This window comes from Notolepis coatsorum (genome assembly GCF_963971535.1).
Source record: "Notolepis coatsorum genome assembly, chromosome: 15".
In the NCBI taxonomy this organism is placed as follows: Eukaryota; Metazoa; Chordata; class Actinopteri; order Aulopiformes; family Paralepididae; genus Notolepis; species Notolepis coatsorum.
The window spans coordinates 26,082,985-26,227,163 of NC_140179.1; the positions used below are offsets into that span (position 1 = coordinate 26,082,985).

Below are 144,179 nucleotides of genomic sequence, written 5' to 3' on the forward strand. Positions count from 1 at the left end.
TAGCAGTATGCCGTAACTGAAACATACACTACAGCAAAATGCTGGCAAAACTGAACCATTACTTCAGTCATACAACGTGGCCATCTTGTGGCCTAATGATGTAACTGCGTAGTTCAATTATGGGAGAATAGAGAAGAAATGTATGTCAATATTGCACCATATCCACCGGCATTACACCAAAACAATGTGGTGGCCGAATTACTCCCTTGTGTATTACAAGCATTATCTCTATTACTCAATCTCTAGTACAGAATAATGGTGTCTAAGGCTTTTTAACACATTTTCTGCCACCACTTTGATCATCCTAAACCATCCTCTGCCAGCGCTATTTGTCTATGGAGATGTTCACCTTCTTTGCAGGGCTATAACTTTTTAAATTGTATTGCTAAATTGACATTACTATGGCCCATTCAACATCAATTATCTATCGTTCAGGATGTAGGAACGTTTTACTTTTTCATTCACACATTCATACTAAAATACCGTCTAGAGTATAAATATGTTTTTATCTTTTTATGCAGTATTTCATAGAACGTGAGATATAGGCATAAATGCATATATTAGATTATCAAATGCAGTTTGATACCGATCCATGCTATATTAAAAATGTCAACTGTACATGGTCCTAAACGTCATGACTGATCATCTACGGATGAACGGAGGGGGGGGGGGGGGGGGGGTCGTTTACAATTCAATGGCCGACGTTAAATGATTTATGTAGTATGGGTGATATATTGATCAGAGCAGTTTGTATCGAAAATGATAAAGAAAAACGCTGAAACTCACCCCAGTCTCCTCGTAGCGTTGGGCGATGAGAGTGGAGCAAACAGATCCCAATTATGGGATGTTGATCGATGCGATCCATTTCCGGTTTGTATATTACTAATACACGTCCAAATCATGTTGATTATTGAGTTATGGCAAAGATCCATATCGACAGTGTCTGTATTGAGCCCCGGGACGATAAACGAGTGGCCGGACGAAAATAGGGGACGGACCGAGCTCCAATGGGCACTTCCGGTTTGGCAACTCGCCGATCGGCCACCAGGTGGCGGTATTGAAGCGTTGCAGAGTTGTGATGGCTCAGACAGCATCAGCCAAGACTCCGTGGGTGAAATATGAATACCATGACGAAAATATGAAATATTGATCTCAAACACGCCTTACGGCGTGATTGGCAGACAACGCATGGCGGAGAAACCCGCCTTAACACGTGATTGGCGGAGAATGGGTTAAGCTGCCTGCACGTGATCTGAAACCGGTTTGCTCTGCACAATGCAGGGCATCTCGTCGTTACTCAGGTCGTTACTCAGGGCATCTCGTCGTTGAACATTGTTGCTCAGCTGATAGAGTTGTGCCCTTCCTGACGGCTTGTCGTACAGAACTTGTAAGTCGCTTTGAATAAAAGCGTCAGCTAAATGACTAAATGTAAATGTAAATGTTACGCCATGGTGGAGGTGTGCCAGCTAGCAGGGAGAGGCTACCATGTGCCACAATGACCTCTGACCTCCTCTCACCACCCAGCACAATACCTGTTTGACCTGCTGCCCTCTGCCAGGCGCTTACAGGTCCATCACAGCTCAACTACTATGTCTGCTGTTGACAGAGTCACCTGTGGAGCGACAATAACTTGGCCATGACGACAAGGTTCCTCTCTTTAGCCTTTGGCATGGTTTATTATTCACACATCATTATGCACATGAGACCTTCTCTCATGAGAAGCGACGGAGGAAGAGACAGAGGGGGAGTTAACATCTCCTTTTATACCTCTTACCTGGCGCCAGCATTAATAGCTCCGCCTATTCAAGTCAAGTCAAGAGTTTTATTTGTCACGGCATACGAGTATACAATGAAATGCGGGTGGTCTTGCCCGCAACGATGTGCATAATACAATAGTAATATATAATAGAATCCAATAGAACGACATTGTGCAATAAAACAAGTAAACAGAGTAGGGCATATCGGTATATGTACATGAGTTATTTACAGAGCATGAGGACATGCTAGGTCCTGTGGTAGTGCAATACACTGATAGCTACGAATGAGGCACTGGGTCTTTATGTACATGCTATATTATACAATCTCAAGTTATACTATACTATTCTTAAAGTGACCTTTCCTTTGTAAAGTGGCCATAATGTATAGATGTAGCAGTACTGTCTATCTGTATGTCATATGATTAATTGAAAATGGGGGACCCTGATGTAAACAAGACGAAAGTCTTTCTCTGGTCTGCATCCCCTTAACAATTGTATGTATTGAGCTGTACTGTACTGTACCCATTCTGCAATCTGTTAATAAAGTTTTTGTGACGTACCTGGGTACGTGGGTTGGTCATTACCATTATTACTGTATTTATGACACCTTCTGAACATCAGGTTAGTATATTTAATGTGTTGTGTTTTGTATGTGATGTGTGTGTGTGAACATGAGAGCTAATGCTGTCTCTTTTCTCTCCCTGTCAGGTGCTGCCCGTCCCTACACTGAAGAGTGCTGATTGCCTAATGAATGACAGCTGATGGCAATCACCTCGAGAGGGATGGGTAGCCAAGTACCTGACAGCACACACACGTCTGGGCGCCTCATTCTGTCAATTGCCAGTGACCAGAGTAGAGTGAGGTTGCCATTGTTTGCCACTGTGGTGGAATTGATACTGTGCTTATCTACTGCTTCGGGTGGACTAAAGTACTGGTATATGTATATAGATATTGTTGGCCTCTGCGCCACTCCTCCATTGGAGTAAGTATTCTCTTGTTGGCTTTAGGCCTAATCCCACTGAGTGTGGAATTGTACCTTTGGTACCTTTGCTGGGGTTTTTCCCAGTACCAACCTCTGGCTGGTTGGTGAGTGTCTGTGGGCGCTTATCTAGTTTACTTTGTATTATACTTACCTTGTGTGTTCTCCCTTTATCCCTCTCCCTGTTTGTTAATTGTTTGTGGGTTGTTTTTTCCCTTTGTTGCCTATTTAAATATCAGTGGAGGTTTAAATCCCTACCCGGCATAATAAATATAATTTACTATTTTTGGAACAACGTCTTGTGTTTATTATTACCTACCTGCCCGGGACTGTTTTGAAAGCATTTACTGAGAGAGGCTGCTTTTGCTCATGGTAGCCAGCTCCAGTTATTATTCTGTGTGGTCCTTAGACCTTTGTACATGACAGTTTTCAATCAATCAATCAATCAATCAATCAATCAATCAATCCCGCACAGTGCAATACTCCAATTCAGCCATTGGCAATTCAGCCATTGGGTGGGTGGCGCTGCTGAGCGGGCCTGTGACGGCCTGACAGCGTGGGGACAGAGAGAGCTGGGCTGTTGTTCTGCAGATGGATGCTTCTCACACAGACCGCAAATAAACGAACGCTTATAAAATTATTTAATAGGCTAAACTTAGTTTAAAATTCTTTATTTTACACTTGTTTATTCTATTTGAATTTTGTCGACATAATGCTACGTGGCCCGACTAGATCCATGACTCCGTTGCAATACAAATTAATTATCTATAAAAGTGGCTATCTTTGAAATCCACTGCTGTGGCGAGCCTGGGGTGAGCCTTTATCGCTACCGGGGAAACATAGGGGGAACATAGGACCCGGGGAACTTAGAACCCTTTTGGAACATGGGAAACATAGGGGGAACATAGGACCCGGGGCATGGCGCAATGCAGTCTGTCGATCCAGTCCCACGAACGGCAACTCCATTCAGTCCCTAAGGCGGCTGCCTCGCCTATATCGCCGCCCCTGTCTATACCACAAAAGTATGTAATCAAGATCAGGTGTAATTAAAAGTACAGCAACATGGTGTTGGGGAAATTTGTTCTCTGCATTTCTCCCATCCTAACTGCTTTAAAGAGCATTGAATAGCCATAATGCAATGTAGATGGACCAGCTGCAGTTATGATGCCAGTACCTCGGTCAAGGGAAATGGCAGGATTACGTATAGCATGCATGTATTTTTGACATCAGTAAGAGATGAGATGGCTGTGTAAATGTCTGGGGAAAAAAACATTTCTTTCCCTCTTCTGACTATTGGAAATATGTGGGTAATGCTTGACATAATAATTGTCTAATCTGTTTTGTACAATTTATTACAGAGACATGCTCTTCCTCTGCTGGATGAGATGTTCCTGTACCTAATGTACATGGCCTTGGGATCCACAGAAGTTGACCTGGCAGATCGCTTTGGGATCCATCCATCGACGGCTAGCCGGATCATCACGACATGGACCCATTACCTGTACTTTCTACTTGGCTCACTGACCATCTGGATGTCTCAGGAGCAAGTTAAGGCTGCGTTGCCGAGGGAGTTCAGGCAGAGCCAATACGCAGACACACAGGTAAACATAATCACTCATATACTACTGTATTCGTTGTTACATAAACTGACTTGCTACACACAAGCACTAGACCAAAATAATTATCTTTTGCCAACTGTGGCCTCTTCTTTGCTTGGTCACTACATAAAAGAGTCTATTGATAGCAAGGACCTTTATAATGGAGGTGCTATAATGGAGGTGGTGTGCCGCCTATTGTTCAAACATAAATACAACCTCTAGTCTAAACAATATAAATTCTAATTTAAACAATACAAATTTGATGGCTGATATCACATACATTACATTAATTTGATGTTACTTGATTTGGTAGGTAGTTGTTGACTGCACAGAGCTGAGATGCCAACAGCCAGAAAGCCTGCCTCTGCAAAGTGAACTGTACTCCAACTACAAGTCTCATACGACCCTGAAGGGCCTGCTTGGGATGGTACCTCATGGAGCAGTCACCTTCATCTCCGAACTGTATTCTGGCTCCATCAGTGACAAAGAGCTGTTTAAGCAGTCAGGCCTCCAACGCCTGCTGACAGAGGATATGGCTGTGATGGCAGACAAGGGATTTCTGATACAGGACTGTATCCCGGGTAAACTATATCGCCCACCCTTCCTCTCAAAGCAGAGCCAGATGCCAGCAGAGCAGGTTAAGAAAACCCAGGAGATTGCGCACCTTCGAGTCCATGTTGAAAGACTAATTGAAAGAATTAAGCTGAATAAACTCTTCCACTCCGATATCCCAGTGGCCTCGATGGGAAGCATAAACTCTATGTGGACCGTAGCCTGCTTACTGAGCAACTACCAATATGGACCTCTTGTTAAGGCCTGGGCAATTCAGCCTTCTGTGGAGTAAATGTATAATGTATAAATGTTAAATTTGCACCATCTAACCCTAACCCCCATTGTAAATCAGGCTTGACCTATGCCCTTCCTAAAAAGCTCTGCATATACACATAGTAATAGTACCAGTCACCCTTCTGTCTGATGTTCGCCAACACACCTGGATCTCTGTATATCCTTTGCACAAACAAGTCATCATGTGCACACACAACAATGTCACACCACTCCAAGCCTGAAGTAAGAAGCTGCCCTTGAACCTGCCAGTAGTATGAATGCTGTTTCAATACATGTTTGCCATCTGCCATGCTCATGTATTTGCAGTCCACAAAACTTGGAACATTGGGGCACTTGAACTCCACCAGTCCAAAAGGTGGGTGCTCAAGGGGATCAAAAACGTTGCCGTCAGGGGAGGATGCAAGCCAGGGAACATCAGGGTGTATCACCAGGCCACAGGGATAATAATTGACGTTCTTCAACTTGGCATAGTCTATTGCGGCCTCGATCTCCATGTCCAGTCCCCTCTTCATGTCAGCCGTTTGCACAGTACCTTTAATGATTCTCTGAGCCAAATTTGTTGCTGAAGTCAGCCCCCGAACATGGCACGCCTCTCGGAACCTGGAGGTAGTGGTGCAACAGTCAATTGAACTAAGCAATTATAATCGATTTGATTCAAAATAACCAATGTAGCTCATTGGTTCACCTTTTTCACTGATTATACTGTATATACACAAACAAATCAAATTATATTAGAATGTGCTTCTTGAATATGCTATTGAAAAGGTCATCAGTATAGTAATTGCTAAGAAATTATCAATAGTTGCAGCCATACCTGGATGAGGTCAGTCTTTGTTTGCGAAGCAGTTTCCACTCAGAACTCCCACTCTGCTCTGTCGTTGCTGCTTCGATTCTCTGTGCAGTATTATATGTGACCTGAAGAGACTTGATGTGAAGCTCATCATGCTCACTGAGGACAAACTGGCAGCCTTGCAGGGTCTGGTCAAGTCTGTAATCATCCAGGGGGAGTCGGGGGAATGGAGGAGCATCTTCATGATGCTCTATGTGGCGTGCTTTCACTGGGGGCTGTTGGTTGGACAGGACACTTCCAGCCTGGACATAGGGGTGTGAGATATGGACAAATATAATATCACCATATTTATCAAGCTGTATCACGATCCACAATATTATCACGATAATTTTTCATGTTGGTTTTTATGGTTAAGTTACTTAACAATACAACAACCTACAAGGTAACAAAAACTAAAAGAAAAAGGAGTAAGAGACCATTTAGACCAAAATACCATTTCAAGCAGGTTTGAATGAATTCTGCAATGAATCTCTTAACAATTCAACAGGAATTTTGATATGGCTCCCTCAGTGTATCACGATATATATGATATCTCTGAAAAGGCATATCGTGGAGATATTGTATCGTCTCAATGATATTTATCACCATATTGCCCACCCCTACCTGGACAGGTCCAAAGCGAGAGTCAACCAAGGGTTGATCTGCAGACATCCCCATGGTACAGACTAATGGCCTGGACAGGGGGGCAACGTTTTTATAAGCCTCTTCCACCTTGAGCACAGAGAGGTCAGGGAGAGGTCCAGCAAGTGCCTTGTAGAGTGTGCTTCTGTAACACAGATGAGTGATGCTAGTTGGTTTACACATTTTCTCTTGAATATAATTTAGTTTTAATCTATATTATTGTGAATAACTGGTGTGTATTGTTCAATATTAAAAATCTTTTCAGTGTTTATCCTTGAAAGACTTGTAAAACAGTAGTCCATATTTACACTTAAACAACCAATGGTAAACACCATGCTGAAAAGCATGTGCATATCGGTGTGTGGAGTGAAGTTGTGGAATAATTTACCCGAATACATCAAACTGAGTAAACATGTGGCACAATTTAAAAAGCAGCTAAAAAAATACACATTGGAAAAATACAGAAATTAGTATTGAGGATAAACAAAGGTATGTTATATTGTGTTGTACTATATTCACTGCTGTCAAGTGAATCAAGTATTTTTTCTTGTAATCTTTTAATAAGTAAAAGTATATTCTATATTGTAATACACTAAATTATGTTATATCTAGTAAAATTAATGGAAGAACAAATATAAATGTAAGGGGGTAGGGATCAATAAGCTTAGCTTCCCTCTACTCCTTTTTTGGACATGTCTGCTAACCAAACACATTGCTCTTGACCTTTTGTTTATAATTCCTTCTTTTTTTCTTTTTTTAATGTTTTTCTTTTAATGTTTTTTTAATTTGTTGTTATGATTGTTTGGTTCGACGGAACAAGATATCGTGAGTTGTTTGGAGAATAACATGTCCAAAAATAAACTTTTTCATTCATTCATTCATATATACCTAATTCCTCCTTCTGTTCCTGTCGCCCTGGACTTCGTCGGCTTGGAGATGGTCATTTGGCCTACTGGACCAGGTTTCAGCCCCTATGATAATTCAGCAGTGCTTACGTCTATGCAAAATGATGACATGATAAACAAACAAAGATGTACCATTTGGAACTGACCATGGTTCTTGGTTTATGCCACTGTTGCTCCGTTTCAGTGCAGCTGTGTACAGGGGGGACAACTTTGGTACCCGTCTCAGAATACTGAGCTGACAGCAGGAGTAGTGCAACAATGTGGTTGCAAAGTGCTGTGCCAGCGACACATGAACAACGATGCGCAGTCATTATGACTGGCTTTGAATGTTTCAGGACAACCTAAAAAGAAAAGAAAACAGGGAAAATGTTATTAGAAAGAATAGATTGAATTTGATTGTTTCAGAAATATTCTATGCAACATGAGACAAACCTATGCAGGGGTTGACACTAAGGTCTCAGAGGCACTTGCCAATCGGGCAAGTACAGGTCATGTTCTACTTGCCCAAAAGGCATGCCCACTTGCCCAAAGGTCATGCCCACTTGCCCAAAAAGTAAATTGTCCATTATAAAATGATACTGTACGTAAAATGAAAATTACCATAAATTGAATTACCATTCAATTTAACACTTATTGTTTTACTTTAAACAATGTGAAAATAGCACATTATAGGTCAACAGTGCTCTTATTTTACATTCCACAGACCAGAAGACCTGCCCACGTTCAGGTGTTTAGACAGATATCTCGTGTTGTGTTTATAGACGGTTGTGTTCCCTCTCAAACAAGCACTTGCCCGGTCGGGCAACCGGAAAGCAAACTCTACCTGCAAGGGGCAGGTGGGCAGCCCTTAGTGTCAATGCCTGCCATATGCTAATGATAACACTGCTGTGATACTTACCAGCAAGCAGGTAGACCATGAACAGAGAACACAGCCATGAACAGGCTTTGAACAGAGAACAACATGAACATGCAATCAACAGGACTGGAACGGGCCATAAACAGAAACCTAGGCCATGAACAACCCATACGAGTCAAGTCAATAACGTGACTGACGAGAGCACCCACAGGCACAGGGCTCCAGAGGGCACCCATTTGGGAATCAGATGCACCCCAAAAAATATATGTTAATGCATCTAAAAATTATAATTGGTCGCACCAGTGCACCTTACATTTAGCAGGTCTGTCTATGTGTGTGTATGTATAGCTGCACCTGAATTATGCATTACATGAAAAAGTTAGGCGCACAGTGCAACCAACTAAAACGTTTAGTACTCTGGAGCCCTGAACAAACACAGCCCTTCCACCATTTCACCACTCTTAAACTGTGGGGCTTTTCATTCTTCTTCAGTGACCTGTAGCAACAGGCTCTGATGCTGACTTCACCTGTCAGCTTGTCTTTATTTGAAACTGTCAGGCATAAAACATGACATGATGAATAACAAGATAGTTTGACTTTTGATTGATTTAATACTTTATTAGCAGTTTGTATACAAAAAGCACATGATAGTAAAGTTCAATACAGGGTCTGCTAAGAGGATTTAAACCCAAGAAAGCAATATGGCTTGTTTACATTGGGGTCCTTTGTCAACACAAATTGTAAAGGAAAAATTTACAACACCTTCATAATCGAAGATATAGCTGGACACATATAGTTTAAAACCCTTGTCCAGCAAAGAGTTCGATGCTTTACTGCTCGCTTTTACAATTCTGTGGACATCCGTCACTTTCATCCTCGGTAGCTCTTCTAAGCATCTGGTGTAAAAAAGAGCCATGCTGCTGCCTGCTGGTCAGGGATTGATTGATTGATTGAAAACTTTATTAACAGATTGCAGAATGGGTACAATACAGTACAGCTCAATACACACAATTGTTAAGGGGATGCAGACCAGAGAAAGACTTTCGTCTTGTTTACATCAGGGTCCCCCATTTTCAATTCATCAGGACATATATGACATACATGACATACAGATAGTCAGTACTGCTACATCTATACATTTATGACATACCAGATTTGCAAATACAGTACTGTTTGTGATACAGAAGGAGTCAGGAAAAGGGAGTATATACATTTGACGTAGAAACTGTACATTGGAGGAGGTTGGGTGGGGGGGGTTGGGTACACTGGGATATTGACAACCATACTGGGTAATCTACATTGGAGGTGGTTGGGGGGGGGGGGGCACACTGTATAAACAAGCAAAACTGTACATTGAGGGGGGGGGGGGGGGGGGGGGGGGACACTGTACAAACAAACAAAATTGTACATTGGACTATTGACAAAACCATACTAGGTAAATGACTGTACATTGGCAAAACTGTACATTGAGGGGGGGGGGAGACACTGTACAAACAAACAAAATTGTACATTGGACTATTGACAAAACCATACTAGGTAAATGACTGTACATTGGAGGGGGTTGGGTTAGGATATTTACAGGGGCCAGTGTTGAATTGCAGTCTCCCGTAGGTGTCCCTTGAGAGAGGTTTTGAAAGTGGGTAGTGATCCACATTCCTTTACAGCTTTGGGTAGGGCGTTCCACATTGATGTGGCATAATTGCGAAACGTGTTTAGTCCCTTATTTGAGCCGAATCTGGGTTTAACATGATTTGTGGAGCTCCCTCTGGTGTTGTGATCGTGGTATTCACTGACCTTTGGGAAGTATTTTGACATGTACATGGGTACCTTGGTCGTGTAGTGTATCTTGTAGACCAGGCCCATTGCAAGTTGCTGTACTCTGTCGTCTACTCTAAGCCATCCTAGGTTGTCAAAGTGGGCAGGGGTGAGGTGGGTTCTAGGAGTAAGGTCAAGCAGTAGTCTGACCAGTTTGTTTTGAGATGTTTGTAATTTAGTTTTTAGCGCCTTTGAGGTGCTTTGGTACCATGAGGTGCAAGCATAGTCGTAGTACCCCTGAATGAGTGCTCCTGCCAGAGTCTTCAGGGTATTCTTGTTTACCAACAGTCATCTCCCGCCTCGACTACTGCAATGCACTGCTCGCTGGCCTCCCGGCCACTGCCACTAAGCCTCTTCAACTCATTCAGAACGCAGCGGCCCGCCTGATCTCAAACCTACCGAAGTCGGCCCATGTCACCCCACTTCTTAGGGACCTGCACTGGCTCCCCATTGCTGCACGAATCCGCTTCAAGGCCCTCGACCTAGCATACCGTGCGGCAAAGGGAACCGCTCCCGCCTACCTCCGGTCAATGGTCTCTAACTACACACCCTCAAGACCCCTACGCTCTGCATCTTCTGGCCGCCTCAGACCTACTCCTATCCAAGCTCCGGGAGGGTCATCAAAGAGAAGTCGCCTATTCTCAGTCCTTGCCCCACAATGGTGGAATGAACTACCCACCCCAGTTAGGACAGCCGAATCACGTCCAATCTTTCGCCGTCGACTAAAGACGCACTTCTTCAACCATTATCTGAATTAAAAAAAAAAAAAAAAAAAAAAAAAAATCTAACCCTAACTAACCGTACTGTCATGCACTTGTCCTAATAAACTAACCTACACTGTAGCACTCAACACTTTGATGAACATTGTTGCTCAGCTGATAGAGTTGTGCCCTTCCTGATGGCTTGTCGTACAGAACTTGTAAGTCGCTTTGGATAAAAGCGTCAGCTAAATGACTAAATGTAAATGTAAATGTACCAGAGAGGAGATCCGGTACAAGAATCGAGTTCGTTGGTTGACTTTTTTTATTACATTGGATGCCATTTTGTCACAGGAGAGATTAGCCTCTAGGATGGAACCCAGGTAGGTAATTTCATCTTTCCTTGTGACAATATTGTCACCCACTGTAACTGAGAAGCCGTCGGTCTTGCTGAGTTTGTTATTTGAACCGAAGAGAATGGACTCTGTTTTGCCCATGTGTAATGATAGTTTGTTATCAGCGAGCCATATGCAGATTCTGCCTAGTTCCGAGCTGAGGGTTTTTTCAACCTGTAACTTGTTCTTGTCAGAGACCAGCAGGGCTGAGTCGTCCGCAAACAGGAACAAGTTGCAGTCACAAGCTGACGACATGTCATTTGCATAAATTAGGAACAGTAGCGGTCCTAGTATGCTTCCTTGTGGAACACCACAGCTCACTGTGAGGGGGGGGGATAGGGTACCGTTTACCTCCACCATCTGTTCCCTCCCCTCAAGGTAGGATTGCATCCAGCTCACTGATAGACTATCAAAACCAATTGCTTTTAGCTTGTCAATCAGAATGGAGTGATTGATTGGATTGGATGTTGAACGAATGCACAGCAGGTCCCTGTATGCAAAAACGAGATGTGAAAGGATTAGATTTTCATAAAGAATCAGTCTATTTTGAGAATCACACATAAATAATGCTGCATTCTTTCAGGTACAATGTGGTGCACATAGAAGTACATTTGACTTGGTGAGCTTGGTGTATCCTGCAGATAGCATTACAGATAGCATTACATGCAGGTAAACAGGAGAAAATACATGCATGCAGCATAATAAGCTTCCCAGATCGGCATAACATGATAAAATGTCTTCTGATTATCAAACAAGTCCATTTGACACTAGTAGACTGGTAGTAGTCATACTGGCCAGCAGCGTAACTAGTAAGAGTAGGTAAGGGATATGTACAGATACAGATATAGTATTATTATGTACAGTGATACAGGTATAAAGACACTATGGTAGTAGTCATACTGGCCAGCAGCGTAACTAGTAAGAGTAGGTAAGGGATATGTACAGATATAGTATCTACAGATATGTAAGATAGTGATGTGACGTTTGAAGCGAGGCTCCGGAGCTTGTGTCGAGCAATCCAGCTTTTTTTAAGTGGAGCCTGTATCGATTAAAGCGCGTATCAGGTGACGTACTGATGACGGCAGAGAAAGTTGCGCGTCACGTGCCTGTCGGGGCCAATCAGGCCTACCCCGGAAGTCACTTACTGTTGCGGATAAGCTATAAGCGTACAGGCCGGACGCTTATAGCTTATCCGCAACAGTAAGTGACTTCCGGGGTAGGCCTGATTGGCCCCGACAGGCACGTGACGCGCAACTTTCTCTGCCGCGCGGCACGCTCCGCGGAGCGGAGCGGCAGAGCTTGCGGTATGATGTAACCGTCCAAATCCGCTATGACTTTCATTCGGCGCTTCAGCTCACCTGGCAGAGCAGTGGTCCTGCGATCCTGCGGTCCGTTGTTGACGAGTTCGAATCCCATCAAAAAAAAAATTTTTAACGTGATTTTTTTTTAACATGTATTCTTTCGCCGGTTAAGGTTAGGCATGGTTAAGGTTAAGGTTAAGGTTAGGCATTGTTTCGGAGTTGGTTAAGGTTAGAACGGTTAAGTTTAGGCGCTGTTAAGGAGCTGGTTAAGGTTAGAGTTTGTGTTAGAGAATGGCAATATTCTTTCTATGGTTAAGGTTAGGCATGGTTAAGGTTAAGGTTAAGGTTAGGCATTGTTTCGGAGTTGGTTAAGGTTAGAACGGTTAAGTTTAGGGGCTGTTAAGGAGCTGGTTAAGGTTAGAGTTTGTGTTAGAGAATGGCAATAGACAGCCTATTTCCGCGCGACAGCTCTCAGCAGCCTCGTTGCGCGTCCTGAGTTTGCCGCGTCACGTGCCTGTCGGGGCCAATCAGGCCTACCCCGGAAGTCACTTACTGTTGCGGAACAGTTACAGGCGGCCGGTACCGCCCCCGAAGCCCCACTCCGGGGGGTACCGCCCCCGAAGCCCCACTCCGCGTCACTGATTCAGGAAATGGCTTCGGGGTTGGTGCGCAACGCGTCTCCAAGAGGGTAATGACAGAGAGAAGAGCGGTTTTCCGGAGGAAGGAGGCAGGCCATGCTGCGTGTTCATGGGGGGCGGCTGTTGTTTGGGGAGGAAGGCAGAAGTGTGGATTGTTCATGTGGGAGGGTAGATGTTGAGAGGTGCGCCGAGTGGCGGCGTATGCGTCCGTCGGAACAGTGCAACGAAGACATGTGTGGGAGTAGTAGTCGGTGGTGGAGGGCGGAAGATGTAGCTATGAAAGAGCAGGGACAGCGGAAAACTCGCGATTGGTGGCCTCGGCCTGTGAGCGGCTATCCAGGGTATTGGGAGGATCGTGATGGAAGTAAATGGTGTGAGAAGGGTGAGGAAGATTGCGATAGGGATGGGAATGGACTTGACGACGGGAAGGGGACGGGTGGGGCCAGTATGGAGTGTAGTGGGGGAGAGAGTGGGGGAGAAGAGTGGAAAGAGGTGGGGAAGAAGAGTAGGGAAAGTGAGGGGAAGGGGAGTAAGAGGAAGAAAGAGAGGGGAGATAACTTGAGTGGGTCAGAGGATGAGGGTAGGGGAAAGGGTTTTGGAGGGTTGAATGTAGTGGTGCGTTTTGAGGGAGGAAAGGGAGTTGGGGATATAGAGCCGGATCGGTTGTCGAAGCTCATTAAAGCGCAGTTAGGTGAGGTAAGGTACGGGAAGGTGTTGGGGGATGGGAACTTGTTTATAGCGTGTGTAAGTGTAGTGCAGGTAGAGAGGGCAAGGGAAATGAAGAGCATTGGAAAAGTGGAGGTCAGTGAAGTAGGGATAGTAGGGGAGAAAAGGGATAGTGGGTGCAAGGGGGTGATTGGGGGAATTACAATTAAGGTTAGTATGGATCAGCTGTTAGGGGATTTGAGGAGTGACGAACGCAATGGGAAAGTTAAGAGTGTAGAGAGGATGAAGAGAGGGGCAGAGAAGGAGGAGACAGGGACCATAGTTATTCAGTTTGAGGGTGAGGTTAGTCCGAGAGTGGTATTTTTAGGGTATTTGGCATATAGGGTTAGGGAGTTTGTGCCAAATCCGTTGAGGTGTTATAGGTGCCAGGAGTTTGGTCATGTAGCTAAGTGGTGTAGGAAGGGACAGAGATGTGGTAGATGTAGTGGGGAGCATAAGTATGGGGAGTGTGAACAGGGAGTGGAGCCGAGGTGTTGTAGTTGTGGTGGGAAGCATAGTGTAGCGTATTGGGGTTGTGAGGCGATGAAGCGAGAGGTAGTGGTCCAGCAGGTGCGAAGGGAAGGTAGAATTTCATATGCGGAGGCAGCTAGGAAGGTAGGACAGGGACAGCAAGACAAGGGACAGGGGTTTAGGGAAGGGCAGTTGGCAGTAAGGATAGTGCAGGAGGATCAGGGAAGGCAAGATAGGGGGCAGGGTTTTAGGATAGGGCATCGGGTGGTAGAGGAAGTTCAGGCAAAGAAAGAGAGGGTGTTTAGGGAGAAGTTAGGTATGGTGGCCTTTGTGGCAGGAGTAGTGAACACGACAGCGACGATTAGCAGTAGGACAGAGAGGACTAGGTTGATAGTTTTAGCAGCAGTGGGACACTTGGGTATGGAGGGGTTGACAGTGGAGGATGTTTTGACGGAGTTAAACAGGGTGGCTGATCAAGTAGCGTTAGAAAAGGGGGGTGTTAGTGAGCGAGTAGGTCAGAGTCAGCCCACAGGAGGCAAGGGGGGACTCATAGATTAGGGTTGGTTAGGGTGGTGATGTTAGGGATGGGTTTGTTGTTTTGTGTGTTATGGGGTTGAATGGAGTGTACAGTAGGTGGCGGTATGCAGCTTTTGTGGTCGCAATCTGCCACTATACCCAGTGAAGAAGAAGGTTATTGTGGAATGGGGTGTGCAGTAGCATAGATATATATCTATGTGCAGTAGGTGGCGGTGTGCGGCTTTTGTAGTCACGACCCGCCATAATTTTGTTTTACAGTGGTTTTACTGTCATGTGGAGGGCGGCAATACGCCTAGATGCGTAGTCCGCCGGAAACTTAAACGAAGAAGAAGAAGAAGAACGCGTCTCCAACACGGGATCATCCCTATGTTCCCCGGAACATCCCCGCAACACAAGTGTCGACAGAGGAATTCATTACGAGTTTCTTTGCGTTGGAGAATCCCGTGGAGTACTGGGAAAGACAAATAAATGTGTATCCTAATAATCCCAACATATATATATATAACAGATGGTAGCGCGAGGCACTGTCAGTCACGATGGACTTCAAGCGTTGTGAAGTGACTGGCGAGTAGCGGTACTGCGAGTTAAACTCACTCCACTTAAAAAGACACACTTTACACGTCATGAAGAGTGAATTCACCTTGGTGTAGCGGTCTGTGCTGTCACCTGTCGCCCGTGTCACGGCAGACCCGGGTTCTAAACTCCCTCAGGGCATCGAAGAAAGTTAAACACAACGCAAAAAAGGTGACCATATGATATCATCTCCGTTACATATAAACTTGCTGTAATGTCTAAATTGCTGTGCCTAATCTGATCACATCTGTATGATCCAAATGCAGGATGGCATGTCGATTTTGAGTTGCTTTTTCTGAATAAAAATTAATGAAGCAAGCACTTGTCCCTGCCATCATTCTGTTAGAAAAACACACTATATTAAATTATAGAATGTTGTAGTAACACAAGCACTTTCTCCTCTGTCCCTGCCATCATTCTGTTAGATAAACAGACACATTATTATTTGTTTATTGGCATCATCATCACTCTGCCTGTTCTACATTTATTGTCCACTTGATGGCACAGTAGAGCAAATGCACCATGAAGCTTCGACACGTGTGGTACAATTGGATGGAAAGCCTCAATGCTTCATGAAGCTTCATCTCGCCATCACTAAGTAAGAGGATTATATGCAGGTATGTGAGTGATTAATTAGAGAATGAATACATCAAGGCAAAGCCTGTTAGCTCAAAGCTAATCCAGCCCGTTTTAACAACTAGCTTCTGTTAGCCAGCATTAGCCTTCAGTAGCTGAGCTAAGTAAACTAACAGTAACGTTTTTACATGAAATACAGCCCAAAAACCCTGCTGACAAACGTTTGCTTATTAAATACATTCTATACTATAATATTACAAACGTTTCATTACCTCTCTGTGACGACAAAGTTGTTTAAATAACAGGAGAAAAGTAGCTGGAAACAATGTAATTCGATGGGACAGGAAGTACCATTCGCAACCCGGAAGTCAGCCGGAAGTGCCTACTTCAGGTTGTGCAAGTGGAGAATTGGACCTTATCATCAGGCCTGTAGTCCTAGGTCTTCTGGATATTATTAATGCTACTGTGTTTTCTCTGTTCATGTTGTGTGGTGCGTTTTAGCTTGTGTTTTTAATAGGTTTATATTTTCATATGTTTCCTTTAAAGGTTCATCTCTTTTGCATATGTTTTTATAAGTGTTAATACTTTACTTGTGTTTCCTCTAAGGCTCATTCCCTTTACACATGTTTTTAAGTGTTTAACATCTTTACATATGTATGTTCCTTTAAGGGTGGTTTGTTTACATATGTTTCCTTTTAGATATTCCTGTACACATGCTTTTAACAATGTTGTGAGTTTTCTTTTACTAATTCTGTGTTCACCTGCTTGGCCTTACACCAGCTGGCACTTGTTAGTAATCACAGGGCAGTGTATATAGAGCTGCCCGTTTCTCACATTCCTTGTCGCACCATTGCCTTGTTTCAGTGTATTGTTTCACATAGTTGGTTCGGTCACGTACTCACCTCTTGTCACTTATATTCCCTGTGAGTCTGTTCCTCTCTAAGTCCACCTTTTTTGCCAGCTTTGCTGTGTATAGTTTGTTTCCGGGTTTTGCAGTTCGCTTTTGTTTTTGCTACCGTTTGTAACGTGTATCCTTGTCGAATCTGCTCAGTAAAAGCCCGTCACTTCAGTACGTCGTCTCAGCTTCTTCTCTCTCTGCTCGTGTTACCTGCAAGTGGGGTCTCCTCTCCTAACCCACACGAAACCATCACAGATATGTGCGTAACCCGTGCGTACAATCATTTCTAAGCAAAGTGTGGGACTTATCAATTTGAACGTGTGCTTGACTTTGTGCGTATATATACGCACAGCTCCGACCGTGCGTACCTGGCGCCCAGCGGTAGAATATGGAGACTGCAGACGCGGAAATAAGCTTTTGTGCATTACTTCCAACACTGGCGCATGTTCTGTATGAACCGTAATTCATTATAGTTAATTGTAAAATAGCGACAGTAGTGTAATTATAACAGGCTCACGCTCGAACAAGAGGTTGGCCTGCTTGTTTGGCACGGGGGGCAGACGCAGAACACCCACCTCCAAACGCGATTAAATATTGTTTAAAATAAAAAGCGAAATACTATTATTTTCATGTCATGTTTCCAAATAAGATTGGTCACAACGAAATGCTTTCTACTTCAATTTGTTGGTTAGAATAGATGACCTCCATTGAAACTTCACTGAGACTAAAAGACTATTTGTGAGATCCCGCACAGACGTGATAATAATAATAATAATAATAATAATAATAATAATAATAATAATAATAATAATAATAGCTTCATTTTATATAGCGCCTTTCAAGAGACCCAATGTCGCTTTACATAGGGGAAAAAATAACAAAGTAACAAACATAGTGGACAGACACAACATATAAATATGATGATGGGATTCAAGTTCGCGTTTTTATTGATCACATATAGGCACGCTATACATAGGCTACATGGCACGGTCCATCGAGCAATAGACTGTTACTGTCTGTACCACCCATGTAGCTGTCAAAGCTCCATCACATATGCAGTTATGTGAATAGTATTATTGTTTATAGGCTACCTAATACCGACATCAAAATAGATTGTATGCCTCTACAAATCATATGCAGGTAGAACATTTACGGAAAATCCGTCGCGATTTGGAATGAAATTGACGGAGAACTTTAATCCCTGTCATATTCCAGCATGGTTATTAATGACACCAATGGCAAACAGTGGTTAACGGTCTTTATTAGTGTTTGCGCTGCCCTGAGGCAGCAATGATCTTTAGGAAGTTAATAGATGTCTGTCAGCCTGTCGCGTATTTCTCCCAGGCGTTCGCTCGGCTTAGTCCACTTTTCCACATTTCATGGGGGTGTTTCATGACCATATATGGTTAATTACGGGCGGTGCTATGCAAATACGTAAAACCGTGCACGAGCGCGGAGCGTAGAACAAGTGGCATTTTGTAAGGGTTCCCCCAGTCCTGCGGGACCGGACGGCAACCCTTCTCCCGGTTCGACTGGTCCAGGTGTCGGACCGTCTCAACTCCCCTTCCATACACCCCTTCATAATACAACATTGCCAACCGGTGGGCTGATCCAGATGTGGCAGATCTGGTATCAGCTCACTCACTTGATTAACATTATTTACTGCCATTTATGTTTGTTATGTTCATTGTTCATTGTCGTTGTTATTTCCATTTTGTTAGACTTGTGTTCCCCTGTCTGTGTTTTGTTAATATGTTTTTAGTCTTGTTGGTCTCAGTTTGTTCAATTGTTATTGTGTTCCCCAGTGTGCTCTGTGTTCTGTTAGTTCTGTCTACCACACCTGTGTCCTGTTTGTAATTACCCTCTGTCTCTAATTAGTGTGTGTATATTAGGTGTTGTGGGCCAGCAGACACTTGCTGGTTCATTGTTTAAATGTTACCGTTGTTGTCAGTCATGTTACTTGTTTTCTGTTTTAAGTAAAAGCTTTAATATCATCACTACGCCGTCTCCTGTATCCTGTTAACACTATAGGGACCAGCCACGAGTTAACTCGTGTTTCGGTGCCATGCGTTGTGGACCAGAGCCACGAGTTAACTCGTGGCAAGTTGTTATTGTTTTATTCCATATTAATAACGCTATTAACGTCCCTGATCGACTTGCAGGACCTACCCGCATATTTGATTTTCGAAACATGCAATACCGGCCAGATCCGCTTAGGGGCGCCATTGCTCCACTGCAGTATCATTGAGGGCGATTGAAAAAAAGATTTTACTGTCTGTGGGCGTTTCATATGAGCCTCGATCCCATCCGAACATACTCCATCTTTGATCCCGTTACCGAACGCAGATTTCAGCCTGGAATAATGGGATTTATGATCAACCAATGGACATATCGATCTACCAGATACTAATGACGAAATGCTGCCGGCGATCACATGGGCTGACGGTAGGATACTATTCCCCCAAATTACAGCTGGATTGGACATTGTTTTAAAACGCAACGTGATCGATCAGTGAAAATGGCTACTTGAACGCACACTGTATTGCTAATCAATAATAGTAATCGGTGTCCCCCGCCGCCCCCATTTCATCCATAGATGCTCTGTAATAGTCCGAATGCTACGCAGTTTGTTTTATTTCATTCGTATATATAAAGCAGAAATGGCGTTTGATATAACGTGACTAGCCTTTAGCCTATTATCTAGCTCCCCAGAAAAAAGACTAGGCGAAAACTGCGATAAACCTTATATTCACGGCGCTATAAAATGACAACCAACCGATGGATTTTTATTTTCTTTAAGCCATTATGAAGGCACGGTTTATGCACTCAAGTGACAATGAGAATGGACAGATAGCAATACTATAAAGTATATATATAGCTGTTAGAAAGTACATTGGTTTGTTGACAAAGCGTTGTCCTCCAGCCATATATTACACTGCAAGCCGTGGTCGTCAATGTGTTAAGTGTCTCACCGTTCTTTGCTGCAAACTGGGTTCCACCACATCATGCCATCAAAGCGGCACCACCGTAACAGCATTTATCAACACAGAGTGTGTGTAGAACCTGTGTACGCATGTGTGATAAATCCAGATTTTTCTGTACGTACACACATTCTAAATTCTGTGCTTAAGAACGAAAATAGAACACTTTCTAAGAATTGTTGATAAATGAGGGCCCAGGGGGTGGTGTCTTGCTTCGCCTATTGAACTGCTCTGTGCGTCTAGTATGGGTGGGGATGTGTCTCAATTCAGTTGGCTGCATCCAGCCAACCAGTCAACCAGGGAGCAAGATGGACCTGGTGTTCCTACAGTACCGACAGTAGCTCAGGAGGTACAGAGCAGTCGTCTGGTAATCAGAAGGTTGTCCTTGAGCGAGACACTTAACCCATAACTGCTCCCGATGAGCAGGTTGGCTGGCACCTTCTTACATGGTCGCCTCCCCTGTCGGTGTGTGGATGTGTGAGTAGGGTGACCAGATGCAAAAAGTCCAAAAGTGGGACAACAGTAAGATTTTGGTGGGACAAAGTGGGACAACAGTACGATTTTGGTGGGACAAAGTGGGACAAAGTGGGACAGATAGATAATGTAAATTTTTGTATTAGAATAACTGCCATGGTCTTCACTGAATAGATTTAAATCAAAGGTTAAAGGTTAAATCAAAATAAATACAAATGAAATACCACCTAACATCTGTTTTAAATATTCAAACGTCATCACTTGACAGGAATGTCTTGTGTTTGATATTCCCTGTTAACACAGAACTAGGGAAAACAGTGTAGTATAATACAAAAATAATAATACAAATAAATTGTGTTTCTATATTAGAATAACTGCCATGGTCTTCACCGAATAGATTTAAATCAAAGGTTAAAGGTTACCACAGTCGGCTGACCTGTATGAATGGGAGTGTTGTACTGTGTGATAGACACTTGTTATCTCAGCTGCAGTGACCTTGTCCGTCTGGCTATCATTGTTTGGTTTAAAAAGAAACGTATCCATAGATCTGGATGTTTCTTTTTGGTGAGCCACTTTCAAGTGAGACTCACGTCCACTGTGGCGCTTCAAGTTGTATTCTCCTCCATGCGCAATTGAAAACGAACTATGACACAAAACACAGAAAGCCTGCTGCGGATTGCCTGCCATCTGCCTCACCCAGTCATGTGTCGTTTGCCAGTCTTGGTTGTAACTGCAGGTCCGTTTCTTTTTACTGCTTTCCATCTTGAACTAGTTCGCTTGTAATGTTGTTGTCTTTTTTTTGACCAATCAGATTTGCGATATGAGGTAGCGTCACGACTCAGTCTCAGTCACATCACAAGCAGGCAAGCAGCACGCTAAAGTACTATAACCAATCAGAGCAATGTGTGTGGACAAGAGGCGGGTTGCTACGTTTACTGTCTGTAGGGAGGGGCTTTTAGACGCATGTTTTTTTTGGCTTCGAAAAGAGGGACATCCTCTCAATATGAGGGACGCGGGACATTTGGTCAAATGGTGGGACAGTACAACCAAAAGGGGGACACCTGGTCACCCTATGTGTGAGTGAATGGGTGAATGTTGAAAAGTGCTGTATAAATGCAGTCCATTTACCCTAAACTCATTAAAGGAACACACCAACATTATGGGAAATGCACTTACCGTCTTCTCCAGAGTCAGACGAGGAGATAGATACCAATCTCCTTTCTGTGTGTTCAGTAAAAAGCTATCCGGCTGAAAGCTAGTCTAGCATAAAACTGGAGAGGTGTTTTTGGCCCACAGCTAGGCTAGTGGTCCATATCCACTTCCGTTAATTTGTGCTATGCTATAGGCTAGCTTTCAGCCGGATACTTTCTACTGAACACACAGAGAGGAAATTGGTGTCTTATCTTCTTGTCTGACTCATTTCCCATAATGTTGGCGTGTTCCTTTAAGGCTGCACTTCTGTGGGCCAAAGGGATCCCACTGCCCAGCCCCCGCCTGGTCAAGACTCTGGTCTCCCTCCTCTGTCCCGATTTCATCTGGCTGGCACCCATATCTTAAAAAAAAAAAAAAAAAAGTTATATGGATGCAGCGCCTGAATTGAGACACGTCCCCGGCCATACTAGGCGCACAGAGCAGTCCAATTGGCAAAGCAAGACACTATACCCAGTTCATATAACCGTGTTATAATTTACAAGCTTGAGATTCTCCCTCTGTTGCAGAGTTTAAAACCTTGATCTCCCAACCTTTGTCAAACAAGTTGTACATGTTTTTAATTGATTGTTATCCTTACTTTGGTATGATTGTATGCTGTGTGATTTTATATGCTTTTTTCTTTTGCTTAACTCTGTATGTTTTGCTTAACTCTGCATGTACAGGTACACTGGGGGCTGATCTCGGACAACGACGAGAAGGCCTACCGGGAGGAGGTTGAGGTACTGGAGCGCTGGTGCCAGGACAACAGCCTGCTCCTGAACATTGGTAAAACCAAGGAGCTGATCGTGGATTATAGGAGAGGACAGCAGGAGACGCACACACCACTGATGATTAACGGGGCTACCGTGGACAGGGTGAGCAGCTTTAAGTACCTGGGGGTCCACATCTCAGAGGACCTGACATGGTCAACACACATAGACACAGTAGTAAAGAAGGCGAAACAGCGCCTCTACCACCTGAGACAGTTAAGGAAGTTCAGAGTATCGGGAAAGATACTCCAGTCCTTCTACTCAGGAGCTGTAGAGAGCATCCTGACCGGAAACATCACTGCCTGGTATGGAAACAGCACGGCACAGGACAAGAAGGCCCTACAGAGAGTGGTGCGCTCAGCCGAGCGTACCACGGGTATTGCACTACCCCCCCTGCAGGTTCTATACAACAAGAGGTGCAAATCCAGAGCCTGCAGGATAATGAAAGACCCTCACCACCCCAATAACAGCCTGTTACAGCTGCTGAGGTCAGGCAGACGCCTGCGAACCCCAGCTACTAGGACAGAGCGGCTTAGGCTCAGCTTCTTCCCCCAGGCCATCAGAGCCATGAACAATGAACATTGAGTGCTCAGAACATTGAACTGTCCACACACAAGCACACATGAACACACACACGACACGCACACTGTGCACGCTCACACACGAGCAGCCACTTAACACTTTAACATGAGCGGGCACACACTCATGTCGCACACACACACACTTATGGCCAAAGGAAAGGACACTTTAAATTAGAATAACAGGAACAGTGTATTGCACTACCAAAGCTAACTAGCATGTCCCATATGCTCTGTAAATAACTATGTACAGATACCGAGATGTCACTCCATGTTACCTGTTACCTGTTACTGCACAATGTTGTTTTCTTCTTTTGATTCTATTATATGTACCACTGTATTGCACATCGTTGCGGGCAAGACCACCCGCATTTCATTGTATACCTGTATGCCGTGACAATTAAAACTCTTGACTTGACTTGACTTGACTTGACTACACTCAACGTGAATGTAAATGAGGGAAACCTCAGTTGTCTTTCGAGTTTAAATAAAGGTTTGAAATTAAATAACCTTCGTTAGTATCATACAGTACTTATCCCACTGCAAACTTACCCCCCCCCCCACCCCCTCCTAATAGACAGTCTCCTCCCCACCATATATGTATATATTTTCTCCCACCCCACCCCCTCCTAATGTACAGTCTCCTCCCCATCATATGTATATATTTTCTGTTAGGATCTCTGGGTAACAGTACTGTATATTTGCATATTGTATATGTCACAAATGTAACAGTACACTATATACCTGTATGTCATGTATGTCCCTATGTCATAAATGTCATGATGTCATGTATGTTGTGTATGTGGGGGAGTCGGGGACCCTGATGTAAACAAGACAAACGTCTTTCTCTGGTCTGCATCCCCTTAACAATTGTGTGTATTGAGCCGTACTGTATTGTACCCATTCTACAATCTGTTAAATAAAAATGTCATTCATTCATTCATTCATTCATTCATTCATTCATTCATTCATTCATTCATTCATTCATTCATTCATTCATTCATTCATCATTAATTCGTTAATTCATTCATTCATTCATGCATGTCATAAATGTCACTATGAATTGAAAATGGGGGACCCTGATGTAAACAAGACAAACTTCTTTCTCTGGTCTGCATCCCCTTAACAATTCGGTGTATTGAGCCGTACTGTATTGTACCCATTCTGCAATCTGTTAAATAAAGTTTTCATTCATTCATTCATTCATTCATTCATTCATTCATTCATTCATTCATTCATTCATTCATTCAGTCTTGTGACCTCACATAACCACGTCAGACTGTCCAGACTGCCTGCTGCCAGTTGCCACGAGACAATGCATAATATAACATGTCATGTGTCTTTCATCTGAACGAATGACGGGAAGAATTTATTATATTTAATAGCAAGCATTGTAGACGGTGCAATAATGAATGCAGTAATCCACTATTGTCGATGTAAAAAAAAAAATAATAATTTAAAAAAAAAACTTGAAAGGCAGAGCCTGCGCATGTGCCCAGCCAGTGAGTAACCCCGCCTTGCGCGCATCCACACTACATTTTTCCACTCTGGGAAAAAACTGTTGAGGGCGCGTCGTGGGTTTGCTTTGAGCGCCAGGAGAAAAGTGTATTTTATTATTTAGAGGGACATAGGATTATTAAGAAAATGGGGGAAATAAGACTACCACGACACGTGTTTTTGTGGAGTATGGCAATCATTTACACGTTTGCTTTTGCATCCCTCTACGTGCAGATTCCCGGTAAGACTATTATAGTAGACTACTAATTGATTTCATAATCTGTCATCTAACCAATTATTTAGCACGATGACGATTGCTGACTGGTCGCTTGTCACGCTGTTGGTTTGTTTCCATGCTGCTTGCTCGCTTCCTTTATCCAGTCCTATGTGAGGTGTGCAGAATAAACGTAGCCTTTTCCTCTATAGAAGCTGGTTTATTTTTGATAGAAATCTACCCCCATACTGGTCCGCGTTCAAACGATGCATTTGTCATGTTCATAATAACATGACATTATAACAGATGTGTCGAGGAGACCAGAATAAAGAGATCATTGTCGCACCTTAATAAACATCGCTGAAAGTTAACCGATACGATATGTCATTGAAAGAGATGTCACTGGCGGCGGAATGCACCCTGAATCAACTCGTTTTAATTTCATTTCAAACTCTAAAGGCAACTGTGGTTTCCCCCTTTTTACGTCGAGTGAACGTAGAGTTAAGCAAAACATAGAGTTAAACAAAATGCATAAATAAAATCACACGGCATATTCATATACAAGCATAACAATTGTTTACATCATGTCCCGCTGTGGTGTAAAATGCACGCGCTTTTATTTAGGTTGATCAAAAGAGTCTAAACGCTCTCTGTCACGTCGCTTGAAGCTGGTCCCATGTGTTATAGTAGCCCGTCATCCGCTTCTCAGACTCTGACTGAAGGAGCAGAAACTCTGAACTTGAAGGCACCACTCTTTCAGCATTTCAGTTCCTTTAGTCACCGACCGTGTTGTCTGTCAAAATAGAAAATTCCCACAGACTCGATGACATGCATTCATCTTTTAACCCATTTTACTCTTAACACCTTGAGTACATAATCCCATGTTAGGTTCAGACAAAAAAAAAAAAAAAAATGAATAGAATTTAGCTTGGATGACTCATCACTGCTTAGTCAGAGCACACAAAGCGGTGCTTGTGCCTTTTTAGCCTTGGCTTTACTGCCTTGACTTGTGTGCCAACTCTGGACACTCTTGTTCCACGTATGCGCGTCAGCAATGTTGAGCAGTGACTTGTCTTTTCCCCAATTTCACCTGCTCATGTCTCCACAACAGCAGGCAGCGTGAAATGGTCCATCTTGAAAGGGCATTCCTGTGCCTCTGGGTGTGTGTTAGCTAGCCCACTGTATAATGTTCCCAAATTTTTTTTTCACATTCTCTGCGACCATCCTTAGAATATATAATTGTAGCTTTTGCTGTGTGCACAGCGTGAAGGTTTATATCCCATGTTTCCAACCCGATAATCACAGTCCCCCGCCCGAGTCCCCGCCGCAAGATTAGTGAGAGATCAGAAATGAATAGCTTGGTTTCTCCCTTTGCTTGACTCTTGACTTATTTATCATAACACGCCGTGAGCACACTGATGGAACGGTGGATTTGTGTGTTACTACAACTTCCATTCAGAGTCGGCAACATGGCACATACCACAAAGCCCCCCCCGCCGCCGCTGCTGCCGCCGCCACACACACACACACACAGACCACCACCCGTCACTCACGTTATCTGTTATCATCCCCTCCTGCTCTTTGTCCACACGCTCAGGTCTCTATGGGAACCAGGGGGTCCTGCCCGTGCGCCTGGTGGAGCCCGGGGGATCCAGGGAGCAGCTCCAGGCCTCCCCCTCCCTGCTGTGGCTGGGCCTGGGGCCTGAGCTGGGGCTGGGGCTGAACGCCCATCAGGTGATGGAGCTGCTCTGCCTGCTGGGGCTCCTGCTGGCCCTGGGGGCCGCCCTCCTGGAGCCCCTCCGAGACAGCCTCGTCTTTCTGGCCCTCTGGGCCCTCTACTTGTCCCTCTGCCAGGTAACGTGTGTGGTGGGGGGGGGAGGCTCTAGCCCCTTTCCTGACTGTGATGCACGCCAAGTTTTGGCTGTGATAACAGTCACTTGCTCGTCAATAGGAACGCAAGCAATATTCACCATGATGGACTGGTTTTGGACGAACGGTTCATTATACAAGTATCGCAGAGAAATTTCAAAGGTACTCACAGTTGCACGAGGGTTTCACACAAAAATACGGGATGGTTTGAAAGCTTGGCGTTGCTAATAAACATTTTTTTTTATAAATGTGTAAAAATCACCAAGGTAGCGTTGCATCAAAATGGCTTACTCTTTTTCTTCCGCATTGTGACATGCCGGATCGCTGTGATTTCTGGGCGCACCAGGCATGTGACAAAGCAGAAGAAGAGGAGAAGCCAATCACAGCGCTCCGGCATGTCACAATGCGGAAGAAAAAGAGTAAGCCATTTTGATGCAACACTGATCTCTGTGATGTTTACACATTTATAAAAATTCCATCATGGTGAATATTGCTTGCATTCCTATTGACGAGCAAGTGACTGTGTTATCACGGCCAAAACTTGTCGTGCATCACAGTCACGAAAGGGGCTAGGGAGGCTCTGGAGCCTAGGCTGTGGGGTTTGGCAAATATAGTTGCGATATTGCCGTTGTCTTTCAACAGGATCATATTGTGACAAAGTTATTGTATCATAACTTGACGCACAATTCGGTATAAAATAACGATAATGAGCACAAATCAACTAAAATGTCTTAAAGAGATCTGATATTTATGGACTATTATGAAAGTGTTTTCTTGATGATTGATTAATAATGATTAAAGGAATATTTAACATGTGTATAATATGAGCAGATATGGTGATAGATATTTTTATCAGGAAAGAAAAGTCTTGTTAGTGTCTCTTTCTTCCATATCTCCTAGCCCTACTAGGCAGTATTATCCTTTCATGCTGACATATTTATGCTAACTGGCTGTATTCCGTTGACAGGTGGGCCAAGACTTCCTCCGCTTCCCATGGTAAGCTGTTATCTCTCCCTCATTTACTGTTTTGCCTTTCTGTGTTGACTAAGTGCTGTTAGCATCCAGTAACCACTGAAGTGTCGTCAGCACTGAGTGTTGTGAGTCACTCATCATCACATTAGTGCCACGTTTTATTGCGGGCTGATCAGCTGGTGACTGCAGTTTAAGCCTAGCTGAAAGGTGATTTCAATTTGATAGTCAAAGGCGGCTATCGCTGCTCTAGTGGCTCTGACCTCATCTGCTGTAACACGGAACACCTGCTGTCTGTTGCCTTTGGTGCAAACGGAGACCATTCAAAGGGAGGATAACCAAGTCCTTCTCACTTCTTGTATTGCGTCAAATGATCTACAGAAGGCGCAGCATTGGTGGGGTTACTGCCCCTCCCCCCACACACACACGTGACGCACGCACGCACACCTCAGGACGAGAGCTGACAGAATAGAGGATTTTGCCAAATGTAATTTTTTTTCTCTTTACCATAGAAATCGAGATACATATTGGTATTGTATCTTACAAGTTGATCTGAACATTTTGACACAAACCCGTTTCTTTTACCTGTAGATCCAGCGAAAAACGCTTTTGTTTGAGACTAGTGCAAGTGATCTGTGTTAACGATGGCACCTGTGTAAAAGTCCTGCCCACTTACAGTAGGAGACAGGAATTCTTCCATTTTCATCCCATTGCCGCAGCTTTTAATGTGTTATCTTCCTGTCATTAGAGTATCTTTGGTGCAAAGTATCAATCATACCCAACATGAATTTGGTTAATATATATATATATTAGTGCTGTCAATAGATTAAATCTTTTTTTACTAATTAATCTCTCAATTTCCTGTAATTAATCTAGATTAAAAATAGCTTTCTACTTAAGACCGAAGCTTGTAACAGATATTTACTTGAGTAAAATCATGGAATTCTCTTGACGTACTTCCGTATTCATCATTTATCATCTCGGGAGCTCGGTTGGAGCGTTCCATTATCGATCGTGATTAACTACATTACAAACATAGACCAAATCGAAGACTGGCCAAGGACGTCTGAAAATATAGCCATTTGTACAACACAACGTGGCGCATCCACCTGGTGGTGTACTACAACTGCAGTGTTTCCCCTGAATAAATATTCAGCAGCGGTGCTGTGCCTCTAGGGGGGTCCGGGGGCATGTTTTTTTTTTACATTTTAAAGTTAAATGCATCAATCTGGTGCACTTTGAGAGCAAAATAAAGAGGCTAGATCTATGATGAACTTTGTGCTCAAAACACAAAATTGACTAGACTGCAGTGCTTTCTCCCTGCAGCCTTTTCCTCAGGTCAGTCTTTTATATTAAGCACCCCCCACAGCCCAAATGAAATGATAAAAAAAATATATATATTTTTTATAGTCTAGTTCATAGTGGTCCCTTAGGTGGTCCTAATTCAGCAGTGGCGCAGCGCTGCATATAGGGGAAACACTGAACTGTAACCCCACGCATTGAACTGACGTGCAATAGCTGTGAATCTACGATGCAGCTCAATAATATATTATATCCTCAATTTTATAATCTATATTACTGCACATGGCTACTTTTTCATCAATTAATACATGCAGTCAGATAAATTAACTTTAATTTAGAAAGTTCTAAAGCAAATAAATGTGTGTTGCATGATACACGGATACTAGAAAGGTATCTCGATATCCAGCTGTTAAAAACGTTTCAGTACACATTTTATTAGCATTAATACTTTTAGAATAGCCTGATGCTGTATTTTCTATGAGTTGAGTGGATGCATGACCGGAGCACTAGCTTTGCGTAGTGGGCGTGTCAACAGTGTCAGCTGAACGGACCAAGGCATAGGAATATTCACAGATATTGCAGACTGTCTTATTTCATAATGCAAAGTTTCTGAATGGACGTTTGGATTAAACAAAGTTGTATGTAGTGATGAACAGTCTTTCCCAGTGGAACACAAAATTAATTGACGTTACACAGGTCGCGCTATGCATGCTTAGCTTGCTATGGTTAAGATAGCCGGAGCCGTCTGCCAACAAAGATGTTGTTTCAACAAATTGATTCACAAAATGGATTAGCATCCAAACGTTATTGAAGACTCCTGTGACCAGTAAGTAGGTACTACGTACGTCTAACTTTTACTAAAAAAATTTTGACCGCAACAATTTAGCGCAAATTGTTCTACGTTATGTGCGCTATGTGCCTAAAGTCACACATCAGCGTTAGTAGGCTATAATAATCGATTATGTTCTGTCACTGCAGTGCAGATGCATCGCGATGCATCTTAGAATCGAGAAATGTCCACACCTCTACATGCAAGTATGTCTGTCTAGCTCCCACTCACAAAATATCTGTGACAGCTGAACCATATCTCTGCCTTTTTAATCAACCTTCTTGGTAAATAAGGGTAAAAAAAAATTGTATAATTTTTTTATTATTACTCTGACACAGTTTCACACATTCACACCAGGGAGCTGCATAGTACCACCACAGTCTCCACAGGAGAAGTTTGGTAGTGCCTTGCTCAAGGGCATGTTAACAGTAGTTGATGAAGGAGGAGACAACTCATTCACTTCCCCCTGCCCACATCTTCTTGTCAGTCCAGGGATCAAACCAGTTGTTCCTCCGGTCATAAACCGACTAAACTTTTAAGCCACTGCTTTGCCATATGATGGAGGTATATAATTCATATAAAGTATAGTAACATCATGTAATGTAATGTAAATATGAAATTAACTCAGACTTTCAATAGACCTTTAAATTAGATCCAATTGTAGCTGGACTTAAAGGAACACAACATTATGGGAAATGTGCTTAAATGTGAGTCAGACAAGTAAGATATGTCAATTTCCTCTCTGTGTGTTCAGTAGAAAAGATATCCGGCTGCATGCTAGCCTAGCTTAGCACACATTAATGGAAGCGTATAGCCTAGCCTAGCTGTTGGGCAAAAACACCTCTCCCAGAGATTTAAGCTACAGTAGGCTAATGTGGTCCATGTTGTCCTCTTCCATTAATTCTCATTGGTGATAGGTTTGGTGTCTCTGTGGTTGACGTGTGCGCGTGTCCCCTCTCTTCCCCTCTCAGGGACAGCCTGCTGCTGGAGGCTGGCTTTCTGACCGTCCTCATCGCTCCTCTCAACCTCTTCCGCGGGCGTGCCTCCTTCCGCCACCACGACGCCGTCACCTTCTGGTTGGCCCGCTGGCTCCTCTTTCGCCTCACCTTCGGCTCCGGAGTGGCCAAGCTGGCCAGCCACAGCCCTTCCTGGTGGGGTCTCAGTGGTGAGGGAAACTCTTGTTTTGGTCCAAATTTAACTCTACGCTTGATACTATATGTACGCAACTTTTAGTACAGGGTGTCTGTGGGGTATTAAAAAGTATAAAATTCTCGGGCGGCCGTGTAGCGCAGCGGAATAAGCGCCTGTCTACCACCGCAGAGACAGTGGGATCGAATCCAGCTGTGGTACCTCCGGCTTGGTCGGCCGTCCATACTGACACAATTGGCAGTGTCAGCGGGTGGGAAAGCCGGTGGGGTGGGTCCTGGTCGTTGTAAACAGCGACTCCTACAGTTCGGTCGGGGCGCCTCCACAGCGAGGGAAGGATCTGGGGGAGGTAGTGTGACCCTTCCACACGTTACACTCCCCCAGTGAGAGTCCGCGCTGCCAGGTGAAAAGAAGCGGTGGGCTGGGTACAGTGTCGGAGGAAGCATGTGATCGTCTCCGCCCTCCCAGACCGACGGTAGGGGGTAGAGTGCGCAACGACCAGGAAGGGGATTGGGAATTGGCATAACGACTAACATTGGGATGGGAGAAAAATGGAAAAAGGAGGGGGGAAAAGATAATAATAAAAAGAAAAAGTATAAAATTCTCAATTTTAAAAGGTTATTAAAAAATCGTACATTTCATTTGCACAGGTATTACATTTTTGGGGGCAGCCCGACTGCCCGGGAGATTAAACAATGTTAAATATATGAAATGTTTTTGTAAAAGTAGTTGTTTTTTGCGGGGCTACCGGGAACTTATGGAATGTGGAAGAATTTAAATTGGCACTCGAGTGCCACAAGTCAGTGTCACTGTTTTTATTGCTAGTATGGTCGTGAAATTAAGAATAATTAAAGAATAGAATATTGTGCGCTTTATCTTTGTTGGAGGATTGTGTTGTCTGGATTAATCACATGATGATTGTATGGTGGGGATTATGTACAGCATGCCATGTGATGGGTATCAACTTCACTCAACCCTGCACAAAGGAGAACAGCACTACATTTCAGAACTCGGCATGTGTAGGACACGTACTGTCTGAATATACCTGCATGTAATCCTTTTTACATACCTGTATATACTATAATCTACTGTACATATCTCTTACCTACTTTTACTAGTTCTACCGCTGTCCAGTACGACTTACTACTAGTGCTGTCGCGATTAAAAAAATATTATCTAATTAATTACAGGATTTGTAATTAATTAATCGCATTTTAATCGCATAACCATTTTATGGCTTATAATATAGAAATATAATCATATTTCAAATTGCATGTGTCCGGATGGCAGAATTCAGTACTGTACCTACAAAACCTTCTGTTTAATCATCTTCCATCTATTTAATTTGCTTAGATTTTTCAGGTCTGGTCAATTTGAGCATAGAGTTATTCACAGTCAAAGATAAAAAAAACTTTTATTGATATTCTCATTTGGTTCATTACAATTTACTCAAGCCTACAGTAGTAACAGACACAGTATTTCTGACACTGGGAATACATTCCCTGAGATCCATAGATGTCCCAAGAATCAGATACCAAGAACATGCAAATGGACCATATAAAAAAAGTCTGTAAATGTGTATTCTACGTTCTTATGGAATTAATGAGATACAAAAAAATAATAATTAAAGAAATTTAATTAATTTTGAGTTAATTTTCATAACGCGATCATTTGCTGTGTAATTAATTAATCGAATTAACGCGATAAATTGACAGCCCTACTTACTACTACCGTAGTGTTTTTATACCTGTATCATTATCAGCCAGTAGTACACATTTATATACTCCAGTTTAATCACTTGTACATTGTATATTGCACTTTACAGTTACATTTGCTGTCTGGTTAGATGCCAAATTATTTTCATTGTACTGTACTTATGCTGTATAATTACTATACATTTGAATCTAATCTAGGACATTTCAATTAATCCTACTAAACAGACACTACATTTCTCTTTTTGGAGAGGGAGGGAGAGGGGGAGGACATTCATGAATTGATGTCAGTAACGGTGTAATTAGAAGTGGATGAAGGCTAATTCCCACCTTCTCTCCCTCCCGTAGCCGTGAGCCACAGGTTGGTGTCTCAGGGCAGCCCCTCCCCCCTGGCCTGGTTCGCTCGCCAGCAGCCTGATTGGCTGCTGAGGTTGTCCACCGTGGGGGTCCTCGTCTCCGAGACCGCCGTACCCATGCTCTTCTTTGCCCCCATCCGCTGCCTCCGACTGGGGGCTTTCTGCGTACAGGTGAACGAGCACCATAGGGATTTTTGGAAGAGTGTGTTTGTTCTTTTTGAAAACCGTGGAAGGTCTGCACAAATTAGAGCTGTCACCGAAGCCTGTTTTTTAGGATTCGAAGTTCGGCAGGGTTTTTCGAACGGACCTTCGAACCATCGTTTTTAATCATATGAATACATTTTCCGGCTCAGTACATTTATGCATATAGCGTAGCGTACTGTATATTACATTTACGCATATAACGTAGCATACATATGCACATATTGCTGCGGTCATGGCCGCCTAGTTATAGTTGAAAGTGGGGGTGCAAGATTTTTTTACATTTTATGAACACCTGTATGTGCAATTTCCTGCAATATAGAGCCTTCAATCTTGACAAATAAAGCTGCTCTTTTCACTATAAAACTCAGTTTATATTGCAGTATGATAGCTATAATAATAATAACTTCACTGCGAGGGCTCTTTTAGCTAACGCTAGCTAGGCACGTATGATAGCCAATTACTATTATAATAATAATAATAACTTTCCCATCCTCCCAAAGCCCCTCCGGCCCCGTTCTCATCCGCAGCGGCAGTACCAACAACAACAACAACTAATTGACGCTATCAATAGCCCCAGTGAGCGCGCCGGCTGAATGAATGAATGAATGAAAACTTTATTTAACAGATTGCAGAATGGGTACAATACAGTACGGCTCAATACACACAATTGTTAAGGGGATGCAGACCAGAGAAAGACGTTTGTCTTGTTTACATCAGGGTCCATACTAGCCCCTTTCGTGACTGTGCTCAGCACCGAGTGAATCCACAGTCACTTGCTCCTCAATGGGAAACCAACCTAGATTTACCATGAAGGACTGGTTCTGGCCGAACCGTTCGTTATACAAGTATCACAGAGACATTACAAAGGTGCTCACAGTTGCACGAGGTGTTCGCACAGAGATACGGGATGGTTTGAAAGCTCGGCGTTGCTAATAAATATTTTTTATATTTTTTTATAAACTGCTCAAAGCGGCATTATTTCCGCCGTTGGGTGATCACAGCGCCTGCGCAGTGCGCACCATCCCGTATCTCTGGATTCACTCGGTGCAGCGCCGAGGCTCACCATACGAGAAATATTCAGTTTCAATCTGTTTGCGCATTTAGTATACAGTCACAGTGTTCGACTTACGTGATGATTTGCTCCATTTTGATGTAAACGCCGAAGAATAATCCTCACAATGTTATCCAATATCCAGCCTGAATTTTTCAAGGGCTTTCGAAAAAGCCGCCTCCCCCAACATGTCGTATACGTCATGCCGACGAACCGTGGCCCGTGGGCACTGGATCAAACCATTAAAGTGGGGGGTCACACAATCTTTGGAAACTTAAAAACTTGCTATTAAGTGTCATTGCGTATTATTAATTTGATTGAAATTACGTAGTTATGGTTAGATAATATTTATATATTGGGGGGGGATATATCATATGATCAAAAAGTGAGTGAGCAAAGAGACAAGTTTGCTCCCCCAAGTTCAATAGTCCTGGAGCACGTGCATCGTCTGCTCCATTACGTAGGCGTCACAAATGGTTAGTAAAAGTAGTAGTAAAATCAAATCTACTTACTGGTCACAGCCAGGAGGCTTCAAAAATGTTTGGATGGTATTTCATTTTATGAATGCATTTGTTGAAATAGCATCTTTGTTGGCAGACGGCTCCTGCTATCTTAACGTTAGCAAGCTAAACCTGCATAGCGTGACTAACGTGCATAGCATTTTGATTAATTCCCTGATGTATGACGGTGACCCCTCTCACCTCGTTGACCGTGTTGTGTCTGTGTGTTCGTGCGTGTCTTTCGAATTATTGTAAACTAGGGCTGTTCCCGACTAAGGATTTGGAGTCTACTATGATTGGCCAAAATTTGCCCTTAGTCGACTATTAGAAGAAGAAAAAAGAAAAAAGTATAATATATATATATATATATATATATATATATTTTTTTTTTGTATCATTCCATTTGGGCTGTGGGGGGTGCTTAATGTCTGAAGGAGTCGACTGAAGGCTTCTTGTCCTCTGCAAAAGCATGCAATTGGTCCACTGATGGATACATCTTGATATTTGTCTAGTCTAGTGTGTTCATTAGATGGGTGAAATCCTCTTTCAGTGCCTCTGTGCCTGTTTTCGTAGGCAGTTAGCCTCTGGTATGCGTGCCATTAGCGTTAGCCACGCTTCTAGGCCTCTTTTCTTTTGGAAAGAATTATACAAAAAATTGAAAGAGGTTGGCAGTCGACTATGGCTCCTTTCGACCGATTAATCGACTAATAGGGGTCAGCACTATTGTAAACACAACATAGTACTGTGATATTCTGATATCACGTTCTGATATATATTTTTTGTGTAAAATAAATAAGCGGAGGTTTGAACCCATTAATTAAGATTCGAGTGCCAACGTAAAGAACGACGGTCCGAACGTTTGGGCTCGGCCCTAGCACAAATCATGAGGTTATGTCACGATTTTGTGGAAGCAACCAACCATACTCAATACATCGAGAGTGATGGCAAGCAGGCGTTTCATTTTTATGATGTTTTGAAAACCGAATGGGATTTAATTTGAAAATGTATTTCATTCACACCCAAAGGTCATGTGTCCGGCATGCAGGGATATGCTTAAAACTACGAACCACCCTGAAACTCTAGTGGATTGAGCAATTATTATTAGTGTTTGTGACATCACCCATCTGGTTTTCTCCAGTAATGGCAGAGTAGTCTTTAGACACTGAGCCAATAATTTCCAAGCTGTTGCATAATTCACTAAAATTACAGGAAAGGGAGTTTCGCCTTCCGGTGCACTAATTCCGTACCGCGCCCCCCAGAAGTTTTTGCGCAATAGACAACTTCCAGCGAGAGCTTCTGGGTTCCTCGAATTAAGGGCTGTGCTACTTTTTTCTAAACATACATTTTTATAAAAAATAATAATATTATAGTTTAGATTCATTTATTTTGCATACAAATGTCAGAAACTTTAGGACACATTTGCAGGACACTGCATTTTGGCAACCAAACCAATAGTGTTCATGACATGCATTATTCAGGAAGGTATTTAAGTATCCATATTAAGACACCGTCCATGCATAGTATCAAATACTATAGTGTACTAAACCAATACACACTGTATGAATGTAGCATATTGATTCCAACGCTGCTCTGTCCTTGCCTGCGTTTTCAGCTGGTGTACCAGGGGGCGTTGATGCTGACGGGCAACATGACCCTCCTGAACCTGCTGTCAGTGGCTTTGAGCTTCTCTCTGCTGGACGATGAACTGCTGGTCTCCTGCCTGGGTCACGCCAAGAAGAGGAGAGCCAAGAGTACGACCTCGCTCCTTTTTATTACACAAACCACACTCTCAAATCCCTCCACGTCAGATTAGATGACCGGACAAACCTCATTCATTCCCTTCAGTGGCTGCTAAGCATAGTGCAAATTATAGGATTGGAGGAGGGGGTCATAGTCCCCCTCTGCATGAAGCCTTGAGCCCCAGTGAAGCAAACAATAATCCATAGTCTATAAGACATGAGCCCCTTTTCTAGGGGTGGGACGATACATCGGATATTATCAATAATCAAATAGGATCGATGCAACGTAAAAAGATCATATTGTGATACTTTTATTGTGAAAATCCGGCGAGTCGTATCCGCCTGCGCCCAGTAGTCTGAAACTCTGTGTAGACATTACAGCGCTACGGAGCGTCTATTTTGCGACCCGATATAAGTCTGTGCAGTTTTTTCCCCGCAACGGGTCAAATGCATCTAACATGCATCGTCGCCATTCCTTTATGCCCACGTCGCATGGGCAGATCTAAATTAACATTAAGTTAGCTGCTTAATCTAACTAAGCTAAGCAGCTAACCGTGAGAGAACAGGAGAGAGGAGAGGGGACTGGGGAAGGAGGAGGGGTGGGGGCATTCTACCTTTCTGTGGGGGACTGGGGAGGGGCATTCTGTGTGTGTGCATTTGAAAAGACCAGATGGAGTATTATTATATTGATATTATTTACTGAGGATGGACAGATAATGTTGATATTTAAACATGAATACATAATAAATGTATTCATGATCATCATGCAACATAAAACAATTGTAGGAACAGTTTGGGAGAGGGAGGCGTTTTAGCTTGCGTATTGTGAGTTCCAAAACATTTTACTTAAAGTTTAAAGCTCAATATATAAAAACGTGGCACTTTACAGTGAACAGGAGGTCTATTTGTATTAAAAACAATAAATTGTTTTTCATTTAAATGTCTGGAAGAGCTCAAAAATAAAAACGTCAATTGATATTTCCGTAGCCTTTTTTTAGTTGATCTAAATGTGACTGATTGTGTTAAATGGGCACATACTGTAATATCGTCTCATATTGATCGCAGGCACCTGAATTGAATCGAATCGTATCGTGGCATACTTTGTGATATCTGCAAATATAGTATCGTTGTCCAAAGAATCTATATCGTATCGTGATGAAACTGGTGATTCCCACCCTTTTCAGACATGCACTGGACTCCTGGTCTTAACTGCACATTAATCAGGGGGTGTATGTCCTAACACAAACATGCAAATGATGGAGTTTACCCTCCTGGCTTCCTAGTCTTAAGTCCACACAATTGCAACCCATTTCCATATCCGAACACAAGCAAATCATTGTTCACAGTATTCACACAGTGAACGAGTGGACATATTCATTTATATAGATTAACCAGGCTCCATACACTGTATAGCTGTATTATCAATCTATTGGTGCCCCCAATTATGTTCCTAAAGTGACAGTGTGGAGGTGTGCGCCCCGGAGACTGCAGCAAAGTCATACAATTATATTAAATGTGCTTCTTAGTGTTTTAGCCTGTATCAAAGGATTAAGTGGTCATAATTTGTTAAATAGTTCAGCTTTTACTCAATAATGCTTTGAAATGGGAGTTGGAGGATGATATGCTGGCCTCTTTGCTCCGCCGTCTGACTGAGGATGGATGAGGGATGCGCTGTTTGCTTCTCATGCCCTCGCTCTACCTAGACGCCACCCCTCGCCTAAACCAAGCGCAGTATTTCCATATGTCCGAACGCGTCTGCCCTGGAGAATTGCATGCCGTGTGCTACATGGCCGAAAATGCAAAGCCCACACCTGATTCTCCATGCATTGTCCCGAGTGCATGTCTGACTTGGTATAATTCTTCTCACATTACTGTTTGTCTTTAACAAAAAAGATGACTTGGTATAATTCTCACAGTATTGCTAAGGTACTTAAAGCCCCCATGAAATCAAAATAGATGTTTGTAATTTCCTGGAAAACTAAAAAGAAAATGCTTGTCAAGCACACAGGGGCGTTATACATTTTGTGTCCAATGAAATGCTTTACTAATGTTGCGTAACATTGCTAATTTATGTTTGCGTAACATTTCTACTATTCCCACTCTGTTTGGCAAATGCCTAGCATTGAAGCGTGCCAGCTGGGCACAGGTGCATGCCCTTGATCTGAGTTGGCACGAGTTTCAAGAGAGAGAGAGAGATTGAGTACAAGTACAAGGGGCTAGAGTGCTCTGACCTGCGCTAGCAGCTTATCAGACACAGTCCTGTTTGAACAGAGGGAAACAGAAACCCTGACTGGTTGCCAATACTGGCCTTGAACCTTTTTATAGAGGTGTGATAAGAATCTCAACCATTCTAATGATGATGTAGTAGTAATGGCTGCTGGTCATTGAAACATATAGAGCTCCGTAGTCCCACCCCCAGATCGGTGACATACCCACACAATGGTGGAACGAACCCATCACAGTCAGGACGGTTGAGACGCAGCCAATTTTCCACTGTCTACTAAAAACACACATATTCAAACAATATCTGAAGAAAAAATTATAATAACTCTTACTTACTGTATTTGACTATTTACTACTATATACTACTACCTATCTTGCTATCTATTCTAATGTCTATACTACTATGCACTCAGAGTGTAGCACTCGAGATCGACACTATTTTACACCAGAAATGTACCCCTCCTGCTGACTTGTTGTTCACAATCTAAGTCATTTTGTATAAAAGCGTTTAGCTAAATTACTAAATTGTATCCCTGGTCATATTCAGAAAACAATAAATGGGCAGCTATGGGCTGAAGTACTTTTTTCATTGATCCTGCACTGAATGTTGCTTTACAGTCGTGATCGGAGGATCAAGGAAAGGGGGCAGAGTTTGAGAGAGGTACGCTGTGTTGAGGCGGTCCACATCTTAATGGGTTTCCACTGTCCTGTCTTTGTGTTTCACCAGCGTGGGGACGAACTCTGGTGTCACTGCTGATGAAGCTGGCCATCTACGTCCTGATGATCTACTGCACCGTACTGCTCTTTCGGCTGGAAATCAACTGGGAGGCCAAGACCATATCCTCCAAAATTGGTAGGAAGACGTGGGAGTTGATTTTGAGCAAAACGTTTGAAAAATACAACAATGTGAAAATACAACAATGTGAAATGTCAAGTTTCTTTATTAGTTGTCATACAGAATACAGAATACTTTGCATGAAATGTTTCTTTATATGTTGCTCCTGAGAGTGTGCTAGATAATAACAAGATAGTAGGGGTGTAACGGTACACAGAAGCCACGGTTCGGTACGTACCTCGGTATTGCGGTCACGGTTCGGTACAATTTCGGTACAACGGGAAACAAATATTTATTATAATTATTATTAAATATAATAATATTCTATAGGCTTGCCGTAGTAGTCAGTGATACTGGTGTAATTCTGTGTTCAGGCATCCACCGAGTAAATTGCCTACTGCACCTTTAACAACAACTTAGTTTCAGTTTCACTTATAGAGAGGATTTAACTTCACGTGAAGCAGAGACTGAAGAATACTAGAGATGACATGTTACACAACAATGGCAGAGGATTATCAATATTTTGGATTTAAACACAGTAGCAGGCAGCAGCAACTGGAGAGGAGCTCAGATGATCTGGTGGTATGTTGTGTTTTATTTCAAGTCTAAAGTCGGTGCTACAGTGTGTTTATTTAAGTGAGTGTGCGCTGTGGGTGTGTTGATGGTTTGCTTATTGTTCATTGTTCATTGAGCATCCTGATGGCCTGGGAATAGAAGCTCCTTCTGAGTCTCTCTGTACTGGCCATGAGACCCCGGTATCGCTTGCCTGACCGCAGCAGTTCAAAGAGGCAGTTGTTTGGGTGGCTGGAGTCTTTGATTATTCTCTTAGCCTTGTCCATGCACCGCTCGTTGTAAATGCCTTTGAGAGTGGGAAGCCCCCCTCCAATTGTGCGTTCGGCTGAACGGGCCACTCTCTGTATTGCTGTGCATTCACAGCAATACATGCTCCAGATTAAGGCATATGACTCGAATGGAAACTAAATAACTCAATATCTCGTAGCCACGTAGCGGCGTGTCATCAATATGATTATTGAACGTGCATTATTTTCCATTTTCTTCTTTTCAGAATGACTGTCACACCTATTCACCTGTGATATGATACTGATAATGATGATAGCTAGTAATTAGGGCTGGGTGATATGACCAAAATATCATATTGCAATATTTTCCTTAATCCTGTAATACAATTGTCATCATGGTTCCATTTAATTCAAAATGGTTGATTTTCTTTTACTTTTTAAATACTGCTGCAAGGAATCTTTTTTTGATTCACTTAAAGATAGGCAGTTTGTATATTATATATATTATGTTATATTATTATATACATAATTATTTTTTTACAATGTATCGTGGATGACTGTATGGTAAAAACCCAGACCCATGCATGGATCCATGATGGTATATCTTCATATTCTGTGTACCTCCCAGCCCTAGTGTGAACATATGTCCCCTGGTGTTTTGCAGTGTTTACCCAGCAGCAGTTTGACGAGCTGTTGAAGCTGGTCGTAGTGCCTAGTATCTGGCTAGGAGTGCTCTCTCTCACCTGGGAGCTGGTCGCCGCCATGCTGGGGTGAGTTCCCACACCACTGTGAAGGGGTAATGGTCGCTTGTGTGTTTCAAAACTGAGCAGTGTCTGGAGAAATTCCCCTGATAGACTAGTACTATGGTAAAAGTGAAAGGTAAATTTAAGTTGTGGGGCTAAGTAAAACATAAACGTATTTGATATTGAATATATAAATTTTTTTGTGTCAAAACGGACATACAACACAAATAATAATAACATAAAAATAAGCAACAACATATTTTCCTAAACAGAAAAACAGCTACTCACATTGGACACAATACAATTGCATGCAGACATAGATCATTCAATAAACATACAAACACATGACAATTACATACAAAAATGTAATATATGAATTAACTTGACATAAATATTAAAAGTAAAAGTTCACATTTATATGACGTTTTTGTATTTCAGTCCATGGGTGTGAACATACAGTAACTCGTGCTACCTGCTGCCTGCAGGGCTCAGGTCAATACAGTGGAGTAATTAATTAATAGGATATCTGCTACTCTCACAACTGCCTTGTTTAGTCTGGTTATATCAAACTTTGTTTGGTTAGCTTCAGGAGGTGTGAACTCAAACTAGGGATGTCCGATATTGGCATTACAATGTGATATCGGAAAATATCTGTACCGGTTTTCAAAAAAAGATTTTATTTTTATTTTATTTATTTTTTACATTTCTATAACGTTTATTTACCCAGGTAAGAACAAATTCAGATTTGATTTATTGTCAAAAGTATGCATAATGTTGTTACTTCCACAACAAGATAATGTAATGTTTTCCACAACAAGATAATGTAATGTTAATTACCTGAAATTATTCTGTTTTTGGGGGGGGGGAAACCCTGCATATATCGATATCGGAAATTAAGAGTTGGACTATATCGGTATCGGTAAAAAAGCCAATATCGAGCATCCCTAACTCAAACTAATGGAACTCTGTTCTGTGTCAAACAACCGCACCCTGGTCCACCTGTTTGAGCTGTTTGAGCTGGTTTCTCCTGTTTGAGCTGGTCCACCTGTTTGAGGTGGTTTCACCTGTTTGAGCTGGTCCACCTGTTTGAGCTGGTTCACCTGTTTGAGCTGGTCCACCTGTTTGAGCTGGTCCACCTGTTTGAGCTGGTCCACCCTGTTTGAGCTGGTCCACCTGTTTGAGCTGGTTCACCTGTTTGAGGTGGTTTCACCTGTTTGAGGTGGTTTCACCTGTTTGAGGTGGTTTCACCTGTTTGAGCTGGTCCACCTGTTTGAGGTGGTTTCACCTGTTTGAGCTGGTCCACCTGTTTGAGGTGGTTTCACCTGTTTGAGCTGGTCCACCTGTTTGAGGTGCGAGGCCCTGTGCAAGATTTAAACGCGAGGCCCCCCCCTAAATTTGTGCATACAGTCAATGTATTCTTAAATAATAGCACAGATAACTAGCCCACAGGCCACAGCCAACACTGTACAGTTTCTACGTCAAATGTATATATTCCCTTTTCCTGACTCCTTCTGTATCACAAACAGTACTGTATTTGCAAATCTGGTATGTCATAAATGTATAGATGTAGCAGTACTGACTATCTGTATGTCATGTATGTCATATATGTCCTGATGAATTGAAAATGGGGGACCCTGATGTAAACAAGACGAAAGTCTTTCTCTGGTCTGCATCCCCTTAACAATTGTGTGTATTGAGCTGTACTGTATTGTACCCATTCTGCAATCTGTTAATAAAGTTTTCAATCAATCAATCAAGCTAGCACACAGCCGAGAGAGAGAGAGAGAGAGAGAGAGAGAGAGAGAGAGAGAGAGAGATTTCCAGCTAATTGCTAACAAAGCAGAGGACTCATTCACAAAAGTTTCCAAAACAGGATAAGTAGTCCACTGTTTTTTTTAAAGCAGATTACATACTACAGACCTTTACAACTGGTAGTACAATTCCTTGTCAGACAGGAGAATGAGGTTATAAAAATCCATTAAAATCCAACAAACATTTCAGGAGCTGTCATTTCACACAGATAGCCACGCTAGCTTCCTAGTTCCTCCTCCTCAGCAAGCAGCTAGCAGTGTTAGCACTCAGTTGGCTAGCAGAGCCACTTAGCCAGTTAGCTCAAACTAGCAACATTAGCACCAGTGAAATTCGGCGATTCCACAGAAAAGTCATTCAGTCAACGCAGCGTTTTCACTTTCCTAGCAGCTAGCAGTGTTAGCACTCAGTTGGCTAGCAGAGCCACTTAGCCAGTTAGCTCAAACTAGCAACATTAGCACCAGTGAAATTCGGCCATTCCACAGAAAACAGTCAACACAGCACTTTCCTTTAGTTGACTGCGTCCTCCCTCCGATGTACAGCGTCCGTCTTTACTCTTGGCACTACCTCGACGTTGGTTCGAATGGATATCCCGGCCACGCCGCGGGTACTTTTGTGTCCCTCCCCGACTGAACGTTCTAACATGCAACCTGGCTGTGAGACGGTCCACGTGCCAGCGCTGGCAGCTTTTTATATGCGCAGATAGGTGACGGTGAGTAACGGACACACGCTGCCTGTCGCACTCGCAGCCAGGTTGCAGCAGGCATAGTGAGAGGGCAGGCCAGCCGGTCTAATGTGAAATATATATATATAATGTGATGGATGGATGTAAGTCACATTAGACACCTGTAAGCAAAACTAGATTTTCGGTCTATGATGGAATGTGATAAAGTTAAATAACGTTATATATTTTTTTATTTGTATACAAAAAAAAAATCCTGCAAGGCCCCTAGGGAAGCGCGAGGCCCGTGCAATTGCACTGATTGCACGCCCCTAGCGGCGGCCCTGCCTGTTTGAGGTGGTTTCACCTGTTTGAGCTGGTTTCACCTGTTTGAGCTGGCCTGTTTGAGGTAACCTTGGTCCACTTCCAAGTGAACCCTGGAGCAGTTTGTTTGAGGTCAGAACGCAATCTGACAAAGTAGGAAGTCACCTGAGAAATTCAGTGAAGCTGATTGGTTAGTTATTGCTGATAGTTTTCCATATACTGTATCTCCAAATGTGCATTTTTTCCCATCACCATAAGGTCATTATTTTTGCTGTTCGTACGTTCTAAATAGCTAAATAATGCTGTGTACAAAACGAATTATAATTTTATTACAGACAGCAGGCTGTAATTAATCACTTGTGAATTGGTAAATGTAAAGGATGTATAGATGATATTCAGCCACTAGATGTCACACTAGAGCACCAGTGTCATTATCCAATCGTGTGCATTCCACATGGGGAAATGCGAAGTAGGGAGGGGATACATGCACGCAACATGTAAACAACAAAAAAAGATTTGGGGGAAAAACTATACTTTTATACCACACCTTTCTAAAAGCTCTGGATGTATTATGAAAATTAAATAAAAACATTTTATCTATAGCACTTTGTGTTTTATGGAATTTGCACAGGCTCAAGTGGGAGATTGTTTCTGTTTGCACGTTCGTTAGTCTAACAATATTTAGGATTCAAAATCATGTCTAATAAAAGCCTGACTGCCATTTTTGTTCATTCGTAACGTGAAACATAACATTTCACATCACTAATTTTGGATAATTTCAAACAGACTTAGAAGGAGCACTCTAAAATGTACCAGAGTAAAAGTCTCAAGTTCCCTAAAGAGAAATACTTGGATAAAAGTACAGGTACCTCAAAAGTAGACTTAATCGCAGTACTTAAAAGTAGAGATGTCCGATATTATCGGCTGATATTGGCATTAAAATGTAATATCGGAAATTATCGTAAAAAATATATATATTAAAAAAAATATTATTTAACCTTTTATTTACCCAAGCAAGTAAGAACAAATTCTTATTTTATTTATTGTCAAAAGTATGCATAATGTTGTGTTAATTCCACGACAAGAGATATGTCATGTTAATTACCTGAAATTATTACGTTTTTTTGGGGGGGAAACTCTGCATATATCGGTATCTGTTGATATCGGTATCGGAAATGAAGAGTTGGACTATATCGGATATCGGTAAAGAAGCCAATATCGTACATCCCTACTTAAAAGTACTGATATTAAGCTCCCCTTTTTGTTGATGACTGAATCCTACTACAGCTCAGGCTGTTTGAGTCCCACTTCCATTGAGCCATTGTCCCCCTCCCAGGTCTGTGTATGTGAGGGGCTGCTGGTCGAAGACTTAGATCTGTATGTCCCCCTCCCAGGTGTGTGTATGTGAGGGGCTGCTGGTCGAAGCTCTGGGCTCTCATCCAGTGGGCTCTCATTGGTTCTGCGGCAGTCGCTGTGTTCGCCCTCAGTGTGGTAAGTTCCAAGTTGGTGAATCATCATTTAATATATTTCTCGTACATTACCTACCCCACAAAGCATTTACACGACCATACATGGCATTGGAATGAAATGTATCATGGTGGCCAAAATCAATATTGTTCTCTTGTGAGAAGGACATAAAGCTCAGCCACACTTAAGCATTTCTTTTGCCACTCTTTTCTTTCATTGGAGGGGACGTCTGGACCCTATAGTACACATTCCAGTGACTGTCCCATACTTAGTTTGTTCGGAACTTGGGAAGTCTGCTTTTAGCTTCTGTGCTATTGACACGTGGAACATCATACAACAAACTCTAAAACTCAATACTCTGGTATCCTTTGGTCAGTTTAAATCCTTGATCACCATCATTCCATCATAATCTGCCGTTTTAATTGATTGCACAAACTATTATAATTCTTGCACTTATTGTATATTGTATTGTTTATCGTATATTTATTGTATTTATTATGTTCAAATGCTCAACGTCATTGAAAAAGAGGGCTTGTCCCCATAAATTTTCGAGTTGAAATAAAGGTTGAATTTAATTAGTGTCTGTGGATTCATTGCAGAGATTGTGTTTGACGCTGAACTCTGTTCCATCTCTCCTCAGGTCCCGTACATGGCCATGGAGCGGTCGTCGAGCAGTAAGGTTATGCCGGTGGTGAGGGAAGCCTACGGCCTGGTGGAACGCTACAGGCTGGTCAGCGGCTACGCCCTGGACACCACGGTCAACCGGGAGGATGGGCGGCCTGAGGTCGTCCTCGAGGGTAGCATGGACAACGCCACCTGGACGGTAAGATACCCCAAGGACAACTATGTAGTACCAGTGGTTCTCTAGCTCTATGGAGCTATGTATGTATGTATGTATGTATGTACTATATATACAAAGCTCTATAACGAACCGTTGCAGATTCTGAGGGTTAAGTCAATAACTCATCCTACAGTAGGTGATTATTGCAAGTTTGCATCATGTTCGCAACCTCAGAGTCTCCACAAAGGTGGAAAACCTTTTACTTAACCTTATACTGTTGCTGAAATACAGTATAAAATTACCATTTTCACTCTCCTTTCAAATCTTCCAGCTGAGCTGTTCCGGTAATGGTGCCTTAGTGACTTAATGACTTTCCCAGAAAACACAGAAGAAGGCAACATTACCAGAAATGAACAGCTCAACTGGATATGGTTCGGATTCAACTGTTTGGTACAAGTGTTTTTTTTTTTTGTCTTATTTGCTCCCATCCTCTAATTTAGTCGTTATGCCGATTTCCTTCCTGGTCATTGTACTGCCCTACTGTCTGTGGAGTCGCCAGCTGCTACTTTTCACCTGACAGCGAGGAGTTTCACTGGGAGAGCGTAACGCGCAGAGAGGTTCACACTATCTCCCCCAGATCCCCTCCCTGCTGAACAGCGCCCCAACCAACCAGTATGAGTCTCATGCAATGATCAGGAGTGATACTCTCTGTCTTCCCACCCGCGAACACACTGCCAACTGTGTTCGTAGGGACGACTGACCAAGCCGGAGATACCGCTGCCACGATTTGAACCCTGGGTCTCTGCGGTGGTAGGCGAGTGCTTAGACCTCTACACTGCCAGCCGCCCACATTTCTTTTTTAACTGAGGGTTTCTTCTTATCGCTTACTTTGGCATTCATCTGTAGTTTTTCTGCTAATTATAGAGTAATGTACTCTCTAAATTTACAGGACATTGCACCATAATTGAATGAAGGCTAGCCGTTTATTTTATGGGGACCATATTTTAACTGTAGCTACGTAATGCTTTCCATATTTGAATTGTAACTATAATGCCTTATTTCATGCTCTAATCATGTGCCTTCACCTCACCCCACCACTTTTTCTCCAGGAGATAGAGTTTATGTATAAGCCAGGGAACGTGGGCGCCTCCCCCCCGGTACTAGCCCCCTACCAGGCACGGCTAGACTGGCAGCTGTGGCAAGCTGCTCAGGGTCCGGCCCAGCACAGCCCCTGGTTCACCAGCCTGGTGCAGTGCCTGCTGCAGGGAAGGAGAGACGGTATGTTCAAAGACCAGGATGTTCATTTCTGTCTTGGGGCGAATGTGAAAGGACTTTCCTATTCGGATGCTAATAGAAATCTCTGTGCATTGCGCCGGAAAACCGACGATTTACCGACGCGAGGACAGGAAGCCGCCATGAAATCGTTATAGTCCTAAGAAAGAGGAGACCCAGGGCTTTCGATGAACGTCTAAATTTCATAAGACTACACTACCCAGCTCACACCAGTCGCAGACAAAACGAATATGAAAAAACAAATATTGACATGAAAATCATGATTATATCTCACAGGTCGAACAAACCTCAACGTTATTGCAATAAAATACAACGTATATTGTTTCTTTACCTTTCTGTGAACGTCTAGGAAAAAACATGTCTCAATCCGGTAAAAAATGGCGGAGCTATGGACATTATACAAAAGTAACTGTACTTACAGTAGATTTCATTCAGTCTTTGCTGCCATGTATCGGGTGCCTGGTGGTACTAAATCCAGATTTAACTGTCATTAGAAAGAGGAGACTTGGGCCGATCTATAGATGTATGACTTGGCCATAATAAGGTCATTTATAGGCCTGATATTTCATATTTCAAATTGCATGTGTCCAGATGGCAAAATCTACAAAAATCTGTATACAAAAACTCCTGTAAATCATCTTCCCTTTGTTCATTTGCTTAGATTTTTAGTACACTTGATCTCAAGAAGGTGCTGAATGAGCTCTGTGGCAATTCTTCACTTTTGGTCAATGCTAACATGGTGTTATTCACTGTCAAAGATGGAAAGACATAAAAAAAAATTAAAGTTATTTAATAATAATTTATATTCTCCTTTTGGTTCGTTACAATTTACTCAAGCATACATAGTAACGGACACAATATTTTTGACACTGGGAATTCCCTGTGGTCCATAGATGCCCCTAGATACCATGGACATGCAAATGGACCTTTTAGAAGTGGAGCAATCTTCCATTTACTTGGGTATACATGTACACTACTTTTAGGCAAATTTTCTGAAAATATGGCTAGGGCTTAACTCATTCCGGGCCAACAGCGCCCTCTGCTGATGGCCCTTCTGTGCCAACGCTATATCCAATGGAGAATAAGACTTATTTGCGAGTGCATAAAACATATCAAATATAATAGCAATAGATCTAAATAACACAGTGATCGTCAATGAGTTGCTTCCAGTCAACATGTATGAAAAGGATTGTTTTTTCATCGGTACATTTCCGTTTTATACCGTTTTGAATACGAGTATGGTTTTGGAGATTTCTAGTAATTCCAGAGAAAGGCACGATAATAGCCTAGTGGAATACACAAAACATGTTGTAATTTTTCGGCTGATTTATGAATAGTTTTCAAATAAACGCTAGATTATCGATAGTATTTTGTCCTCATGTACGAAGAGAAGCAGGGTCTGAAAAATCGCTTCTCTGTACTTTGGTCAGCGCGAACCTCACACACGCACGCTCCGATGGCGGTGATGGGAACATCTGATTACCCCAAGATTCGTAACATAAAGGCCTTACTTCACATCTGATGTCATGCAAAAAGATTAATCCAATTCCTGATCGCCATTCCAAATATCGATCGCGTCCATTGATCCAACGTTATAGTCCAAAACACAATGATCCACGATGCTCCCAGTGGGGGGACTCAATGCAATAGTATCCAGCTGCATGCCCGAGAAGTAAAACCTGGTGCACAGTCCCAGCCAATCCAATCCAATGATGTGCAATACCATCCGGGAGACGATAGGCGGCGGTATTTGCCCTTTTGCGAGCTCAGACCCATTCCCAACGATAACATCAGGTTGGATGGATGAAAATCAATGGATATCGCTAATAAAAGAAATAACGATTAAAACCCGACTATACTCGTGATTGGCACGGAAGCGATAGCGAGTTAACCCGACTATACTCGTGGTTGGCCCGGAATGAGTTAAGAGGTTAACCCAAAAACCTGCCTGTCAACACACACGGTTAACCGGAGTAATCCTGTACCGATGGCGGCTTAACCCCGTAGCAACCGACTCACTTCACATTAAAGTTATTTTACTACAAGTACAATTTGTGGCCTATTTATACTTTACTTGAGTATTTTAGGGAACTTTATACTTTTACTCCTACTAGACTATGTATCTGAACCCTGCAGTTACACTTTGAAGAAAAAGGTATTGCATACAAAACACCTTTTTAGAGGTTAATGTATCGACGACTGAATGGTGAATACAGTGGGATACAAGAACGTCATACAGAATGTGTATTCTTACTATTGATACTAATTGATGAAAGTCAACATTAGTTAACTATGTTACCTGGGTATTTCTACACTTAATTCTTGACACCCTATTTCCTACTCTACTCTTTTATGATATCTTTGATAAGAGTCCCGTCTTAAGCTTGGTCTATGCTGTGACTCCCAGCCCTGGTTTGTTTACCAAAAAGCTAACGTGTAGTAATGGGCCTGGTTGTACAAAAGTGCACCCAAAGCACACGGGAGGCTACAAGTCTATTGGAGCTAATTTGCGTGTTTTATATCATAATTTTGAAATCAAACTTATCGCCAAATCCTTCACTTTGTGCTGGGATTGTTTTAAGGGCCAGGAAGAGACTCTCCTGAAGGGACCCTGTTGCAACTCCTCGTCCATATTTTTTTCATTTCAACCTTTATTTAAAATCGTAAGCATCTGAGGTTTCCCTCATTTACAGAAACGACGATTGTACAAAATGTAAACGGTACATAATAAAAACAAGATTCACAGAAATTTAAACACCAGAGTAAAACAATTAAAAAAGTTTCAAAATAATTAAAACGTATCAAAATAATTAAAAAAGATCAACTAAAACAGTTACAGGTAGTCACACAATGGTCTGAAATCATACGTTTAAACATTCCAAGGGAAGGGAGAACCTCCAATTTCAGAGAGTTGAAGGACATTCCATGAGTTAGAGGCATCAAAGGAAAAGGCTGACTTCCCTAGCTCAGAACAAATTTGAGGAACCCTAAGAACCATCCAGTCATTCGATCGAGTTGAATAGGTTCTAATCTAACAGTGAAGAGATATAAACAGGTTGTTTACCAATAAGGGCTTTAAAAATAAATAAATACCAGTGTTTGTTGCGCCTTTCTGCAAGAGAAGGCCAACCCACCCTATCATACAGGACACAATGGTGAGTATCATATCTGTCACCAGTTATAAATCTGATAGCTGAGTGATATGCAGAATCCAGAGGTTTAAGAGTTGGATATATTCTGGTCCATACATGTAAGCATTGCTAGTTGAATGAAATTCTTCCTCCTCTTCAAAGACTGACATGTTGATCCAAATAGTTTACTGGTTTGCTTAGCAACCGGTGGCTCTCTCACTTGTTCTTCCTGGCACAAGGAAAATAGGCTGAGCAGTAAGAGATTCAGCAATAGTTTGATTACATAAAAAATGTATTCTCATCATACAGCACAAGTACAGTTCAACGAAAAGGTGTGACATCCAACCAGAGATTAAACTGGGTATAAACTACTGAGTATAGTGCTAATCAAATGTATGTACAGAGTTGTAGTATTAATATGTACAGGTATACACTATGGTAGTAAGTCATACTGGCCAGCAGTGTAGCTAGTAAGAGTAGGTAAGAGATATGTACAGATATAGATTTTTTTTTTGATCCACTTTTTCTCCCATTTTCTATATTTTTCTCCCATCCCAATTTCGTATCATCCAATTCAACCCTCCCCTGTCACGAACGCTGTTTCTTGCCTCCCACAAGCCGGCTGCAATGTGGACTAAGTCATACATAGCACAAGTCCCCTCCGGTACTTGAGGTAACAGCAGTCGCATCTTTTCACCTGCGCAGCTCGATCTCTCAGTGTCGAGGAGTAACGCGTGGGAGGCTCACGCTGCCCCCGACACTTCCTGATTCTACTGCGCAGGCGCACCAACCGACTTGTAGGAGTCGCTTGTTCACAACGTTCGATCCCCACCCTTCAGTTTTCCCTCCCCGTAATACGGCCAATGTGTATTACTGCGGACGACCAGCTAAACTGAAAACAATGTGGAGAGCTGGATTCGAACACGCGAATCCTAGCGTCTCCACACTGGTGGCGAGTGCCTTGCCCACTACACCACCTAGCCGCCCAGATATGTACAGATATAGATATAGTATCTAACATCCGAGTAGAAAGAAAATTGTAAAAAAAAAAGAAAAATGGGACTGCATTCATATAGCGCTTTTATCCAAAGCGTTTTACAACTTATGCCTCACATTCACTCATACAACGACGACAGAGGTGCCCACCTGCTCATCGGGAGCAGTTGTGTTAAGTGCCTTGCTCAAGGACACTTCCACGCGCTGCCCTGGAGCAGCCGGAATCTAACCAGGAACCTTCCGATTACCAGACGACCAGCTCTACCTCCTGAGGGCTGGATGTGAAACATGCTGAACTTAACCCTTTAAAGATATGTGCACCTCTTCCACCTTCAGTTGTTAAATTGTGACTCATGTGTGTTTGTTCCAGTGATCAGTCTGCTCCAGACAGACCAGGCCCTGTATCCATTCAGTAAAGCCCCCCCGACCTACATCAGGGGCAGTCTCTACAAGTACTGGTTCACCCAGAGAAACAAGGACGGGTCAGTACTACTACCAAGACGGATACCTACACGCATACACAAAACTGGACTTGAAGAAGAAGTCTTTATTTGTAGCACACATTGCTACATTGTCATGCAGCAAACGCATGCATGCGAGATGGGCGACACATATTAGGAACACACGCATGCATTTTTTGGGGGGTCACCAATTCAATTTCCTCTCTGCGCTTGACCCATCCTGTCGTGTTTAACCAGGGTTGTTGGTATGGCTGCTTGATTATGGCAAAAATCATTATCACGATTGTTTTTTTTTTTTTTTTTAAATAACTTTCTTTTTATTGTTTTTCACAATAAGCAAACAATTACAAACAACAAGACATAACAAAAACACAATCCCGGGCTGCATTATTAGTGTCACTTTACAAAAATATTCTTTTCACATGCTGAGTTCTCAATTCTCTTACTTTCCCTATAGGTATGGTGAATATTCTTTACAACTATACATCATCCACTGGTTGTCGTCATTAACATATACAAGTCCCATTTTCCCCAGTACTTCAAACCTTTCTCTTCCTGTAATCTGAGAATAAAAGTAAGTCTTTCCATTGTGTATATTTCGCCTATAATGGCCAACCATTTTTCTTTTGTTGGCGGTTCTTGTTGATACCAGAGACGCGTGATCGCTTTCTTACTTGCTGCTAAAAATATTTTCATCAAATATCTGTCTCCTCCTACCAATTCCTCAGGTAAGTTACCTAGGTACAAATAGGAGAAGGTCTCCGGTATCTTAAAATTCAATATAACCTGCATGGTGGAGTGAACATCTTGCCAATAACGTTGAATACCTGGACAATTCCAAAAGATATGAGAGTGGTTTGCCTCCCTCTGGCCGCACTGTCTCCAACATGGTTGCTCTATGCCTACTTGTCGGGATTTAATTTTGGGAGTTATGAAGAATCTAGTCAAGTTTTTCTTTCCAGCAGAATTCTCCATGTTTTTGAATTAGTCGAGCTACATTGAGTTCTGCACATGTTCTCCCATTCGTCTTTGGTTATTTCAATGTTTGATTCCTTTTCCCAATTTGTCTTAATGTAACTTGTGGAGTCAGTTCTGGCCTGAACAAAGCTATTATATAGTTTTGACACAGTTTTACTCATCTTGTCTCTGTATGCCCGAATTAATATCTGAATAACACCATCTATTGGGGTATTGGGCTCAGACACCTTTACCTCTTTTAGAAAGTACTGGCGTAGTTGTAGGTATCTGAAGAAGTCGTGTTTATCCAAACCGTATGTATCTTTCAAGGTTTGAAAGCTCACAAGTTCTCCATTCTCTACCATTGTGCTGAATGAGGTAATACCTCGGAGAGCCCATTCCTTAAATGTTTGATCATACATTCTTGGTTTAAATCCTAAATCGAAGGCAAACCACCTCAAGATCTTAATCCTTTTTTCTAACTTGAATTGTTTCACAATTTTTAACCATGTCTGTAGGGTGTGTACAATAAATGGGTTTAAGTTTCTATATAGGGTCTTGGCCTGCTGTCTATCACCAATTACTGTCTGGAGTGGTATATCAATTGATTTCACTTCAATGTCCTTCCACTTCGCTTCGTAGTCCCTTTCACACCAACAGACCAAAGGTCTTATTTGCGCTGCATAATAATACTCCTTCAGATTTGGGAGGGACATGCCTCCCTTCTCTTTAGGGAGTTGGAGTGTCCGGAACCTAATTCTCGGTTTTTTCCCGCTCCATATGAATCTAGAAATCATCCTGTCCCACTCGTTAAACTGTTTAGCAGGGATTTCCACCGGCAAGGACTGGAAAAGATATAGTAGTCTAAGGACTACGTTCATTTTTACTGAGTCTATTCTGGAGGTGAAATCCAGGGGGGCTAATGACCATCTTTCTATATCTTTTTTTAATTTGTGTGTTTAGGGGCTGGTAATTTGCTTCATATAATTTTGTTAAGTCCTTAGTCAGCTTACTCCCAGATATTTTATGGACTTCATGTTCCAATTTAAATTGTAATTTTCTTTATTTCTCTTGGAGGGGTATAGTTATATGTAAGTATCTGTGTTTTTCCTATATTTAGTTTGTATCCCGAATGTTGACCATAGGTTTCAATAAGGTCCATTAGTCTAGGGAGGCTCAGACTAGGGTTTTTTAAGTAAATTAAGACATCATCCGCGTATAATGCTATCTTATGCTCTGTTTCTTTTATATTAATACCTGTTATATTGGGGTCTTCCCTAATTGCTTGGGCTAGCGGTTCAATGAAAATCGCGAACAGGGCGGGGCTACATGGACAACCTTGGCGTGTACCGCGTTCTAGGGCGATCGGATTTGTTAATCGACCGTTTACTTTTATTCTCGCTGTGGGTCTTGTATATAGTGTTTTAAAACGCCTAATTGAATCTTCCTTGAATCCTAACCTTTCTAGTACCAAGAATAAATAGTCCCAGCTCACACAATCAAACGCTTTTTCCGCGTCCAGACTTAATAAGGCCGAATAAAGGTTGGTTTGTTTAATCTCTTCATAATATGTAGTGTTTGTCTTAAGTTATCCTGGGTTTGGCGACCAGATATAAATCCAGTTTGGTCCGTGTTTATTAGGTCTGGCAAAAACTGTTCTAATCTTTTCGTGATAATGGAGGCGTACAGTTTATAATCCAAATTAAGGATCGATATTAGTCTAAATGAACTTCATAATTCCTTATCTTTACCCTCCTTGGGAAGTACTGTTATAGTCTCCTCCCTCCAGGAGGGAGGGGGGATTCCCTTTCTAAGAGTGTAGTTAAATGAGGCCACCAGCAATGGCATGATCTCCTGGCGAAATTGTACCATTCTGCTGGAAGGCCGTCACTACCTGGCGATTTGTTAGCTTTAAGATTAGATATTGTCCTGTCTAACTCCTCTATAGTGATTTCTGCAGTTATAATTTTGTTCTGCATTTTGCCAATTGAGGGCAGGTCAAGAGACCTCAGGAATGCAATAGTGGCTTCACTATCTATTTGTGCTGGTTGTGTATATAGGTTTTTGTAGTATGATTCAAAGGCCTTCTCTATATCTTCCAAATTACTGGACACTACTCCAGTTAAGGGATCTTTAATTGTATTTTGTGTCTGTTGCTTTCGCAACCTTCTGGCCAATAATCTAGTAGCCTTTGGGCCTGATTCATAATATGTTTGACGTAAAAATTTAGATTTTTTCTCTGTCATCTTTATAGACGTCGTCAATCAATTTTCTTGTTTCCCTAATTTGCTGTAGCAGCTGACTAGTTGGAGTATTTTTATGCTGTTGCTCTATAGATGCCAATTTTTGGGTTAGATCCTGATATTTGCGCTCTTTCGTCCTCTTCAGTGTTGCTGTGATGGCAATCATTTCCCCCCTTAGCACAGCTTTTGCAGCATCCCAAACAATCACTGGATTAAACTCACCATTATCATTATTCTCTATATATATTTTTATTTCTGTCCTAATACTTTCAACAATTGTTTTGTTGTTCAATATTCCTGTGTTAAGCCTCCATAGTGTGTTCCTTGGCCTACTATCCAAGTGTAAAGTCATATAGACTGCAGAGTGGTCTGATATGTCAGTAGTTCCCAAAGTACAATCCCTTATCTATGTCTATCACCTCTAAACATAAAAAGATAGTCAATTCTTGAATAAACAGAGTGAGGAACAGAATAGTGGGTGTAGTCTCTCTCAGACTGGTGGAGATCTCGCCATACATCAAACATTCCTAAGTCTGTGAGTGAAGCATTAATTATTTTTGTCTGTAGAGTCCTGTTCACCCTATGGCTTGTAGTGTCCAGCTTACGACTAAGAATAGTATTAAAATCTCCCCCACAGATTAGTATCCCCTCAGACTCCGCTGCTATCAGACCAAATATGAATTTATAGAAACCTTTGTTGCTCCCCGGTGGGGCATATACATTCAGCAGCATAACCAAGTTGCCCTCTAATTTGCATTTTATCATGACATGGCGTCCTTCCTTATCATTAGTTTCTTTCATAAGTTCAAAATGTAATGAGTTGGGAATTAGTATAGAAACACCTCGTTTATGACTCGATCTAAACGAGCTATAGAACGTATTCCTATATCCATATTTCTTGAGTTTCTCGTGCTCCATCTGAGAGGAGTTTCTTGTAAAAAGATAATTTGAGCTTTTTCACGTTTCAATTTGGTTATGACTTTGCTCCGTTTAACTGGGTTAACCAGACCATTTACATTTATAGATACCACCTTAAAGTTTCTACTCATCTGTGCTTTAACAACTTAAACCTGACACTGTCAACCCGGAATTCACACATTACTAAACATGAACAGTTAGACATATACACATAGAGAACAGGTGTAACATTAACAAAAACAATAATTGGCTTCCAAAAACAGACGTTCGCTGGCCATCCCATGGCTTAGGTCCCGTTGGGGGTGGGGGGGGATAGACTCCACTCAAGTGCAGGCCCCCGTGGAAAAAAAGGAGCTATAAAATAAAAGAGAAAGTGCCTAGTCTACCTACAGCGTGCCTGAGTGACTCGTCGGTCTTTCAATAATCAAGTGGAGTCTGTTAAACTATAAAAAGGGAGACTAATAGTCATCCAGTCATTTGGGTCAAGGGGCTATTCAGCGTTCACGTGAATAGCTTACAGCTAGTCCGCATTAGATCCAACAAAAACTCGGAACATCTAACGTTAAGCGAGTCAAAACAGCCCATAGTCCTTAGACATATTCGGGCAGTTTACTTGCGTCACGTTGAAATAACTCAACAGTCTTATTATGCTACTGTATGTATTTCTCACCCTGAGATTTATTTGCTGGTGGTACATTGAAAGTCCTGCAGTCTGTTCTTTGCTCGTTGGGCTATTCCTCTTTCCCTCTCGCTCGCGTCTCCCGGGTGTCTCCTTCCTTCCAGCGTGCTGCCACGGTTGTCCTTGCTGTAGTCGCTTGTCCTGGTCTGTTCTAGCAGCGCGGGGGGCTGGTTCCTCCACAGCGACTCCTCTCTTCTTCAGATCCTGTGCGGCTTCCTCGGCGCTGTCATATGTGCGTGTGCCGAGTCCCAGTGGATTCGGATCTTAGCGAGGGGTGTCTGGAACCGAATTCCTTTCACTTTCAGTGCCCTTTTGATGCCGCTATATTCTCTTCTCCTCTGCATCACCGCCGTCGCGTAGTCATGGTCAAACGACAAGCGCTTGCCCTCGATCTCGATCTTCTTCTGCCAGGCTTTAGTGATGACCATCTCTTTGGTAGTGAATTGGAGAAAGTTTATTATAATCGATCTAGGTGGTGCATCGGGTCCTGGCTTTTGAGCTAATGCTCTGTGGGCCCGCTGGATCTGCAGGTCGGTATCTGTCGGTAGTGAGAGCTCAGCTCTTAGCAGTTTATCAATAAACTCCTGGGAGAGGGCAGTCTTTCTCCATTCCCTCCGGTACGTTATAGATGCGCATATTTGTTCTTCTGGACCTCCCTTCCATGTCCGTTAGCGCTTCTTGCATGGCTCTCTGCTGTTCCAAAGACTGAGGAGTGTTTCCTTGACCGTCATATTCCATGTTTCTGTTTCTCCGATGCGTGCCTCTGACTCGTGTATTCTGGTGCTTTGTGCTTTGGCCTGTAGTGCGTTAGCTCTCAGTTCTTGATTAATTTCCTTTTTAAAATCTTTGAGTTCTGTCATCAGTTCTGTCTTTAATTCTTCTTGTGTCGTTTTCAAGTCGTTCTGTCTTAAGGACGCGTATCTCTCTGCTAATGTTGGCAAGTCCCTCTTGAATAGTTTCAGTCGTGTTTTCACCGTCGCCATCTTCACCCATGTTAGTTAAGTCTTACTTCGTCCATCTCGCCGTTTTCGTCGTCGTTCTCCTGTTTTTTACGATTCCTTTGACTCCTTCGATTCATTGTTCATGTCCTCTCACTCATTTCAGAGTATTTCATTCTTGTTTTAGCTTTTCTTTTGAATTTGGAGAGGTTATTTTAATTGACCGTTGGGAGCTATAACTTCAAGCATCCATCCCGTGTGCCTCTCCCTACGGAAGCCATCACGATTGTTTTGATTTGATATTGAAATCACAATTTATTAAAAACTGTTACTCGTTGAAGGAAGGGTGTGCTGCGTTTACAACACGAGACAAAATTAGCAACACAGCATTCGGTTCAATAATAGTTTCATCCCGATTATCTTGTTTTCATGATCGCGGAAAGCCAACATTGCAATTGAAACTGGATTAATGGCCCAGCCCTGGTTGTCTGTTGAGTCACTAGAATGATGGATGTCGTTTGGTTTGTACGTCTCTGGGCAGATCCAGTCCTAAGCGCTGGTGGAGGAGACAATTTGTGGAGGAGTTTTATCCCAAAGTGCAGCTGGGCGACGCTGCGTTGGAAGAGATGCTGAATCAGCACGGACTGAAGGTAAGAATTAAAACCGGACATGTCAAATAGATAAAGTATCTAGATTGGAGACATTTCCGCTTTAATATCGATATTCAGTCGTCATTATTATTGTTATTTTGTTGTTGTAAATGTTCCATTATTTAGTGAATGGTAATATCAATTTACATGGCAAACCAACTTCCATTGGCATGGTTAGCATGATACATATGTAACCGGTCTCATTTGACATGCCCTGAGTGGGAGTTGAACCCCATCGTGACTGTGGATAGACACGCGGTACCTCCATTACACTTACATACATACATTTAACATCACAAAGTGAAAATAAGTGACTAAGGACTACATCTTTGACTAATTGGTTAGGCTTCTTAAATATGTCTTCTCCATGCATGTAAACATAACTATTGATGTGGTATAAAGGCGTACTATCCTGTGCCACATTGCATTATCCAATATGGGTAATGTAGATACGGGTAATTTAGAACCACCCTACACATTAACATTAGTAATGGTTTTATATTTTTCATATCGACCACATCATGAAAGACTCATTAAGCAAACAATATTAGAACAAATATCAAGATGGACCAAGGCCGCTGATCCTAAATAACAGGCCTACATTTTGATTCTATAATGAATTCCATTAGGACGTGTGTAAATAATGGCATTAAACCAGACTATATGGAAAAAGGTCACAAGAGTCGCTGGACTTATTCCACCTTTTCTCAGGAGCCTACTGTATATCATGCAGTCAAAATGAACTGAAGTTGAAAGTCTGAAGATGATTATCTTGAGAGACGCAGCCTCTATGTGGAGAAAACCACTCCCCAGATGTGCAACTGGTTTTGAGTGACTTAATACCAAGGATATGTCTCTGATCTGAATGAGGAGTAGAGCTATTCTGTTATTAACCCCACGCTATGCTCACTTATCTCAAGTCTGAATCGGGCCCAAAGTTAACACGCACACAGTATCGTGGATCCTACGTATACAGAGTATTGCCATGGAAACTGAACTAACAAACGGCAAACGGGAGGAGATGTTTACATACGTCAATATCTGAACTATTATTGGCATATCCCAGGTATCTAATCCAGGTTTCTCATAACGGGAATATTCGGGTATGTGGTGTTGACTTCAAGGTTTGTTTTATTTGTCACATTATATAAGGTACATGCATGTACATTATAGTGAAATGCTTGGTTCTGTATGACCTTCCTGAGATTGTGCTTCATACAGTAAAAAACTAAGAGTAAAGACCAAACACTATACAATATAGAAAACTAAAATATATTATTTTATTTATTATAATAATATATTATTTTTAAATTCTTCATTTCATAGAGATCAATGATTTTTTTTGATTTTATATTGTTTGTATTTACATGTTCGAAATAAAGATTTCAAATCAAATAAAAATTTACAAAATGCAAAAAAAAAGAGGTAGGAGAGGTAGTGCAAATTTGTAAATATAAATAGATAAAATATGGTGTAATGTTTTTAAGAAGTGTTTTAAAGTTGTGCCTGCAGACAAAAACCGACTATAGAATATCTATTATCTTAATTAATACCTATTATCTGGATAGTGGCGTGCATGAAAACGCAGTCACTAATGTTAGAAAGGCCTTTGCATATTATGTAAATTCTAATGCGTGTGATCTGTGCAGGAGAAGTCCCCCGTCCAGCCCAATCCAGACACCCCTCTAGCCCAGGCTCTGAGGCATGTAAGGGGGCACGTCGAGGCTCTACCCGGGCCTCTGGTGCTCCGGTCCCTCTTCGCCACAGTGGCCGTCATCTGCCTCCTTAAATCGCTGCTCTTGTGGGCCCTAGCGAGCCGGAAGACCAAAGCCCCCACCGCCGAGCCCAAGGCCAAGAGGCTGAAGGAGCCAAGCTCTGCCTCCGGCCTTAAACCCGACAAGGAGAACTCTGAGGAGAGGACGCGGGATTCGGACAGAAGCCCCAGGAAGAGGAAGTGATGCGTCCCAAACTGTCCTGTTACGTTGTGACATTCCATGGTTCAGGGGCCTCATTTATCAATATGTCCTCCATATAAGGTTTAAAGTCTATGGAATACGGTGCAATTTATCATATTGGCCCCGAATATAAGACCATGCTTTATTTGCCGCAAATTGCACCTGAAAAAGTGACGTTGTCTTATATTGGCGGATCAGAGATTGAAAGTGTCGCGGGGAATAAATCGTAACTTGCAAGTGATATTTTGCCTCTTACCTGGTGAGCAAGACATGGATTCCTCCCAATCTCTAGTTTCATATGATCATGGCTTTGTGTAGCTGAAAAACTGACGGCAACATTAACTAAAAGTAGGCCAAGTTAACGAGTCAGATCCGAGGAGGAGTTACAGTATGATTCCAATTTTGAGATAATCAATTTTTCACTTTGAGATGGTTAAATTATGTTTAGAAATGGGCCTACCAGCAGGCTACAGTCTCAACTTTTTTTTGTATTTATTTAAATAACTCAAATCAATAATAGTCAGAATAGATATTGATCTTGAAAAGGGGGCAGATTGTCTCATAGTCTGGCCAATGCGGTACGTAAAAACACTAAATATGCATGCTAATGGTTTCCCAGGACTTATTCAAATCTGAATCTAAGTGGAAATGAGTTTCATACAGTAGTGCATAAAAACAAAAAAGCTCCCCATGCAAATTTGATGTGTATTGTTCTTGATAAATGAGGTCCCAACTCCCAGGCATGTATCAGGATGGAAATGACATGTTAACTCAGGTTTTTTTTTAACTGCCAAACTGCCCTATCTAGCTGCATCTTCAGTCTTTCCTACCACTGTGGCCTTGCACTCAGCCAACTATTGTCATCTGTGTAATGCTATGTGTTCCCGCCATATTCTCAGGTCAGGTCAACGATATAATGTCTTTATCCTAGCATGCCTACTGCTAAAAACAGCTACAGCAGTGCTTTGTCTGTATTCTTTTTTGTTTTGCTTGTTGCAACTATAGCTCCCAAGGATACTCTGGGGTTCTTTGTTCCCAAGTGTATTCTGGGGTTCTTTGTTCCCAAGTGTATTCTGTATGGTACTTTTGTTCCCAAGGGTATTCTGTAGTGTACTTTGTTCCCAAGGGTATTCTGTAGGTTATTTTCCTTCATGCATTTCCTTAATTAGTAGTTATTTACTGGTCCTACACAGGCTTTCTTGCAATTCAGGGATCAAACCACATACTTCGCCTGGAACAGTGATTCTATCACATTGTGCTTGTTGTCTGTGTTTTAATTTTGGGACTGTGGGATTTGTTTGTTGGGCTGCATGAACACTTGCCAAGTAAAAGAAAAAGTTATCTTTTGTCATATCTGATAGTTTGGCTGACTTGGCCCTCTGCCCACACCATATTACAGTACTCGGTATGTGGCATATAGACCAGATCGCAATAACGGCAAGTCAGTTGGCGCCTTATTCATAGAAAAAAGTAGCCTACTTGGATTTTAATCTTCAACCCCAAAATATGATGATTTCCAATGTAGCCTTTATTTATTAAAACTATTGAGTGAATCCAGCTTCGCATGCAGCTTTTTATTTATGAATTTCAAGTTGCACATTAGCTGCATTATCATTGGAGAAGTCGACATATTCAAAAGCTCTTCATTTGACTATTCTGCTGAGTTAAAACGGCATTTGTCACTGCTGGTATGAATGTCATGTAAGACTGTCGTGTGAGATAATTTGTCTTGGTGGCTCAACTGTGCACAGTCATGGGATGGGACACTGGTCTTTCCTTCACATATTTATGTAAATATTCGACATGCTGTATATATTGTTGCTGTCGGGTGAAGGATCTTGGTCTCGCCAATTTTGTGTTTTTACATTTAATTGACCGTATTCACACGGCGGCCATTTCACTCTTATGCCATGCTCTGGTTGCGATTTCTTTCCACCCTGGGTGGGGAATGGGATGGATAGAAATCCCAACCTGAGCATGATGCAAGAGTAAAATGGCCACCATGTGAATATGGTCCATTGAAGGTTTACATGGTTCTCTACGGTGTGGGCAGGTTTTCAGATCATACATACTGTGAAATCCATTTACAACACAAAAATGTACTTTTAAAAAAAAGGCATTAGTGTAAACATGTGATTGTTTTTCTTCATCATTCCTGAAAAGTTGGTCCAACTCTTAACTGGAGATGCAGGGGTTTCATCAGACAGCAGTTGTGATGCATGTGTATACTTGACCACATTCTTACAAACGGGGAAGACTGCTGTGGGTTTTGTGTCTTGGCGATTGGGTGATTTGACCCAAGGACTCTGGACAGAATTCCCCTTGTTTAACCATATGGCCTTGGCCACTTCTGTGCATTCATCACACTGCATTCCATTGCCAAGTTATCGGATGTAAGACGCCTCTACAAATATGATACAGGCCACATCTGATTGCATCTGTTGAAGACTACTACATCCCAGCATGGTCAGAAAATCTATTTTTTTTGTTTTGTTTTGTGAGTTACTTTCAGCCATTCATGCGAGACTGTTGGGTGATTATACTACAGTCTACAGACTTTGTGTGGATAATTTCACAGCAGTATCCAATGACTCTGCTACTAGTAAGATATTTCCTGGTTTATCACTGGTATCTGGTGAAATCATGCAACAATAATCTCAAATCCCATTGCGTTTTCTCTCCCACTCCAGTCTTAGAACTGTAATCCACTGATTCCTGACCCTGTTTCAAGCCGCTTTAATGCACTGCTGCTGCATCAGAGAAATCTCCAGATTCCAACCAGGCTTGATATGAAAGTCTGAGGTGCTGTAATACTGAAGCTAATTGTATTGGATTATAGCCTTAGGTCATACAGCCTGCTGCTACCGGAGGATTTAATACAAAGGAGGGTTGAGACCAAAATTAAAGGCTAAAGTACTTTCCTAAATATTTATTTGCACTCAATCAAGGATTCTTAAGCAGAAAATGCTCGGGACAAAGCCAGTTGAGGGTGAGCAGCTCCCCCCAGTGGAGCTGTGTATATTGTACTGTATGTATACTGCAGCCAGTGGGTTATATAGGCCTACAGCAGTCCATCACTGACATTGGGCACTGTAATCAATATGCATTCTAAAAGCCTCAATTTAGTATTAATATCATACCTGGATGCTGCAATTTGTTTTACCGTAAAGCCACTATTGAGATAGCACAGTGAATTAGTGACCCTAAAGAGATGTGGATTATCATTAATTCAAGGAACCTATTATTATTCTTGCTTTTGAAAAGAAAGTGGTTGTGTGTGCAGGACATATTTCAAATTTTACCTATAAGGATTGCGTGTGTGTATATTGCTTTGATTTTATTCTGTAGTGTCGCTTCTGCATGTGTAACATACTTTCTGGAGCTATTCAGCCAACGTGTTTTGCCCTTTTCCACTCCCAAGTGCTGTATCTGACCAGATATTTCATTGTCGTAATAAATGTTTTGTTTTGTTTTTCTGCCTGAGAATCACATCTTCCGGGTGACTGTTATACAGTTGTTCCACTACATCAGAATTTTAATTAAACAATTAAATTCCTTCCCATGCTTTTGATGGAAGCGACATTGTGGCAAAGGTCGCCCACAAATAGATTACTAGGGGTGACACAGTGATTTGGATCGCTACATCGATTCAAAGGGCAGCGATCCAATTTAATCAAAACAAAATAGCATTAGGCAATTAAGATTTTTGTTTAAAGATTTGAGGAATGGTGCTTCATTGAAGTGTTAAGCAGAGCTTAATAAAATTGGATTCTCAACCTAATTTTGCTTGAATGTTATTGACTGAATGTTACTGACCTTAACCATGACGAAATTGAAACAGTTTGGATTGAAATCTTATTCGATAGGGCGAAATCAGTACTAGTAGGCACAATCTATAGACCGCCAGAACAGTGGCTTCTATGACACACTTAATGGGTGTTTAGCTGGGGTGGAGGGTGTAGAAAAAATTATTATTGGGGACTGGAACACGGATATGCATACGTAAAGCAGCACCCGTCTTCAAGGCCTTCAGTAGGTTTTCTGATCTGCACGGTTTCAGCCAGCTAATCACCCAACCCACAAGGGTATGTGATTCAACACAAACCACCATTGACCTAATTTTGACCTCTGACAAGTCCATGATCTCCAATAAAGGGGTAATAGCATGCGGGTTAAGTGATCATTATATGATTTTCTGTACCCGCAAAAAGCTAAAACAAAAGGCCGGCTGTCACAAAACAGTCACATCTAGGGACCTCAAAACCTACTCTAGAGAGGCCTTTAACCAAGAACTGGAGAGCATGGACTGGTCAGATGAACTCAGTGGTACACAGGTTGAAGAAACATGGCGGCTTGGATTCAAAACCAAATTCACAACAATACTCAACAACATGGCACCCCTAAGAACCACCAGGGTTAAAAATCGCGCTGAGACAAAAAATGCTCTGAACTTCATAAAAGTCAGACAAAGCTTTCCAAAAGCTCAAACAGTGAACTCCAAGCCCACGTAGTTGAACTAAAAATTCAAAGAAACAGACTAAGAAATGACGTAAACACCATGATCAAAACCGCAAAAAAATGTCATCAATGACAAAACTGAGGAAAACAAAAACAAACCATGTGAACTTTGGAAATGACTCAATAATCAACTAGGCTGCAGTAAAAAACTTAACCGGATTCTCAAACATAAACATAAAGACGGACAACATGCTCATCACAGACAAGCTGGATGTAGCCAATTACTTAAACATCTTCTTCACAAACATAGCCACAACACTGGTAAACAAACTACCCTCCCACTCAGGGCATTATAGTACACATAGTAGCATACAAAATCCTAGGGGTCCGCAAAGACGACTTCAAACTAGAAATGGTAACAACCGATGAGGTACTCAAAAAACTGAGCGCCCTCCAACCTAACAAGGCCACTGGCTATGACAACATCCCCTCCAAATTCCTCAGAGACTCAGCAGCCGCCATCACCCCAGTCATCACACACATAATAAAGCTCTCCATAAAACAGGGACACGTCCCCAAGGACTTCAAAATTGCGAGAGTGACCCCTCTGCACAAAAAGGGCAGCAAATTAGACCCAGGCAACTACCGCCCTGTTTCTATTCTTACCTCCATCTCGAAAGTCATGGAAAAAATAGTCTACGAACAGGTCGAAAAGTACCGGGCACTCGCCATACCTTGGCAAATTAAAATGTAAAAATAAAAAAATAAAATGTCTTTTTTTTATAATTACAATTTTTTATGTTGATTTAGAATTCGAATGTCAACATTATGAACGAAGCTTCGAACTATTCGGTACAGCCCTAGCATGTTTTGATATTGTCAACAAGCGATACAGGGACACAGGTAAGGTCTTACAATGGCTTAGTGATTATAACAGTGCAGTTCAGCATTCAGTAACCCATACTTTTTGTGAATGGGTTTTCGATACTACATTCTGTTGAACACACACCTCAAAACCGTACCTAAGGAAAATTGGCTCAATTGCAAGAAAAATATTAGACAGTTTACAGTTATGATATTACATTCTGCATAATTCGTATGCAAAATATTGTGGTTCCCTGCTTTAGTCTGTTGACACATTTCTATACAAAAAATGCTTGTGTAGTCCTGTGTCATACCTAAATGTCATATAACTGAATTGTATAGAAACAACTCACCAAAAGTGACTATTGCACAACTGATTTGACCAAAAAAAAATACATGTCATGTATGTTGTGTATGTCATTAATGTCACTATGAATTGAAAATGGGGGACCCTGATGTAAACAAGACAAACATCTTTCTCTGGTCTGCATCCCCTTAACAATTGTGTGTATTGAGCCGTACTGTATTGTACCCATTCTGCAATCTGTTAAATAAAGTTTTCATTCATTCATTCATTCATTCAGACTTGATAGAAATGTAAAACAATTGTATATCATAGTAAAATGTGTGATTTAACCAAATATAAAACTTTTGCCTTAAAAGGATATTTCACAGTCTTACCTCTATCTAAAGTAATCTACTGTACAAGTAAACTATGGGACCCTGCTGCCCCTGGCGTTCATGTCAAGACCACCATTCCTCCCAGCCGAGGTGTCAGGTTCCTCATTCACTTCCAATAGTTTGGGGACTCGTTATGAATCGTTATGAATTATAATATTATACTCCGCATGCGCAGATTGATACACCTAGAAATCCAGACTCCGTGGGCAATCTGTGCATGCTTAGTTCGGGAGTAGGTGCAGAAAAGCTTGGCCGCGAAAGTGCCGATCGACTTGGGACTGGACACTCCATATTCAGGAGACTCAGGCGTATAAAAGTATATTGGATCATGTCTCCATCACCCAGCCGTAGCTACAACCACTTAATGTCAAGGGCAAGGCCAGGGGGTGTCTATTCTTTTACCAACGGATTTCCAGTTCCGTGTTCGCGTTCTGCGATCTGATTGGCCACTGACGTTTCTGGTGCGATCTGATTGGCCACTGACGTTTCTGGTCATGTGACATGTGCGCCCAATCGCGCGACGTGCCCATTTCCGCCTCGAACAGCAGCAAACTACCTAACGCCTAGTTTATCACTGGTTTACATTTACATTTACATTTAGTCATTTAGCTGACGCTTTTATCCAAAGCGACTTACAAGTTCTGTACGACAAGACAGCAAGAATGAATGAATGAATGAAAACTTTATTTAACAGATTGCAGAATGGGTACAATACAGTACGGCTCAATACATACAATTGTTAAGGGGATGCAGACCTGAGAAAGACGTTTGTCTTGTTTCCATCAGGGTCCCCCATTTTCAATTCATATAGACATATATGACATACATGCAGTGGCGGACTGGGACACAAATTCAGCCCGGGACATTCAGACGCACCAGCCCACACACCGGCCCACGCACCGGCCCACGCACCGGCCCCGAAACCGGCCCACACAACAGGCGTTATGAAACACTTGTCCAGTATTAAACAACCCAAGGCTGTGGCTAAGGAGTCAACATCAGGGAGACCAAATCTACACACCGCCTCTAGATGTGCACTCATGCACAGTGCACACACACACATACATATACCGTTACTTCCCGTCATTGGCATATGTTTTTTTTTTACTAACATCTTAGTGCCTCATTAGCCTGGGGATTAAGGATACATGAAGTATTAACTACACCATAATAATATTGAGGTTTTGATCCATAGAAAGTAGGGATGTCCGATATTATCGGCCTACCGATATTATCGGCCGATATCGGCATTAAAATGTGATATCGAAAAATATCGGTATCGGTTTTAAAGAAATAATATTTTATTTACATTTCTATAACCTTTATTTACCCAGGCAAGCAAGTAAGAACCAATTCTGATTTTATTTATTGTCAAAAGTATGCATAATGTTGTGTTAATTCCACAACAAGAGATATGTAATGTTAATTACCTGAAATTATTCCATTTCTTGGGGCGGGAAACCCTGCATATATCGGTATCGGTTGATATCGGTATCGGAAATTAAGAGTTGGACAATATCGGTATATCGGTATCGGTAAAAAAGCCAATATCGAGCATCCCTAATAGAAAGGTCTGTGCTACACAATTTCAGTTAGATTGGATTTATTGTCCTTTAATTTGGCACTCATGACATTAGTTGCTTGCCGTTTAATCAACATTGAAAGACCCCCCACTTCCTCCCAGACACCCATTCCAAGAGCCTTTTCTCTCTCTCTCTCTCTCTCTCTCTCTCTCTCTCTCTCTCTCTCTCTCTCTCTCTCTCTCTCTCTCTCTCTCTCTCTCTCTCTCTCTCTCTCTCTCTCTCTCTCTCTCTCTCTCTCTCTGTCTCTCCCTCTCTCTGTGTGTCTCTCTCTCTGTGTCTCTCTCTCTCTGTCTCTCTCTCTGTCTCTCTCTCTGTCTGTCTGTCTGTCTGTCTGGACTGGGCTCTCTCTCTCCCCTCAGGGTCAGCTGTGCTGGACTGGGCGCTCTCTCTCCCCTCAGGGTCAGCTGTGCTGGATTGGGCGCGCTGAGTCAACTGCATAAGAAGAACATCAGCAATCAATAATAATGGCTTGAATTCATACAGCGTTTTTTAGCCTTTTGAAAACACCCAAAGTAGTAGTAGTAGTAGTAGTAGTAGTAGTTTATTCAGTCATCATCTCACACAATACAATATACCCCATCATTTAACAATATTTGATTTTACAGTGACTGAAAAGGTACAGACTGAAGCATAATGCTTATATATGCCTGTCCTATATTCTTAACAAAAATTAAAAAAATTGGCGGCTACGTGGCGTAGTGGGCAAGGCGCTCGCCACAAATACTGGAGACGCTGGGCTCGCCTGTTCGAGCCCAGCGCTCCACATTGCTTTCAGTTTAGCTGGTCGTTCATACTAATACACATTGGCCGTATTAGGGGGTGGGAAACTGATGGGTGGGGATTGGGCGTTGTGGACAGCAACTCCTACAGGTCGGTTGGTGTGCCTGCACAGTAGAATCAGGAAGTGTCGGGGGCAGCGTGAGCCTCCCACGCGTTACTCCTCGCCACTGAGAGATCGAGCTGCGCAGGTGAAAAGATGCGACTGCTGTTACCTCAAGTACCGGAGGGGACTTGTGCTATGTATGACTTAGTCCACATTGCAGCCGGCTTGTGGGAGGCAAGAAACAGCGTTCGTGACAGGGGAGGGTTGAATTGGATGATACGAAATTGGGATGGGAGAAAATGTAGAAAATGGGAGAAAAAGTGGATAAAAAAAAAAGAAATTAAAAAAATTAAGACTCCAAAACAGTATTCTAAAAGAAAATAGCAAAAGAAAACAGTATTATTCACCCCTGTAGTTTTCAAAAATAGCTTTACAAATTTTTCTTAAAAACCAAAAGCGAATTACTCATTCTTAACTGTATATCAGCATTGTTCCACAAAGCGCTTCACAGAAACCATCAAGCATTCACACTCACACAGTCATACGCTACTGGTGGTCGTGAGCAGCATCAGCAAACACAGCTGCCCTGTGGCAGACTGACGGAATCATGTCTGCTAATCAGCGCCAACCACCATCAACAACCTTCATAAATACATTCAACATTAATGGAATAGGCTAACTACCAACTTAGCTGTAGCAGTTAGCTGTTATATGCAATCACATATGTTTAACTACGGGGTAGTAGTTGACCTAGTTGTTAGCTTAAGCTAGTTAGCTGTGGTTATTTACAAACATGTAGATGAGACTAATCATATACAGATCGAGAACATGGCTAACAGTTGGGAATTCTAAGGTACATCTTATTTAAGCATGTAAAATGGCAACTAATCAATTCAATCAATTAGATTACCAATAATAATATCAACATGAAAATTTGGAAGGGAACATAATAGTATTTTATTTTAGTATTTACTATTATAATATTAGTAGCCGATTAATTTGCAGCCCGTCCTAGGTTCTGATTGGCTCTCTAGGTTAGCACTTTAGCTTCTGATGCTGTGGTGGGCACTAGTCCTAACATTGCTAACTAAACTTTTAGTCAGAGAAAAAACGTCACGAGTCACAACTATTTACGTCCACGTGCTGTAAGGAATCAGGAATACGGAAAGCACATTGTCTTGTAATAGAATGACTGAAATCACTGCAAGAGCTAGTATAGGCTAGCTAGCCCTCATGAACCGGCAGACACCAACAGTAGAATATGCACTAGGCTACTGCATGCACCTGTCATGTTACTGTTGGTTCCTTCCACTTGAACTTCATCATCATTAGCAGCAGCAGCGGGTAAACATGTCTGTAATTTTAGAACATTGTTCTGCGTCTTTTACTAGCAATTTTAGTTTTTTAATTCTAGCTTTTTCAGCTCCACCCTTTCTTTTTTTGCATTCTCCATTTCTGCGCTTCTAGGCCTACTCTCGGTTGGGAGGAAACGTGAATCTCATTCACTGATGTCTCATGTCTCATTCAAGACTGGCTAACAAAAGCATGTCTTTCACTTAACACCAAGAAAACAGTGTGTATGATGTTCACAAAGTCACCAGTAGAGGTCACTCACTCTAATGTGTTTCTGGGAGAGGCGGAGCTGGACATTGTACATTAATTCAAGTATCTTGGGGTCACATTGGACTCTACATTGACCTTCAAAAAGTCATGTGAAGAAAGTGACAAACAGTCAAGTTTAACATCGAAAACTTCAGGCAGATCAGGCCCTGCCTGCCAGTTAATGCTGCAAGGATGTTTCTGCATTCAATGATTTTATCACACATCGAGTAGGCCTACTGTTTTATCAACTGGTCTCTTTTATATGTCACTACTCTTACACCAATATAATTACTCTACAAAAAAGCCATAAAAGTATTTGATAGGAAACCAATTTCATTTCATCACTGTAATGTTTTAGAAAAACATAACATGCTAAGTTTCGAGAATTTCCAAGTTTTCAAATATACTTGCTTCATGTACAAGGTTCTGCATGGACTTGCCCCTCCCCCATTGAATGAGTTCATCCAACAGAAAGCAGACACTGGCATTACCACCAGGGCCATCAGTAGAGGGGACTGTAAGGTGCCTTTTCGGTATACTACCATTGCAAAAACTGTGTTCTCTGTTAAAAGTGGTAACTACTGGAATAGCCTGCCAGTTGTGATTAGAGAGTGCCCTACATACTCCATGTTCAAGACCCATCTTAAACTGCATCTTAAGGCAAACCAGAACTGTGATCATTTTTAATCTGATTTAGTTTATGCAACTTGTTTATTGTTTTATTGCCGGCCCACACACTGGCCCACACACCGGCCCACATAATGGCCCACACACCGGCCCACATATGGCCCACACACTGGCCCACACACTACACCGGCCCACACACTACACCGGCCCACACACCGGCCCACATTAGTGGCCCACACACTGGCCCACACACTGGCCCACACACCGGCCCACACACTGGCCCACATACTGGCCCACACACCGGCCCACACACCGGCCCACATACTGGCCCACACACCGGCCCACACACTGGCCCACATTAGTGGCCCACACACCGACTCACACACTGGCCCACACACCGGCCCACAGACTGGCCCACATACTGGCCTACACACCGGCCCACACACCGGCCCACATACTGGCCCACACACCGGCCCACACACTGGCCCACATTAGTGGCCCACACACCGACTCACACACTGGCCCACACACCGGCCCACACACTGGCCCACATTAGTGGCCCACACACCGACTCACACACTGGCCCACACACTGGCCCACACACTGGCCCACACATCGGCCCACATTAGTGGCCCACACACTGGCCCACACACTGGCAAAAAAAAAAAAAAAAGTAAAAAAAAAAAAAAAAAAAAAAAAAGTATATATTTTTTTTTTTTTTTGGACCAGCCCACTTTGGTCCCGGCCCATCGGGATTCGTCCCGAACGTCCCGATGGCCAGTCCGCCACTGCATACATGACATACAGATAGTCAGTACTGCTACATCTATACATTTATAACATACCAGATTTGCAAATACAGTACTGTTTGTGATACAGAAGGAGTCAAGAAAAGGGAGTATATACATTTGACGTAGAAACTGTACATTGGAAGAGGTTGGGTGGGGGGGGTTGGGTACATTGGGATATTGACAACCATACTGGGTAATTTACATTGGAGGTGGTTGGGGGGGGGGGGCCGGGGGGCACACTGTATAAACAAGTAACACTGTACATTGAGGGGGGGGGGGGGGGAGACACTGTACAAACAAACACAATTGTACATTGAACTATTGACAAAACCATACTAGGTAAATGACTGTACATTGGAGGGGGTTGGGTTAGGATATTTACAGGGGCCAGTGTTGAATTGCAGTCTCCCGTAGGTGTCCCTTGAGAGAGGTTTTGAAAGTGGGTAGTGATCCACATTCCTTTACAGCTTTGGGTAGGGCGTTCCACATTGATGTGGCATAATTGCGAAACGTGTTTAGTCCCTTATTTGAGCCGAATCTGGGTTTAACATGATTTGTGGAGCTCCCTCTGGTGTTGTGATCGTGGTATTCACTGACCTTTGGGAAGTATTTTGACATGTACATGGGTACCTTGGTCGTGTAGTGTATCTTGTAGACCAGGCCCATTGCAAGTTGTTGTACTCTGTCGTCTACTCTAAGCCATCCTAGGTTGTCAAAGTGGGCAGGGGTGAGGTGGGTTCTAGGAGTAAGGTCAAGCAGTAGTCTGACCAGTTTGTTTTGCGATGTTTGTAATTTTGTTTTTAGCGCCTTTGAGGTGCTTTGGTACCATGAGGTGCAAGCATAGTCGTAGTACCCCTGAATGAGTGCTCCTGCCAGAGTCTTCAGGGTGTTCTTGTTTACCAGAGAGGAGATCTGGTACAAGAATCGAGTTCGTTGGTTGACTTTTTTTATTACATTGGATGCCATTTTGTCACAGGAGAGATTAGCCTCTAGGATGGAACCCAGGTAGGTAATTTCATCTTTCCTTGTGACAATATTGTCACCCACTGTAACTGAGAAGCCGTCGGTCTTGCTGAGTTTGTTATTTGAACCGAAGAGAATGGACTCTGTTTTGCCCATGTGTAATGATAGTTTGTTATCAGCGAGCCATATGCAGATTCTGCCTAGTTCCGAGCTGAGGGTTTTTTCAACCTGTAACTTGTTCTTGTCAGAGACCAGCAGGGCTGAGTCGTCCGCAAACAGGAACAAGTTGCAGTCACAAGCTGACGACATGTCATTTGCATAAATTAGGAACAGTAGCGGTCCTAGTATGCTTCCTTGTGGAACACCACAGCTCACTGTGAGGGGGGGGGGTAGGGTACCGTTTACCTCCACCATCTGTTCCCTCCCCTCAAGGTAGGATTGCATCCAGCTCACTGATAGACTATCAAAACCAATTGCTTTTAGCTTGTCAATCAGAATGGAGTGATTGACCGTGTCAAAGGCCTTTTGTAGGTCCAGCATGACCATGCCGCAGTATTTGCCTGCGTCCACCTCTTGTTTGATGTGGTCATTCAAATAGAGAAGGCATGTGTCAGTGGAGTGGGATGTTCTGAAGCCAGATTGGAATTCGTAGATTAGATTTTTTTCCGCTAGGTACTTTTCGACCTGTTCGTAGACTATTTTTTCCATGACTTTCGAGATGGAGGTGAGAATAGAAACAGGGCGGTAGTTGCCTGGGTCTAATTTGCTGCCCTTTTTGTGCAGAGGGGTCACCCTCGCAATTTTGAAGTCCTTGGGGACAACTCTATCAGCTGAGTAACAATGTTTATCAAAGTGTTGCGTGTTACAGTGTAGGTTAGTTTATTAGGACAAGTGCATGACAGTAAGGTTAGTCACGTTTTTTTTTAATTTTTTTTTTTATCATTTCAGATAATGGTTGAAGAAGTGAGTCTTTAGTCGACGGCAAAAGATTGGACGGGATTCGGCTGTCCTAACTGGGATAGGTAGTTCATTCCACCATTGTGGGGCAAGAACTGAGAATAGGCGGCTTCTCTTTGATGACCCTCCGGGTCCTGGTTAAGCTTAGGCGACTCTTTCGAAGTTGGTTAAGGTTAAAGTTTGGAATCAGGGCTGGTGTTCTATCGCCCTGCTCTAAGACAAACTCTAACCTTAACCAACTTCGAAAGAGTGCCTAAGCTTAACCGGTGGCAGAACTTGCCGTCACACGATTGGCGCGACCAGAAACGTCAGTGGCCAATCAGAGCGCAGAACGCGAACGCGGAACTGGAAATCCGTTGGTAAAAGTATTCAGGCGGCCAGGGGCGGTTCTAGCATCAGACCTTTAGGGGGGCTCAGCCCCTAGAGCAGTAGCATAATTTCACTAAATGCCATGGTCAGACAAGGGAGGGTGCTGTACAACTACAGTATTAAACTGTAATTTCCTGGTCTGCCACATACACATACTGAAAAACAAAGCACTAAGCACATGATACCTCAGATGAGCCAAATAGTGTCCAATAACAGGTTCTCTTCATATCCTTCTTTATTGTTCAAATCACTTTTAGTCATAATAGGTCTAAAGTAGGCTTATTATTTTGCTTAACTGGATGCACTCTGCAAACTGTCAAGATTACAAGATTAGGGTCTTGCTTTCACATCTACAACGAGAGTTGTTAGATGCGTTTTGTAAAAATGTCCATCAACTCCACAAATGGCTCGCAAAGGTCTTTCGTATTGGCTCTTTAACGTTCTTATTAACTGCTCGTCCTCTCTCTCACTCTCTCCTCCTCTCAGCCAGTGCTCTGCTCTCAGCACGGCTCGGTAGAAAGGAACAATGTGGGGTTGCTGAACAAGTCATTACACACAAAATGTGTTAGTGAATGATTATATTAACTGGATATGGTCAGTAGAAAAGAATGTGCGGTTGCCGAACCAGTCGTTAGTTGCGGTTCGATTAGTTCACATCGGTCAAATCGAATCAACTCTTTCACTCAAAAGAGCCGTCGTTTGCCAATTGCCCATTGCTAAATGGGTGATATTCCATATGTTGCATAATGTATTCCATATATGTGATGCCCACTAGAAGTGGTATCACGTTAATATCATTAGATTATGTGTCAAAACGTTGTGAACATACTTATACAGTATTACTTCCATCAGAAATAAGGTAGAACAGTCATGTCATACTTAATGGACAACATTAATATAATTTGTTCAATAGGTGGCAGTATAGGACTTGTGTTCAGTAACTTCGCCTTCTAGGGAACCGTACCCTGCTACCTACGGGCGCACGAGGCGAGCTGATTTTCAGCTGGAATAAACCACACACCATGGCCATGATGGCCTCGAAGGAGTCAAGTTCTGTTCTGTTGATCAGCTGAAACCAAGGGTGTGGGACAGTGCTGAAAGATTGTTGCTCGACATTTTTTGTGGAGAGGGGCTGCTAGGAGTTTGACGTGCGGAGCTGCGTTAATTTAACTGGAAGGCTGACTCGAAACAAGATGCCAAAGAAGAAGAAGAAGTCTTCATTGGAGATAGAGTCAGAGTCATTTAAGAGATTGATCGATGGCTCGAAGGGCAGTGAGCGGTGGTGGGAGGCGTACAGATCAGTTTATGAAAACTTTAGTTTTAGTGGTTGGCCCCGGCCCATGGAAGAGTGTCCGGGGTTTTGGGTGGATCAAGATTTGAACAAGTGGAGTGAGGACTTGGAAAACAAGTGGAGCCAGAAGGAGTGGGAATTGCTCATGGAGAGCTATCTCAAGGAGGGGAAGAACGACAGCGATGGGGGTGAGAATAGCCAGGGCAAAGGGAAGGGGTCGGGTGGTGACAGTATGGAGTATATTGGGGAGGAGAGTGAGGGAGAAGGGTGGGAAAAAGTGGGGAAGAAGAGTAGGGAAGGGGAGGGGAAGGGGAGTAAGAGGAAGAAAGAGAGGGGAGATAGCTTGAGTGGGTCAGAGGATGAGGGTAGAGGAAAGGGTTTTGTAGAAGGGTTGAATGTAGTGGTGCGATTTGAGGGAGAAGAGGGAGTTAGGAATATAGAGCCGGGTCAGCTGTCGAAACTCATTAGAGCGTAGTTAGGAGAGGTGAGGTACGGAAGGGTGTTGGGGGATGGGAACTTGTTTATAGGGTGTGTGAGTTTGGAGCAGGTAGAGAAGGCAAGGGAAGTGAGGAGCATTGGCGAAGTGAAGGTCTATAGAGTAGTGAGAGTAGGGGAGAAAAAGGATGGTGGTTGCAAGGGGGTAATTACTGGGATTCCAATCAAGGTTAGTGTAGAGCAGCTGGTAGGGGATTTGAAGAGTAACAGGCGTAATAGGAATGTTAGGAGTGCAGAGAGGATGAAGAGGGGAGCAGATAGGATAGAGTCGGAGACCGTAGTTATTCAGTTTGAGGGTGAGGTTGTTCCTAAAGAGGTGTTTGTAGGGTATATGGCGATCAGGGTTAGGGAGTTTGTTCAGAATGAATCCGCTGAGATGTTATAGGTGCCAGGAGTTTGGCCATATAGCCATTGCGTGTAGGAAGAAGCTGAGGTGTGCGAGGTGTGGCGGGGAACATGATTATGGGAAGTGTGGAGTGTCGTGTAATGTGTTCCTATACCTCAATGAGCCAGTCAGACAGTAGGTACCTTTGGTTATAGCTTTTACTGTACGTCGGTGTATCACAATATAACATGCCGTGAGCATACACAATTGCACTCTGAACTCTACTAGAGTCCCGCCCACTCCCTTAGGCTATTGGCTTACACCACAGAGGGAGTGGGCAGCTGTTCGCAATCAAGCCCACATCAGTGCAGCAACTCAGACACACCTGCCGCGGCTGCACTGACAGCGGAGTGTGTGTGACGATTACAGCGGAGCCAGAACAGAGGCTGCCCACGATAATAATAATCACTTTATTTGGGCTGACAGAGCCACAGAACTGCGATTTGTCAAATGAATTAGGTATATTGTTAGTAAGTTAGCCATGTAATAAGCGGGATAATGTATAGCTTTACTCGATCATCGCCGAGGCGGCTCGGTATTTTAAACTACGTGTCGGTCAATTATTTTGCGACAATGACCTCGTAGCTATACATTATCCCTTACTTAACCCGGCCATGTATGAATGAATGGAAAGTGTTAATTGTAATTGATAACCTGCCCAGGCTTCAGTAAAGTAGACCTTATTGGGAGCATTGTCTGTGTGTCTGTTTCTTCCATTTGCTATTCTAACCCCTGGGTAAATATTGTGACTGCATAATTATTTAACCCTTACACCCCATTCACAGAATAGCATTTGAAGGGTCTATACAGGTGGTCAAGGAAGGGTACTGCTTAAAGGGAAGCCCAATAATACTATTGAACTGACAGTCACTGGGTGTGGGAGGGCTGTCGGAGGTACTGGGGGAAGTGAGGGTGTGTGGGGAGCTACTGCTGACCGCCTTGGAAGGCGAGGGAGACCAGAGTACCAGTCCCCATGTTAGTAAATCCTGGGCCCCATCCACTCCAGCTGCAAGCCCTCCAGAACGACGTTCCGGGCCAAAGACGGGGGTACATATAGGTCCAATACTATAGTATCCTACTACCCAGTGTCTGTGTACTACTACTCCCACAAGCAGGGATAATCCACCCTTCTACATAGGCATGTAAAGTAAAAAAGGCTACAAAACTGGGACACTTTTCTTTACACAGTTCAGTGACATGTCTTGTTTATTTTGGCTATAAGATGATGTGATGTCTTTAGAAAGCTAAGAAAATCCTTGTTTCAATAGTATATGAAACTCAAAATGCCCTTTGTTATTAATGTTTCACATTTTGTTTATCATTTTGGAAATAAATTCTATTTGAATAAATGATATTTTTGAAAGCTAACCTCACCTTTTTATTGCCAAATAATACAATACACTCTTACCAGGGGTCAAAACAATACCATTTACTGCTTTTTATATAGAAATAAAATGTATATTATGCATAATTGAGTTTGGAATTTTGGCCCGGCCCCATATTTTCAGTTGCTCATTCGGCCCCCTGGGAAAAATAATTGCCCACCCCTGGTGTAGCGTTTAGGGGTTGTGAGGTGATGAAGAGGGAGGTAGTGGTTCAGAGAGTGAGAAGGGAAGGAAAGATGTCGTATGCGGAGGCAGCTAGGGTGGTAGGTCAGGGAGATCAAGATAAGGAACAGGGGGTTGGGGAAGGGCATTTGGCGGAGAGGGTGGTGCAGGAGGTTAAAAAGAGGGTGTGGGAGGAGAAATTTAATATTGTGGCCTTTATGGCAGGAGTGGTTAACGCGGCAGCTTTGGTTAGGAGTAGAACGGAAAGGACCAAGTTAGTTAAAGTGGCAATTCTGCACTTGGGTATGGAGGGTCTGAGGTGGGAGGAAGTGATTGGTGAGTTAAATAAGGGGATTGTAGGTAACCAAGAAGGCCAGAGTCAGAACTCAGGAGGCAGTGAGTGCATCACAGAGGGGGGCCTAGTCGGGAAGTAGCAGCGTTAGCTGCACTTCATGATGGTGAAGGGAATGGACATTGTAGGAGGAAATGATACCAGAAGATGGCAGTAGTGCCCTACATAGTTGGTGGCCGACCGAAGAAGGAGAAGAAGGATATTGTAGAATGGATTGTGTAGTAGGTGGCGGTGTGCGGCTTTTGTGGTCGCGACCCGCCATTAGTCTATTGTTTCTACAGAAGTTTAAGACGACGCGTAAAGTGGTTTAAAAGTTGACCGTCAATTGATGATGCCGTGTCTCGGGGCACATTAAATAGAGTGTTGAAATACAATTCCCCATTAATCATTAAAGTGTCTGAGCTAAGTATCTCCAAGGGGATTATAAAGGTTATGTTTGGGAAAAATTTACTGTTTGAGTTGAAATGTTGTTTGGTAAATTAATATTGACATATTTGGTATAAGTGTTAAAAGGTGGTTTAGAGGACTAGAATTAGCCCACGCTAGCTAGAAGTTAGCTAGGCACTGGAGCTGTCCCTCGTGCTCGCTCTCGCTCTCTCTCACTATCGCTCTCGCTCTCGCTTTCTATCCCGCTCTCTGTTAAATGTAAATATAAATCTATTCCTTTGGGTTTCACCATGGCCACGGTTTAGCAAATTCCTAGTAAGGCTGAGATCGGCCATATACGTATATATATATAAATGCACTTTCGGGCGGTCAGGTGGCGTAGCGGAGATTCCGTTCGTCACCAACACCGGAGACGCTGGATTCGCCTGTTCGAATCCAGCTCACAGCTCCGGCGTTGTCACCAGCTTGGCTGGCCGTTCACACTACACTACAATTGGCTGTATTAGAGGGTGGGAAAGCTGGCGGGGTGGGTCCGGGTCGTTGTAAACAGCGACTCCTACAGTTCGGTCGGGGCGCCTGCTCAGCGCGGATAGGATCTAAGGGGGGGAGTGTGATCCTTCCACACGTTACACCCTCTCAGTGAGAGTCCGCGCTGCCAGGTGAAAAGAAGCGGTTGATTGGCTAGACGTGTGACGGAGGAAGCACGTGATAGCCTCCACTCTCCCAGACCGACTGTGGGGGGTAAGTGCGCAGCGACCAGGAAGCGTGAATATTTTAGGCAACCAACTTGCGTCTAGCCACGCCCCTGCGGCAGAGCGGAGCGGTAGAGTGGAGCTCTGCCGCGGAGCTCTGCCGCGGCAGCATTATGCAGCCGTAATTCCCCCTCTTTTAACATCGACGACTAGCTCAACTGGTTCGCTGCCTTGCTGTGGATCCTGCGGTGCGTTGGTGACAAGTTTGATTCCCTTCAATTTTTTATTTTTTAACGTGCATTCTTTTGCCGGTTAAGTTTAGGCATTGTTTCGGAGTTGGTTAAGGTTAGGGTTAAGGTTAGGCATTGTTTCGGAGTTGGTTAAGGTTAGAAGGGTTAAGTTTAGGGGGCGGTTAGGTGGCCGAGTGGAGATTGCGTTCGTCACCAACCCCGGAGCTGTGAGCACAGCTCCGGGGTTGTCACCAGCTTGGCTGGCCTCTGCACTAATACAATTGGCTGTATTAGAGGGTGGGAGAAGCTGGCGGGGTGGGTCCGGGTCGTTGTAAACAGCGACTCCTACAGTTCGGTCGGGGCGCCTGCTAAGCGCGGATAGGACTCGAGGGGGATAGTGTGATCCTCCCACACGCTATGCCCTCTCGATGAGAATCCGCGCTGCCAGGTGAAAAGAAGCGGTGATTGGCTGGACGTGTGTCGGAGGAAGCACGTGGTAGCCTCCACTCTCCCAGATGATCTGACTGTGGGGGGTAAGTGCGCAGCGACCAGGAAGGGACTGGGAATTGGCATACGACTAACATTGGGATGGGAGAAAATCGGGGGAAAATGGAGAAAAAAAAAAGAAAAAAAAAAAGGGTTAAGTTTAGGCGCTGTTTCGGAGTTGGTTAAGGTTAGAGTTTGTCTTAGAGCATGGCAATATTCTTTCGGAGTTGGTTAAGGTTATGGTTAAGTTCAGGCATTGTTTCGGAGTTGGTTAAGGTTAGGGTTAAGGTTAGGCATTGTTTCGGAGTTGGTTAAGGTTAGAAGGGTTACGTTTAGGCGCTGTTTCGGAGTTGGTTAAGGTTAGAGTTTGTCGCAGAGAATGGCAATAGAATGCAGCCTATTTCCGCACTGCAGCTCTCTCGCGCTGCCGCGGTCACATGGGCGTAGTGGCCAATCAGAGAAACGCTGAACACAAGTTGGATGCCTAAAATATTCACGCGACCAGGAAGGGGATTGGGAATTGGCATAACGACTAACATTGGGATGGGAGAAAATCGGAGAAAAAGGAGGGGGGAAAAGATTAAAAAAATAAAAATAAATGCACTTTCGATGCACATTGATTAAAGGTTCAAACGAACTTGAGTCGGAACATAAATATGAATGTCACAGAGGTGGTGAGGTTATTCCTGTGCACTATATAGAATAGTGGATATGACTGATGATAAACGAATGATGATAAAGGTAATAGCTATTGATGATGTAAGGAATTGTTTGACAGACAATTAGAATGTTATTAAAAGAAGACAGATACGATGTTCTCTTCCAATATGCCTAGAAACAGGAGAATGCTCCCTTTTGACATGCTTATAAGACACCAAATATGCATAAAGACATAATTAATTACAATGTACAGTATATAATGCTGGATAACTATACATTGAAAGGAAAATGCTACTGGAGTGAACCAGGGTATCCTTTGATTGATTGATTGATTGATTGGTTGATTGATTGATTGATTGAAAACGTTATTAACAGATTGCAGAATGGGTACAGTACAGTACAGCTCAATACATACAATTGTTAAGGGGATGCAGACCAGAGAAAGACTTTCGTCTTGTTTACATCAGGGTCCCCCATGATCCTAAAAGGGTAGAATGTGTACTGTAATGATGAATATGCTTTTGAATTGATGACAAGAACGGAACTATAATGGAATGTATTAAAAGTAATGTAAAATAAATGAACTAATTGATGGAATAATGTTGAGATGATTGATTGAAGATTATTATGACTAACTGAATGATGTTGTAATAAACACAATTGAGAGGATTCAGAACCAGTAACATCATGTCCGTGCCTCCTTTTGTCCATGACTAACTACAACCTGTTTCATAGGTTGAACATATTATCATGCTATCAGGTGCCATATCCTGGTACCTGTAACATATACAGCCATAGATCACTCAATTCCTCAGAGGGGTTCATCCCCACAGCGTTCCAATTTGTCGTGCTCTGTGTGAACACACCCAATAATGTATTGGTGTCAGGACCAGGACTGGGGGACCCAAAATGCAGGCAGACACTGTAGTGATATAAAAGGAGATTTATTAAAGAGCGGGGGAATGTTGGAGGTGAGGAGGTTGTTGCAATGAAGGCAGGCAGGTGATGGTGATCCTGAGGCAAAAAGAAACACAGAATGAGCGAAGCACCAAAAACACAGAAAACTGACAAAGTTCTTTATATTCTTTGCACTACCCTGCCCTGGCCTGGACTCATATATTCATTCAGCATTAAAGCTTCTTCTCAGGATTCACATCCATAGGATAGAACCATACACCGACTGAATTACTTCAATGATCTTGATTCCATTAGTTCTACAATAAAAGAACAAGGAGTTTTGCTTCATCAGGTTCATTTCTAATAAAAGGAAATGATCTCAACTCAATCATCTCACACACCTTTTATAGTGGCCTGTATGATATAACAACCCGCCCCCAATCAATCAACAAGTCAATGCTACACAAGCAAAGATAAAAAATAGCAGCCATAATATCTAGCAGTACACTGTAAGAAAAAAAGCTGCAAGAAAATAGTAACTGTCTGGCATCAAAGGTTTCCAGATGCTTGCTGTCAGGTTGCAGTGAAATCAAATACATTTACAGATTGCAGCCTTTATTTAATGGTTAATGTTTTGATAAAAGGTGGTGTTACATCCCAATGTATATATTCCCCAGTGTGTGTCTCCATGTGTGTGTGTTCTCCATTTTTCTTTCCTCCCTCCAGCCATTGTTCCCTCCACCATTGGTCCCTGCCAGGCCTGCCCTTCCATTACCCAGCACAGCACCGATTGGTGGATGGTTTTCCAGACTCCAACACTCAATCAACACCACCCAATCATGGATCACCACACACCTGTTAAAACATGGCTTCTCACTTCAGTCACTCTCTCTCTCTGGCATGAGGCTAGGCCTAGTGTGATTTTGTAACCTTGACTTTGACAATATTGCATTTCATTTATTGGCCTTTGTGCTTAGTGGAAATTGCCTTGTGTGTGTATGGCCACAGAGAGAGCATTGCTAGTTATAGTTTGTTTTTGTATATATTCTGCCTTTGTTTTATGTATCATTAATGTGTTTTTCTCTCTTTCTCAGGAAGCACAGATGGGGTGAGCTGCCATTTCCTTTGGATATTGTTTTCTCCTGTTTGTTAGGTAAGAGTAGTTTAGGTAATGTCATTTCTTTTACCATAGATTAGATTGGGTTTATTTGGAGTATAGTGGTGTTTGTTTGTTGTTTTGGCCTGGGCTCACCCTTGAGCTACATGTGCTTCCTTTGCATCTATCAATAAATATCATTGTTGTTTACAAACGTGGTCCATCTTTTCTGTCAACCAACTGTTATGTTACAGCCCTTTACCCTTAGACTCACAGGGGTCGTAACAGGTGGTTTGCTGTATTTTTGTGGCATTTACGCTTGGAGTAGAAAGACAAAAGTAATCTGTGAAAGAATACAGTAAATTTCCTGTGAAAAAACATTAATTTTTTACAGTGTAGGCTACACAGTATAAATACACAAATATTAATGGGATAAAATAATTTGCCCATGGGCTATATATATAGACAATTTAAAACTTGCATTTGGCAATCATCTGTGACATAAAAAGCCAACCCAGTCGGGCTGCACAATTAGTATTAATCGTGAGCACGATTTTGGCCTCCTCAATTATTTATCAATAATTAACATGATCGTCTGCCATATTAATGCGTTCTATTTTGACCATCACAGAGGTAGGCTATTAAATATAATTCCATGCCTGCCAACACTCCGGTTTAGCCTGTAATGGTCACTTGTTGGCACGTCTCCCGTTAATCTCCTGCATGTCAGGTGATTCTCATTGATCATTAACAAGCTGCGTCTTCGCTGTGAGCTGCGTTGCACGTTCCTTCACACATTAAATACCAAAGGACCGATATGGTCTAAAAAGATATGTAGTAAACATTTGCGTGTAAATAGCGGTCTAACTCCATCCTTATTTGGGCTCAGGACAAGATGTAAAATGTAGGAGAATCGCAAAGACCCAAACTACTAGAGGAAGATGACAAATACATTTATTATGACAGCCTGAAAACAATACTTCTCATTTAGCTGTTTTCTTTATAGGATGGTCATTTGCCTTTATTTTTTAACCATATTATGATATATAACCACAGTTTGGGTCCAAATAGATTTTCAGCTTAGAAATGATCATTCTGCTAAATGAAAAACAAGGCCAGTCCAACAATAGAACGTAGAACAGTCCTCATATAGTAGGATCATCTGTGGCACTTCCGTGACCGTGGAGAGCGAAGGTCCGTTTCTCAATGGATTTGTCATCTAGGAGGGTTAATAAACAAATTTAGCCGGGGTGTATTTTTTTAAAAGGCGGGGGGAATTCGTGAGAGACCAAAATCCAAAATGGCTGCCGTGGAAATGAACTTTTTAATGGTTTGACCTAATGATGCACAATACATGGTTTCAGAGCTTATTTTGATCAAGGAATACATATTTGGTGTTTATATAATGATTTGACCTATTGTTGACATTCAAATACAAGATGGCTGCCAATTTTGAGTTCCAAAATGGATTTTTTTCAAAATCGTCACAGGGCCTTCATATTAGCTCTAATGAAAGCTCTGCTCATGATGAGTTGAGTTATGGACAGAGGGGATAGGTGGCTATCTTCCACCATACTCCATCCATCTGTGAAAGTTGGAGACATGATCACCCCTGTTTGCTTCAGCAGGGTGGGTTATTGGCCCCACATGCTGTTTCCACAAGGTTGTCTGACTGCTTTGTCTGACCTCTCACCCTAGACCTATCCGGTTTGGTAAAACCTGCTAGGATTTTCCTCCTACTGGCATAGCTCTCAGGGTTCACTGAGGTACTCAAGCTCCCTTACCACGACAAGGTGAACAGTCAAAAGGGAGGTGTTTTTTTTCTTTTTTTTGTAACTTTTGTATAACTATGGTGCTTCAACAAATAGCACTCCAAAATAATAATTGATCAACTAGTAGCCTAATTAAGGGCAGATTTGGAGGCAACAGCATCTCCCTCTGGCTGACACAGCAACTGAACCATGTAATGTCAAACTGAAAATATAATTGTTAGAATAAAACACTAATGTTCACATCACAATATTAAAAAATAAAGGAAATAAGGGTGGAGAGAAAAGGCTGGTAGAAAACACAAAATACAGAGTAGGGATGGATATAAAATAAGCTAAGCAGATGATATAATGTAACAACTTGTTGTTGATGGATGATGAGAACGGGAGACAGAATCACTATTCTTCATCAGAATCTGTTGATTCTCCACACTGACTCCATTCATCATCACTGCTACTCATCTGAGCAGTCATGAGATGTGAGCTGCTGGGGCAAGGGGGGAAGGGTATGATGCACTGGCCGGCACTTCCCATTCACTAGTTCCCAGCCATGACCAATGGCGGAAGGATGTTCTTGAAGGTTGTAATGGAGCTGGCAATATGTAATGTAGTTTGTCCTTTCCACATGAAGATCCAAGGATTCCTCATCAGGTGGGAAACAAATTGTACACTTCTTCTTCAATATGTGCCACTTGGAAGCTCTGGCCTGGCCACACGTAACATCTGCACTCTCAGCGTAAACAATTGAGAGGACAAATGCTTTCATATCTGCTCTCACTTCATCAATCACCCACTCGTCCCTGGAGCTCTCTTGCCTCAGGAACAACCATCACCTTCTCCAACACCTTTTTCTTTCCATGCCCATAGAAGCCTGAGGTGTGGTCACTGCCACAGAGAGGTATAATGCTGTCTGCAACCTCTTCAGAGAGCATTGCACGGCGGTTGATACATGCATTCTTGCGCTTGATCAGCAGATCACCTCTGATTTGTTGCGAGACATAAGCTGCTTGGACAAACACGTCAGTGTCTCCGCAGTCTAGAACAACAGGTCCAGTGTAGTTGGTGGTCCTCACCTTTGCATAGGCGGAGAGCAGCATTGTATCTGCCTCTGGATGTTTGAAGACATACTCTCCATTAGCGATGCCAGTGCTGAGGTTGGTTGACACTTCTCCCTCACAGTATATGATATCACCCTGCACTTGACCAACTTGTGTTTTCAGCTGTTCTTTCACAAGTTTTTGCAATCTGACCTTGTTTCCTGAGTTGACCATGAGTTCACTGAATTCAGCAACACCTGGGAACCTGTCTTCGGGTTTCAGGAAAACATTTGGGACGTGTGGATGTTTTGCTCATCATCATGCTCATCATCCTTGATGCTGAAGGGAAGGTCATACTTGTCGTTGATGAGAATGATGAGGTAAGCATTGGCATGGCGTGAGAAGATGATTGCACAGATTTTATGCAGGTAGAACCATCCCGCTTCCTAGCCTCTCGGCCCTCAGGTGTGGGGGTGGCAAGCCGCCATATCAGACCCATGTCTACAAGGCTCACATAGTTCTGTGGTTCCTCAGGAACTGGTTCTAGGGTGAAAAGCTCTAACAACTTGCTCTTCACAGTCTTGCGCATTGACCCATCCACATTGAAGAGTGAAAGGCACTCCTCTGTCACTCTTCTCTCAAGGGATGATTCAAGTTGTATGATACCAGATCCCTCTGCTAGGTCCACCAGGGCCGCTAGTCCTGATCTCTCCATATGGGCCACCTGAGCACCAGAAGGTGTGCAGCTCTTTTCACTTGCAAAATTCCATCTCTTATTCCTGTGGATGGTTGCAGTAAGAGGTTTGATCTTGGTGAACACCCGCTCTTGCAGAAAAGTCTCAACCTGAGCTTGGCCATCTGGAATTGCAGTCTTAAGGTCATGCAGTAACTCTGGTGAGGCGATGAGGCCAGACTGTAGTGACCTCAGTGTAGGTGAGGAGATGTCAAATGGATCAGCTTCAAAATCCCTCATGCATGCCTGGAGGTCCTGAACTGCTTGCTCATCCTTCTGCATCCTTGCTGGCTGGCATTCAACATGCTTCCTGTGACGACGCTGGCACTGGAGGCCCCGCTTCACACTTCACCCTTGCAACGTTGTTTGCATTCCTTGTTGTTGAGAACAGTTGTTTCTCATTCTTTAAAAGCTGAGTCCATCCTTCCTTTAGCTTTGAGTTCAGATTCATAGTTGTTTCTATCCAAAGATTGAGGGGCTGGCAGGAGTAGGGTAGCCCTGTCATCGACTGGGTAAAGTGATCGTTGAAGAACTCCATTTGTTCATCTGACAGTGAAGAGAGCATTGCCCAGTAGTCTGGCAACCACCTTCCATAGTCATGGTTGTCGTATGCCATCAGTCCTGGCAGCATATTGTAGGTTGACGATAGGTACTCAGAGCCATTTCTTGCATGACATGCATCAAGACATTGTACAAGTGGGTCAGACATCTCCAAGAACGAGACCCAAAAGTCTCCCATGTCTGTGCCAGGCTTCTCATAAACTCTGTTGATCAGCTCCTTCATGTTGCCATCATTCTCAAGATCACAGTAAGCTGTCTGTAGAGCCTCTTGAGTTTCAGTCAGTGCATTCCGCAGAATGTTGAGGTTCTCCTTGATGTCTTCCGATAGTTCTTTGTGCTCAAGAATCTTTGACAGTTGATTTGGGATAAGAACCTCTCTCAAGAGCAGGATGCACTGCACACCCCGTCTGTAGTGCTTTCCTCGTAGTGCTTGGTCTACCGACCCCTCCACTACTACCCCTGCTGTAACCAGAGTGTCTTCCATTCCAGAGCCCTTGAATCTCTTGTAGATGGCATAGATGTAGGACATCAGCTGGTGGAAAGCTCAGAGGATTGGGATGATGTCCTTGAACATTTCTGGATTCTCCGCCTTGAGCTGAGTGATCGTCTTGTAGGTGGGCAGGTCACCAACAAGAAAGGAGAATGGAATATTCATTGTTTCACCATGATGTCATTCACCACTGACTTGCTTGGAGGTTCATTGTATGTTGTGTGGTAGTAAGGCTTGCTCTTGTTGGGTGGTGGATGACAGCAGGACTGGGCACCACTGTATCCTGGAACACGCTGCTCTTCAGGTGGTGGTCTTGTACCATGATTGTCTACACGAGACAGTGCATGTATCACAGAGCGAGCACGCTGCAGAGCTGACCCATCCACTGGTGGATCTACCCTGGGACGAGCAGGTGGCTCACTCTTGCTACCAGGGGGCATCTGTACTGGCAAACCTTTGTCAGTTCTGCACACTTCTGCTCCACATCCATCAGAGCCCAGTGGTCATAGGAGCAGTGTATCTGCATAGCTGATGCAGACACCACTCTTGTGCAGAGTGTCTACCAGATCTTTACTCCTTGTCATGCCATGGACATTTAGGCCCAGGTTGATAGTAGTGGTAATGCGCTGTCCAGTGAGGTGGTACATTCTGACCCAGAGCTTTTGTTAACACCAAAGTAAGATAAATAAATAAGTAGCGCACAAGGGTTAAATTCGGCTCAAGCAACTAACCTTGCTAGCTTTGCATACAGAATACTATTTTATGTTAGGCTATAGTGCAAAATAATTTTTGGTTCATTATGAAAATGTGATGGTATGAACTGGACACCATATTCTCAGTAGCCTACCCTATTTAATGGAAAACCGCAAATCAGTAACTGTTGTTTACACACAAACATTGACTTTATTGACCTCAGAGATTACTTCTGTGTACTTATACTGTATATTATTCAATCATGAGCAGAGCTTTCATTAGAGCCTAATAAAGGCTCTGTGACGATTTTGAAAAAAATCCATTTTGGAGCTCAAAATTGGCAGCCATCTTGCATTTGAAGGTCAACAATAGGTCAAATCATTATATAAACACCAAATATGTATTCCTTGATCAAAATAAGCTCTGAAACCATGTATTGTGCATCATTGTAGGTCAAACCATTAATAAGTTCATTTCCACGGCAGCCATTTTGGATTTTGGTCTCTCACAAATTTTCCCCGCCTTTTTTAAAAAATATACCCCGGCTAAATTTGTTTATTAACCCTCCTAGATGACAAATCCATTGAGAAACGGACCTTCGCTCTCCATGGTCACGGAAGTGCCACAGATGACCCTACTAATAGCCAAATACACTCTACAAATATTTAAATTATGTAATTCCATTAATTGTGATAATCATGATCAAGCAAAATAATCGCAATAATTATTTTTTGTCATAATCGTGCTGTCGTACAGTTTATTTACTTATGTACTTGTTATTTTAGGCAAAAGGAAAAGGGACCAGATGAACTCTGAACTCCTGGCCTTCTTGAAGGAGATGGAAGAGGGAGGCTGCCTTCAGGGAGAGGCTGGCTGCCATCAGGGAGAGGGAGGCTGCCATCAGGGAGAGGGAGGCCGCCGTCAGGGAGAGGGAGGCTGCCATCAGGGAGAGGCTGGCTGCCATCAGGGAGAGGGAGGCCGCCGTCAGGGAGAGGGAAACTGAGGGAGGCCGCCATCAGGGAGAGGGAGGCTGAGGGAGGCTGCCATCAGGGAGAGGGAGGCTGAGGGAGGCTGCCATCAGGGAGAGGGAGGCTGAGGGAGGCCGCCATCAGGGAGAGGGAGGCTGAGGGAGGCCGCCATCAGGGAGAGGGAGGCTGCCTTCAGGGAGAGGCTGGCTGCCATCAGGGAGAGGGAGGCCGCCATCAGGGAGAGGGAGGCTGAGGGAGGCCGCCATCAGGGAGAGGGAGGCTGCCTTCAGGGAGAGGCTGGCTGCCATCAGGGAGAGGGAGGCCGCCATCAGGGAGAGGGAGGCTGAGGGAGGCCGCCATCAGGGAGAGGGAGGCTGAGGGAGGCTGCCATCAGGGAGAGGGAGGCTGCCGTCAGGGAGAGGAAGGCTGCCGTCAGGGAGAGGGAGGCTGCCGTCAGGAAGAGAGAGGGAGGCTGCCGTCAGGGAGAGAGAGGGAGGCTGCCGTCAGGGAGAGGGAGGCTGCCTTCAGGGAGAGTGAGGCTGCCGTCAGGGAGAGGGAGGCTGCCGTCAGGGAGAGGGAGGCTGCCGTCAGGGAGAGGGAGGCTGCCGTCAGGGAGAGGGAGGCTGCCGTCAGGGAGAGGGAGGCTGCCTTCAGGGAGAGGGAGGCTGAGGGAGGCTGCCATCAGGGAGAGGGAGGCTGCCGTCAGGGAGAGGAAGGCTGCCGTCAGGAAAAGGAAGGCTGCCGTCAGGAAGAGAGAGGAAGGCTGCCGTCAGGGAGAGAGAGGGAGGCTGCCGTCAGGGAGAGGGAGGCTGCCTTCAGGGAGAGTGAGGCTGCGTCAGGGAGAGGGAGGCTGCCTTCAGGGAGAGGGAGGCTGCCGTCAGGGAGAGGGAGGCTGAGGGAGGCTGCCGTCAGGGAGAGGGAGGCTGCCGTCAGGGAGAGGGAGGCTGCCTTCAGGGAGAGTGAGGCTGCCGTCAGGGAGAGGGAGGCTGCCGTCAGGGAGAGTGAGGCTGCCGTCAGGGAGAGGAAGGCTGCCGTCAGGGAGAGGAAGGCTGCCGTCAGGAAGAGAGAGGGAGGCTGCCGTCAGGGAGAGAGAGGGAGGCTGCCGTCAGGGAGTGTGAGGCTGCCGTCAGGGAGGGTGAGGCTGCCGTCAGGGAGAGGGAGGCTGCCTTCAGGGAGAGTGAGGCTGCCGTCAGGGAGAGGGAGGCTGAGGGAGGCTGCCGTCAGGGAGAGGAAGGCTGCCGTCAGGAAGAGAGAGGGAGGCTGAGGGAGGCTGCCGTCAGGGAGAGAGAGGCTGCCGTCAGGGAGAGGGAGGCTGAGGGAGGCTGCCGTCAGGGAGAGGGAGGGAGGCTGCCGTCAGGGAGAGAGAGGGAGGCTGCCGTCAGGGAGAGTGAGGCTGCCGTCAGGGAGAGGGAGGCTGCCGTCAGGGAGAGGGAGGCTGCCAGGGAGAGGGAGGCTGCCGTCAGGGAGAGGGAGGCTGCCGTCAGGGAGAGGGAGGCTGCCGTCAGGGAGAGTGAGGCTGCCTTCAGGGAGAGGGAGGCTGCCTTCAGGGAGAGTGAGGCTGCCATCAGGGAGAGGGAGGCTGCCGTCAGGGAGAGGGAGGCTGCCTTCAGGGAGAGGGAGGCTGCCGTCAGGGAGAGGGAGGCTGCCATCAGGGAGAGGGAGGCTGCCGTCAGGGAGAGGAAGGCTGCCATCAGGGAGAGGGAGGCTGCCTTCAGGGAGAGGGAGGCTGCCGTCAGGGAGAGGGAGGCTGCCATCAGGGAGAGGGAGGCTGCCGTCAGGGAGAGGGAGGCTGCCGTCAGGGAGAGGGAGGCTGCCTTCAGGGAGAGAGAGGCCACAGAGTTTGCAGACTTCCTGGCCGTCTTTGGGCAGGTTGCCAAGGTCATGGGAGGACAGAACTGGGCCCCGTTCCCCGTACCTGGATAACTGAGTTAGCCGGATAACTTTCGGTGAAGTCTGACTTAAGCCGGACTTTCCGGTTCCCCGAATCTGGATTGTCCAAATCACCATGACAACAGATCCAAAAGTTTGAGCCTGGTCGAAAGCAGGGTTTAAGTTCAAGTTAGCCGGATGAACCATCGCCACGCCCCCGCAAAGAAGTGACAGCCCGTTTCCTGAAATTATTCCCACAGTCTACGATCTGCATTATACCATTCTGAATTACGTTTTTGTGCTCCATTCTTCCAGAGGGGGCTTTTGAAATGTAAAATAGACCCAAAATGCTGATACTAAATTCACTTTGTCCTAAATAATGCACGTTATATATACCGTGGCGCTCGCTCGGTGCGATGTACACATTATGTGGTTATTTTAATTGTAACTGGGATTAAGATGTCTGATGAGATGCGCTGTTTGACGGATTTGAGAAATTGAATGAGCCGTTGACGTCACATTAATGAATGAGGATAAAGAGATAAAACTTCATTCAAAATAAAGAATATTATAATATTTTTTTTTTATTGGTCTTTTTCCCCCTCCATTTTCCTCCGATTTTCTCCCATCCCAATGTTAGTCGTATGCCAATTCCCAGTCCCTTCCTGGTCGCTGCGCTTTACCCCCCACAGTCAGATCATTTGGGAGAGTGGAGGCTACCACGTGCTTCCTCCGACACACGTCCAGCCAATCACCGCTTCTTTTCACCTGGCAGCGCGGATTCTCATTGAGAGGGCGTAGCGTGTGGGAGGACCACACTATCCCCCTCACGTCCAATCCGCGCTTAGCAGGCGCCCCGACCGAACTGTAGGAGTCGCTGTTTACAATGACCCGGACCCACCCCGCCAGCTTCTCCCACCCTCTGATACAGCCAATTGTATCAGTGCAGACGGCCAGCCAAGCTGGTGACAACCCCGGAGCTGTGAGCTGGATTCGAACAGGCGAACCAAGCTCACAGCTCCGGGGCTGGTGACGAACGCAATCTCCGCTCGACCACCTAACCGCCTAAAATAAAGAATATTCTAAACACGGATCTCTCGTTCATTAATGTATAAACAATGAATTTATCCCATCTGGCACAGTGGCGCAGCGGTAGTGCTCAATCCTGGCAACCCAGCGACCGGTGTTCGAAACCCCGTGTTTCTAATATAATTTTTTGGAATATAATATTAATGATTATACGCCAAAGTAGCCTAGTTTTAAGTTAAAATATTATAAATCTACATGCATTGAGGATGTCATTCTTTATATAGCTCTCAACGTGCACCAAATAGAATTATTCCTACATCGCAAAAAGAAGGAAAAGACTGGGTTTCGAACCCCGGTCGTCTGCGTGAAAGTCAAAAGAAGAACCCGTTACACCACAGTGGAGATAAGTAAAAGATCGACCATACATCAATCAATGGGAAGAGAGCTGTATCGTTATTCTGTATAACAGTTTAACTAATTATTTTCGCTAGCAAGATCTCATTTGATTATTCAATCCAGCAGGCAAGTTTAAAGAAATATAATCTGATTGATTGAGGTAATGAGGGACTTAAAATTAGCCTATAGATAACGCATTTAACTTGTCGGCAAGGCGATTGAGCCGTACTGCAATATGTTAATAAAGTTCTAAATCAATTAATCAATCAATGCCGCTAGAGAATCAGGATCTCTGCTATCGATACGTGCTGGCTTTTCAACTGGAGCGGCCGCGCGCACTTATCCTGGGTCTCAAGTCTGGCTTGAGTTAACGAGACTGAATCCACCTTCGAGGAACAGGAAAATCCCGGCTTCAAACATCGGGTTAACTGAATCTGGATAATGACATCTTGATCGACTTAGTTGAACCAGGTACGGGGAACAGGGCCCTGGAATAAGAAAAGACGAATCCTTTGTAATCATTTGTATATAGTTTAAGATCGAGTTTGCAGGTTTTTTATTTTTTTATTTTATTTTTTTTACTTGTATTTAACTATACTTTGCAGTTTGCACATTCTTAATACACTTTTAAAACCCTTTTTTAACATTTGTATCCTGTGTGCTTTTTTAGTGACTAAACAACTTAAGGGTATTTGACTAAACAACTTCATAAGTTTCACAAGGTAGCTTACATCATAACATAATATCGCATGCATTCCGGGATGTCTAGAGTCGTTATACAAGAGAACTTAAGGAAAATGGGCATAAATATTAGGCTACAGAAACTGCCGTCAGGGAGAGGGAGGCTGCCGTCAGGGAGAGGGAGGCTGCCGTCAGGGAGAGGGAGGCTGCCTTCAGGGAGAGGAAGGCTGCCGTCAGGAAGAGAGAGGGAGGCTGCCGTCAGGGAGATAGAGGGAGGCTGCCGTCAGGGAGAGTGAGGCTGCCGTCAGGGAGAGTGAGGCTGCCGTCAGGGAGAGGGAGGCTGCCGTCAGGGAGAGGGAGGCTGCCGTCAGGGAGAGGGAGGCTGAGGGAGGCTGCCGTCAGGGAGAGGAAGGCTGCCGTCAGGAAGAGAGAGGGAGACTGCCGTCAGGGAGAGAGAGGCTGCCGTCAGGGAGAGGGAGGCTGAGGGAGGCTGCCGTCAGGGAGAGGGAGGGAGGCTGCCGTCAGGGAGAGGGAGGCTGCCGTCAGGTAGAGGGAGGCTGCCTTCAGGGAGAGTGAGGCTGCCGTCAGGGAGAGGGAGGCTGCCGTCAGGGAGAGGGAGGCTGCCGTCAGGGAGAGTGAGGCTGCCATCAGGGAGAGTGAGGCTGCCTTCAGGGAGAGGGAGGCTGCCTTCAGGGAGAGTGAGGCTGCCATCAGGGAGAGGGAGGCTGCCGTCAGGGAGAGGGAGGCTGCCTTCAGGGAGAGGGAGGCTGAGGGAGGCTGCCATCAGGGAGAGTGAGGCTGCCTTCAGGGAGAGGGAGGCTGCCGTCAGGGAGAGCGAGGCTGCCTTCAGGGAGAGAGAGGCCACAGAGTTTGCAGACTTCCTGGCCGTCTTTGGGCAGGTTGCCAAGGTCATGGGAGGACAGCGTGCCCCAGAACTGGAATAAGAAAAGACTAATCCTTTGTAATCATTTGTATATAGTTTAAGATCGAGTTTGCAGGTTTTTTATTTTTTTATTTTATTTTTTTTACTTGTATTTAACTATACTTTGCAGTTTGCACATTCTTAATACACTTTTAAAACCCCTTTTTAACATTTGTATCCTTTGTGCTTTTTTAGTGACTAAACAACTTAAGGGTATTTGACTAAACAACTTCATAAGTTTCACAAGGTAGCTTACATCATAACATAATATCGCATGCATTCCGGGATGTCTAGAGTCGTTATACAAGAGAACTTAAGGAAAATGGGCATAAATATTAGGCTACAGAAACTGCCGTCAGGGAGAGGAAGGCTGCCGTCAGGAAGAGAGAGGGAGGCTGCCGTCAGGGAGAGGGAGGCTGCCGTCAGGGAGAGGGAGGCTGCCTTCAGGGAGAGGGAGGCTGAGGGAGGCTGCCGTCAGGGAGAGGGAGGCTTCCTTCAGGGAGAGGGAGGCTGAGGGAGGCTGCCATCAGGGAGAGGGAGGCTGCCGTCAGGGAGAGGAAGGCTGCCGTCAGGAAGAGAGAGGGAGGCTGCCGTCAGGGAGAGAGAGGGAGGCTGCCGTCAGGGAGAGTGAGGCTGCCGTCAGGGAGAGGGAGGCTGCCGTCAGGGAGAGGGAGGCTGCCTTCAGGGAGAGGGAGGCTGCCGTCAGGGAGAGCGAGGCTGCCTTCAGGGAGAGAGAGGCTGCCGTCAGGGAGAGAGAGGGAGGCTGCCGTCAGGGAGAGGGAGGCTGCCGTCGGGGAGAGTGAGGCTGCCGTCAGGGAGAGGGAGGCTGCCGTCAGGGAGAGTGAGGCTGCCGTCAGGGAGAGTGAGGCTGCCGTCAGGGAGAGAGAGGGAGGCTGCCTTCAGGGAGAATGAGGCTGCCGTCAGGGAGAGGGAGGCTGCCGTCAGGGAGAGGGAGGCTGAGGGAGGCTGCCGTCAGGGAGAGGGAGGCTGCCTTCAGGGAGAGTGAGGCTGCCGTCAGGGAGAGGGAGGCTGCCGTCAGGGAGAGGGAGGCTGCCGTCAGGGAGAGGGAGGCTGCCTTCAGGGAGAGTGAGGCTGCCGTCAGGGAGAGAGAGGGAGGCTGCCGTCAGGGAGAGTGAGGCTGCCGTCAGGGAGAGGGAGGCTGAGGGAGGCTGCCGTCATGGAGAGGGAGGCTGCCTTCAGGGAGAGTGAGGCTGCCGTCAGGAAGAGAGAGGGAGGCTGCCGTCAGGGAGAGAGAGGGAGGCTGCCGTCAGGGAGAGGAAGGCTGCCGTCAGGGAGAGTGAGGCTGCCGTCAGGGAGAGGGAGGGAGGCTGCCGTCAGGGAGAGGAAGGCTGCCGTCAGGGAGAGTGAGGCTGCCGTCAGGGAGAGGGAGGCTGCCGTCAGGGAGAGTGAGGCTGCCGTCAGGGAGAGTGAGGCTGCCATCAGGGAGAGGGAGGCTGCCTTCAGGGAGAGGGAGGCTGCCGTCAGGGAGAGGGAGGCTGCCTTCAGGGAGAGTGAGGCTGCCGTCAGGGAGAGGGAGGCTGCCGTCAGGAAGAGGGAGGCTGCCTTCAGGGAGAGTGAGGCTGCCGTCAGGGAGAGGGAGGCTGCCGTCAGGGAGAGGGAGGCTGCCTTCAGGGAGAGGGAGGCTGAGGGAGGCTGCCATCAGGGAGAGTGAGGCTGCCTTCAGGGAGAGGGAGGCTGCCGTCAGGGAGAGGAAGGCTGCCGTCAGGAAGAGAGAGGGAGGCTGCTATCAGGGAGAGAGAGGGAGGCTGCCGTCAGGGAGAGGGAGGCTGCTGTCAGGGAGAGGGAGGCTGCCTTTAGGGAGAGTGAGGCTGCCGTCAGGGAGAGGGAGGCTGCCTTCAGGGAGAGTGAGGCTGCCATCAGGGAGAGGGAGGCTGCCATCAGGGAGAGGGAGGCTGCCATCAGGGAGAGGGAGGCTGCCTTCAGGGAGAGGGAGGCTGCCTTCAGGGAGAAGGGAGGCCACCGTCCGGGAGAGAGAGGCCACAGAGTTTGCAGACTTCCTGGCCGTCTTTGGGCAGGTTGCCAAGGTCATGGGAGGACAGCGTGCCCCAGAACTGGACTAAGAAAAGACTAATCCTTTGTAATCATTTGTATATAGTTTAAGATCGAGTTTGCAGGTTTTTTATTTTTTTATTTTATTTTTTTACTTGTATGTGTGCTTTTTTTTTTACATATCCAATGTATTAGTGACTAAACAACTTAAGGGTATCTGACTAAACAACTTCATAAGTTTCACAAGGTAGCTTACATCATAACATAATATTGCATGCATTCCGGGATGTCTAGAGTCGTTATACAAGAGAACTTAAGGAAAATGGGCATAAATATTAGGCTACAGAAACAGCCTGATATCAAAGATTCATTAAGGCCCCTTGTCACTGTATCTAAGGCAGAGATCCAAAATGCTTCCCTTTTAAGAAGTGATTGCGCCTGACTTCTCATTCTCTGCCAATTGGTGTTCCAGATTTATGCTGATGAAGATTATTCTGTGATTAAAACGTTGATTGCAAGTCTATTAAGTGTGTGGTCTCCTTCATTTTTGATGCTGATCTTCTATTTGTCCCTCATTACCAGAATGAACGTGTCTATAATGTTCTTTTCAACCACTTTTTCCTTTAGTAATTCACGCCATAGCGAGATCGCCAGCTGCCGTGCTGAGGTTAATAGCGAGAGCAAAACAAACCCCAAAAAAAGGTAAAAGTAATACTACCTCATCACCCTTCGTGTTCCTACCACTGAGGGATCACATTACACCTGCACTTAGATCCTTTCATTGGTTGCCTGTATATTTTTTAATTGATTTTAAGATTATTACATTTTTAAGTCTTCATGGTATTGCCCCACTTTACCTACATGATGGTATATACTCTATAGTCCGGCTAGGCCACTTAGGTCATCCAACAGCAATTTGCTGGTCATCTCGAACCCAGATGAAAAGCGGTGAATCTGCTTTTGATATGGCCCCAAAGTCACTCGATGAAAGCCTTAGGGCCACCACCACTGTTGGTAGTTTTAAAAAGAAACTTAAAACACATATTTTACTGCTGCTTGTTCCTGGAGATTTTTGTGTAAAGCACTTTGTAAACATTGTTTTAAAAATGTGCTATATAAAAAAAGTGTATTATTATAACCTACATGCTGATGCCACACATTTAGAAGCACTTTTACGATTTTGTAAGGCTTTCTCAGCTAAACCTAAACGTTTTGTAATTTCCATAAAATGAGTTATGTTATGAATTTAAAATGGGGGACCCTGATGTAAACAAGACGAAAGTATTTCTCCGGTCTGCATCCCCTTAACAATTGTGTGTATTGAGCCGTACTGTATTGTACCCATTCTGCAATCTGTTAATAAATGTTTCAATGAATCAATCAATCAGTCATGGGTTCTCTGCATCCGTAGCCTGCATTATTACTTTACGTCACTAGGGGGCCTTCGCCAACCACCCGAATGCAACGGTATGCAGCGGCTGTACAGCACGGGTTTACAGCACAGCTGATCGTGGAGGTGGTTTTATACACCACTTGTTGTCTACGTAGCTAATTATGATAGAGTTCCACTCCGTATATTTCAACTGATCCTCCGGTTGGGAGACACATTTAGAGGCTGGATTTATATCAGTCAGCTTCGTGACCAGTGGGGGTGTCCAGTCCACCACCTTGCACAGGCAAAACTGGTGCGCTCATAGAATAAACGAAGAATGCGCTGCGTCCGCGTCTGGCGGATTTGGGAGGAAGGTCAAAGACATCGCCTTGCTTTCCACGGTGGTGATCGACGGGAGCACTAAGCAACAACTTCATTCAGCACATCACTTTGCAACCTGTAGCTGTTACAGTATTCAGCCGTCTCTGGTAAGTGGATTTTTCATGTATAGGCGCCACCCTTTGGATGAAATTGGACAAACTTGTTGTTTCTATAGGAGAATACCTGTCGACCTGATATTTCTTTGCCATTCTAAACAGTGCTAAAAGTTTGTTATTAATGCGAGCCCAATGCATCACACATTGGGAGTGGACACACGAGATGAAAACCAGTACAACAAACATGTTTCGACTTCCTACTTCAAGCATACGGACTAGGTCTAAGTTAAAATAATCGAAATAAATTATGTTCTCATTGTTTATATCGTAGCGGCGTAGCCTAAAGGTATATGATACAACAACTACAGTCTGGCATCAAGACTATATTTAGCCATAAAAAACGAATAATTTCCACAGATCTCACCGTTAAGACCAGATTGTACCTTAGTCAAATGTCAAATCGATAAAACTATGACTATGACTGTGTCTACAATCCCAGCTGATTTTGAGTTCTCACAAATACGAGGACGCGATTCACATTCATGCCCACGTCTTGAGCTGCTTTGTGAGTATTGCATTATAGCTCGGATCTCAATAGAGGGGTCATTCAGAGAGAGGCAGGAGGACGTAGGGTGGCAGCTGATTGATTGATTGATTGAAATTTTTATTGCAGAATTGGTATATACAGTACAGCTCAATACACACAATTGTTAAGGGGATGCAGACCAGAGAAAGACTTTCGTCTTGTGGTCCCCCATTTTCAATTCATCATAACAGATATGACATACATCATGACATACAGATAGACAGTACTGCTACATCTATACATTTATGACATACCAGATTTACAAATACAGTACTGTTTGTGATACAAAAATAGTCTAAAAAAGAGAGTGGCAGCTCAGTTCACATTTTAGAGGTATCCTCTACCAGCCCTACGGGGAGAAAGACAGGCGTTTAACCCTCTCAGGTGTGTACAAGTTCAGTATGAATTTAACCCTGTGTCTACAAGCTCAGTATGAATTTAACTCTCAGGTCTCTACAAGCTCAGTATGAATTTAACTCTCAGGTCTCTACAAGCTCAGTATGAATTTAACTCTCAGGTCTCTACAAGCTCAGTATGAATTTAACTCTCAGGTCTCTACAAGCTCAGTATGAATTTAACTCTCAGGTCTCTACAAGCTCAGTATGAATTGAACTCTCAGGTCTCTACAAGCTCAGTATGAATTTAACTCTCAGTATGAATTTTGAGAACTGAACATTATTGACTATAATGATGATGTCACTTGGGCTACTGGCCACATTGAAAGCATGGCGTTTTAGAACTCCTAAGGTAGAATTCTGAGAAAACGTTCCAAAAAACCTCAGCCTATATGCCTGAAAGATCTAACATACCAGTCAGAGATGTGGTGGGCTGCCTAAACTTTCAGTTTTGCCCATCCTTTTATTTGTGAAAGTTCAGTTCAGCCTCCTTTTTAAAGATGATTATACTCTATAAAGGCTATACAGTATTCATGAGTGAAATTACATATATCATACCTTTCATGACTGTAGGATCTTTTTGGAGAAATATACAGTTGCTCTGAATTATTATTATTATTATTATGTTGCAGCTATTACCACGGCATAAACAGTAGTGCCAACAGTAAAGGTAATTTCTAGTTTTCATCCGACTCCTTGAACCGTTTTGAAATTGGAGGTCATTTAACTTAAACAAAACATTATTACCAAGGGAGTGCAACAAAGCCTGCTTACTACCAGCCCCCACCCCCCTTCTTCTTACTTTCTGATGATAGGCCTGTGGTTTGTGAACGTCTTTCTATAGCATGTGGTGCACCAGCCAGTCAGGTCTCCTCCCAGGGTTTGGAGCTGCGAGGTCTGTAATCTGTCCCTGTGATGACCACAGCAGTGGCACCACCCATATTCCCTGCTGCTGGCTGGATGTAGAAATGACAGCGCAGCCGCGGGCACGGAGCACTGGGTTCAGTGTGGAAAGAAAAATACATGTGCTCATGCCTTTGCCGTTTGGAGAAGAGGTCCTCGGGTGTCCCTGCATGGTAGGAGTGCTGATCTAGGGTCAGTGGCCCCGGGGACACTTGTCCCTGTGGCCGTGTGCAGTCTAACGGAGTGACACACTGACTCTCTATCAGTACTCCCACTTTGAGAGGCTTTTGTGAACATTACACTATATCAGGGCTATTCAACTGGCGGCCCGCGGGCCAGATCCGGCCTGCGGGATGATTCTGACCGGCCCGCCAAAGATTACATGATAATATTTTTTTTTTTTTTTTTTTTTTTTTTTTACTTTTTTCTTTTCATGTCAACGTTAACACGCACAATTGAGCCAAAAGTCACTCAATTAATGACAGATTTCATTGATAAATTGAGGGAAAACTTTGCAAGTCGATTTGATGAATTTGACATGTCCAGAGAATTGATGCATTTTGTGAGCAACCCATTTGCCAATGTAGCTGCTATTTCCACAAAAGGACAAGAGTTCCTTGCATCACTTCACATTGATGAAGGTCTCCTGCAACTTGAAATAATTGACATGCAAGCATCATCTGCTCTGAAGCAGGCACTTGAGAATGAATCCACCACAACATTTTGGATAAAGTGTATTCATGTCAAGACATTCCCCAAAATAAAAACGCTGGCAAGATCTGTGCTAACAATGTTTGGCTCAACATACACCTGTGAATCCAGTTTCTCTCACATGAATGCCATTAAAACAAGCAACCATGCCTCCTTGACAAATGAGCATTTGCATCACTGTTTGCGGGTAGCCCTCACTTCCTATGAACCCTCTTTCTCTGCCATTGCCCAGTCAAAGAAGTGCAATCGCTCTCATTAGATGTGTGTATGTAGGCTAGGCCTGTCTGCCCCCCACCCCCCTGATGTTTGAGAGTTAAGAGTCGACAATAAGTGCTAATAAGATGCTGTGATTTGCTGTTGTTGCACAGACATGAAGCACTTTTTCATAAGCTCAGCTGCACTATAAATGTGTTTTTTTGTTCAAGTGTTGATGTTAGAATGTTCAGATGCACATCATGCACTAGTTTGTTTTTTATTTTATTTTTATATTGAAATGTTGAAGAGGAGATGTTGCAGTTGTTGCACAGTCATAAATGAAGCACTTTTTGCAGGAGATGTTGCAGATGTGGCACATAAATGAAGCACTTTTTTTGAAAAGTATACTACTTTTGCAATGTAGTTAAAGGGGAACTATCTTATAAATGGCCTTTTTCAGTGTTTAGCATTGTTTCCTAGCTATGTGGACTTATATTAATATGATCTATGTCTCTAATTCTCATATTGGCGCATTCTTCCAATTCTCCTCTCACAATATTCACCCTCACTGAACTGAGTCATCTGAAAATGTGCTGATTTGTGATGTCAGAGAGACACCGCTGCATGATAATCAGCTGAGTTTCCACACAGTTCCCACTGTGGTTGGAGCCCAGGCTCAAAACGGCTTAAGATCTTGAGGTAGAAAAATGCTGTTTTTGAGTACTTGATTAGAAATACAAAACAATGAATTAAAAAAAAAAGAAATTACAGAGGTGTTCCATAAACCCACAGGAATTGTGTAAAAGTGCCCAAATAGTGAAAGAAATAGTAAAATAGTTCCCCTTTAAATAAAAGTTGTGAAAATGTGGTTGCGTGTTGTGTCAAGTGTACATATATTCATAGCACGGGGAGGCGCCGTGGCAGTCCGGCCCCTGGCCCCTTGGGTTTCTGACAATGTGGCCCCCTGAACAATTTAGTTGAATAGCCCTGCACTATATGTTAAATCAAATCAAAATCAAATGGGCTGTCTTAAATACTTCGAAGCTTCGTTCGATGGGCATGGGATTCGAATATGAAAATAAAATTTGATAAAAAAAAAAAAAAAAGTTTGTTGTTATTTAAGATGAGGTCAGACTGACAGATTTGTGTTCATTGTGCTGCTTTTATAAAGCCTCAAATGACGGCTTACAATATTTCATGAAAGCAAAGTGTTTAGTTTGTCTAAGATTTAAAAAGGTTTAAACTTTACAGCACTGACAAAGTTGAACAAAGTGCTGTACAAGTCCCACAACATAAAAAAAATATATATATATATATATATATATATATATATATATATTTTATTTCGAAGCTTCGAATTAAAATCGAATCTCGGCCCCGAAGCTTCGAATTCCAAAAAAATAATCTAAGGTCAGCCCTTAGGCCCGACAACACACGTTAATGGACCGGACACGTCTTCTTTAAACAAGTCAAGAAGAAACATCACAATAAATCAAGAACACAAAAACACCATAAAGTCCAAAACATTTAAAATAAATAAAATAAATGCAACTCTCCCAGACATACCCCACGCGAAGGTAAGGAAAAACTCACTAAAACCTAGCAATAGGAAAAAATCCACCACAGGCAATGTGGAGGAGAGAAACCTTAGAAGGGCCGTTCAAGGGGGGATCTCCCTTCTTAGATGTCGGTGATAGTAGTGTTGCAATAAAACAGGCTAAACAGTTGGTAAGCATTGCATGCAATAGCAACTGAACATTTTGAAAGATAAAGAATAGAGATGGCGGATCTATTTGAGGCAAGGGGGCGGTGCAGAGAGGGTCGCATCCTCCCGGTCATCCTCACGGGACGTCCAACACTCCGGTCATCACTACGAGACAGCCAGAGACAGTGAGACGGGACAGGCGTTAGAGAGTTCACGTGATGGGCGGACATAGCAATAGATATAATTTTATTATTATATAACACTATGTTACATTATATTACACTGTTTATAAATTTTTTTTATCCACCTTTTCTCCCCATTTTCTTTTTTTCTCCCATCCCAATTTCGTATTTCCAATTCTTCCCTCCCCTGTCTTTAAAAAAAAAAATGTATTGATCTTTTTCCCCCTCCTTTTTCCTCAGATTTTCTCCCATCCCAATGTTAGTTGTTATGCCAATTCCCAATCCCCTTCCTAGACACACGTCTAGCCAATCAACCGCTTCTTTTCACCTGGCAGCGCGGACTCTCACTGAGAGGGTGTAACGTGTGGAAGGATCACACTACCCCCCTTAGATCCTATCCGCGCTGAGCAGGCGCCCCGACCGAACTGTAGGAGTCGCTGTTTACAACAACCCGGACCCACCCCGCCAGCTTTCCCACCCTCTAATACAGCCAATTGTATTAGTGTGAACGGCCAGCCAAGCTGGTGACAACACCGGAGCTGTGAGCTGGATTCGAACAGGCGAATCCAGCGTCTCCGGTGTTGGTGACGAACGCAATCTCCGCTACGCCACCTGACTGCCCATCCCTCCCCTGTCTTGGAACGTTGCTAGACTATGCCTCCCACTGGTCGGCTGTAGTGAGGATAGAAGCCTTGCGTCACGTGTCCCCTCCGGTACACGAGGAGGCAGCCTGTCGCATCTTTTCACCGCAGCAGCTCGAACTCTCAGTGGCGAGGAGTAACGCGCGGGAGGCTCACGCTGCCCCCGATACTTCCTGTTTCCGCCACACCGGCGTCACCCAACCAACCTGTAGGAGTCGCTGTCCACAACGTCCAAATCCCCACCCACCGGCTTTCCCACCCTCTATAACACTGCCAATTGTGTTAGTATGACGGCCGGCCAAGCCGGTAGCAACGCCGAGAGCTGGGCTCGATACCAACATATCCTGCGTTAGTGGCGAGCGCCTTGCCCACTGCGCCACTTAGCCGCCCACACTATGTTTATTGAAGATATGTTTGTTGGTAATGTTTGTGCTGGAGCCACTTGATCCAGAATGGCAACTCCGGTCAGAGAGCGGACGCAGAGACATAGAACAGTCCTTTGTATTTTAATTAGGATGATAAGGTTTCTTCAGTACAGGTGATTTCCATCCAGTTTGTAATGAGTGAATCTAGCAGAGAATGAGTGAGTCAGTGGTATCTCAGAGTGAGTGAGTGAGTGAGAATGGTATCTCAAGAGCGAGTGATTGAGTGGTTTTCTGCAACACATAAGCAGAACAGGTAAATATAACTTGCTGGTATTCAGAATACACACAACTGAAAGGATGCTATTCAGCATATTAGCATTAGCACAAGCATAGCACGAAGTAACAAACCAAGTCACAGTCATATATATATAGTCGCCTAACATAATGCAGGCTGTTGGTAACTTACTCTCTTCATGAACCCACTCTCTCACCGTCACAGCATTGGAACACAACAATGTTACATTACATGTTAATTTACAACAATGTTACATTATATTACACTATGTTACATAACGTTACACTATGTTACATTATATTACACTGTTACATTATATTACACTGTTACATAATGTTACACTATGTCACATAATGTTACACTATGTCACATAATGTTACACTATGTTACACTATGACTATGTCACATAATGCTACACTATGTTACATAATGTTACACTAGTATGTTACATTATATTACACTATGTTACATAATGTTACACTATGTTACATTATATTACACTATGTTACATTATCTTACATTATGTAACATAATGTTACACACCGTTACACTATGTTACATAACCTTACACTATGTTACATTATATTTAGTGCTGTCAGGCGTTTAAAATGTTTTATCTAATTAATTACAGGATTTGTAATTAATTAATCGCATTTTAATCGCATAACCATTTTAGGCCTGATATTCTATATTCTATAATCATATTTCAAATGGCATGTGTCCGGATGGCAGAATTCAGTACTGTATCTACAAAACCTTCTGTTTAATCATCTTCCATTTATTCATTTGCTTAGATTTTTCAGGTCTGGTCAATTTTAGCATGGTGTTATTCACAGTCAAAGATAAAAAAATTTTTTATTGATATTCTCATTTGGTTCATTACAATTTACTCAAGCCTAGTAACAGACACAGTATTTCTGACACTGGGAATACATTCCCTGAGATCCATAGATGTCCCTAGAATCAGATACCAAGAACATGCAAATGGACCATATTAAAAAAAAGTCTGTAAATGTGTATTCTACGTTCTTATGGAATGAATGAGATTTAATTTTTTTTTTATTAAAAATATATTTTTTTAAATACATTTTGAGTTAATTTTCATAACGCGATAATTTGCTGTGTAATTAATTAATCTAATTAACATGATAAACTGACAGCCCTAATTATATTATACTGTTACATTATATTACACCATGTTACATGCAATATAGTTAACAAGAAAAGTACATTTCTGATGTGTGATCTAATGAGGGTCACGTCACACACACACATACATATTTACACAACTATATGCATACAAATGTACACGTGCACACACATGTGCACACCCACACACACATAGAAACACACACAAATGCACACACACACATACACATTCACTCACTCCAAAGAGTTCTAATATATTGGGGACGCGTGAATACTTTCCCTAAGCCAGTTGTACTTTTGCGCGATCTGATTGGCCACTGACGTTTCTGGTCATGTGACATGTGCGCCAATTGTGGGACGGCAAGTTCTGCCACCGGTTAAGCTTAGGCACTCTTTCGAAGTTGGTTAAGGTTAGAGTTTGTCTTAGAGCAGGCCGATAGAACACCAGCCCTGATTCCAAACTCTAACCTTAACCAACTTCGAAAGAGTCGCCTAAGCTTAACCAGTGATAAACTAGGCGTTAGGTCGTTTTCAGGCTGTTAGACCCGGAAATAGACGCAGAACTTGCCGTCCCACGATTGGCGCACATGTCACATGACCAGAAACGTCAGTGGCCAATCAGATCGCGCAAAAGTACAACTGGCTTAGGGAAAGTATTCACGCATTGGGGATGTGGGGACGCATACAGACGCACGCACGCACGCACGCACGCACGCACGCACGCACGCACGCACGCACGCACGCACACACACACACACACACACACACACACACACGCACGCACACACGCACGCACGCACGCACGCGCACGCACGCACGCACACACACACACACACACCATCCAAGCCAGCATAGCTTTCACTTTCTTATTCTCCACCTCTTTGTCTTTTGATGTTATTGTATGTTGTTAGCCGTTCTCCAGATGTGTTCCATTCGTCAGCTTAACAGTGATGCTGGCCACTCCCTCCTGACTGACCACTTAGCAGCCACTTAGCTCGCCTCCCTCTCGTTCCTCAGAAGCCATTCATCTGTCACCCCTACAGGAGGGGGGGCACACGGCCACGAAGGTGGGGGTGATGGTGGTGGTGGACCGTGGTGGTGGTGGTGGTGGTACAGCACTGCAACAGTTCCAAATGGATTTCTCCTCCCACACTCCTCTTGGGTGCGCTCGCCTCGTAGTTGCCGGGTGGGAGAGAGAGATGAGGTATAGGAGGAATGTTTTTTCAAAATGAATGGTGTATATATACAGTAGTGTGTGTGCGTGTGCGTGTGTGTGACTCCTGCAAGGCGGCATTCTGGAGTCTTCCACGTCGGTCTCCTTTGACAGGCGAGAGGCTGTTAGAGATGGATGCTCACAGAGAGAGAGAGAGAGAGGGAGGGAGAGGGAGAGAGAGAAAGGGAGGGAGAGAGAAATCTTGGCACCGAAATCCCCCTGTAGTTCATCCTGAGAGACTCTGACTGGTGCCTGGCCCTGGAGCCGCCTCCTGAGGTGTCCTGGCGCAGGGACGGGGGGGATGGGGGGGGGTATGAAGGGATGACTTCATGAGCCACATTAGCAGAGGCACTCTTTTTGCCACTTGAGCCACACTGAGGGGGGGGGGGGGGGCAGGGCATTCTAAAAGGCAGCACATAATCATGCCATATATGGCTACATGCGTGAGCCGTGAGAAGGAAAGGTAGGGGGGGAGATTATTGGTGTTGGTCTGAGATGAGGAGGGAGTGTTCAATGCATAGAGATGGATGAAGATGGCCCTTGTAGTCAGGGGAGAGAAGGCTGGAATCGCGCCGTCCCATAACTTGAGCCGGCGTGAGGTCCGGCTGACGCAGTCCGTGTCGCACGTTGGCGAATGTTTTAGCCGCGAATGACTTGATGAAATACAAACCGTCATAGTCGATTTCGGTGTGTGTGTACACATGTGTGTGTGTGTGTGTACTAGGGATGGGTACCGAATTCGGTACTTTTAAGGGTACCGACCGAAACACGTCGGTACTACTGTGTATCGATTCACGTGAGATCCAACTGTGCCAATTTTCGGTAATGCAATTTTTTTTTATGTATAATAATAAAATAAAATAATAATAATTTTTTATATATATTAAAAAAAAAGTCAGATGACGTCAACGCTTTGTTTACCGCAAAACGAAACCGCACGTTTACTCAATGGCTGCCAACAACGAGTATACTCATTATAGCCCGCCAATCGTTGGACGCCAACAACGAGTATACTCGTTATTATGATCGTTATTTCTTTTATTCGCTATTTCCATTCATAATTCATCCAGGCATGCTGTGGTACTGTGTGGCAATGTGTCTGAGATCGCAACGGTCCGATACCGCCGCCTGGTGGTATGCGGCCGATGTCGCACTTCCTTTCTGAATCTGTGAATGTGGCTGTGCGTCATTGAAAGTCATCCGGGTGGAGTTTTCTTGTAACATGGATCAAGTTATTCACCCGATCGCATTGAATCGCCTTCGGCACGCCAGATTCATTATGCTGTTGGCGTGGGCCAAATGGACATACAATCTAGCAGAATGGCAATAAAATAATTGGAATATTCTTTGTGGAGTCACATTGGCCACAGGTAAGAGCAATTTAACGTCAATTTCAGCTTTGTTGTCCATTGTTTTCATAGCCATCGCCCTGATCAGCGTATGCTGTTGTACTAACGAATGCCGTTATTGACAATCAATTCATCAGAAACGACCCCCCCCCCCTTTCATGCATGCATGATGGAACATAATATACCGATCATATGCATTTGAATTTTTTATTGTAGCGTGTATAAGGACAAAATGACAACGGATTAAGTATAATATGCGCCGCGGCCTATAACTAGCCTCCCAGGAATTACCCTAGACCACTCTAAAACTATACTTATATTCACCACGGTATAAAACGAGAATGTATGGATGGACAAAATATTCCTTTTTCACATCTGAACGATAGATACTCGATGTCAAATGGGCTATAGTATTGCATATATAGCTATAATATTTAAATAGTTATAGCCCTGCAAACAAGGTGAGCGACTCCCACTGTTTACAGCGCTGGCGGTAGCTACAGTACTACAGGATGAGGCTAATGCATGGCGGTCAATGAGTTAAGCGGTTCAGCTTGTGCAAACCAAGTGTTGGCACTCTCTGTGTGTGTGTGCGCGAGCATGAGAGAGAGAGAGCGCGTGTGTGCGAGCGAGCATGAGAGTAAGTTACTTACTAAGTGTAGTAGACTCGAGACGCCGGAGCCCCGCTAACACCATAGATGTTGTGAAGGATCAGATTAAACCGAATATATATATTTATTTATGGATATATATTTAATAGTATTTGTATATCGTTTGATATCCCTTGTATATTCCTTGTACATATACACTGAATATCCCTTTAGTCTACTAACAGCCCATAATAGTTTCATTCTACCATTGGACAAGAACCTGGCGCCAGCAGCCAAGCCCCTTGGTTCAAGTTCAATCGTGCCGACGAACATGTCGTTACAAGCCCGGTTCGGCGTAGGAATACGTCTGGCGAAATACGAATGGTACTATTTGTTCACAGCGCATATATATATGGCGCAAGTAAAGTAGAACTTTCTTTTAGTCCATTAGTTCTTTACCCTCCAACCTAGTAACAGACGTGAAGCCTCACCCACGACGCACGTGTGGTGCAGTATGGCCTACTTGGCCTCAGAATAGGCATTGAGACATCGTGTGGATTAATAGTTGAATTGTCATAGTTTGGCACTATACCGTCGAGTGGGACGTATTTCTATTAAGTTAATAATAGTCTATTATGTATGGTGCATCGTTCGCTTAGAGTTATAAAGTGAGCAGTACCCCCATCGTTCCTGGCGTTATCTAGAGTCTTAACCAGGCTGGGCAGACCACGTGTGGTGCTTGCATCCGAGGAGCTCTGGGCCAGGACGAGTGGACCTGTACATTGGATTACTTCACCCGGACGACGACGAGCCCTACACGGCTTGGATTATCTACGTGCTTTGGGTGCTTTGATTATGCCATGGATAACAGCCAACACTGCTGAGTGTTGGAACTACCCCCCCGAGAGGAGTCCAGGTGAGACGGCGCTCTACCCCGAGTGAGGTCGCCTCACGTCTCTTCGTTGTGGACCGGCAGCTACCGTCTACAAGAGGGCCCAGCTGTATTCATCTGCGGACCGAGGTTCTGTGGGCACCGTGTTCAGCACTCTGAATTCTCCCAAGAAATCGTCGGCCAGATGGGATATCGCCAGCGGCTCTCCTAACCCCCCCCCCTACTGACTTACAACCAGCGGGACCCCCCTTTAGTGTATCCAGCTATAATCATTTAAGTACCATTGCTATAGTTCCCTAAAGAACCAGGTTGTATACTTGCTCCCTGCGTAACCAGAGATTGGACATTCAATGTTGATTTACCTACGAATACTAATTTGCCTTACAAGTGCATTCAAATCATAAATGTCATTAAGTGAACGTTGTATATACCCTTTGCTATATAAAATATTCGATTTATACATTTGTGTGGACTTCGTTTCATCAGGTGGGAAAGTGTTCATCATATCTACATCATGTACTGTGTGGCCAGTATTTAAAGTACATAAAGCAGGTAGTGGTTTAATGATACCATACTTATCAATACAGTCAGGGAATTGTACCCCTCAGTTACAATAGATATATATAATAAACATATATGCGCTACACTGCCCCAGATGTCGTGAAGACCCGCCCTACTCTGCCTCTGATTCGCAGACTGTGGGTGGGGGAATGTGATTAGACCAAAGCAGAGTTGACAGACACACAGACAGTGGAGCAGTCGACATGCAGACAGAGGCGCTGCTCCTGCTTGCAGTTGAGATAGCGGAGAATTTCGACTTGTTGCATGTTGGCACTGTCTCGCAGATAATACAGATAATACATATCTGTATTAAAAAGAATAATTTGATATGTGTGTGACTGTGTGTATATATATATATATATATATATATATATATATATATATATATATATATATATATATATATATATATATATATATATATATATATATATATATATATATATATATATATATATATATATATATATTGTCCTAAATAAATAATAATAATAACTTTATTTGTATAGCACCTTTTATACAGGGGATTGCAGGGCAAAGTGCTTTACATCAGTAAGATGTAAATAATAATAATACATTATTTATTTTTATAAAATATTAAGTTTGGAATGCTTTTTTACAACTGAGGTAGGTAGATTACATTTTTAGAGACTAAAGTACAGAAAAAAGGTACCGCTGGGTACCGGTATCGATTCACAGGTTCAAATGTGAAAGGTACCCATCCTTAGTGTGTACGTGTGTGTTTTATTCCAGTAAGCAACGTTTGCTTTCTAACTGCCACTGCGCCGTTATCAACATATTGCTGATATGTTCGGCTCTTGACTCGTTTGTGTTTAATTAGATTGTAATCGCTGAGCCTATAGTTGTGCGGAGAGGTTAAACAGCATTAGATTAGATTTGATTAGATTCAAATGTATTGTCATCATGCAGCACAAGTACAGTACAACAAAAATTATATTATATTATATTATATAATATATATATTTTATTAAAAAAATTAAATTATATAAAATAATTATTTTTTTAATCAAAAAAAAGTTGGCAGGTAAGAAATATGCTTGGCGGGTAGATTCTTCCCATCTACCCGCCACTGGCCGGTGAGTCAAAAAGTTAATTTCGCCCCCTGAGTTTAGTTATAGTAAAGGACTATGTGCAGTACAGGCAGGTGAGGATAGGTATATATGCAGTGAAAATAAATATATATGGTATATACAGCATTAGTGTACATGCTATCATACTGAGTTATGGGTTATGTGCATGTATATTCAGACAAATATGGGTGTATAAACTGTATATATATATGCGGTAAATATAAAGATATAAATGTAAATATGTGGTATATACATGTGTTGTGTGCATACAGGGAGATGGATAATGGATGGTGTTTTGGGTCAACTTGACTTTTATGTCAATTAGCGTTGGACTTAAGCTGCACAGCTGGGTTAATTTTTCTAGTAAAAGGGGAACAAAAAGAATTATCCATATTTGCTTATTAGGACACATGGCTGTGTTATTTTGGACAGTTCTGAATGGACAGTTCTCTCCACCTACCTGACACACACCCATGCATATGTGCGCCCACACACACAGACACGCGCACACAGATACTAATGCCAGCTAAAAGCCTGCCTTGCCTTGACAACAGGAGAGTGTGACTCACGTAGTTGATGATGCTGTTGCCCTCGGTAACACGGTGAACGAGATTCTCAGCCTCTTCTGTCTCTCTAGTCCCATAGCCAGTTTCCCTCTCTCTTTCTCTTTCTTTTTCTCTTCCTCTCTCTCTCTCTCTTTGCCTCAATCTCTATCTCTCTCTTTGCCTCTCTCTCTATCTCTTTCTTTTTCTCTTTCTCTCCCTTTCTTTTTCTCTTTCTTTCTATCTCTCATTTTCTCTTTCTCTCTCCCTCTCTTTGCCTCTCTTTCTTTTTCTCCCTTTCTCTTTCTATCTCTTATTTTTCTCTTTCTTGCTCTCTCTCTCCCTCTCTCTTTATTTTCCTCTCTATTGCTCCCTCTATCTCTCTCCTAGTCTCTCTCTCTATTTTGTCTTTCTCTGCCCCCCCCCCTCTCTCTCTCTCTCTCTCTCTCTCTCTCTCTCTCTCTCTCTCTCTCTCTCTCTCTCTCTCTCTCCTTTGAATGAAAAACTGCCTGTCGTGTCAGAGTTAATTCATCTAGATCGTTGGCCTGATAGCACAGGTTTTAAATAGGATAGACTCTGACCCAACATGCCCCTCCAAAACTGTTTCCCTGTTTTCCACGAAATAACCATTTTCAATGTGTTTGAAGGGCCTATTACCACACTGCACTCAGATTATCATCATGACAGGGTTACAGTTTATTATTTATGAGGAGGTTATGTTTTGGGTTAATTGGAAACGGTATTCATCGTCTTTTGTTCTGATAGAATGTGTCATTCCTTTGTTTGAAAGACATGCTAATTATATACCGTTATGCATAGGACTCTGTGTGAGGCAGAAATGAAGTTTTTTTGTTTTAGATTAAAGCAATAAAGTTATGCCATGTGGTGGTCATACGGTTTGGCCCGGCAACCTTCAGAATCACACAGTGAAAGATGTTGGTCCCCAGATGCCACCCAGCAGGTTTCGTGAGAATCGGGTGGCCAACCAAGAAGCAATGAGGGGGGGAGGGTGAGTATAGGGGTTATATGCAGGTGTATTCACTTCAGACAAATATGTATATACTGTATGTAGTAAATATAAGGTATATTTATAAAATATAAACATGGGTATATACAGCACTGTTGTACATGTGCCATCATCAAACCGATGGGTGTTGCATTTGTTATGACGCCTCAGTAAACCAGTATCTATAACAGTGGCGGCTGCTGACCAAATTCTTTGGTGAAGCACAAATTATTATATTATATTATATGTTAAATTATATTTTTAAAACATCCCCCAATGTGTGTGTCAGTCACACATTGTGGTTATGAAGACCGCAGACAGACACTACAGTTAAAGACAACAGACACTAGTAATAAATACCTTGGAGTAACTCTTGACACACACACCTCACTTACAAACATCACATCAACAGCTTAGTCAAGAAGGCAAATCAAAAACTATTTGTTTACAGCCAGATCAGACCATTTCTCACCCTCACTACATACAACTGTACAAGCAAAACTTAGGTTAGAACCCTAACCCTAACCCCTAATGGCATGAAATAAACCACTAGGGGGGTTTTTGCCTGTCAAATGGGTAACTTTCTGTTAGAGAATTTCAAAATACAATATTTACATCAAATTATGTAAATATATGAAAGATAAGCAAACAGACCAAATTTCATGACATAATCATCAACACAGCCACCGTTGTACACACACACACACACACACACACACACACACACACACACACACACACACACACACACACACACACACACACACACACTCACAAAAGGCTAAATACACTAAATCATTGCTAAGAAGGCAGAAGGGTTAAGAAACGTGTTTATCGGATCCAAATGATGTCTCGATTTAATCCGGTACTGAAACACGAACGTCTAGTACCCGTCCTCTCTCTCTCTCTCTCCCTCATTTGGATGGGTTGAAAATACCCTGAAGTCTGGTCTATTCTGAGCCCCCTGACGCGGTCCCTGCTGACGTTTGGATGTGTTTCTCCCAGACAGCCTCTGCTCTTGTGTGAACCTCCCGAGGATGGGCCCACTGATCTGAGAGCTGCCCTGCGATCCGACAGCGTTCTGCGATTGGCTCGCTGCTCTTCAGAGGTCGCTGCCATGGCGAAGAGCCCTGAGGTGAAGCTGGCCGTCTTCGGCAGAGCAGGGGTGGGCAAATCAGGTGGGTGCCGCCTCTCTGTGTGTGTGTGTGTGTGTGTGTGTGTGTGTGTGTGTGTGTGTGTGTGTGTGTGTGTGTGTGTGTTAGTTTGTGTGTGTGTGCTTTTGTGTTAGTTTGTGTGTGTGCACAAAGTTTAGTTTGTGTGTGTTTGTGTGTGTGTGCTTTTGTGTTGGTTTGTGTGTGTGCACAAAGTTTAGTTTGTGTGTGTTTGTGTGTGTGTGCTTTTGTGTGAGCGTGTGTTAGTTTGTGTGTGCGCGTGTTTGTGAATGTGTGCTTTTCTGTGAGTGTGTGTTAGTTTGTGTGTTTGTGTGCTTTTGTGTGAGTGTGTGTTAGTTTGTGTGTGTACACATATTCTTTGTGTCGGTGAGTGTGTATGTGCGAATGTATGTGTATGCATGTATTTGTGTGTGTGTGTGTGTGTGTGCATGTTTGTCTGTGTTCCTCTGATCCTTCATCCTTCTCTCTCGGTTGTGTTGCCACCGTGTCATTTCTCAGTGAATGCCGTTGCTGGCCAACTCGGTTGGTTCTCTGTTTTGTCAAATATTTCATTCTGTCCACCATTCTGCGGTCAAAAAGCTGGCCAATATCTTTTCTTAGTGAACACATTTTGGTCCCATATCAATGGCTTGTGGGGAATTACATAGACTTGATTGGACAGATTTGAAATGCCTACACACTCTTGCAGCCAAATAATTTTTGAGTCACAACCCTTCGGTTCGTTCTCCCCTAGGCCCTCGCAAAGCACCCGTATGGCGCCGCATATGTTATCCTCAGTAGCTAACAAGGTAACATGGAACATGTGTTTCTGGCCGAGCGCAAATCAAGACAGATTGCTCTCTCTATGGCAATCAGCTGTGTTGGAAAAACATGCCTCGAAATCTCTTCCATGTTTGAGAAGTCCATTACAGTGCCTGCGGAGTTCAACTCGAGGCACTCTAATTGGAAACCGTATGAAGACGTCAAAATGCACGTCAGAGCTTCGATCGGACCCAAAAACATATCATATCCCGACCATACATGGACCCGTGTGGGTTCTGTCCGAGCCTGAACCAAGCCTGAACCACGGTAGCGGATTTGGGCCAAAGCCTGATTATGAATCTGAATTTCCAAGTCTGGGGGAATACAGTGGGTCAGAGAATCTTAAGCTCTACTACACATACAATGGACCAGATTCATGTAATAGAGTTTCCATGTCAGTCTTGTGGGGTACTTTCATATCAAATGGAAGTTTAACCAGATAATATTTAGCTAGCTGTGTAAACACTTGAATGCTCACTGCGAGAAGTAGGTGATAAAACATCACAGTATGAACGTTGCAGCATGAAGTCCTGACTCCTGACCAGTCTCTCACTTGTTTCCAATAATGTCTCAGTTTTAGAGAATTATTACACTGTTTTGATTTGATCTTTATTTATCTCGAACATTTCAACCATAAAACAAACACACACATTTGTAATAAAAAGAAATTAATAAAAAGAAAACGAAATAAAATACAAATAAAATTAAATATATCTTCCTAGACATGGAAGCAATAATCAGCATAGCTCAAGACAATGGTTTTGTTCGAGAAGGGACAGAATGAAGCAAAGCTTATCTGGTCCTGCCCCTTCCTTACGATATCATATTAATATATATTATTATCTATCAATATAAAAAAGAATATACCTATCCACTACAGCAAAAGATAAATAAATAATTACAAAAATACTAGTTCACTTTATTTTCAAGCTCCTCTAACTTATACTTGTCCAAGAATTCCTGTTTATATCTGCATGTTTTTATTGTTACATCAAGGCCATTCCAAATGGATACTGAACTGGGAAATTGTGTCTCATATCTCACAGTAGCCGATGTCTCAATGACACTTTCAATGTATTTGAAGTGTTTATTAGGCCTGTACTAGAGGGAAAAAATTTGAATGGCATGGTATCAAACAAAATGGTGCCTGTACATGAATACACGTGTCCAGGACATGAGGCCCCCGTGTCTCAGTATGCTGTGGGCAAGGGATTTCTGACAGTGCCCCAAAATGTATGGACAATCCAGTTTTGTGTGAGCCGTAGGGCCCGGGGCCGTACATACCCTACATGTTTGTGAGTGACGGGCACAAGAAACGTCAAGCTAGGAAGATGGAAAGTATGCAGATGATTGATGAGCCGACTGTAACCTAGGGAGAGTGGGGTAAGATGAGCCAATATTTACATAAAATGACCTCTTGGTGAGGAAGAATTAGACGGAAGTATATTTCAGGACTACAAAGAGAAATGAAAAGAATGCATCTGCTCAAAAGGGATATTAGATTATATTCAAATTCATTGTCATTATACAGCACAAGTACAGTACAACGAAAAGAAGTTTGACATCCAACCAGAGTGCAAATGTAACAGTAAAGTGCAATAGTAATATACAATATACAGGTGATTAAACTGGGTATGAAATCAATTAGTATTACTGAGTGTAGTGCTAATCAGATGTATGTACAGAGTTGTAGTATAATATGTACAGGGATACAGGTGTAACTTTAGACAGTATGGTAGTAGTCATACTTGCCAGCAGCGTAACTAGTAAGAGTAGGAAATGTACAGATATAGATATAGTATCTACAGATATGTAAAAGGATTATGTGCAGCTATGTAGCTATAGACAGGTGTGGATATATATATATATGCGGTGATAATATATATATATATATATGGTATGTGCTATCATACAGAGCTATGGGTTATATGCAGGTGTATAAGTAAGTATATAGAGTGGTTATATGCAGGTATATTCAGACAAATATGGATATATATATATGGGGTAAATATACAAATATAAATGTAAATATGCAGTATTTACAGCACTGTTGTACATGATATCATACAGAGTATGATATGAAAATATGATTTCTAGACATAATGAAAGATGATCTATTCCTCTTATCGAATACAATTGACCTATCTCAAACCCTGCCCCCTTTTTCGATCCTCCAATCAAAACTTCAGTCAGAGGGAAGCGACAATTGTGATTGGAGAATCAAGAACAGAGGGTGAGGTTTGAGATGTCAGTTAAACGGCACACGCTAATTTATTTTCAAAACAGTCTTTTATTGACTCAGAACTGATAAACTGATATATTTAATTTAATAAATAAGTAAACTTTTAATAATGTGTTAAAATGCCATTTGTAAGACCATGGAATTAGTTAGCCAACTGTTTAATTTGGCCAGCAAGCTTCCTCTGTGCCTATTTTAAAGATATTTTTTTGTCCCTCTGTATCCTGGGTTGAATCATTGGCTCAGCTTCAGCCCGGGGCTTTTGGCTCATTTTACCACACAGACACCATTTCATTTTTAATTTAATATATATATTTTTTTTTTATAAAATAAAACAATACAGTAGGCTAATTTAGAGCTAACATTTAGGTAATTAGCCTAGTTCACATGTTCTTACACCTTGGTAGTTCATTCATATTTATGCTATATCTTTTCAAACCTTGCTACGTTTGCTTCGACGCAATGGTCAGTATATCTGTTATGTAAAATAAAACCACTTTTTGGAGCAACAATATGCTTGCCTTTCGCACAAGCGTCTCTCCATCAAGGCCTAAGTTAAATCAAGGGTTCTTCCTAAATGTGTGGATACAAGGGGGTGGGTCAACTTACTCCACTCTCCCGATGTACCAGGATAGGCTCAGGGCACTTTCCATGGACCAGGAGTGATATATCACCCCCCCCCCCCCCCCCCCCCCCCAGTGTTTACTCTCTCTAAAAAAGACGCAAATTTTATTACTGCAATTATGAACCAATGAGAACACGCGAACGAAACACACTGCGCACAACAACAACAACAACCACTTCTGATGCATTCGTGCTGAAATATTTAGTTTTTTATATCCCCCCCTATTTATGACTATGTCTCACTCTTGTTTTTATTATTTTAGGCCTGTGTATTATTTAGGACTGTGTTGACTGTTAGCACCTAGGGCTGCATTTTAAATTCCGTTGTACCTGTGACAATGACAATAAAGATCATTCATTCATTCATTCAAATAGAAGCACATGGATGGAAAAGGTGATGGTGAGTTCTTTCCGATAGCGGTCGTTTATCAGACCTCGGCGTAGCTCAAACAGGGAGGTTTAGACCGTTCACTTGCATCTTTTGATTCTTCCATCCAACGTATCAGTCAAAAATCAGTCCCCGGCTGCCGCTACATCAGTGGGAAAATAAATCACAGCAGAAAAAGGAGAACAGCCAGCGTGTAGATCACAGCCATAATGAGTACAGTCAGAGCATTTATTGATCTTACATATCACATTAGTTTCAACATGGTAGACATAGTTGCTACTGAAAATATTAGTTTTAACTCAAACATTTAATAAAAAAAATTAATATTCCTTCCTTTCAAGTGATGTTAAACCAGCACACATTTGTTTTTAGTGTTTTTTTTCCAACCACAGTTCAAGTTTATGATCAAAATAGAAAAATAACAGAGATCTACACAGCTGTGGGGACAGCTGTGTGAGTGACTGCGTTCTGGAACTCTTGATGGGAGCAGCCGTTGCTCCTCTGAGACCCAAGTCATGTTTATTTTTATGGACACTTGAATCTCAAACTCCGCCCTCTCTTATTGGTCCTCCTCCAATCGCAGCTGTTGCTTTCCATGGACAAACAGAGATAAGATAAGGTCTTTAAGGTCGGGTATCAAGAACCAAAAAGTCAAGAGTACCGAGTGGTACTGATTTCAGATACTACCTGGACAGATATGACCCGGACAGATACCACCAGGACAGATATGACCACGACAGATACAACCAGGACAGATACCACCAGGACAGATATGACCACGACAGATACAACCAGGACAGATACAACCAGGACAGATATGACCACAACAGATACAACCAGGACAGATACAACCAGGACAGATATGACCACGACAGATACAACCAGGACAGATACAACCAGGACAGATATGACCACAACAGATACAACCAGGACAGATATGACCACGACAGATACAACCAGGACAGATACCACCAGGACAGATACCACCAGGACAGATACCACCAGGACAGATATGACCACGACAGATACAACCAGGACAGATACAACCAGGACAGATACCACCAGGACAGATATGACCACGACAGATACAACCAGGACAGATACAACCAGGACAGATATGACCACGACAGATACAACCAGGACAGATATGACCACGACAGATACAACCAGGACAGATATGACCACGACAGATACAACCAGGACAGATACCACCAGGACAGATACCACCAGGACAGATACCACCAGGACAGATATGACCACGACAGATACAACCAGGACAGATACAACCAGGTCAGATACCACCAGGACAGATACCACCAGGACAGATATGACCACGACAGATACAACCAGGACAGATAGAACCAGGACAGATACCACCAGGACAGATATGACCACGACAGATACAACCAGGACAGATACAACCAGGACAGATACCACCAGGACAGATATGACCACGACAGATACAACCAGGACAGATACCACCAGGACAGATACGACCCTGAGTCCTTGACGACAGATACTACCCAGACATACTGTATACCAGGGGTGTAAAGTACTTGAGTAATTGTACTTTGTTACAATACTTAAGTACTGTTTTGGTGGATTTGTACTTTACTCAAGTATTATTAGGTTTGTATACTTTGTACTTTTACTCCATTACATTTCAGAGAAAAAAAACATACTTTTTACTCCTTACATTTAAAATGCAGACCTACAAAGTACAAATCTCACAGGTCCAACCATTTTAATTAGTATATTTAAATTTTTTATCTGGCTGAACTAACGTTAACGTTATTAATCCTGCGACCGCAGGTAAACAGCCAATCAAATCCCCATCAATGGAAAATTAACCCGCCCATACCCATGCTGATTGGTCCTTGTGCAACACTAGAAAGCGGGGATCTTTGATTAAACACCTGCTATCAGAAGAATAGACAGTCAGATCCGCATTATGCTGTGGTTAATATTGTGATATTATTCAGGGTACTCCAGTATTCTGTCTTTAATATTGTGATATTATTCAGGATAATCCAGTATGCTGTGGTTAATATTGTGATATTATTTAGGATACGCACAATTGGAGGGGGGCTCCCCACCCTCCAGAACATTTACAACAAGCGGTGCAGGGGCAAGGCTAAGAGAATCATTAAGAACTCCAGTCACCCGAACAACTGCCTCTTTGAACTGCTGCGGTCAGGCAAGCGATACCGGAGTCTCAAGGCGAGCACAGAAAGACTCAGAAGAAGCTTCTATCCCCAGGCCATCAGGCTGCTCAACGAACAATGAACACTACACAACAACCATCAAACGCACATAGCACACACATCCACACGCACACACTCACTTTAAACAAACACACTGTAGCACCCACTCCCCACACTTTATAGCACACACTCACTTTAAACAAACACACTGTAGCACCCACTCCCCACACTTTATATTTATTGATAAAGGATTGCACTACAACTCGTACACCTTACTGTAAAGTACACTGCATAGTATTGTATATTATATGGTAACTCAGTTACGTCTATTCTGCATCGAACATTGTACATATGTCTATACTGAACACTGTGACCTCATTTTCTACTTCTAATTTACATGCTATACTATGTTATTGATACTTATCTTGTCTAGCACAGTCTCTGGAGCGTAACAGTAAGAAGCATTTTGTATAAAAGTATTCTGTACTTCTGTATGACAACTATTAAAGAAACTTGAAACTTGATACACCATTCTGTTTTTAATATTGTGATATTATTCATGCTGTGATGTGAATGCCGTCCATGTTAGTTTACCTTCAATGGAGAAGTGCATTAAATAATTTTAATGCAAAAAAAGTGTCCTCTGTTTTTTCATTTCAGCATTCTCTATCGCAGAACACATTCCATTGTGGGCAGAGTGTATGCTTAGTTTCATTCCAGCCTTGCCTAAACACCAGCTGATGATTTCACTAATTGGCTCACCTCTTCAACTAACTCACCTGGTGCAATGTATAGTTAAAATGAAAACTTGGCCCACGATGGAATGAGTTTGAGACCCCTGGTCTATCCCTTTAAAAAAAATTTACTTTTACTTTTTAGTACTTAAGTACATTTAAAAGTAGGACTTTTTTACTTTTACTCAAGTGTGTTTTTAGCCAGATACTTTGACTTTTACTTGAGTCAGATTTTGAGACGGTACCCATACTTTCACTTAAGTATAATTTCTGGGTACTTTTTACACCCCTGCTGTATACTACCTGGACAGATACTACCAGGACATACTGTATACTACCCAGACAAAATCATGTGTGCCATGAGCATGATTTGAGCACCTAAATCATGAGGCTCCACCAACAGTGAATACCACGTGAATACCAGTGAATACAGTGAATACCACGATCACAACACCAGAGGGAGCTCCACAAATCATGTTAAACCCAGATTCGGCTCAAATAAGGGACTAAACACGTTTCGCAATTATGCCACATCAATGTGGAACGCCCTACCCAAAGCTGTAAAGGAATGTGGATCACTACCCACTTTCAAAACCTCTCTCAAGGGACACCTACGGGAGACTGCAATTCAACACTGGCCCCTGTAAATATCCTAACCCAACCCCCTCCAATGTACAGTCATTTACCTAGTATGGTTTTGTCAATAGTCCAATGTACAATTTTGTTTGTTTGTACAGTGTCCCCCCCCCCCCCCCCCCCCCTCAATGTACAGTTTTGCTTGTTTATACAGTGTGCCCCCCCCCCCCCCCCCCAACCACCTCCAATGTAAATTACCCAGTATGGTTGTCAATATCCCAACGTACCCAACCCCCCCCCACCCAACCTCCTCCAATGTACAGTTTCTACGTCAAATGTATATACTCCCTTTTCTTGACTCCTTCTGTATCACAAACAGTACTGTATTTGCAAATCTGGTATGTCATAAATGTATAGATGTAGCAGTACTGACTATCTGTATGTCATGTATGTCATATATGTCCTGATGAATTGAAAATGGGGGACCCTGATGTAAACAAGACGAAAGTCTTTCTCTGGTCTGCATCCCCTTAACAATTGTGTGTATTGAGCTGTACTGTATTGTACCCATTCTGCAATCTGTTAATAAAGTTTTCAATCAATCAATCAATCAAAACAGTCAGGGAAAAGAATACAGTAAATAGCACATGTCCTCTGAATCAAACAACAGTGCTGTTTGTACCCACGGGTTCCATGGCTACACTTCACGTGAAAGAACAATAATGGACAATAATGAAACCAAACGTAAATGTAAAATACAAATAAAATGTACGTATACTGTAGGCAGTGTGGGTGCAGCCGTACGTTCCATCTGAGACGTTGCTTTTCACACCTAACACACACACCTAACACACACACACGCACGCACACACACACACACACACACACACACACATACACACACACACACACACACACACACACACACACACACACACACACACACACACACACACACACACACACACACACACACACACACACACACACAGATTACTCATCGTTGTGACATCTGTAGTTTAGATGCCCTCAACTATGAATGACACTCTTCTAAACATAGCCTTTTAGCAGAACACGCAGATGCTAATGAAGTTCTCTCTCTCTCTCTCTCTCTCTCTCTCTCTCTCTCTCTCTCTCTCTCTCTCTGTGTGCTCAAAATGCATCTGGATCTACTTGTGTAATAATGTAATAATGACAACAGTGAGTCATAATATTGCAGGCTTGTTGCTTGTATATACTGTACGGCATTGAGGGAAATGGATACCGTAAATCATCTAGGATGTTCTATTGAGTCTAGATGCCCCCCGCCCCCTCCCCCTCCCCCCAACAGTACCATTATGTTGCTATAGTAGTGAATATGGAGACACCATGATGGTGTGACTTGCAGTACAGTATTGTGTAAAGTACAACCTATAGTATAGTACAACCTATAGTACAGTACAACCATAGTTCCCACTTCAGTACAAACAAAGCATCTGAAGTAGGGATGTCCGATATTATCGGCCGATATTGGCATTAAAATGTAATATCGGAAATGATCGCTATCGGTAAAAAAACGTTTTTTATTTTTTTTATTTTTTTTTTACATTTATTTAACCTTTATTTACCCAGGCAAGCAAGTAAGAACAAATTCTTATTTAATTTATTGTGAAAAGTATGCATAATGTTTTGGGGGGGGGGGGGAAACCCCGCATATATCGGTATCGGTTGATATTGGTATCGGAAATTAAGAGTTGGACAATATCGGTATATCGGATATCGGTAAAAAAGCCAATATCGAACATCCCTAATCTGAAGCAGTATATTCAACAATATCCTTATATTATGGAGGTCGAGGATCTGCCTGACTTGACCTGTAACATGGAATGTTTCAACTTGACCTGGAACTGTGTGTGTGTGTGTGTGTGTGTGTGGGTTATATTATTGGGGTTTATTTTAGTTGAAGTGCAGGAGGGTTGCAGTGTATTAGCGATGAGCGCACGTGCGCACACACACACACACACACACACACACACACACACACACACACACACACACACACACACACACACACACACACACAGACACAGACACAGACACAGACACACAGAACCAGGAGTGATTTTCTTGGCCTGGAACAACACAGTGGAAAGTCGTTTACCATCATAATAATCAGCGTAATAATCGTCCAGGGGGAGGACGAGTCACAGGGGGGGGTGTCTTGGCCCCCGACGGAGAGGCCCTTCATGGGGACCCAGGGGCTGGTTGTGATTGTTTGACCCCCTCTCTCACACAGAGCGCTCTGTGGCTAATAAAGAGCAGAGGCTATTGACTCGACGGTGGGCCGTTCCAACTCTTTTCAGCTCTCTGGTTTATTGATTCACCGGAGGGAACCCGGGAGCCTGGAAATGGTATAAATTTGTCCCAACTTAACTAGCTCGTTTCCACACAAACCCACACAACCCCCCCAACGCACCCCTTTGTCCCACATATACACACACGCACGCACGCACGCACACACACACACACACAATGATGTGAGAGGTGTGGTTTTCGGGGAAATGGTGTAATTTTATTTGGGGGGGGGGGTGTCCGCAGGTGGAAATGAGATTTATGGACTGCGAAACGCCTGCCCCATAAAAGGTCCTGTCTGATAGCTCTTCAAACATCCCCTACAACACCCTCCCTCCCTCCCCCCTCCCTGACGGCATAAAGGATAACAATACTAAAAAGGAGCCTGCCCTGCCGCTACTCTCCACCCTCAGAAATAGTGGTGTTTATGGTCCCCTCGGCACCCTGCGGGAAGAGCGGGAATCAGCGCAGTGCAAGTGTCTGGCTCCAAAACAACATAAACACGCAGGGCGAGACAGATAGAGCCTCCAGGAAACAAAGTCTCTCTCTCTCTCTCTCTCTGGCCAGACAATGGACAGAGACAGACAATGGTGATATTATGGGTGTACATGTAAGAGCCAATTTACATGGTAAAGTGCCATATTATGCAAGTCGCCTATTCTCAGTCCTTGCCCCACAATGGTGGAATGAACTACCCACCCCAGTTAGGACAGCCGAAACCCGTCCAATCTTTCGCCGTCGACTAAAGACGCACTTCTTCAAACCATTATCTGAAATAAAAAAATAGTTTTTTTTTAGATCTTAATCCCTAACTAAACTTACTGTCATGCACTTGTCCTAATAAACTAACCTACACTGTAGCACTCAACACTTTAATGAACATTGTTACTCAGCTGATAGAGTTGTACCCTTGATGACTTGTCATACAGAACTTGTACATGTAAGTCGTTTTGGATAAACGTGTCAGCTAAATTTAAATGTAAATGTATATGCTATATTTTATGTATTTGTTTGGATTTATGTATTTTTGTATACATTGGTACATTCTATGCATTGTGCCTGCCAAGTCGGGTGCCTGCCAAGCAGTTCCCTTTGCTCAACAGTATGTGGCTTACCTGGCTACTTAAAGGTACTTTTGTTACCGGCAAGAGCCAACGGTTTTGACCGTCTGCGTTGTCATCGTTTCATGGACCTCGTTTTGTTTGCAGTTTGTAATGTTTTGTTCATTTGAAGGTAGTATCTGTTAAAGTTATGTGATGTATACGATTGCATGTAACTGTCTAACTGTTTCCACAAGAGGGCGCTATAGGCGGAGCTATTGACGCTGGCGCCAGGTAAGAGGGTATTTAAGGGATCGTTCCCTCCCTCTCTGTCTCTTCCCATCTACCTCTCACAGAGAGAAGGTCTCATGTACTAATGCTCAATGTGATAATAAACCACGCCGATTAAAGGCTGAAGTGAAGTGAGAGGACCTTGTCGTCATGACCAAGTTATTGTCGCTCCATATGTGACTGTCAACAGTATCGTATCGTTTACTTTATATGCAAATTGTGCATATTGGTAAGGCCTAAAATAAATAATGGTTTGTTTCCGGTTGCCGACCAACCCTGCCGATTTAGGTGCGACCCAATATATTTTATGAGTTTTTTTTCCTTTAGTATTATTGATATTAAACATGCTGGGAGAGTACATGCATCCATGTTGTTGTGAACATTTTAATTAAATAAAGAAATTCCCTATCCATAGTCGCCGTGGGAAAGAATAAAATAAAAAATTAAATAAATACGAGCCTATACGAGCCACAGACGCGTCAACTAAGTTCTAGCCGCTTTCAGCCTCCTCAGGGCTTGTAGGTTTATTGTTTTTTAGTCAAGTTAATTCAGGCCTTTATAGTACATATTAGACCAACACACACACACACACACACACACACACACACACACACACACACACACACACACACACACACACACACACACACACACACACACACACACACACACACACACACACACACACACACACACACACACACACACACACACACACACACACATTCTGGACACATACAGTATTGTGGAATTTCTTTCAGCGCTTGTGCACATACTGTGACTCAGGAGATAGAGTGGTCGTCTGGTAATCGAAAGGTTGCCGGTTCGATTCCCACTCCTCCCGGGCAGCGTGCCGAAGTGTCCTTAAGCAAGACACTTAACCCCTAATTGCTCCCGATCAGCAGGTTGGCACCTTGCATGGTCGCCTCCGGCATCGGTGTGTGAATGTGTGAGTGAGTGGGTGAATGTGAGGAACAAACAATTGTAAAGCGCTTAGGATAAAAGCTGCTATATAAATGCAGTCCATTTACTGTACAATTGGGTCTCTGATGGGCCTACTAGCACACAAACTGAAATAAGACAAGCCGCTGGTTGCCTAGGTCGGAAAACATGTGATTCAACAAGCTATTCAGATTTGCCTCTCCCTCCTAAGTGGAGGCTCAGCAGATAATGGGCGGTCCATGACTGTGAAAAACGCACGTGCGCAACATGTAGCTTTTGGGGACCGAGCCTTCAGTGTGGAGGCCCCCCACCCTCTGGAACTCTCTCCTGGCTGACTCGTCGGGCTGTCTTAAATACGAAGCTTCGTTCGATGGGCATGGGATTCAAATATGGAAATAAAATTTGAATATATATAAAAAAAAAAATTATTTCTTTTTTTGTGTGTGTGCAAAATCAACTCTGCCTCTCTTTGTTAACTACAACAAGCAATGCTGTTTGTTATTTAAGATGAGGTCGGACTCGGCACTGACAGATTTGTGTTCATTGTGCTGCTTTTATAAAGCCTCAAATGACGACTTACAATATTTCATGAAAGCAAAGTGTTTAGTTTGTCTAAGATTTAAAAAGGTTTAAACTTTACAGCACTGACAAAGTTGAACAAAGTGCTGTACAAGTCCCACAACATAAAAAAATCAAATATATATATATATATATTATCTATAATTATTATTATATTCTTTTTATCTCGAAGCTTCGATTTAAAATCGAATCTCGGGCCCCGAAGCTTCGAATTCCAAAAAAATTATTCGAAGGTCAGCCCTAAGATCTGTCACATCCTTGGACTCCTGAAAACCCACCTCTAGTCATCTCCCTGTCCTTGTAGTTTAGGGGACCTCTGAGACCTATATTAACTTGTTGAAAAGGACTACATTATGTGACCCATGAGTAGCGCATAGAATCTGAAACACAATGTGGATCCAGATCATCCCCAAATGCCCCACACAGTGATTTAAAAGTCCCATCAGTATCATGCCTTGTTATACTAAAAGGTTCATGCACTTACTGGAGGTGTTATGGCAGTGGTTTAAAAAGGAAGGGGTGTGTTACTCATGAACACTGCGCCAAAACGTTGTCCTTCATAATACGGAAGAGGTGTGCAAAGTTTTGTGTCATCCTGCCACATGGTGGCGTTGTTCACAAAAGTCACACATGTAATTTGCCACACTGATAAACATCGATGGGCTAATTTACTCACAACAGAAATCACACCAATTGGCGAGATGGTGGCGCTATAAGGTCTAAATGTACAACTTGTGCAACAAGACGTGGTAGGTCAGCTTGACATGGCACTTCATAAACACGCTAACCTCGGTCTACAACTTTGCTCCATAACTGCATAAAGATAACGCCTACAGTATTCAAGTTCCTGTAGCCAGATAATATATAATACAATATAATATAATATAATATAATATAATGGTAATATAATAATGTGGTTTTGTTAAATCTTCTCAGATGTAAAATGGGCACACAGAAAAAACAACATGAAAGAATGTATCCTTATTGAAGTGAGAGCCAGCTCTTGCTACCACAAGCCTGCATATTTTGAGACGGGCCAAGTGAGCAGCAACCAACTAAAAGATGTTACCTTAATAATCCACTGTGAAGACGTTATCTTCTGGAACCACTGCTGCAGTGAATGTGCCGTTCCTCCTCACACGCTGCGTTCAGAAATGCTTTGTTGAAGAAATTCGAATTCCTTAAAGTAATGGAATATGTGACTATAGATATGAGTCAGTCCATCAGTCTCCGTGTGAAGGTTATTCCTCTGTGAGGTCTGCAACACCTGCCGTTTGATGGGGTGCTGCTGGGTCGATTCTTGATTCATAATTGATTCTCGATTCAATACGCGCATAGATTTGATCCTGTTTCGAGTTACTTTCCCCATTTGACTGTGGTAGACAGTGAGTTGAATAGGTCTCAAATCAAATGTGCATCTTTAGAATTTGTGAAGTGATTTTGAATCGGTAGGAGATCACAATTCTTATGTCAATCATTTCTTTTTTCCACCCACCTTTAGTGCCAAGGCACAAGTTCCCATTACAGGTGGTCAATTGTTTAATTTGCTACTGCTCGGGTTCCAAGACACATATTTGGCCATTGACAGCATGGCTGAGCGTGAAAAGTGTACGAGCTGGCATGCTCTCTGATTACCCTCATTACATCCTGCACTCTGAGCAGGGTGTGTGGGTACAGAGAGAGTGACTCATCAACTGCCTTGTGTGCACCTTTGAAAAGCCAAGCGCTCCAGTCACTCTGTCACAGGCATTTTCAAGTCCTTTGATAAGATACCAGAAAATGTTCAAAAGTGTCTTTGAGGCAGATGGGAATGATTTCAATGTTTGTTTTGGCAAATGTTGTTGCCAAGAGATTTATTTTTTATTTTCTCAACAGACTGCGTGCCATGTTTGAATTATATATAATGGCGCGCTATCTTGCTGGTATTATACAGTGTTTGGGAGCCATGACGATTCTGTTTATTTGCATGTTTTTAAGGTTCATAGACGGGGCAAAAGAGTGATCCATTACACTATAAAGACAATTGTCATGTCAGTGTATTCAAATGGAATGTTTTTCAGTACGTACTGTAGACAAGAGTCGGCGTATGGAATGCTTTGTTTGCAGTCTAACCGCTACCTAATGATTTTAGTATGTGTTCCGACCACCACAACAACTTGTTTTGATCAGTGGGTCTGACTAGTTGAAAGGAACACGCCAGCGTTATGGGAAATGCGCTTACTGTCTTCTCCAGATTCAGACAAGAAGGTAGATACCAATTTCCGCTTAGCACAAATGAATGGAAGCGGTTACGGACCACTAGCCTAGCTTAAAACTCCGGAAGAGGCGTTTTTGACCAAGAGCTAGGCTAGCTGGTCCCCATGTGCTTCCATTCTTTTGTGCTAAGCTAGGCTAGCTTGCAGCCGGATAGCTTTTCTACTGAACTTAAAGGAACTTGATGACCTACATTTACGATTGATGTCTCGACGATTGACTTTGCAGTGACGGTGGCCTGTCACTGTGCATCTGAACAGATAACACCCCGCGTCATCCTGTAATAGGTCTGCCTATTTCACATTGAATATTTCTCTTCGAAAACTGCCCATTGCTTCACGCTGCGTCGCTTGAAACGGCATTTGTAAATGCACGGAAAAACTCGATCGGGTGTCTTAATATAATTTACCGTGTGCAAACAAATTAAGATGACCGCTGGGGTTATCAAATCAGATGCAGATTCCTGCCTGGATGTATTACCTCTTTCAACTCTCTCCGCTCTGTCTGCCGAGGTCACAGTCTGCGAGCCGACGTTAACTCTCTCTCTTTCATCTGCAGGCTGCAGAGTGGCGGCGGGGAGCTGCTCATTAATTTGGCAGAAGGAAAATGGAACAAAAGGCCTGAAACCGATTGCTGACAGGAAATGAATTAGGTCCACACAGTGGGAGGGGGGGGGGGGGGTTGCGTTTGAGATGGTTGAAAAATGGTCCATGCCATTTTTGTTCAGAATATACCTGTATATAATCCATAGATATGTATGATAGCATGTAGAATAATGCTGTATATACCATATATACATATTTATTCTCACCGCATATATATCTATCCACACCTGTCTGTACTTACCTGCACATAGTCCTTTACTATATCTATATCTGTACATATCCTAGTTATGCTGCTGGCCAGTATGACTACTACCATACCGTCTTTACACCTCTATCACTGTACATAATATTATAATACAACTCTGTACATACACCTGATTAGCGCTACACTCAGTAGTACTAATTTGTATATTTTATACCCAGTTTAATCACCTGTACATTGTATATTACTATTGCGCTTTACTGCTACATTTGCACTCTGGTTGGATGCCAAACCTCTTTTCGTTGTACTGTACTTGTGCTGTATAATGACAATACATTTGAATCTAATCTAATCTAATCTAATTGGGAACCACCTGAATCATTATGGACTCTGTTTGCAATGGGAGAGACAGAGCAGCACACAACATTATGAGCAGAAATGATTTTCGTGGAACGGCATACAGTACAAGGGGAGTAAACAAAACCTGTAATTGCGTACTTGAAATGAATTCTCAAACAACAACAACACATAATCTAATGAAAGAACATATTTACGGTAGGTGCCTGGGTGGGCAGACACGGCAATCAATCCCCCAGTCGCTTCACTTTGGCACTTTAGAAAAACCACTTGCGTTTCGATAGAACCCTCTCTCTCTCCTGAATTCCATTGGCATTTTACCCTCCTCCTCCTCCCCACTTGCTCTCTGGCTCCCTGGACAACTCCTCTCCAGGCATCGGTGAGCGTCCTTTTGTCGCCCCATTGAACAAACAGGGATGTCCTCTCTCACCTTATCTACTTTCAGTTTTTCTAAAGGCCATGTGCCGCGCACGCTCCCCTCGCTCCTATTCTATTCACCTGCCTCTCCGTCACTCCAGCACCACGCACGCACGCACGCACGCACGCACGCACGCACGCACGCACGCACACACAACACACACACACACACACACACACACACACACACACACACACACACACACACACACACACACACACACACACACACACACACACACACACAATGGGACTCGGAAATTGTGAACAATTGTGTCACACAGGAAAGTGGGCATCTCACATGTATAATTTATTTCCTCTACATCTATTGGATTATTTTTAGGCCGCACACACACTCCGCAGCCTCTGTATATTGTCCATCCTCCACCTTCGCCCCCTCGCCCCCACCACCACTTCGTGGGTTTTCAGCAACGCTCCTCTCCGCGGTTGGCAAGTGAGTCATCGCTATAGTTATCATCTCTCTTTAAACTGCCTTCCACACACTACATCTCTCTCAGGAGAGCGGGACGGCTCTTAAATATTTTGAGCATTTTCCCTCCACTTCTTTTAAGACATGGACATGAAATGTTTTTCTTTTTTTCCCAGGGTAATTTCCGTGCACAGCCGCTGTTCCGAGCAAATGGAGTTCTCTCCCGCCTGTAATGTTTTTTTTTTTTTTTCTTTTATGGGGACTGTTCACTTGCCACTTAATGGCTCTCATGGTCCTTTTCAAACACCCACTCTCTAGTGTTCTGGAGGGCATTAGGCATTAGGCAGGCACCACTCTATATTACTAGAGATGGCGTGGCGTCTCTCGGGACCTCTGGCCAGAGGCTCTTGGCGGTTCTTATCCCTTTCACTGCCGCATTACCAAAACGGTTAACCCTTTCACTGCGACAATACACAGAAGGTTAACCCTTTCACTGCCACACAACAGCCGGTTAACCCTTTCACTGCCACACTACAGAAGGTTAACCCTTAACCGTCGGTAGTATGATAGTAAAGGGTTAACCTTCTGTCGTGTGGCAGTGAAAGGGTTAAAGGTCGAAGTTATAAAAGGTGACTGTGCTTTCGCAGTTTTATTTCCATCTTGAAGGGTTTGTGCATTTTGTTACTCGCCTATTGAAAGATGCTATATAAATAAAGGTTTGTACTTACTTAACATTCCTGAATTTCCCCCAAGGGGATTAAAGGAACACTTGACTTACTTACTTAGGGGGCGACAGTGGCTCAGGAGGTAGAGCGGTCGGCTGATGATCGGAAAGGTACCCAGTTTGATTCCTGCTCCTCCCGGCAGCATGTCGAAGTGTCCTTTTTTTATATCCACTTTTTCTCCTCCTGTTTTTCTGTATTTTTCCTCCCATCCCAATTTAGTCACTATGCCAATTCCCCCCTCCCCTTCCTGGTTGTTGCAAGCATGTGACCCCCTGGTCGGTCTAGGGAGCCCTGAAGTCTATCACATGCTTCCTCCGATACATAGGAGACAGCCAGCAGCCTCTTTTCACCTGACAGCGCGGACTCTCATTGGTGAAGTGTAACGCATGGGAGGTCACACTACCTTCACCATTTCCCTCCCTCGCTGTGCAGGCGCCCTGACCGACCTGTAGGAGTCGCTGTTTACAATGACCAGATTACCACCCACCGGCTTCCCACCCACTGACACTGCCAATTGTGTCAGTATGACGGCCGGCCAAGCCGGAGGCACCGCTGACAGCCGGATTCGATACCAGTGTCTCTGCGGTGGTAGACAGGCGCTTAGTCCGCTGTGCTACCCGGCCGCCATGTCGAAGTGTCCTTGAGGGTAAGACACTTAACCCCTAACTGTTCCTGATGAGCAGGTTGGCACCTTGCATGGTGTGTGAATGTGTGAGTGAATGGGCAAAATGTGAGGCATAACTTGCAAAGCGCAGTCCATTTACCTTTTACTTACGTTAAAAGTGAATACTCGTCTCCCAAAGAGAGCGACCAACACTTGAGATAAAACATCTTATCAATGTTTCGGATATGTCATACAACAACAACCTGTCGTCCCCCCCCCCCCCACACACACACCCACGATCACGTGTATTTGATCTTGAAACGGTTCTAAAGGCCACATACGGTATCGTCATCCCAATCACACACACAGGCCTCGATGAATGGGAGCGGAGCCATTGTCCGCCGACTAGATTAAAGCGAAGGATGAATGCTGTATCAGAAACTCAATGCCCTTCCCACGGCCCAGCCCCGCCGGCCCCAAGCCCCTGTCCCGTCTGCACCTTTCGGGAAGACGTGTGAAATCATACCCTCCCTGGTGTCCTACTTAGCAGAGTTGTGGCATTGTGCCCCATTGCGTCTCCTATTGTGTCCCGTGTCCGCTGAACGCGTTCAAAGCGGAGCGAATCCCTCTTTTCCTTTTCCGTCTTTCTGTCATTCAAAGTGAACTCGATACGCGGCGACCCGCTTCATTCAGATACCAAGAAGAAATTAATCTTTCGCGGAAACAGGGTATTCAAAGAGGGAAGGTGTTGTTGAAAAGTCTCGCATTGGCGCTCCTCACTCTAAAGAAGGTAATCAGGTGGCCTCGCTAATGCGTGTTATTAAGTGTATTAAAAATAGATTGTGTGTGTGAGAAGTTTCTTATCTCTCTAGTGCTGCTCAGGTCATACGGAGTGCTTGACTGTTGTTTGCTCCGCTGCATTAATTATCATTTTCTTACATGTAGCACTTTCTTTAAAAAGTACATGCTGTGATCAAACAGGAAATATATCGCCAGAGGGCTGCAAGATTACAACGTACATGTGCTGTACATCTCTTGTGTGAGGCAAACTCGAGGGCACAATAAAAAAAACTATATATTTTTCTTTTACCCTGGAGTGCTGTCTATCCATCCAGATAGTGTTTGGCGTGATTCGCCTAGTTTTCAGAGATATCTGCTGTAGACACGTCTGGCACAACTCCAATAAATACATGGTAAGTGGGGTAAGTGGGGGTAAGTGGGGAGGTAAAGCAGTCGTCTGGTAATCCAGAGGTTCACAGTTCGAATCCCACTCCTCCTGGTCAGTGTGTCAAAGTGACTTTGAGCAAGACTCTTAACCCCTAACTGCTCCCGATGAGCAGGTTGGCACCTTGCATGGTTGCCTCCGCAGTCGGTGTGTGAATGTGTGAGTGAATGGGTAAAATGTGAGGAACAAATTGTAAAGCGCTTTGGATAAAAGCGCTATATGAATGCACCATTTACCATTTTTACTCCAATACAATGGAGCTGAATGGCACTCAGGTTTGTGAAAAACTCAAAAGCAATGCACTATTGCACATTGTAGTATCGAAAATAAAATGACACCCACTATTAAGAGGGACTTGTTCATGGGTGAGTATTGGTGAACCTCTTCCAGTTCACCATTATTCCCCAAAGTGAAACAAACCAGAGTTCTTCCTCTTGGCAGTGGGACTTTGAACAGTGGAACGCGGAGGACATTCTCTCACATTTTACCTCCAGCGTGGGGACAATGCTCACGTCACAATCATTTGTCCGTTTCTGAATTTCTCTGTGGTGGGCAACCTGCGGAGAGATGCAGATCGAATAGGTCAGGCCAGGGTGCATGCGAGGATAGGGAAAAACCAATCAGGCAGCCGAAATGGCAATTTGGGAAGTACCAGCCGTAATACGGTATTTACCGCACACTCTAATTGAAATACCAGTTAGCATTTAGAGAGAGAGACTGCTGGTGCTCGCTTCCACACTGAGTGAGTCATTATGTTCTGAAATTAAATAGAGGGGATTTGCTCACCGATAATGTTTTTATGCCGTGGTTTTAGAGCAATGGCAGTCATTTATTTATTGTGTTTTAGAAGAAGAGAAGAGTGGTGGTAGAAGATGAGGAACGAAGAGAAAGTGCCGACGTCAAACTCCTCTAAAGATGACTCATTAAGTGTGATTGGTGTGCTTGGCAGTTACTCTCTGGACAGCACCACACCACACTCGGGGGGGGGAAGAACAGTTGCGATTGGAGGATCAAGAAAAGAGGGCATGGCTTGAGACAGGTCAATCGGGGGAAGCAACAGTTGTGATTGGAGGATCAAGCAAAGAGGGCGGGGCTTGATACAGGTCAATCTGGGGAAGCAACAGTTGCGATTGGAGGATCAAGAAAAGAGGGCAGGGCTTGATACTAGTCAATCGGGGGAAGCAACAGTTGTGATAGGAGGATCAAGAAAACAGGGCGGAGCTTGAGATCGGTCATTTTGCGTTTCATTCAGCAGGAACCCAGAGATCATATGCCTACGAATGAGGCAGGTAGGGGGGAAGGCCAGCGGTGACTCGGCTCATGACAGTTCATTGGCCGTGATGTAATCTGATGTGGCGGCTGGGGATTTTGGGGGGTGACAGTGAAATTGGTTAACTTGATCCCAATGTCTGCCAGTGTCAGTTCTCATGTGAGGGACAATGGATGTCACCCATCTAGCTCAGTGTGGAGACTAGAAAATCGAGTTCCTTGTACAGATCTACAGATGTGTTTGTTTGTTTTTTTCAGGGCTGATACTATTACTACAGATTATTATTACGTCAAAGAGGCTGATAGCCTTTATTTGCAGCCCATATTCAATTGCAGTAATGAATATGTCTAATGATAAATAAGATCATTTTATTTTATTTATTTTTCACAAACCCTAATACAAGGCTGCCTTTAAAAGGCAAACATATGGTTAATGCTGTAGAGTTCAAATTTAGTCCAATATAGTCCGTGAAAGATGGTAATGTCGGGGGTCCGATATCCAAATCGTAATATCCGTTTTGGCTCAGGAGGTAGAGCGGTCGTCTGGTTATCGGAAGCAGGTTGCATGGTTGCCTCCGCCGTCGGTGTGTGAGTGAACGGGTGAATGTGAGGAACAAAATTGTAAAGCACTTTGGATAGAAGTGCTAAACGGCCAGTACACAGATGCAAACTTGCTATATCGGTCGACGCCTAGTTTCTTCCATTGAGAAACACTGACGGACTGAGTCTATCGAACAGTCCCAGAGGGGGTTAGTAGGGGGACACAGGCGAATCCCAGCGGCTAGTGGTGAAATCGTTTCTGGGAAAGCTGGAGCTGGAGTGCGGGGACGTGACCTAGTCCTCACAGGAAGCGGTTGGCTGTATTGTTGTTGCCAATTTGTGGATAGGGTTGCTGACATAGTGTTACTACTGTATGCAAACAAACCGTAACTCTCACCGAAACACAAGTACTCTGGTTAAAAAACATGTTTTTTAAAACGCAAAGCTAAGTCACTATATTGTACAGAAGTCGAGGGGATATTGAGGCACGAATGCCCAGCGGGCAGCTTGAGAGATCTATAAAACTGCACCGTCACAGGAGGTTAATGGCTCAGACATAATATCATTTACGCACCGTAGATGAAAATGGTCGATTGACTCAAACGGAAGCCTGAAATAGATATTCAGTCGAGGCTAATTAAACTGTTTTCCATCTTGTTAAGCGCTGCAGCCACTACAGATGCTGCCGTCTCAGATAAACACTTTCACTACCAAATGGTTAACCCCTTCACTGCGACTATACAGAACTACATCAACTCGAGGGACACCAACAAACTGAACAAGCTGGTGAGGAAGGCTAGCTCCGTGGTGGGAGTCGAGCTGGTCAGACTAGAGGTGATGGCAGAGAGGGGGATGAGAAGGAAGCTGGCTGCTATCCTGGAGAATCCCTCCCACCCCCTCTACGACAAGCTAGTCAAGATGAGAAGCATGTTCAGTCACAGACTCATACCCCCCCGACACTCAACAAACCGCCTCGGCCAGTCCTTCATACCAGCGGCCATCAGGCTCCACAACAGTGGGCAGGGACTGCTGCCAGACATCCACCTACAACTACTAGGAACCTAAAAAGGACAATAACACCACCTTTTGCATACTGCACCTTATGTGAATACTGTATATTTCAGTGAGTTAGTTAGTTAATTATATTGATTTGTTATATTGTTTACACTGCTTGTTTTTTACTACCTGTACCTCCCCTCCCCCTCCCCCATGCTGCTATGATGCCTGCATTTCCCCAAGGGGGTCAATAAAGGAATATCTTATCTTATCTTAGGTTAACCCTTTCACTGCCACGTGACAAAGGGTTAACCCTTTCACAACCACACTACAGAAGGTTAACCCTTTCACTACCACACTACAGACGGTTCACCGTGTGCTACACCGTGTGGTAGTGAAAGGGTTAATGCTTGTGGTACGAAAATAGAGAATTGATCATATCCCACTTCCAACGGCTCCGGGTTCTGTCGTTCTATAGGGAAAATGAGCCTGGCGTTCACAAATCAATACTCGCTGCATGGAGCAGCACCCTAGCACAACACCTCTGGTGATAATTGGTGCAGACATTGATCAGGCGTGCAGGATAAAGTAGAATGTGCTATGAGGTGGTTACTTGGCATGCATGATGGTATCAGAACTGAGTCTTCTCAGCGTGCCATTTCGTGACTTCATGTTTTTACTCTGTGTGTGTCTAAATTATAACGTTCCTCGTCAGTGAGCACAAGCAGCTGAGAAATCGGACTACGTTATGTGTTGACACTGAGAGGAATTTCATAAAACCGCAACAACGGCCCTCCAGTTAATGATTAACCTCAGTACTAATAGGGAGTCTGTTGATGTGTAAACCATGAGAAAACAATGTCCCATGCTAACGCAGACGTGCAAACGTCCAACAGGTCCTATGACGCCAATAAATCAACATTAAGTTCCATAATCAGTCAGGTACAGAAACATTTATAGGATTCCAGTGTATAATTTGATTACCGTAGGAACCTTTGGCTGTAGTCAACTTTTTAGATTGTCTCTCGAGGTCAGATTCTCCACCATTTCAACCTGGACTTCCACTGCTATGCTGATGACACTGGGATGTACCACAGCACCAAATCCCCCCACAATCGACTCCTGCCTGTCTGCAATAACAGCCTGGATGCAACAAGCCATGGTTACACTTGGGAATACAGCAACGTTTTTGTTGCTGAATGATTACGTTTGCTGTCCAAGTTAAAAAGAAACGCAGTTTTGGCAGGAAAACGCGTTTGTTTCCGTTTTGTATACTCGCCAAAACTCGCAAACAATGGTGCCATGTAATCTGCGTGAGCCGGATACGGAGCCGTTGTTGCTCAACGCCCATGCGCAGTAGAGACCTGCACGGTTATTTCCAGTGTTTACAGCAGAGCTGTCCCAAGTAGCTGTGGCTACCATGTGTTGTCAAGTTATTGTTATAAGGAGCCCAGTCCAAGCTACAACAGTCTGCATTCCCTTAACAATTGTTTGTATTGAGCCGTATTGTATTGTACCCATTCTGCAATCTGTTAAATAAAGTTTACATCCATTCATTCTGCTAGCATTAACGTTACCAAGCTGCTAGCCACAATGCTATACTGTTATAATGGCATATCCCAATCACGTTAGCACGTAAGCTAACAAACTTCGCTGCTAGCCACAATGCTATACTGTTATACTGGCATATCCCAATCACATTAGCACGTAAGCTAACAGAATCGGTGACAATCTTTTTGTGAGACTAAACTCCGCTCTTGGTGGTAAATTGTGTTGATGTTAGTTTTGTTTCATCAACAAATGAGAGGCAGAACACACAGTGAATGTATCCGTTTTTGTTTATTGCACTTTCTTTGCTGAAAAATAAATGCTACGTTGGCTAAATGGCTCACGCGAGGCATTTAAAGATGGTGGATTGTTGATTTTTAGCAGGAAGTGTATTGGCACATTCAACTTTTCTGATTGGTTGAAAATTGCCTTCATGTTTAAACTACATCGCCACCTACTGCTTTGGCATTGTACTACATGTATATACATCACTGTGCTCAGGAGGCAAAAACAATGTCTAACTTGCCTGCCATTACGTTGCGTTTTGAAAAGCTAAACTGACCCTGAAAACGAAACGAAAACTGGCGATAGTGTAACCGCAGCCAAAATGTCCTCAAACTAAACTAAAGTGACAAAACTGAACTCCTCACCGGCTCCACTGGCACCTCTGTCTCCCCTTCCACCCAGACCCACAACCATGGTGTGATTCTTGAACCCACCCTCTCCCTCGAGCCCCATATCCGCCAAATTGTCAAAACGTATTGAGATTTTAGGGACATTTTAAAAAGTGGATGGTCGGAGATCTGGGAAATAACCAGCCCATTACCAGAGTGCGGTTGACAAGTTGGCTTTGTTCTCTCTCAGAGAAAAAGAGAAACTGCTAAAATCTTGCCTTGTGCTTTTCTCCAGTGTATTCCTCTGACCAAAACAAACACCTCCATGACCAGAACCCTGTCTTGTGCTTCCTCCAGTGTCTTCCTCTGACCAAAACAAACACCTCCATGACCAAGGTGTAGGCTCTCATGTAGTGTGTAGGCTGGTTACCTCACACCACATCTCTCTCCCTGCTCCACCTCCCTCTCTCTGTCTCTTCCTGCTCCACCTCCCTCTCTCTGTCTCTTCCTGCTCCACCTATCTCTCTCTCTCTTGCTCTCTCTCTCGCCCACATCCTGGCACCACATCACCATTGACTTCCTGTCTCCCACCCGATCAACTACAAAATGTTGGTCTTCACCTACAACCTTGACATTTAGGGATGTCCGATATTATCGGCCGACCGATATTATCGGCCGATATCGGCAGTAAAATGTGATATCGGAAAATATCGGTATTTTTTTTTTTTTTTTTTTTTTTACATTTATTTAACCTTTATTTACCCAGGCAAGCAAGTAAGAACCAATTCTTATTTTATTTATTGTCAAAAGTATGCATGTTGGTTTAATTCAACAACAAGAGATATGTAATGTTAATTTTTACTTTTTTAATTATCATATTTTGCACAGATAATGCTTACATTTAGAAAGCCTTTTGAATGCATCCAGTGAAATTATTAATTACCTGAAATTATTCAGTTTTTTTGGGGGGAAACCCTGCATATATCGGTATCGGTTGATATCGGTATCGGTATCGGTATCGAAATTAAGAGTTGGACAATATCGGAATATCGGTATCGGTAAAAAAGCCAATATCGAGCATCCCTATTGACATTGATATCCTAATTAATCGTCTCAAAAGGTTAGTTGGTCTTTCTGACTGTGTATTAAACTGGTTCAAAACATATATCAAAGGGAGAAAGTATTACGTCAGGCTTGGAGATCATGTTTCTGCGAGACATGACACCTACTTTGGGCCTCGGCCCACTATTATTCTTGATATACATGCTGCCACTTGGGGACATCATTAGAGAACACAAAAGCCCTAAATGGAACAGGACCAAGCTATATTGCCAATTTTCTCGTCAACTATGTGCCCCCAAGGAAGGACATTATGAACATCTACTACTGGTTTATTGAAGGTTCCCAGCAACAGCCAAAATAAAATTGGGGATGCAGCCTTTGCTAATTACGCACCAAAGCTATGCAACACCCTACTCTACCCTACTACCCTACTTAGCTCACAAAATATTTTCTAAAGTAAGCTAAAAACGTATCACTTCACCTTAGCCTTTAATACATTCTGCCACTTAGACTCATTACATCCACAGTGATTATTGTTTTGTAAATGAGAGCTATTTTATTGTTGTTTATGCTGCTATTTTAATGCATCCTGCCACTGTGCAATCTAAGAACATAGCTCTTCACCTTAGCCTTTTAATACATTCAGCCACTTTACACTCATTATGTCCACACTGGTGATTATTGTCTTGTAAATTAGAGCTATTTTATTGTTGTTTATGCTGCTATTTTAATGCATCCTGCCTCTTTGCACTCCACACTATGATTATTGTATTGTGTAAACTCGAAACTTTAACCACGGTTTTAGAGAAAGTCCAGAAACCTGGACTTATACTGATAGATTTTAAAGTGTCTCTCTCTCTCCTCTGTTGAAAAAAGGACTGACACACCTTAAAGGGAGGATCAGCGTATCCTGCCCTGTTGAGTTGATGAACACAAAGATGACAGAAGCGCAGCACAAAATATTGTGGATGACTATAAGCCAGGAAATTAAAACAAATAATACAAAAAGACCAGGGTAATATACAATGGAACTAAATGAATGACAGGATAATCAATCAAAACAGACCAAATAAATCAAGTAACCTTTATGTCTTTTATGACCATCTAACGGGGAAGACTCAGGTTTTAAACTGTGTGAGTCAACATTTGTATTGTCTATTTTATGCTCATTTTATGTCTACTTTTACAACTGTGAAGCACTTTGGGCTGCAATTTTTGAAAGGTGCTATACAAATAAAGTTTATTATTATTATTATTATTATTATTATTATTATTATTATTATTATTATTATTATTACAAAGCCTTTCACCAACTGCCCCCCCCCCCCCCCCCCCCCAACCCTCTCGGTCCCTCCATTCCAGAGTTCAGAACTCTCTCCCCCAAGACATTAGAGCCTCTCAGTTGTCCAGTCCCGCCTCAAAACCCACCTCTTCTCCATTGTCTTCTTAGTCCCCCCCCCATCCATCCTTTTGTGTTTGTGTTATATTTGTCTCACTGCCACCTCCCCTTAGTGTAAAGCGACGTTAAGTTGTAGAATAGCGCTATATAAATCACATCTATTATTATTATTATTATTATTATTATTATTATTATTATTATTATTATTATTATTATTATTATTATTATTATTATTATTATTATTATTATTATTGTTAGATGGTCACGTCATTGTGTTACAGTACAGATGTGGGCCTAGTCTGCCTCTCCGCCAGTTTGAGTGGTGCCTTTGTGGCTGTAGAAGGTGGGGGGGGGGGGGGGGGGGGGGGGGGGGCATAGAGCTGTGGGTGTCCGTCTGCCGGGAATCAATAGGATACGTTCAATGATTAACATGGACAAGGACCCGAGGCAGCACTAATTGCTTCTGCTTTGTTTGTTATCGGGCCGCCCATTCCGCCTCTTGATGTAATTAGTTCACCCCGAACAAAGGTAGCCGTCGACAATTGCCTCCCGTGGATTCTGTGTTTTGACGCAAACAGTAGAGCAGGGCTCTTCTCACACGAGTGTGCCAGACATTTCCGTAGGATTTCCTGAGCGGCGAGCTCTGACCATAACCTCACCCCCTAATCCTCCCTAACCGTGACGTTACTTTAACTGTATAAGGCCTTGTCCAGACTAAAACGATTTTGATCTGTTTAGTTTTCGTTTCGTTTTTAAGGTTTCCGTAAAAATAAGTCACAGGGCAGCGACAGTGAGGCAGACATTGGTATGCTACAGTACATTCTGTAGCATATGCTTATTATGCTATGAATCAGACCTGGGATATTGGATGAACTCACTGGAGGTCGTTTTCTGCTGCCGGTCTGGACTCGTTCCAGTCCTGATGTTTTTGCAGTGAAACATCAGGATCTCCCAGTGCTCTGATATACGGCAGCTCTGGCAGGTCCTAGCTGGGGACCGTTAATTGATCTAGCCGGTATGTCAGATGGCAGATATATTGTTCCCGGGGCACAGTTTAGATAATAAGGATGATAAGTGAGGCTGGCCTCTGATATACAGTAAGTGGCAGATATACAATTGCTTAAGGCCCACAGTTTGACCCCCAGGGGGCTTTCAGAAATGGTTGGGGTGTGGTGGTTATTTCATATGAAAATCTGTTAAATAATTGATTCAGTTTGCATGTGCAATAATCCTTCAACATACTGTAAGGAAATGTATATGAATGGGGCCAACGGACCCCATCCCCCTGCTACCCAGGAATCCCATGACCAGTATAGATATAAACAACTTTTATATAAACGATCACTGACGCTCCTCCTTTTCCATCTGCCTCTGGGGACCCCTGTTGTAAACAAGACAAACGTCTTTCTCTGGTCTGCATCCCCTTAACAATTGTGTGTATTGAGCCGTACTGTATTGTACCCATTCTGCAATCTGTTAAATAAAGTTTTCATTCATTCATTCATTGTGACGCCTGCCTGTATACACTGCGTCTAGCTGCAGTGACAGGAGCATGATCACGCGTCGCATGTCGTCACCTATAGGCCGACATGCCCCATTCGCTATTCTGTCTCCCTGGAAGCCCAGGCGCTGGGATACAGATCTTAGTGGCGGAGAAGAGAATAGAATGGACCCTAGACAGTCTCAGTGGAATTCTGTTGCTAGGGAACAGTTTGGACCTAAATGTGTTTCCTGTCCCTTATTGCATTTAGTAAACATTGCGACAGGAAAATAAAACGTGGGTGTTTTTAGAATGTTATTGTTCAAGACACCTCAAACTGTCTACCTGCTCAACAGCATGCCAATCCACATTAGATTAAAATGTATTGTCATTATACGGCACAAGTACAGTACAACGAAAAGACGTTTGGCATCTAACCAGAGTGCAAATGTAACAGTAAAATGCAATAGTAATATACAATGTACAGGTGATTCAACTGGATATAAAATAAATAAACGAGTACTACTGAGTAATACTGCTAATCAGATGTGTGTACAATGTTATAATATTATTATGTACAGTGATACAGGTATAAAGACATTATGGTAGTAGTAAGTCATACTGGCCAGCGCTATAACTAGTAAGAGTAAGGGATATGTACAGATGTAGATATAGTATCTACAGGTATATACAGACAGATACATATACAGTATATGGATGAATATATATTAGTGCTGTCAATTGATTAAAATATTTAATCTGATTAATCGCATGATTGTCCATAGTTAACTCGCAAATTAATCGCATTTAAATAAAAATAAAAATTGTATCTACCTTAAACAGATCTTTTTCAAGTTGTAATTACTCTTATCAACATGAGAGTCAACAAATGCTTTTTAACCTTTTTAATCCTTTTTTAACACAAAAGGATGACCCTCATGCATTGCACATTTGCATTGATTCAAAACAGAGTGATGCATAAAATAACTTAAAAGAAAATAATAATTTAAAACAATGAATGAAGTGTGCATGAAATAATAGAGGAAATAAAACGTTAGGAACTTGTTACATTCACCCACACAAGGGATGAGGACTCACCCCCACCCTCTCTTTCTCTCTCTCACACACACACAACTCTCCCAGCTCTCTTTCCTCTCTTTCTCTCTTGCACCTTCCTCATCTCTCTCACCCCCCCCCCCCCCACTCTCTCCCTCTCTCTCTCTCTCTCTCTCTCTCTCTCCTCTCTCTCTCTCTCTCTCTCTCTCTCTCTCTCTCTCTCTCTCTCTCTCTCTCTCTCTCTCTCTCTCTCCTCTCTCTCTCTCTCTCTCATCTCTCTCTCTCTCATCTCTCTCTCTCTCTCCTCTCTCTCTCTCTCTCTTCGCACTATCTCTCACACACACTTTGAGCCAGAAAAAAACATAGTATCAATGAGAGAGTATCAATAATACACATGAGTGAAGTCTAGACGTTCTAAAACGTTAATCGTGCATATATATATATATATATATATATATATATACAGTATACTGTATAAGCACTTAGGCCTTGAATATGAGCACAAAGCATATTCATATATATATATATATATATATATATATATATATATATATATATATGCTTTGTGTTCATATTCAAGGCCTAAGTGCTTGTACAAGCCCACGTTAAGTGCACAAGGAAGATAATGTAAATAATTTACTGAGCAGCAGAACAAAGTAAACAGAGCCAGGTTCTGAAAGCCCATTTCAGTGATCAGCGATTAGGGGAATATTTATGTAACAATCAGAGCATGAGAATTGTCAGTGTTCTGTTGCGATGGAATGGACCGATATAGGAGGTCATTAAAGGATGGGGTTCACCTCTCTTGAACTCGGGCCCTATTTAACCCATTCACTACCACACTACAAAGGGTTAACACTTTCATTACCACACTACAAAGGGTTAACCATTTCACTACCACACTACAGGAGAAGGTCAACCTTTCACTACCACACAAGTACAGACGGTTAAGTAAGGGATAATGTATAGCTACGAGGTCATTGTCGCAAAATAATTGACCGACACGGAGTTTAAAATACAGAGGCTCCTCACTGAGGTGTTTTAAACATCAGTGAAGGTCAATTATTTGCGACAATGATCGAGTATAGCTATACATTATCCCGCTTATTACATGGCTAACTTACTAACAATATACCTAATTCATTTTACATCGACAAGACGAGATCAAATGCAGACGCAGTTCTGTTCTGGCTCCGCTGTCATCGTCACACACACTCCGCTGTCAGTGCAGCCGGCAGGTGTGTCAGATTGGCTGCACTGATGCAGTGTCAGTGGGCTTGATTGCGAACAGCTGCGAAAAACAATAATCACCGGTGGTTATCGAAAAATAATTCACCGCTGTCAGGGGCTATTGACCAATCACAATCAAGCATTTCGGCGAATGTTAACACGCCATGTAATAAGCTTTTATAGTGTGGTAGTGAAAGGGTTAAACATCGTCTGGCATGATGTCGACTAGGACAGGCCATCATGTTAGTATTGAGAGACTTGGCACTGTGCTCTGTCCTCTCACCAGGCTCCACTTCACACTGTGCTCTGTCCTCTCACCAGGCTCCACTTCACACTGTGCTCTGTCCTCTCACCAGGCTCCATTTCACACTGTGCTCTGTCCTCTCACCAGGCTCCACTTCACACAT

The 144,179-nt window shown here is 43.3% G+C and overlaps 3 protein-coding genes across 4 annotated transcripts in view; all 3 read left to right on the forward strand.

Moving 5' to 3' along the window:
- LOC311241983 (NXPE family member 3-like) overlaps nt 1-6,290 on the forward strand; it is a gene marked incomplete at its 3' end in the record, with an annotated part of 129,150 nt that extends 122,860 nt beyond the window's left edge. The window contains exons 8-10 of the mRNA XM_084330937.1: nt 4,095-4,337; nt 4,648-4,835; nt 6,083-6,290. Of these exons, the coding sequence (XP_084187063.1) occupies nt 4,095-4,337; nt 4,648-4,835; nt 6,083-6,290 (639 nt within the window). The remainder of the gene's footprint in view (nt 1-4,094; nt 4,338-4,647; nt 4,836-6,082) is intronic.
- An 18,282-nt stretch (nt 6,291-24,572) lies between these two features.
- On the forward strand, nt 24,573-63,737 carry LOC311241283 (lipase maturation factor 2-like). Its single transcript, XM_084330056.1, has 14 exons — nt 24,573-24,751; nt 26,322-26,578; nt 27,561-27,589; nt 30,665-30,858; nt 32,900-33,078; nt 36,275-36,413; nt 39,352-39,477; nt 40,924-41,029; nt 45,191-45,287; nt 45,904-46,086; nt 47,154-47,322; nt 51,835-51,946; nt 58,202-58,310; nt 59,960-63,737. The coding sequence occupies exons 1-14, from the start codon at nt 24,658-24,660 to the stop codon at nt 60,266-60,268; spliced, it is 2,103 nt and encodes a 700-aa protein (XP_084186182.1). The 5' UTR covers nt 24,573-24,657; the 3' UTR covers nt 60,269-63,737.
- Nucleotides 63,738-97,216: 33,479 nt separating this feature from the next.
- rerg (RAS-like, estrogen-regulated, growth inhibitor) overlaps nt 97,217-144,179 on the forward strand; it is a 72,040-nt gene continuing 25,077 nt past the window's right edge. Inside the window, exons 1-2 of one of the 2 annotated variants that reach the window (XM_084331155.1) lie at nt 97,217-97,519; nt 112,845-113,017. In XM_084331155.1, coding sequence (XP_084187281.1) covers nt 112,957-113,017 — 61 coding nt within the window. In that variant the 5' untranslated portion in view covers nt 97,217-97,519; nt 112,845-112,956. The remainder of the gene's footprint in view (nt 97,520-112,844; nt 113,018-144,179) is intronic. The other variant, XM_084331156.1, reaches the window with a different exon arrangement.

Excerpts from the sequence above, each read along its gene's own strand:
- LOC311241283 (XM_084330056.1), top strand. The coding sequence starts at position 24,658 with ATGGGGGAAATAAGACTACCACGACACGTGTTTTTGTGGAGTATGGCA. Across the intron at positions 26,579-27,560 it reads TCTACTTGTCCCTCTGCCAG|GTGGGCCAAGACTTCCTCCG; the intron begins GTAACGTGTGTG and ends TTCCGTTGACAG. Across the intron at positions 39,478-40,923 it reads GACCATATCCTCCAAAATTG|TGTTTACCCAGCAGCAGTTT; the intron begins GTAGGAAGACGT and ends GGTGTTTTGCAG.